This window comes from Mus musculus, chromosome 18 (genome assembly GCF_000001635.26).
Source record: "Mus musculus strain C57BL/6J chromosome 18, GRCm38.p6 C57BL/6J".
Taxonomy (NCBI): Eukaryota; Metazoa; Chordata; class Mammalia; order Rodentia; family Muridae; genus Mus; species Mus musculus.
Genome location: NC_000084.6, coordinates 76,197,557 through 76,341,735, shown reverse-complemented (window position 1 = coordinate 76,341,735; position 144,179 = coordinate 76,197,557). Strand labels below are relative to the sequence as shown.

Below are 144,179 nucleotides of genomic sequence, written 5' to 3'. Positions count from 1 at the left end.
ATGCAAGCCATACATCCATACACATAAAATAAAACTTTAAAAAAATCCAATCTATAATATATTGTTCTATCTATAAAAAATATATAGAGTATCCATACACCTTTTATATCCACCTTTCATTGCATGTTTAAAACTTGATAAAATGCCACCCAACTGGTAGTCCCTCTGCATCTTCTTTCCACTCAATAATCCACCTCTGAGGCATATTCACATTGGCATAAGTCTGCGGTCATTTTAGCTGCTGTGTGGACAGGCAGCTAAAGTGACATCAGGGGTTTGTTGTTGTTTTTATTGTTTGTTTGTTTCTTTCTTTTTTCTTGTATTTTGTTTTTGCAGCCAACCTCACGAGAAGATTCTTTTCCTGCCAGGTTTCTCATTCTCCTCTACAACATAGCCCCAGAGCGAGACGCCAGGAGTGAGAAGAACGTCCTCAAGTCTTCTGGCTGCCACTGAAGCGACTTCTGAGGCTTCCACTCCCACCTGTACACCTGTAAACCCACCTGTACACCTGTAAACCCCACCCCACCGGAGCTGCCTTTATCAGACTTTTTACAATGTTACCAAGCTCACGTGTATGAAATGATATGTTGATGAAATTTTCATTTTCATTTTTTTTTCTTTTCAGCGGGGATGTAGATCATTCTCTCATGCCTGTATTTAAACGGTCAAGTTCTTAGATATCTCCCCTGGTAAAGGCTGGATTCAAGGGAAGAGAAACTGAACTATGAATTGGGTCGTGGCTCTCAATAACTCCTATAACTCCTATCCTGATCCATGGGAAAGAACTCAGTTACCTGAACTATCTCTGCCAGTTGACCTTGTGGAGGTTGAAGGTTAAAAGGGAAGGGTCTAGTTCCACCCGACTCTACTTGGATGACTGGAGGCAGACAGTGCCCCTGATGGTAAACTCTGGCATGGCAAGCGCTATAAAGTTTAAGGGTCTGGAGAAATGAAATGGTTCTGTGGTTAAGAGCACTGACTGTTCTCACAGAGGACCTAGGTTCAATTCCCACCCACATGGTGGCTTAAAACAGTCTGTAACCCTAATAACAGGGGATTCAATGGCCCTTCTGGCCTCTGGGAGTACCAGGAATACATGTGCACAGACATATATGCAAACAAAACACCCATACATGTAAATAATAATCATAACCACCACTACCATCACATCATCACCATCATCATAATAAAGAAAATTCATTTTATCCAAGCTCAGTGACACACAGCTATAATCCCAGGAATTTGGGAGGCTGAGGCAGGACAATTACAAATTCAAAGCCAGTCAGCTCTACATTAAAAAAACTCTGAAAAGAGACAGAGGAGACAGAGGAAAGGATCAAGGGAGAGAGAGAATGAGAGGGACAGGGAGAAGAAAAGAGAAGGAAAGAATATCTTGGTTTCAATTTTTTTAAAAAATATATTTATTTTATGTATGTGAGTAGCCTGCCACTCTCTTCAGACACATCAGAAGAGGGCATCAGATCCCATTACAGACAGTTGTGAGCCACCATGTGGTTGCTAGAAACTGAACTCAGGACCTCTGGAAGAGCAGTCAGTGCTCTTAACTGCCTGGCCATCTCTCCAGCAAGGCCTTGAAACAGCAGGCTGCTCCCGAACCCACAGCTCGCCCCTCAGCCAACCTGAACTTCACACCAGGCTCCTGTCATTGAGGCTGACATACCAAGTGGCACTTAAATATATACATACATACATACGTGTGTGTGTGTGTGTGTGTGTGTGTGTGTGTGTATTTAAATCCTCATTTAATAGAAGCAGCAGCAGCCAGGGCAATGTGGTTAGCAGGGATCACCCAAGCCTGAGGAAGGCAATTGCATCCCCATGGCTCCCAGATCTGAGCTCTAGGAACCAGCTCTGGAGCCACAGGAGTGACCACTCACAGGAGTGTCCACTTGCCTGAGGGCTCACCGCACCTTCTTGTTGGTCCTCTCCACGCCTAGGGGATTGCTAGAGGACAGAATGGGGTCTCTTCTTCCTGCAGTCACACAGCACTCCCTCAGAGAGAAAAGTATGAAATGTGGGTGTTTGCCAGAGCACACTGGGGCTGCCACAGCTGCCCCTCATCAGCTGTGCTCAGGCCAGGACAGAATTTGGCTTTGATCAAGCCCTAAGCAGAAAGCCAAAGCAAACAACAGCCAGGACCCCCTGCCCCACCCAGGCCCTCACCTCAGTACCTGGTGACTCTGACCTCTTCCACTCCCTCCCCCCTTCCCCTCCCAGGGGAGCTGTTTGCAGGAAATGGCCTCAGAGCACAAAGGAAGAGCTGTGTGTGGATGAGTCTCAGGAAGGCCCCGGTCTCCAGGAAGGAAAAACAGAGATTGGATTTAAGTCACAACATTTGACAACAGAAGTCTCCATGGCACCAGGTACCTGGTGAGTGACATGCAGGAAGCATGCAGGGGAGGGGGACTGTGCTAGGCTGGATCCAATCCAAGGTTCCCTGGCCATGCTGGGACTCCCTCTCCACCCTGGTGGCAGGAACAAAGATGGAATTGGACCCAAGGGTCCTGTCTTCTTCTACAAAACAAGATCTTGTGACTGACACGCTCCACCCCAGGCTCAGGACAGGACTATTTCAATACCACTGCCCAAGGCTAGCTTCTGAAATCCTTTTTATATCTGTATGCCATATTTTCATTATCTACTCTCTCTCCCCCACCCCACCCCCGTTTCCCTCCAGCCCCTCCCATGTCCCCTCCTCTTCTCTTTTGTGGCCCCTTTCTCTTTAACTATCATTGCTACATATATAAACAAATATGTAAATGCAACCTGCTGAGTCCACTTAGCATTGCTTAAATGTGTATGGTTTTTAACTCTCATCACTTGGATAATGAGGATAATGAACTAGGGGCTCATCTCTGGAGACTACTGACTATCCCTTCCTCAGCAGTCATTAATTGGTTACTTCAATTAGGGGCGGGACCACAAGGCTAGCTTTTTTTTTTTTTTTTCTGGTTCTTTATGAATTTCACATCATCCACCCTGATCCCACTCATCTTCCCCTCCGCCCGTGCCCACCCTCCACTCTTGCAACCCCCCCCCTCCATAGGGGAAAAAAATCTCATTGTGGAAGCTGCAGTGTGTCACAGTGCGTCCCACAGTATACCCTTTTGTCCACACTTTCTGCTTGCAAATGTTCATTGCATTGAGTCGTTGGTAGGTTCGAAGCCTCTGGCTTCTGCTGCACTATCAATACTGGGTCCTCACTGGCACTCCTCTCAGATACCCTGTTGTTGCCCTGTGTCACGGAGAGCCAGCAGCCTTGGATCTGTAGGGCAGGCCCTTTCACATGCTCCAGTAGTTCATCAGTGATGTAGATGCTGGGGTGGGCCAACTCAAAGCCCTGGATCTGAGGTGGTCAGCCTGCTGGCTCGCCCGCACCCACACCACCAGGGTGAGCTCTGCAGCATTGCCCCGGCTAGCTCATCCAATGCCACCTCCTGGCAAGGGGCAGAGTCAGCTTTCCTGTTCTCTGGGCTGGCATACCCCTGGCCATCAGGGCCATCCCTACTGTGCTACTAAGGCAAGGGGCAGGGCCCACTCTCCCAAGTAAGGCTAGCATCTTTTAAAACTTCTATTTCAGATTTCTGACCATAAGAGTAGGGGCCATCTTTACAGGAAGCCATACAGTGAAAGCCTAATGAAACAATGTAGACTTCCAATTCCAAGTCCTGCACACCTGCCACCAGCTCTCAAAACTCTTAACTAAAAGCCACACAGCTCAGGCGATCTGGAGAGGACCCTAACATAAGGGTGTCAGGGTCCAGGGCTCCGAGGGGAGCTGCTCACAGCTGGAGAGGGGCGAGTCCAGGATGGGATGTCTGTCCTTCCTACATTGGTCCCGCAATCGGGGGGGGGGGGGGCTGAGAACTATCCCTGTCAAGCACTGTGCTGCAGGAACACTAAGTTACAGAGTAAAGTCTCTGTCCCCAAGGCCATGGTGACGGTGCTGTGTGAGGAAGCTTCTAGAGAGTGAGGGTGAGCAGAGGAGAGAGGTATAGAGAGAGCTCAGACCAAGTGTGCAGGTCTGATAGTTCTCCCGGGAGAGGGGAGACCAAAGACGGAAGAGGGTCTGAGGCTCAGGTGGGCCCTGGCGCCTCTTAGTCATCAGAGCAGGACAGACATGAGGAGCAAGCAAGGCTCCAAGAACCGGCCCCTCCCTCTACACCCTCTGCCCCACCCCACTGGGAAACGTGCTTAGCCGAGACCCCATCTCCCACCCATTTAGGACCCACCCTGCTCCCTTTCCCACCCCACCAAGACCAGCCTTGAGAGTTTTCTTCCTCCCCTCCCGCCTCAGCCATCTCAAGGTCTGAATGCACTTTAAACCCAACCCTGTGCAACCCCTTCTTAATCCTGCATCCCGGCCAGTCCCACTGCTGGAGGAAGGTATTGGCTTCACTCTGGTCCAGTGGGGCTCATGGAGGAGGAGGACACAGGGCTGGCCCTCTTATTTTTCCTACCACCTCCATCAGCTGTGTGGCCCTCTTCTTCCCTCCCACACAGAAGAGGAGGACCAGATTCACCCTAGCCCAGGACTTGCACTCAGGACCCACCAAGGAGCTAACAGCAGGCACCAGGGTGCAGAAGAGCACAAGAAGATCAAAAGCCAGGAGAGTCCACAGGAGCGCCTCAATCCTGTTTGGGGTTACCAGAGCTACTCTGCACACACCACCCAGAACAGTGCTCTTTATAGCTCCAAAGTTCTCTTTTGATAGAAAAATATAAAATGTCTGGGTATATGACACCGTGTCGTGTTGATATAAACTGTCTGGGAAGCCAGATCCCGTTTCTCCCCCCTCCCCCATTTTCACATACATTATCATCGGGGTCTTCAGAGAAAGAGAGAGGCTGGGATTGTCAGCCCCCTGCCTCAGGAGCTGACTGTGGGAGAGCTGAGAGGAGCTGGGGTGCACAGGCCTGCCCCCAACGTGCCATGTCAGATTGATTAACTTCATCATGGTCCTGCGCTCCCTAATGCTTTTTTTTTTCTCCGAAATGTCTCAGCTCTAAACGATCGTGACCCAAGGCAATTTACGGCTCCTTCCATTTTTTTTTTTAATGAAGTCTGATTTAATAGTCGGAATGGTTAATGGCCTCGTCTGTCACACATAATAAAACAGAGCCTAATTGTGTTTTAAAAAGGCCCTTTTGGTTTGAACAGAAGCAACTTGATTGAATTGTGAGAGGGCTTTGGCGTGCACTAAGATGGCTTCCCAAGGGTTCCAGGCGAGCTCTTGCTGAGCTGCCATTCCGTTCTCCCCTCGCCCGCCATCATCCCTTCTTCAACAGGAATTGCCAAACTCCCCAAACCAGTTCCATGCCACGCTGTCTGCTGGCTTCCTCGGGATGCCCCATCCCGGTGCTCACTGAGGTTGACACAGCCTCTTGTAATTATAGCCCTCCAGACCCTCCCCCAGCAGCAAATGGCCTTGTACCCATTTCATACCTGGGAAAAACAAGCCTGGCTTGTGACCAAGTCTCCAGGGTGGGGATGAGTCAGAGCCTCGGCAGCTGGCCTTCCTGCCCAGCCAGATCCTGAAAAGCCTTCTCCCCCTGTGGCTGGAGAAAGCTCACAACCAGACAAGTGCGGACATGTGTCCTGGCCTCTCAGAATCACTGGGGTGAGCCACGGACTCTAAAACCCATGGGGAGACTGGAGCAAAGAGAAGCCTCTCACTCAAGATCTCAGAGCTTGTTTAAAGGGGCCCGAGGTTTGTTTTGGGATCCTTGAACAAATTGGCCTCTATAAAATATACATGTTGCCTCTGATGGAGAGACTAGAGAGTCACGGAGGCAGGATATGGCTGTCTCTCGACCCTGGTACTACCCCTAAGGTCCAAGCACCTATTATGTGAGCCTAGCCAGGAATCTTGGCCAGGCACAGTGGTTTTGTAAAGGCCATGGTTCAAGAGAGGTCTTGCTAAGATGGCTTTCCCTGAGATAAGCGCCCCGTGCTCCCAGTGAAAAGCTCACAGGGCTCGGGATCCTAGGACAGGAATGGTCCATGGTTGTTCCTTTCACCAACCTGCCCTGTGTCCTCTGGTGAGTACCCTTCTCAGAGACCAGCCCTGTCTTTAAAACACCCTGGTCCCTTCTGCATCAGGGGACTTTACAAGGGTCACTTACATACACCCTAGAAGACCATGGGAATGTGAAATAGCATTTGTAAGTTAGGATAGCCCCTCCCCAGCCAATAGCTGTGGAGTTACCTCAGACATACCTCCAACTTCAGTGAAATCCTGACTTAGAGTGAACAAGGGGCTGGGCATTCACAGGCCCAGCCTGGGGCTCTATTCTACAATATCCGAAGGACAAAGGAACATGTAGGCCTTTTGCCAGAGGCACTGGTGACTGGGAGAGGCAACCAGGAATGACAGCAAGCTCCCTCTGCACCTGGCCAGGCCAGAGGCAGTCTACAGCTGGGCAAGGCTCCCTGGCTTCTCTAATGTGATGATAAGGGTTGGGCAGAAGGGAGCCTTGTGGTGCCAGGCAGCTACAAGATATAGATGCAGAGTAAGATTAGAGCTGCAATCATTCAGAGTGGGGCTGCAGTAAGTCATAATGGGGCTGTAGTCAGTCAGAGTGGGGCTATGATCAGTCAGAGTGGGGCTGCAGTCAGTCAGAGTGGGGCTGTGATCAGTAAGAGTGGGGCTGCAGTCAGTCAGAGTGGGACTACAGTCAGTCAGAGTGGGACTACAGTCAGTCAGAGTGGGGGCTGCAGTCAGTTGGAGTGGAGCTGTAGTCAGAGTGGGGCTGTAGTCAGAATAGAGCTGTAGTCAATCAGAACAGAGCTGTAGTCAGTCAGAATGGGGCTGTTGTCAGTCAGAATGGGACTGCAGTCAGTCAGTGTGGGGCTGTAGACAGAATGAGACTTCCACAATGTGACTTGATCCCTGTTTCTGTCTGGTTGGAAGGTGAACAACCCTATAGGACTATCTTCACCCAAAAATATGGGTGTTGCGTAAAATCCATCAACAGGCAGGTGATTATTTTCCCCTCTTCGTCTCCCTCTATCTCTGAGACACCTTGGATGGCTGGCACAAAGGCTATGCTGGAAGGATAACTAACTTGAGGCTTGGCAGGGTTCGGGCCATGGCTCAGTTAGGTAAGAATGTGAGGCCCTGAGTCTGAATCCCTCGCTGTAGAGGAGCCATCAGGGGAGTGAGTTCTTATCACCCCGGCACTTACGAGGCAGAGAATCATTGGTGCTTGCCGGTAACCAGCCTAGCCCTAGGTTCACTGAGAGACTCAGGAGGCCCTCAAAGAAATACAGTGGAGAAGGATAGATCAGGTCCTTCATCCAGTTTCTGCGCATGTGTGCCTGTGCAACATGAGACACACACGAATGCACACATACATGCACACACACACATGCACATACATACATGCACACATACATGTACACACACACACACATGCACATACATATATGTGCACACACACCAGACGGAGAGCTATGTCCTAGTGTGTATCTGTAGTCTCAGCTACTCAGGAAGTTGAGGCAGGAGGACTCTTTGAGTCTAGAAGTCCAGGATCAGCCAGAGACACCACTTCAAGGCTCCAACACAAAAATAAAACAAAAAAAATTTTTTTTTAAAGAAAGCCTGGAGCTTTGTCTTTTGATGCCAAGAGTTCTGACTGGACACAAGAACACGTTCTCCTTGGAGATCTGAGCAGGGAATGGTTTTGTGGTTTGGTTTCTGCTCCTCTCTGGCACTATCTTGTAAACATAAAGGAGTGTCTCTCATGGTGACCCTGTGAACCTGGCATTTCACCTACTCTCTGTGCCCTTGCTTAGCCTCTGGTAAACATGCCCTGATGTCAGTGGCCTGTTTCCCCTAAGCCCCAGAGCCCACCACTGCTGTTATTACAAAGAGCTCACCACCACCATACTGTATACAGACAGAGAAAGATGGCTGAAAGACTTCCAGCCAGGCAGTCAGGTGATCTTTGCCATCAGCATTGAGCCAAGGCCTTCAGAGCTCGGGGCTGTCCACCCCTGAGGATCGCTTGCCCCTCCCACCGTGCCCAGAGCACTGGGCTGAGGCTCACACCCCCATTGTCTTCACTCCAGCACCCAGGGTGATGGAGAGGGGACATGGATGTCTCCAGCAGAGGCTTCTCTGGGGAAGGGAACATGGCGATGCCATCGTCTCAGAAGCTCCTGCCTTGCATATTTTTGTGCAAGTTTAGCACTCAGAGTTGGTGTCATCAGACAGGTAACATTTTTCCAGAGAAGAATTGCAGAATATTTTCACCTGAGAGTTGGACTCTGGAGGGACCAGTGGCATTCTCCACTTGTCTAGTTCCCCTGCACTTCCATCGCTGTTCTCTCTCTCTCTCTCTCTCTCTCTCTCTCTCTCTCTCTCTCTCTCTCTCTCTCTCTCTCTCTCTCTCTCTCTCCAGCCAGTTAGTGAGTCTTTTTACCCATCCTCAAGAGAATGTTATTTACGATTTACTTACTATTGTCTGCCCTCAGCAGCGGTTCCCCAAGCAGGCATACACACCTGTTCTGCTCACACTGGGACTTTGTGCTCCGAGATTCTCCCCTTTCCTTCACTCCTCAGATCAGTCTCCTGTTACCTAGCACGGCATGCACACCACACTGCTTTCCATGGTCTGCTGAGCCCTCTGAGAACCAGATATGCTTCCTCAACGCCCATCTCCAGAAACTCTCCCCGGTCCAGCTCGTAACTCTGTACTTACTATGGGCAAAACTCCTTGGAAGCTGTTTGTACCTGTCTCAGTTAGGGGTTCTAGTGCTGTGATGAAACACCATGACCAAAGCAACTTGCAGGGTAAAGGGAGTCTTTAATCCACAGCACTGTTCATCACTGAAGGAAGTCGGGACAGGAACTCACACAGGGCAGGAACCTGGAGGCAGGAGCTGATGCAGAAGCCATGGAGGGATGTTACTTACTGGCTTACTCATCATGGCTTGCTCAGCCTGCTTTCTTATAGAACCCAGGACCACTAGCCCAAGGATGGCATCACCCACAATGGGCTGGGCTCTCCCCAACCAATCACTGATTAAGAAAATGCCCTACAGTCTTGCCTGTAGCCCAATCTTATGGAGACATGTTCTCAATTGAAGCTCCCTCCTCTCTGATGATTCTAGTTTGTGTAAAGTTGGCATAAAACTAGCCAGCATAATAAATATCTTTTACAAAGCTCCTTATTGGTTCTTTGCGAGGTTCACATCATCCAATCCCACTCATCCCCACGGACACCCTCTGCCCTTGCAATCTCCCCCTCAAACAAATCAAATCAAACAAGAACATCAAAATAATATTAAGATTTTTAAAAACTCAAAAGAAGCCATCTGGCCATGGAAGCTGCAGTGTGTCCGGGTGTGTCTGTCACACAGTGTCACCCCTTTGCCCAAACAGCTCTATTTGCAAATGCTCATTGCAATGAATCATTCGTCGGTTTCAAGGCCTCTGACTTCTGCTACACAGTCAACATTAAATCCTCACCGGGACTCTTCTTAGACATCCTGTTGTTGCACGGTGTCATGGGAATCCTGCAGCTTTGGTTCTGCAGGACCAGCCCCTTCACTAGCTCCAGTAGTTCATAGATGGGGTGGATGCTGGGCTGAGCCAACTCAAAGCCCTGGGTCTCAGCCTGGGTGGTAACTGAGTTGGTCAGCGCTCTCCCATCAAGTCGCCAGGGCGAGCTCTCCAGCACTGCCCAGGAAAAGCGCAGGGCTGTTCTCCCTATGCTGTAGCCAGCTAGGGGTAGGTCCAGCTCTCTACCTCTCCTGATCTCAGGGCCAGCTCTTCCAAGCTGCCCAGGCAAGGGGTGGGGTCAGATCTCCCTGCCTTCTAAAGGCTGTGAGGAGTGGGTGAGGAGGGGAGGGGTGGATCTGGGGTGGAGGAGTAATCTCTCCTCTGCCCATCCCCTTCACAGCAGATGAGAAGGGATATATTCATGACAGGCTCACTCCATACTCCTGCCACCAGCCAGGAGTATGTGCTGCCCTAGCTAGGTGTGGGCCCTGTGCTCCTAAGTGCTGCATCAATTGAGGGTCAGGACCAGCTCTGAACAGCCCTGGGACATAAACATGGTCCTAGGCAGCATCCCAAACCAGGGACATCCTCCAGTGATAACATGGGCTCAAGTTCCCGCTCCTGCAGGGCCGTGGACCCAGACATGGTCCTTGGCTCACAGAAGCATGGGCCGGGACCTCACCATGGCCTCAGCACAAGCTACTCCCATCAGCCTTTCCCTCACCACCTTCGTGTCTCCTCTCTTCATTGTGCACACACCTTTCCACTTCTCTTTCTCTCCCATCTCTCCAGGCTCTGATTTGCTTATTTCAGTGGGGCGTGGGGCTCTGGGTGTCCTCTGCGGCACCTACATCCCAGCACAATATCTTTGTTTGTTTGTTTTTGTTTTGGGTTTTGATCTTGGTTTTAGTTTTTTTGAAACAGCGTTTCTCCATGTAGCCTTAGCTGTCCTGGAACTCTCTCGGTAGACCAACCTGGCCTCAAATTCTCAGAGATCCACCTGCCTCTACCTCCCGAGCTCTGGGATTAAAGGTGTGTGCCATCACAGCGGCTGCTGCTGCTACCACCACCATAGCCACCGCCTCCACACCCAGGACAGTATCTTCTCTGTGGACATTTTATTGCATACCCTACATCTTCCAGTTCCAAGTTTTGACTGAGGTCTTATAGTCTCCATATATCTTCACTAATCCGTTATTCCTGTTGCCTCCTCAAAACAGCGATCAAGCTGGGCATGATGGTGTACACCTTTAATCCCAGTCCTCTGGAGTCAAAAGGAGGCAGATCTCTGTAAGTTTGAAGACAGTCTAGTCTATTTAGTGAGTTCCAGAACAGCTGGGGCTATGAGATTCTGTTTCAAAAATCAAGCAAACAAACAAAAAAACAGTGATCAAAATTGGCTGAATGTTCTTGTCTGTTAATTCTGCTATTTTAAGCTTTTTCTTGTCACCTTTTCCTTTCTCTTCACATTTCTTGTGACTTCAGGTTGGACACTATGGAGGACTTACAGCAGAGACTCTGGATTCTGTTGTCTTCTTCCAAGGAGGGTTGTTTTAGTAAAGCCATTAAACACCAGCAGGTCATGCTGGTCCTCTGATGGCTGGACTTTGTATTTTATGATAAGTCATTTTCAATTTGGTCTTAGCTCATGGACAGGGCATATCCTTTAGCTCTTCAGGCTTGGGCTTTCTGTCTTGTCAGTAGAGTCTGGGAGGCTTCCTGAGCTTAGTGGAAAGATGAAATCTTGCTCGCTTTCCTTCAGCCTTACAAGTGTCAATTTCCCCGGGGAAACCTTCGGGTTTTGAGTCCTCGGCTTCACATGTTAAGGAGCCGGATGAGGGTGTGGCGAGCGAGACTCATGCTCTGGAATCCTCCTTTCCTCATTGGCTGCCACCTTCTCTAGAAGCTTCTATACAAGACTGCGACTTTCTGCCCGAGTTTTATTCATCCACTGTGCACTACAAGGGCCAGAGCATTCTCTGGGTAGAGGAAGTTGAAGACTCGGTCTACAAGGTTCTACCTAGTGTGGTCCCTTTCTTTCAAGGGTTGATCTTCTTCAGCATATCTGCTGAAGGTCCCTCCGCCATGCCCCTGGAGTTCATATAGTCAGTATTAGCAGAAGGGTTAGTCTGCTGTGGGATGCTCTGTGATTACCAGAACATGGGGTTTAATCATCTGCTTTTAGATACTACTTATAATCTGACAAGTCCCCAATTTATGTGCACAGTCCCAGATTCCCCGATATACAGACTTGAATATCCAGCAGCTCCTGGAGTTTTTGGGTAAGCGTTACAAACTTGGGCACTGACAAATGTAACCTATTCTGTCATCAGATCTACAAAATTATTCTCCTTAAAATCTCCCCCAACTGAGAGATCCATATCTCCATCTTTCACATTAAACTTTAAGGACATCCTCCACCCCTCCCTTTGAGCCGACATCCAGCTCAACCAGCAAATTCTGAAAGCATCATTCAGAATGCAGAGGCACAACTGAGATCTGCATGAACATTAAATGGCAGGAAAAAATGGATAGGAATAGACACGAAATAGTATGTCTGGAGCTGGCCACCGGTACGGCCACACAGTGACTCCATGGCTGTGTTAGTCCATTTTACCCTTATTTTCTAAATAAATTATATGTATCCCCTATTTGTATGCTTTCGTATGTCATGTCTATCAGGTCATTTCTCTCCATGCTGTTCCAGCATCTTGCCTGAATCATTTCAGTAGTCTCCCAACAGGGCACACGGCTTCTTCATTGTCTTTCTTATATAGGTTATTCTCCAACCAGTCACCAGGTCTAAGTAATCATTTTAAAATGAAGTCATATTACGTCACTCTCAGCTATCAACCAACTGATGGCTTCCTAGTTTATTTTATAGTATTTTCAATTTATATAGGGGGAGCAGGAAGCTTGACATGGTGGCTATAAAACCCTCACCGTAGCTGCCTGGAAGCCAGTGTTCTCCTAGCAGCCTTCAGATGAAGATGTAGAACTCTCAGCTCCTCCTGCACTATGCCTGCTTGGATGCTGCCAGGGCCCTACCTTGATGATAATGGACTGAATCTCTGAACCTGTAAGCCAGCCCCAATTAAATGTTGTCCTTATAAGAGTTGCATTGGTCATGGTGTCTGTTCACATGCATGTTTCACAGCAGTAAAACCCTGACTAAGACAGGCCCAGCACACCGTGAGTGGTGCCATCCTGAGCAGGTGGTCCCTAGTTGTATAAGCAAGGAGGCTGAGTAGGTCATGAGGATCAGGTCATAAGCAGCATCCCTCCACAGCCTCTACACTTGTTCCTGCCTTCAGATTGCTGCCCTGCTTGAGTTCCTGCCTTGGCTCTCCTCAGTGATGAACTGTGATAGGGACATGTAAGCCAAAATAAACCCCTTTCTCCCCAAATCGCCTGTGGTCATGGTGTAGTATCACAGCAATAGAAACTTAACTAAGACACTGAGCACAGTGACATAAATATTTTTTAAAGCCAAAAAGGCAAATAACAACAAGATACTCACTGATTTTATAATAGTTTCTAAAGTTTATTGTTGCTGTTTTGCTTATACCTATTTCATAGTCTTCCAGAATTTAAGATTTGTTTTAATGTTCCACCATGATTATAATAGGGTTCTGTGTTTTGAAGCAGAGTCACTGAAGTGGTATCTCTTTCATGTTTCATAGCAGAAAGGTTATACTGGCTATTGAACATTGGATTGCCATATTCTTTTATGACAAGTCTATTTTCCTCCCTTTAATTCACAAATTATTCGTTCTGTTATCTAGATCCCTGAACCACGTCTTTCCCTACTGGTTTTGGTATTCACTGATGGTTCCAGCCTGAATCAGTTATCACAATGGCAGCTAAGTCATGATGACTCCCACACATTTATCGGCTTTGTGAGAACGTGCTCTCTCTTCTCCTGGTGGAGACACTCTAGGGTTTAACGTTAATGTCAACTTCTCTGCCATATGAAGTTACAGATTTTGGATAGAGATCAATACAATATGGGAGACACTAAGCTCAAACCTGATGATGGAGGACCCAGTAAATCCAAAACCTTGGAGATGGGACAGAGATGGTGGATTCAAGGGCAAACAAGAAAGTCAGGGAAGCTGGAGCACAGCAATGCATCCAAGGGGGACTGTGAGGGGTGAGGTCAGAAAAGCGGAGTGTCTAGATCATGGGGAGCTTGTGGGTCAGGTTAAGGCCATTGGCTTCATCCTTAGAGCACCAGAAAAAGAATGAAGGGAGTGAGATGATCTAATTTGCTTCTTTGAGAGATTCCACTTCTCTTCCTAGGAGGAGAAAACTTGGTTGAAGTAGTTTTCTAATGCCTTGGGTTAAAGAGGGCATGTACCCTTAATCAGAGCATACAATGGCATGGCTTTATGGAAGGCAATTCTGTAGTGACTCAAAATTGCAAACAATTTGGTCCAGCAATTCTACCAGGGAGAATTTCTTATTTGCATATGCAAAATGACACAAGTATAATGTTACTCAATGAAACATAATTTATAATAGTAAAATCCTGGCAACAATATGTGTTCGACAGCAGGGGACTAATTGAATATGTTATAATGCATCCATACAGTGGAGTATTATGCACTTGGCAAAAGAAATGAGTGCGTTCTTCACCCACTAACATGGAATCATTTCTGAGAAATAATAAATGGCAGAGATGACAGAATGACTGGAGCATCGAGGGAGGGGTGAATCATACAGCGGCTTCTTTGGTCATGAGCTCCATCTTGGGAGGAGATAATATAAACTGGTGATAGTGATTGTCTCTGAAGAGGGATAAGAAAGACTTTAATGGCTACTCTCTTACAGACTCTTCCCATTTTGTTTTCTGTATGTTTATTCCTCTTTAAAAAAGGAGAACGAAGATTAGAAGGTCTTCTGTCATACAGGTGGAAAGCAGTGAAAACTAGAGATCAAGGCCCATGTCACCCGGCACAGCTGATGGAGGCAGAGGGATAAGTGTCCTGTCCACACACACACACACACACACACACACACACACACACACACACACACACACACAGCTCAGTTACCTCAAGTAGTACCACTATAGTGTCTCTCTCATCCCAAATGACCTTCCAGGATGACCCTAGCACATCCCCATGAACCTGATCTCTCATTCGCCAGTCTCAAAGTGTATCTATTCCATTTCCTCAAGCCTAACCCATTTGGTAACCATCTTGATTAGTAAGAATAACTCTACTTCCCGTCTGTGGAAGAACATTCCTTTCATCTTTGCCCTGGGTAGGTGTGTAAAAGACCAGGCATCACAAGCCGCCTCCTTTCAATGTTGAGCACTAAGCATGGGTATTCACGGTCACACTCTACCACTGTCCCTCCAGATGCTCAGATTGGGGCTCATATCCTCCGCACCCCATGCTGGTCATGTTTCTTTCTTCTCACGCCGCCTCTCACACTCAAGTTAGAACCGCAGAGACTTTGGGAGGTGCCACTAAGGATGATCACTATGGGAACGGCTCTTTCCAAGCAGCCACACCGAGATGTTTCTGGGACAGCCTGTCACTTAGTTTCAGTTCTGGATTCAACATGTCTCCACACTTCCTGGATTTCTGCAGGCCTTTGGAGCTCAAATACAAGTTTACACTTTGGGGGACTTTCTGTGTAGAACTGGATGGCATGCTCCTTAGGAAACTGATGCCTTGACCCTGGTGCTATCCTCGCAGTTATGAAGTGAAACAGACTTGGACAGGCTCAGCGTGAGCAAGCTACAAACCACAGACCTCGAGGCGAAAGTTACTTCCCACATGCCCACAGAGGCATGGGTTCTCTCAGATGCTGTCCTCCCTTGTCTAGTATTCTACAGAAGGGCCCACAAAGTCACACATGGAGAACTTATAGTAGATGCCTTATTGATAACTGAATGCATATGTTCAGTGCCATTTTACAGTATGTTTACTGTGTTATTCTCCACCAAACTGCAGCTCACTACTCTGTGCAAAGCCGCATGCCACATATTACTCTAACACAGTATTTCTACCCGATCCTGTGTGATGCCTTGCCTCGGATAACATACATCTTTGATTTATACTAAATAAGCCTTCTCGACAGCAAATCCCAGAAGACTTACTCACAGGGCTCAGTCTGGGAAAAACAAACAAACAAACAAACAAACAAAAAACAAAAAACAAACAAACAAAAAACCCAACAGGATTATCCACACTTAATTTTTTTTTTCTGTTTTTAAAGACAGAATCTCTCTAAGTAGTTCTGGCTGAACTAGATCACGCTACGTAGACAATGCTGGCCTCGAAGTCCCATAGATCCTCTTACCTCTGCTCCTGTCCCCAAGAGCTGGGGTTAAAGGCGTTTGCCACCACACCCAGCTCATTATCCACAATTTAAAATTTTACTCCACTCACCAGCTTATGAAGCCCCTTGGAATAATTATGTATTGTTCCTGGTGCTTCTTTCTGACTGCCTAGAGCCCAGGAAGAAGCCAAAATGACGTCAGACAGTCTCCTGGAGACATTAAGCAATCTTAAAAGGATAGAAGTCCTACTGACGTTGCCTCTTGTTCCTGTGCACAGAATTATGGCCGGTCTCCACCATCTTCCACACGATTTCTTAGATCAGAGAAGCCGCCTAATTTATGAAGGCCACAGGAACTTGGCTTGAATGACTCGATGTTGATTTGGTTTAGTGAGGTCTGAGGTCCACTTCAGTGCAAAGCAGTGGCTTTTATCTGCCAGCTCCTAACATGGGATCCAGAACATGAGCGCTGCCCATATCCTGCCCAAACGTCTAGACTTCTCTGTACAAACTGATACGAGGGTTTACTGACGAGCCGCAAAAAAGATGCCGTCTCATTACTTTATTTCCACTTTTATTGCCAACACCAAATGACACCTTATATGGCCACCAACTGAGACTTTTGTGACTGTTGCAGCAGTCTGCCTGTTGGCCTGGTAAAGAACCCAAGTTGCTGGTGACCTCAACACTCAGCAACACCCTTACCTCCATGGAGCTGGACCAGCATGATGCCCTGCACCTGCACCTGCACCATCCTGGTGAGGATGCAGGTCTGCTGTGCTACCATGGAAACAGGCAGTCTCTGAACTTTCCATCAGGCATAGGGAAGTGGGAGTTGGTTGGCTTTCTCTATTCCTTCTGTGTAGAAGCTGAGCAAGGTGGAAGGGAGTTAATGAAACCTGCAGGAGGCTGCAGAGCTGCAGAGTGCTACAAGAACTCAGAAAGAGGGTCTCCCTGCCTGCGCCCCACCCTCTCCCAGTGCCCAAGGAGGACCCCAAACCAGAAAGACCATTAAGCACCCACCCCTCCTGTGCCAGGTCTCTCAGGTTCTTTCCCTCTAGATCAGAACCTGAGACGGGGCAGTGGCTCATCTTTTAAGAGCTTAATTGGTTGGGAGCCAACCTTCGCATGTGTGCAATCCTCTTTAGATCGCCCCGCTTTCTCCATTGCAGAGTGCTGCCCCCTCTCCTTGCCTGATGAATAAGTTTGTAGAGACTCACCATGATTTCCCATCATGTACCTGTCCCTAATGTGGACAGTTCCTTTATAATCCCCAAGCCAAAAGGAACAAGCTATCGATTCCTTTTGATTCATGGTCAGGCATACTTGGGTATGGAGTTGAGAGGGCTCGATGAGGAAGCCTCTCAGAGACACCCAGTTGATCCCAAAGATGATGTTCTCACAAAGGCTAGTGATTATACAATCAAAACACATTTCTTTGCAGACATGAAGTCAGAGGGCTGGCCGCACCATCTCAGCTGAGTACTGTCATGGAAAACCATAGCCCAGATAAATAGGCTTCGCTTTCTGGAAATTACCTTACTAGAAATGTCAGAAACAACAATAACAACAACAACAGAAACAAAACAAAACAGTGAGATTTCAAATTGTATGAACATGAGAATAAACTCCCCCAACCAAGCCATTTCCTTGTTCTGAGGTTTCCACTTGCTCTAACCATCACTTATTTATTTATTTATTTATTTATTTATTTATTTCCTTCCTTATTTACTTATTTATTTATTTTTGTATGAGTACACTGCAGCTGTCTTCAGACACACACCAGAAGAGGGCATCCAATCCCATTACAGATGGTTGTGAGCCACCATGTGGCTGCTGAGAATTGAACTCAGGACCTCTGGCAAAGCAGTCAGTGCTCGTAACCACTGAGCCATCTCTAGCCCCTAACCCTCACTTTTAAACCCCACTCTTTCTTTTTCTTTCTCTTTTTCTCTTTCTCTTTCTCTTTCTTTTTCTTTTTTGTGTTTCCAGACAGGGTTTCTCTGTAAAGCCCTGTCTGTCCTGGAACTCACTTTGTAGACCAGGCTGGCTTCAAACTCAGGAATCCGCCTGCCTCTGCCTCCCAAGTGCTGGGATTAAAGGTGTGCGCCACCACCGCCCGGCTAAACCCCATTCTTATTGTCCCAGCTCACCAGGCCCAGAGCCTGTGTTTCTGTGTAAGTGGGACTCTCAGTGAACCTCCCCACTATGGGAATTCTGACTGCTCTCCTGTGATCTCTCTGCTTGCAGGTTCCCCACTCTGTCTTATAATTTGCTCTGGTGGCAACTATGACAGCAACCAAGGTTCTCCCAATAGGGAGAGTATTTCTCCCACAGGGGTCCGAGACTAACCAACCCTGAAAATGGTTAGCTGATCAACTGATCAACTAAAACATTTGATTTAAACTGAAATTGAAATATACCCATGTGTCAGCAAAAGCCATGACATTACATTTGAAAATGTTTGTGTGCACATGAAGTATGGGGGTGGGGTACTGTGTGCCACGGTGCGTGGGGGTGGGGGGCAGAGGAAAACTTGCAGGAGCAGGTTCTCGTTCTGGAGATTGGACTCCAGGGTCAGGCTTCGGAAGCAGGTATCCTGCTTTACCCTCTGAGCCACCACACCAAACCCACTTGCCACCCTGACCCACAGATTCTTGCTCCGTTTTCTTTCTTTTTTAAAAAAATTTTTTACTAGATATTTTCTTCATTTACATTTCAAATGCTATCCCAAAAGTCCCCTATACCCTCCCCCCCCACCTTTCTCCCCTACCCACTCACTCCCACTTCTTGGCCCTGGTGTTCCCCTGTATTGGGGCATATAAAGTTTGCAAGACCAAGGGGCCTCTCTTCCCAGTGATGGCCGACTAGGCCATCTTCTGCTACAAATGCAGCTAGAGACATGAGCTCTGAGGGTACTGGTTAGTTCATATTGTTGTTCCACCTATAGGGTTGCAGACCCCTTCAGCTCCTTGGGTACTTTCTTTAGCTCCTTCATTAGAGGCCCTGTGTTCCATCTTATAGATGATTGTGAGCATCCACTTCTGTATTTGCCAGGCACTGGCATAGGCTCACAAGAGACAGCCAAATCAGGGTCCTTTCAGCAAAATCTTGCTGGCATATGCAATAGTGTCTGTGTTTAGTGGCTGATTATAGGATGGACCCCTGGGTGGGGCAGTCTCTGGATAGTCCATTCTTTTGTCTTAGCTCCAAACTTTGTCTCTGTAATTCATTCCATGGGTATTTTGTTCCCTATTCTAGGGAGGAATGAAGTATCCAAGTGTTGATCTTCCTTCTTCTTGATTTTCTTATGTTTTGCAAATTGTATGCAAAACATGGCTTTATGGCTTCTCATGCCAAACAAAGTCTACCCCAGGCCTGATTTTCTTTTTCCTCCTCTCTCTCTCTCTCTCTCTCTCTCTCTCTCTCTCTCCTCTCTCTCTCTCTCTCTCTCTCTCTCTCTCTCTCTCTCTCTCTCTCTCTCCCTCCCTCTCTCCCTCCTTCCCTCCCTCCCTCCCTCCCTCCCTTCCTTCCTTCCTCCCTTCCTTCCTTCTTTCCTTCTTTCCTTCTTTCTTGCTTTCAGGAAAACACTTTGCAGCCTGGGTCCTTTATTTCTCTTTTGTACATTAGTCCATGCATTCCTAAGCATTGGGCTCCAGCAGCTCCGGCTCTTTTCTGTTGGTCCTTACAAAGTGTGCTTCTCTGGGTGGCGCAGGCTGGAGCTTCAGCTGAGCCCAGGTGCCCTTCTCTTTGGCTTCCTTTCCTTCTGATCGTTCTCCTTCACCCGCTTCAGGAAGCTGTCTCTGCTCTGTGAGTGCTTGATGTGCTCAGTCCGCACATTGATCCTCTCAGTCAGATCTTGCCCTTAACTTGCTTGTTTACAGTGATGCCCACGGCGTGCTGGGTGACACTGTAGACTCTTCCAGGTTTGCCATGGTAGCACTTATGGGGCATTACTTTTTGAACAGTGCCCATTCCCTGATGTCTACAATATCACCCTTCTTGTAGATTCGCGTGTATGTGGCCATGTTTCCTAAAAGGCCTAGAGAACATATACCAGGTGCCTCCTCTTTCCCTTCCTGCATGTTATTTTGGCGAGTTACTGGAAGATGGCTGCCGTGTCAGAAAACCCAGTCTTGATTTTCTAAGGATGGTGATTACTAATTTTGTTTCTGTTGTAGTGCACACTTCCTTACCCCAAATTGTAGAGAAACATAAGGTGCCATTAGGACTACGGTACAGGTTGGGATGTGGCTCAGTGGGTGAGTGGTTGTTAGGATGCACAGGTCTTCATTTTGATCCCTAGCACTGGAAAAATAAATAAATAAAAAACAACCGAGCACACACACACACACACACACACACACACACACACACACACACACCTATAAAGAAAGAGGACCAAACTGTAGTAGCTGCAGTTTTAACTGAGACCCATGTGGCCTCTGCTGCCGCTTCCAGATGTGCACTAAAGAGAAGATGCTGTTCTTTGGCTTTCAGGTCAGGTTGAATGCCTCCACACTTACAGTCTTCCCACTCGAGGCTAATGCAGCGATGAAGTAAGTTACCCATGTCTCCCCACCCCACCTCTGCTCCACACACACAGGTATTTCCCAGCTCCGTAGGACCTGTAATCATAAGAGAAAAGGAGGGCCACTGATCAACACGGACCCTGTGGACGGAAATAAAGGGAGCGGGGGGGGGGGGGGGGGAGGGGACAGCCTAGCAAACTCTGTGAGGAAAACAAGGAGGACAAATGAGCTCTCTGGAGGAATGGCATCCTGAGATAACCCACCAGTCAGGTCTTCTGAGCACCCACCAGTCAACCTATGGCCCTTCCCCTGCTCTGTAAAAGATACACATGCGTTGGGGGCTAGTGAGATGGCTCAGCGGGTAAGAGCACCCGACTGCTCTTCCGAAGGTCCAGAGTTCAAATCCCAGCAACCACATGGTGGCTCACAACCATCTGTAACGAGATCTGACGCCCTCTTCTGGTGTGTCTGAAGACAGCTACAGTGTACTTACATGTAATAAATAAATCTTTAAAGAAAAAAAAAAGATACACATGAGTGGACGGGGTTACAATTTAATGGTAGAGTAAATGGCTCAATCTCTCTCTCTCCCCCTCTCCCTCTTCCTTTCCCCCTCACTCACATACAAATAAATTGGGAGGGAGAGGGGAAGTGGATCTAGTATCTAACCTCAAGGGGTTTAATGATTCAGGTATTGCTAATTAAAGCTCTTCCATACCCTAAGTTGTAGAGAAACATAAGGTGCCATTAGGACTATGGTACAGGTTGGGATGTAGCTCAGTGGGTGAGTGAGTGTTTAGCATGCACAGGTCTTCATTTTGATCCCTAGCACTGGGAAACAAACAAACAACAACAACCCCCCCCCCAAAAAAAAAAACAAAAAAAACAAAACAAAACAAAACAAAAACCGAGCACACACATAGGCAGAAAGAGGACCAAACCTCCCCCTGAACCTCCTCTCTTTAGGAACCTGCTTTGTAACACATGACAACATTCACTCTGCTGTTTCCTTTAATACATCCATCACTGCCCCTCCCCCAGGGCCCTCTTGGTACTTTTGTGTGTGCACGCATCCCGAGAACACCCAAATGCTATTGTCAGCTATTGCTATAGGAGGGGGCATCATTTTCAACAGAGGTGGTTATGGAAGACTTCACGTAGGAACTGAATTTAAATTGGGTCTTAAAGATGTGAGTGAATTTGAAATGCAAAGTAAGGGCCAGAAAGCTTCCCAAAGCAGAAAGCCACTTTCAAGTTAGCAAGGGGGAAAGAGGGGTGCAGTTATTGTCAGTGTGTGGTCACTGGCACGAACAAAAGGCCAAAGCAGGGCTGAGAAGGGGGTACAGGATCTGGGGATGCTAGGAAAGGTGCCAGTTTCTGCCTCTCAAGTGCTGGGATTAAAAGAGTATGCCACCACTGCCCAGCTCTCTGAACCATCTTTGAAGAGAACCGTGTCATCTTCGTGTATCAGGAAAAAGACATTCAAAGTCCTTAAGATCCAAAAAGAGCAAAACCACTAGAACCAGAAGCAAGCCTAGAACAGCGTCTGCTCGGCCAGCACTGACAACCTTTAGCATCTTCTTACCTTTATCTACTCCTCACCGCACTGTCAGTAAAGGTAAGCCACAAAGCTTAGACCAGGGAAGGAGATGGTGGACAGACACTGGAGTGCTTATCACACCACGACACAGCTGTGCCATTGCCAGAGCACTTGTCTTACTACTCTGTTCTCATGCCCACCATCTCTTGTATACAGTGCACTGCTCTCATGCCCACCCCCTCCTCTCCTTTCCCACTCAGGCAGCCCCTCCCCCTACCGTGTCCCATTTACACATATCTTCTTGCTTTTATTTATAACTCACTGATTTTAACCAGGACTCTCTGTAAACACAGCTTAGGAACTAGCCATTGGAATCTGGTAGGCTCACTGTTGACCGTACAATGGAACACAACAATAGACTCCTCTCTTTGGAGACAGCAGCCAATAGTTAGCAGGGAAGAATCCGTCCAAATGAACCCTGTTTCCAATCCATGACTAGCTGTTGACAGGCCCAGGCTGGTGGAGACCAGATGCTGGCACCACAGCTGGGGTAGAGTTTGCGTTGGCTGGGTCATACTTCAAGGATACCATTTTTCAGCTCTTCTTCCTCCCTTTCTTCCAGCTCTTACATTAGTGGCTCCCCTCTTCACCATGTTCCTGGAGTCATAGGGTGGTGTAAATGTCCTATTGAGGTCTAAGCATACAACTCTTCCAATCACCTTGGGCAGCAGTGAGTCCCTTCACTCAGTGTGTTTTGGTGCCTGCATCTACAGTGTTCAAAGGCAAGCTTTGTTAAGAAAGGGGAGTTCTAAACATTTAAGAATTGCATCCATATAGCAAGAACAACCTCGGTGGACTAAGCATGAGAAGGAATCTGTGTAAGGTATAAGGAGGCCTCTTGTTGGAGGAAATGAAATCACTCTCAGCTAGAAAGGCTCAGAAGGGGAAAGCAGGATTAAATAAGACCACCATGACTGTGTGTCCCTTCGCTCTCATGGCCAAGCACCCAAGGGTAACTGGAAAATGAAGAGGCTACAGCAGTCAGGATGGGTGTCTCAGAACATAGACACAATTGGCATGAACTGGGCTCCCCAGCCTTGGCTGTGAACGGCAGAGATGGAGCATAGCAAAGTTGCCTGAACTTTTCACATCTACAGTTACAGAGCCTACAAGAAACATAGGAAATGGAGATGGAGAACTGGAAAAGGCGAAATGACAGATGGAATCCTACAGAAACCGTGCCAGAGCCAAGGGCTCAGAGCAGATTTTAGCAAGCATGTGACTTGACCTGGGCCACTGAGCTACAGAGAGTGTCAGGGGCTTGAGGATGGGGTTTCAGTCCCAGTGGGGACAGCTGGAGTCACCTTTGGAACAGTGAGGGCACACCTCACCCATGATCTCATGGGCCTAGGTCTCAGTCAGTTTCTGCTGAGAATGTTAGCACCCACTGAGGAGACAGGAAGGACAGTGAAATGCTGAGATGGAAGGGACCTCAATACTTAATACTCTCAAGTTAGGAAATTTAACAAGGGTAATTAGCTTTTTTTTTTTTTAATTTTATGTGCCTGCATGAATATATTGTCTGTGCTTTGGTTACTGCTCTATTGGGGGCTTGCTTACAATTTTGGAGAGGTTAGTCTATGATCATCATGGTGGGAAGCACACAGGCACGGCAACAGAGCAGTAGCTGAGAGCTTTATATCCTGATCCTGAGGCAACAGCACAGAGAGACACTAGGACTAGCGTGGGCTTATGAAACCTCAAAGTTCAATCAACCCCAGTGAGACATCTCCTCCAAGGCCACGCCCCCTAATCCCTTGCAAACAGTTCCACTAAGGACCAAGCATTCAAACATATAAGCCTATGGAAGCCATTCTCATTCAAGCCACCAAAGTCTGTGTCATCACATGCATACAGAGCCTGTGCAGGTCAGAAAAAGGCATCAGGTGCCCTGGGACTGGAGTTACAGGAAGTTGTGAACTGCCATGTGTCTTTCATGCTGGGAATTGAACTCAGGGCCCCTGAAGATCAGCTGGTGCACTTAATCACTAAGCCATCCTTTCCGACCCTATTTGTGTATCTTTAGAAAACATCCATAAATGAATACCCTAAAAGTTCTTCGGGGGTAATACAACTGCAAACTTTAAAAAGCAACAGATTCTGACCCAGTATCTGAACTTATCAAAACCACAACTAGCAAGTACCCACAACCCTTCTCATGCTATATGAAATTAGTTGAACATTACGCATGTGCCTGATAGACTATGCTCAGTGGATCTGAATGCTGCTGCTAGCTGAGCGAATTCTACTTCACTGTACATTCTGGTTTGGACACCTGCAATGGACTAGTAGAACCGGCCTTGTTTAAAAAAAAAACATGCATGACATTTTAGTTCTCGTATTTATTAATTCCAAACACCAAATTTAAACAGGCCAACTATCTTTTGTAGTCCTTACTCCAAGCCAAAAACTTACATTTCTACATATCTACTATGGCTTGCTGTTTGGCTTCCTACATTTTCCCCCACTCCTCTTGTGACTGTCTGGTGATTTCTATGCCTAAAGGTCTGTGAGGGAAGTGTCCACCATTTCCTGTTGTGCACACACAAACCATTAAGGCCAAAGAAAAACACATACCAAACAATAGTGCTCTCTGGCTGTTGGACTTCAGGCGAATTTTGTTTGTAGTGGTACTTTCAAATTTTATAAAAATAAGAGAATACTTAAAAGTGTAGAATCAGAAGAGTTAAAAACAACAAAATATCTCAGCCACTAGATGCCAGTTAAAGACCACAAAATATTTTGTATTCACAGAAATGTGATTGCCAAAATAAGTTAAGGGGCTGGCAGGCAGAATGTGGGGCAGGGGAGCCCATTTAATCCCATACAAAGCAATGTCCTCGGTCCTCTGAAAGCCATAGTAGGCAGCGTTGGGCACAAGATGGGTGATCACCTTGGGAGCGTCTTTGGCCACAGAAGCTAGCAAGGGTCTGGCAACACAGAGCAGGATACAGGTAACTGGCCTTAAAAGAGGAGAAAGGGAAAGTTAAGGAAAAAAAAAAAAAGGAAAGGAAAGGAAATTCAGCACAGGGTCAAACCATGCCTTACGAGCTACACTATTGATAAGCCTTATCAACAGTCTCCTTAAACATTTGCAGCCTCTTCAATTGGGCAGCATCTTTGCGTGAGGGAAATCCCAAGCAGGCTCTGGAAGTGGCGGCAACAGTTGTACACTGCCCAGAAGCGGTTTCTCTCCATCAGTGATCCCTTCTGCCACGGGTGTGAGGTGAGCGTGCTTTCTTGTTCTGAAGAGACCAGCGTGTGAACTTTCAGTCACATGACAACAGCCAGGTACACCGGTAATTACTAAACTCTGTGACGAAAACCACATGGCTCTGGTTTTAACTCTTTTGTGTGGATTCTATGCTCTATGACGTCAAATACCTGGAAATAAATGAGCACCAAGACTCTGCTTGGCCTCTTCAGTCTCTCCATCTCCCATTGGCTTTATGTCCATCTCATAGTAACAAAGCAAGGGCCTGCCAGAGGGATTCCCAAGGCCCCCACTTCCCACATTCCTTGGGAGTGTCTCCATGCTTTCTTCAGCTCAGAAACGTAGCATTTCCCACCCTGGACCTGACCTCATGCTTACTTCTGGCAAGTACTAGTTAGCATGGGTCGTGCTGACTTGACAGACCGTGTGGCCTGCGCTTAGTCACTGTTGCTCAGCGATGTCCACAAACGCACTAGTGTGAAAGAGGATGAAGTTCACAAGGGAAAATGCCTTCCTGTTGAGGGCACAGAATGGCCAGGCAGGCAGGCTTGTTCTAGATGCCGAGGTGATCCCAGGCCTGGCCCAGAAGCAGGCTGCTGCTGCTGCTGCTGCACACTTGGCACTTCTTACAGAGCTTCCTGCAGTTGCCATGCAGTAACTAGTTCTGCAGCCATGGCTAACTGCTTCAGGAGAGCTTAACTCCCTCCCTCCAGGTTTGACAGTCATTTTATAGACAGTGCTGACCCAGGTCACCTCTGTGCTCTACGTTCACAGCTCAAATGCTCACTTTCCATCCCTTAACCATCCTCAAAAAATCAATACTCCACTATCGGGAAGTCCAGGAAACAGGGACAGTAAGACAGACTGATGAAATGATTTAATCACAGAAATAAGCACAATCGGATCTCTGATCCTAAGTCTAACTTATTTCCCGTTACTCGGAAAGTGGTAAGCAAGGCTTACAACTATCACAATATTCTAATTCTCGGCCAGCTGAAGCAGGCAGCTGAGGTTTGTCCCATAGATGAAGAGTGATCATTACAGCACAATGTTCAAGTTCTCCATCCTGTGCTCTTGGTTAAACTACCTTTTAGATGTGCTTCTTCTGTTGAGAAATACTCAGAGCACTTGCAAATTATACAGACCCTCCCACCAGGACTTGCATGTTAAAGGGCTTGCATGTTCAAAGCTTTCCAACTAGCTACTGATAGTGTTAAGCTATACATAAAGAACTGCTCTCCCCCGTGACCATGTTGGTTTGAGTAAAGGCACACAGACTGTTAGGAGTCAGACATAAACTGTAAAGCTGTGGACACAAAATACTTACTTTTAATGGTAACATCGCTCTCGACTCTGGGCATTGCTGTACTTAACAAATACTACAATTACATATTCTGGTAATGTTTTTTTCCTCAGGGTTTCTTTAATTACAGGGGATAAGGAACAGACTGTAAAAAAGTGGAAGCAGGGTAGAAAATGTTGACATTCTGGCAAATAAAATTGCGCCCTGTAAACTGTTAGCAATTCCAAGCACCAAAATTTAGTTCTCAGAAGTTCAACTTTATTCACCTATATTTGGTTTTATTTAAAAAGAGTAACAGGGTATGTCGTGTGTAGAATGCTTTACTTAAAAGTTAAAATCTAACACTTTTTTCAGTGATTTTCATTTTGAGAAAAGTATTTTTTTCTGTGCCTATTGCTTCCCTTACAATGGTAGCCTATGGTGGTGGTGGTGGTGGCACACCCCTTTAATCCCAGCACTTGGGGAGGCAGAAGCAGGCGGATCTCTGTAAATTCAAGGCAAGTTCTAGGACAGCCAAGGCTACACAGAAAAACCCTGACTCAAAAAACAACCAATCAACCAACCAACCAAATCAAACCCTCAGGTAGACTGTAATAAAAAAGATCCTCCTGTAACTACTACAGAGCATTTCGAGAAAGTAGTGCTCTGCAGGCCGCCGATTCTGTTGCACGTGAAAGCACGCACTCATATCTATAAAATTCAATTCCTGACAAAATGTGTTCATGGTTGACCAAGAGTGTTCTGAACTGCCACACACAAGAGCGTGGCTAAAAAGTGAGAATGAGGTCGGGCACGGCGACACTCGTCTTGGATCCCAGCACTCAGGAAAGAGAGGCAGACAGATCTCTAGTGAGCTCCATCTAAGCCAGCCTCATCTACAGAGTGAGCTCCTGGACAGCCAGAGCTGTTACACAGAGAAACCTTGTCTCGAAAAACAAAAACAAAAGATGGAATGAAGAAAGTTGGGTTCTTAGGCAAAACACTTTTTTTTTAACCCCTTTTAACAGAAAGGGGCAAGCTAGACATTCCTATTAAAATGCTTTATTCCAAGGGCAAAATGGGCTCTTCTCAGTCCTCACCTTCTCACTGTAGCCCAAACACTTTTATACAAATAACTACCTAAAAAGTGAGTCATGTGCATAAACATGGTATTTACATGATGCACTATGATTAAATGCTGCTAATGACAAGCCAACAGAGACAAGATCTCCCGTGGAAACATGCCATTTAACAGCAGAGGGCATAATCCTCCTGCCGCTGTTCAAGTGTGGCTTCATAGCAAACTGCTGTTAGGCAACTGGCTGAAAACTGTCCATCTGTTACCATCAAACACGTAGGCACCACTAGAGTCTCAGGGAGTTCTCTAGCAAACCAGCCATGTAAATGAACCAAAGCCAGCATCTTCACACGCAGAGGCTGCTGGTGCAAACGGAGCGTACCACACTGCCATGCGCCCCACCCTCGTGGGTACACTCCTGAACGCTCCTAGTACAGTCACCTGTGGCACTTGCCGCCAGCCACCCAGACTTTATGATAGCTCGTGGCTGTCAATCTTCTGCTCGGCACTGACGTGGCTGCTTAGTAAGTAATGTCTGGGTTTCTTCCTTGTTCACATGCACAAGGTGCACTCTAAGACCTCAAGATCACTCTAAATCACTCCCTAATGGAATGAATCCTTGAACAATGGCCTCGCAATGTCCTTCCTGGGTCAGGTGTTCAGAGCACCTGTGCTTTCCTCTGGATCACATTTTTTTTCCCAATTTTAGAACTTCTTGACGTAATTAACAGTATTATGAGGCAAAGAGGGACAAAATAACCTCAAATTCTATTCACATTGTTAATTGTTATGGTAACTTTCAACTCCCAAACTTCCTGGGGAAGCAAGCTTGATCTATTACTGATTTACCCCTGAGCATCTGTGTGAATTTGGACTCAATGATCTTGCCTTCTGTTAGTATGTTTAAGAATGCAAATCCTACCCCGGAGCTCTTGTCTCTAGCTGCATATGTATCAAAAGATGGCCTAGTCGGCCATCACTGGAAAGAGAGGCCCATTGGACACGCAAACTTTATATGCCCCAGTACAGGGGAACGCCAGGGCCAAAAAGGGGGAGTGGGCGGGTGGGAGGGTATAGAGGACTTTTGGGATAGCATTGGAAATGTAAATGAGGAAAATACCTAATAAAAAGTAAAAAAAGAATGCAAATCCTATAGTCCTAACATGTACAAAGTAGCATAAACCTTTTTGCTACTTTGCACCAAAACGATCAGTTAAAAGGATTTTTACAAATACTCACATGCCTATTCACTGAAGACTTTCAGACTCCTGTTGTGAACTTCTAAATTTCAGACTGTCTTGATTTTGATGGAAACAAAGTCTGTCTGAGATGAACGGATGGGAAGGAGGAAGAGACACAACTTCTTACTATTCTGTGTATGCTGTGTGAGTAGACAAATGTGGAGGTCAGAGGACACGTTTCTTCCTACCTTCATGTGGGTTTTGGGGATCAAGCTCAGGTATAGAAGTCTGCACAAGAAGGGTTTTTACCTACTGAACCCTCTTGCCCTACTCCCACAAATATTCACTAGCTAATGCAGTCCTCACCCTCTGTCTTGGACGTGTGTGCCACTAAAGAACGATACAGGGGATAACATCAGCCTGCCATCCACACTTCTGCCTCCTGTACTAAAGGAACGCAATTCAATTTGAGGAGGAAGAGTGATGTCCAAGTGTGAAGAGCTTAATGGTTCTGCCACTTCACACACACAGCAGCCACCGTCTCCACTGCAGAGAACCAGCACTACAGCAGGCTGGTCCACAGGCGTTCCTAAGGTTGGGAGACACTCCAGTCAAGTTACCTCAAGGGTTGTTGTAGCAACAAGGTTAACAAGTGTTTTGTAGACTGTTTTTATTATAGCTGGATGCTATGTCAGTTTTAATAGTAAACCTGCTTTACTAGTGATAAAAATGTTCAACTCATTAATGTTTGGGCTGTTCCAAGCCAAACAGGGCTGTGCACGTTCTTTTTCTCAGACAGGAAGTTATGGCTCAACCAGGAAGCTTCTCAATTACTTCATGTTCATCATGTAACTCTGAGATTAGGTCTCTAGTTCTTTTCAAGGCCTTAAAAAACAAAACAACAAACACAGTTATGTGGTGTTGTTAAGTATATTTACAGGATAAGCTTGAATTTCATTATGTTTGTTTAAAACATCAATGTTGCCTATTATCACTAATTGGCCATAGGCAAACTGGAATTAAAACACGTAACTAATACTGTGCAGTGCTTTTGGGTAAGGAGGGCCTATGCCTATGTCTGAGAAAGGCATAGGCAAAGTCCGTGTGTGCCACATCAAAAAAAAAAAAAAAAAAAAAAAGACTTAAGAATATACCTGCACATATACAAAATCCCTTTTTCTTTTTGCATTCACATAATTTAGACAGTAGATACCAAAATGTAATCATCTCAGAAAGACCACCTTATACCCAAATCAAAACAAACTGGATCCCATAATGACATGGTAAATAACTCAAATATTTCTTTTTAATGCTACGAATAGTGTCCACCTTCCGAGGGCAACAGGACAGTTAACACAGAGAGCAAAGGCAGAAAGTGAATGCACAGACACACACAGATCTGTATAAAAATGCACCAGAAATCACAGAACATTTAAGCAACATTTTCTTAAGCAGAACTATTTCTTTAATACATTAAATAGACTGAAATATTTGGTGTGGACAAGAAATACGTATTTCACAATTTTAACTGGAAATCAGCTATAATAAAGCCTCAGCTCACTGTTTCTCACACACACACACACACACACACACACACACACACACACACCACAGTTGTCTGACAATCACTGAGAGAAGACTTACAAATAACACACTTGTTTTAGTATCTCCATCACAGTGCACTGCATCAGCCACTGAGGACCACCAGAGAGCAGGAGCAGGGTTTCCCTTGGCTCCTGAGCTCAGCTTAGCTGGTAAGCACCGTGAGAGTAGGACAGAACTCCACAGGGATACTGACTCCTTTACCTGCTTCCGGATGACACATTTAGTAATTTTAAGACAGCATCCACCAAATAGAAACCACATTCTGGCTTCTTAAGCAGGACAGACTGGGAAATAGAGACCAAAGCATCAAACACCATGTTTTCCCTTATAGGAGAAGACATCTATAGTTTCACACGGTTTCTGTTACAAGAACTCCTAAGGACACAAAGTGTACTTACACCTACACAGATCATCCCTAGCTCGTTGCCTCTTTTCATTCCATACTCAACTCCATTGTTCTTTGTGTTATTTATTGTAAATCTTAGGTTGCATCCACAGTAATGAATACAGAATACAGGGGTTGAGTCCTAAAAATATTGACAGCCATGGCATAACCCAACACAGTTATCAGCTAGGATGACATCAGTATGAGAATAAGTCCTGAGGACACCTAAGGGGACAACTCCTCCCAGGACCCCTAGGACTCACTTTGGTTGGCACTTAGCATTGCATATCTGGGACCCTTGTCCCAGGCATGGCTGGGACTGGTCACCTTCCCTTGACACGTGCAGAGAAAAGAACGTCTGTGTACATAAGGCTCCTTAAGGACAATGCACTTGTAGCTCTCTTGCTAAAGGCTAACCAGCTGGAAGCTGGGAAATACCTTAAGGTTATTTAACTCAGACCAAGTACATTTAGTGGTAGTGTATCAGACTTCACTCTTGAAACCCACTTTCAGACAAGACGTCCCGAGTCTCCTGTTCCCGTAAGTTACATAGCATCTTACCTACCACGTGTTGAGATTTTCTGAGCTAAATGAATATTCTAGTTTCATGTATCGTTTTATATCCCTTTAAATGTGAAGACCTTCAACGCCAACTACTCCCACATTCTAATTTCGTGTATGAGGACAGCCAAGCTTGAAGGCCCTTGCAGAGGCCCAGAGCCACACTACTGTGTACTGAGCTCCCAGGAGGCCAGCCTTGAGGCAGGAGGCCTCTGATGCTTTTTCACTTGCCTTCCAATGAAGTTGCAGCCTTAGCCAGTCACTGTGGATTTTCTTGGTTTAGCTCACCTAGAAAGTGCTGAGTGTTACAGATCACTGCCACCAACAAAGAAAGTCAAATACTCACACCTTATGTCAGAGTCAATAAAAGCGTAAATGAAGTCGAAGGTAAAGCTGGTCTAATGTGTGCCCAATTTGAATTCTGCATTTTACCAAGAAATAGGCTGGATCGGTATATGTACATACATGGTTCAGAGGCCAGGGGTTGGTTAGTTATTCTCGTGATTTAAACCAGTCTCTGTAAACTACCTCTATAAGCCAATAATCCACCACCCTACAGAGGCAAGGACAAATGTGCAACCAGCTAGGCACTGGCCCTTCAAGGCAGGTTTCTTCTCAGCTCCCCAAAGCCAACCCCCTATGACACAACACTGTGAAGGGCACAATTTAATACAGCCTTAGAAACATAAAGTTACTTAGTGTTTACCACTGCAACCAGCCAGGAACCTTAAAGCCAGAGAGAGGAAGGGTAACAGCTGGTTTGGAAGTTGTACACTAATCAGAGCGTTTTCCAACACGCTAAAGCTTTGTATCTGTTCTTATGTTGCGTATTTGGTTGTTTAAAAATTACTTCAAGACAGAAAAAAGGTACAAATCCTTACCTTCCATCCCAAAATAGCAAACCAAAAAACACCCCTTTTCCCAAGGGATCCTACATCTCTAGCATTTGTGAAACCTGGGGTCCACTCTAAGACTCAGAAGCTAGCCAATGAACACATAGGTGGTTAGTATACAGAGGTTCTAAGAAGTCTTGGAAAATCATTTCTTGGTAGTTCACTGCCAAGACAGGCCTGAACTACCTTCCTTTAGAGTAGCATTAGGTGTGGGACTCTGACTTCATGGAGGTACTTCCCGGGTCTCTGGAATTTCATGGGGAGACCCAAATGAAGAAGAGACAGATTTTCAAGTTAACCCTCAGTGCTGGGTGTAGTTTAGGGATGAGGTATATGGAAAGCTTTATTGGCGGTAATTGATTTCTTATGATTTTCACCAGTGCCCGAACACCAGCATACCAGCTGCACTGTCAAATAAGGACTGGTAATTTCATTTTAAATACACTGATTGTGTCATGAGTCTACAAGCAAATGGGATCTCTTTACTGAGATCTGAGATTTAAACAATGTATCTTTCATCATTGTTAAGATAACCCCACCGTTTGTTTTCTGAGGGTACATGTGTGTACACTTGAACACACACACACATATACACTAAAACTAAAATGTTTGAGGCAACTCTCATGTATATAAGCTACCTATAATGGCCAAGGTAAAAGTCTCTATTCAAGATATAACACATGAGGCCAATTCTTATCGCAAAAGCACTCATGAGATTAACTCAGCATTTTCTGGCTCCAAGTATTTAAACACATAAACTATAATCCAAGAAATAACTTGTCCCTCAATCTCCCTGGACAAAAGGTAGTCTGAACAAGTAAAATAATCAAGCAAGCTGGAAAACAGAAGAGGAGCCAATGGCAGAGGTCTACCTCTGCAGACCACAGACCACCATCACTGGAATAAATCGGACACTTTACAACAGTGGTTTCTCAACCTGTGGGTTGCAACCCCTTGGGGGAGGGGTGGTCAAACAACCTTTTCACAGGGGTCACCTAAGACCATCAAAAATCAAAGATATTTACATTATGATTCATAACAGTAGCAAAATTACAGTAATGAAGTAGCAATAAAATAATTTTATGGCTGGGGGTCACCACAACATGAGGAACTGCACTAAAGGGTCACACCGCTGATCTAGACTGTCCCCAAACTGTGATGGAGATGCTGTTACCATCTAAACTATGATAAATAATGTTGAGTTTGCTACTTGTCAGTCACAGGGACATTTTAACTGGGCAAAAATTCCAGAGTCATTTGAAAGACTCCAACAACGGTCCAGGAATGAACAATACTAGCTTGCCTGCAGGGAAATGCATCGCACTAAGGGAAGAATACAGAATGCATTCAGAAAAAAAAATAGAGCTGATTGACTGGGGAGGGTAAGGTGCAAGGAAGCCTGGGTTTAGCAAAGTGCTCAGGCAAAAGCATGACAAGTAATAAGTCTGATCTATCAGGACACCAAAGCCTTAAGCCACAGTATGGGGAAAGGCCCTTGGCTGCCCTGTGAAGACATACCTGAGATAGTTGCACAGAGAGGTGCAACACACAGGCAAGCTGGAAGGGTCAACTTAGATTGTCTCCTTACTTTATACCTCACCACCAAATCAACTACTCTCCAGCAAAGAGGACACCTAAGAGAACAACTGTTCCAAGTAGTTAATCTTAAAAAAAGGGGGAGGGCTTAAAAACACATACGGGCAGCTCTTGGCAGAGGTAGGGAAGGCAACTGGGCATCTGCTTTCTTTGACTTCAACCAGCAAAAGCCTACTAACCTGACTGACTTGGACTCTTAGTCGGGATGAACTGACAACCAAGGCGTGATGAAGGTGAAATTAAAGAAACAAAGAAGGAACTCTGTACATATACATACATATATGTACACAATTAGAAGATTCAGCTCTCAAGAAAACATATGCAAATTCCTTCTGGCAAAGTCATAGGCCCTGAAAACAACAGGAACTCTCACAGGACTAAGCCCAACTCCAGAGCCAGGACATGGTCCCAGAATCACATTGGCTGGGTAAACAATAGGCAGGAACTATGCTGACTAAATGTATATAACGATGGATAGTAAGTCTAACTGGTGTGGCTCAGACCCTAGCAGGAAAGGGTCCTTAAGTCACAGCCCAGTTTAGTGGCATTCCAAAAGACTGGCCTAATACAACCAAATGTTTGAATCTGGTAGAAAGGCTTTCAAATTACTGCTGAGACATGATGCTAAATAATGTGGAGAAATTAAATCAATATAAATCAACCAAGAGAGGCCGTAGGAATCATCTGGAACAAAAATCAGTCTTGCAAAAGAGGTGAAATCAACAAAATCTAGGTGACAGTAGCGCATGCCCACAGCATTCCGGTGAAAAGCAAAGATAAGCACTGAATTCTTTTCACATGAGTTTACACGGTGACTTGTTCACGCTCGGTGGTATAGAAAACCTATTCCTGAACCCCAACCATGGAGCTGTGTCTCACTGTTGGCAACACTTTAACATGTCTGATAACCTCCTACCACTTTCAAAGCTGTCCTCTGCCCCAGAACTGTCCCAACAGCTCAAGTTTTCTAGTCTGTGGAAACTTCCAGAGAAGGGGCAGTTTATGTACAAGGATCTCCAGTAGGCTCAACAGCAATAATGCACAGGACAATTGCTCTATCACAAGATGGGCAGCGGAAGGGAAGCAGTGATAGCCGATATGCAGCAACACGTCCAGAAGCAAGCAGGGAGGCTCCAGACTGGTGAGCATTTACGTAACGGGAGTTGTTAAATTAAGTGGCACTGACCTGGTGTAAGAAAGCTGTACAAGGTCTGAGGAATAGATTACAGTGAGATGACAGAAGCAGCCTGTCACAAAGCAGTCCCACCTTCAACAAATTCTAAACTGAACAAGCATTTTCATCACCACGTGTGGGTGTGTGCAGGTGTGTGCACAATCATGATACCTGACAGTGAGTCTCTATGAGCCTGAGCCTTTGGATGCTGATAATGTTCCAGCAGTGTTAAATTGCCCTTGGCTCTTCACATGGCTTTCTCTTCCTAGGTCAGGGGTTAGCTTACACATCACTCTCCAGATGCCTTCCTAATATCCTACCAAAAGCATCGTCTCTGCCATTCTCAAAGTATACCCTGTTTACCTCCTATGCAGACACTTGAGTATGGGTTAAACCAACTGCTCTTAGCAAAGGCAGGAACTATAGCTATCTTGTTCACCTTCACCCAAAAGTTAAGGAAGTTCATGGCACATTAACAGGTGAACAATAAATATTTGAATAAAAATTACTATACCAAATTTACATGAACACATAACATACAAACACAAATATAGGAAAATGAGAAATATCAAATAGAAAACAACCAATGTTGAAAAGCATCAAAAATGATTACTGTACATACATGTGAGAATGGTCTCAAAGAGTAAGTACCAAAAGTATTTGTCTGCAAAAATATGAAAGTTTACAAAAAGGAGACCAGGCATTTGTACGGAGTTGCAAACGAGAAAGGAGTCAACACTGGACATGACTGTCGTGTGCTGCAGAAGGGAGGACCAAAGGACAGCTGGGATCTCCTTCCTGCAGAGCTGAAAGGTCAGCAAACCACACACCCAGGGTAAGTCAGGAAGAGCTAAGTCCACAGCTAACTGCGGGCTAGAAATCTTGCTAAATGGCTTAGCTCACAATATTTAAACCTTTGAAGCTAGGTAAAATAACATTCTACTTATAAATTACATACAATACACTTTAAAAACAGATGGCCCTATCTGCTGACAAGACCTCAGCGTCACTCTAACACATTTACAAAAGGTCTGTTCTGTAATACAACCTGGTAGTAAAAGTAAAATGAGGCAAAAGGTCGGCTGCCTTTACAGAAAGGTACTTTATTATTAGACTGGCTTTGGAAGAAGGAAACAGACTGAGATGATTCTAGAATAGCCCTGAAAATAATTATACTGCCACCTGTGCATGTTTGAGACAAAAGTTAATCAACAGAACAACTGGTTATACACATCAGTTATCATCTGCTGAAGTCTGGTTATTAGACAAAAGGACTTACTGCCCACACAAACCTTTCCTGGACTCAGAAACAACTAACCCAGAAGCCAGCAGTGCAACTGTTTAGCACGACGTCATTCTGCTGTACTGCTCTGAACCAGAACAGGAATGGGATGAGGAGCCTGGACGGTTCCAGTAAGGTTTCCTTCTAATGCAACTCAGGAGAAAAGGCTCACAAAAGAACGACTGCTAAGATCCACTGGACACATGAAGGTCAAGGACTTCCAAGTTAATCCACTTGTCTTCCCCCAAGAGTTTGTTTATTTTTGGTAAAAGGCAGAAAAATTAGTTTCTACAAGGAAAATCTGCTTCTAAATGATAATTTGAAAATCTTGATATATATATATTATATATTAAAAAAGACACAAAAATAACGGAGAAGTGGGAATAACAGATTAGATACTGTAATTTTATAAAGGCTTGCCTAGACCAAGAAGCAGCACACACACCTCATTTATGCAAACTAAGAATGTATACAAACAGCATAGTACTGCAATACTGGGTCTGGACACATTACCTGTACACAACTACTACTGTTATTAATAACCTTTGGGATACTGTCTTATGCCCAACAAGACATCATTAAGTCTTTAAGTCTTCTTTTTCCCCGCTGGGGAGGGCATTTCTAGACACTAATTTTCCCATCTAATATTCAAATATAGGAAACAGATTCCACAAGGTGCTTTAACTGATGAGACCTCAAGTGCTGTTTTTGCTCTGGAATTTTTGGATAGCAAACAGTCCACGGGATCATACATGAATACTACGACGGAGGAGCTGTTACAGCGAGTCTTTGATGGGTTTACGACATGCTTGAGCATCGCACTGAAGGGGATCCCATCTGAGTTAATACTTTGTCCAGCCACTGCAGAGGGCCATTCAGATGAAGTTCAATCCAGCAAGGAGTACTTGTTACTGTCTGCCTCCTGTTTGAAAGAACACAAAAACAATTAGGAAACTAGAAGGTTGTATAAAATAAAATCTATTTCTTTAGAATAATTATTAGTCTTGTGTATATATTTATAAATTTTAAAATGGTTGACATTTACTGCTAAAAATGAACTAGTGAGTTTGGTCCTTTTTCAAGAATTTTATTTATGTGTGGCACATATGTATGTTTCCAGGTGCATGCAGAAGCCAGAAGGGAGTTGGGTGTCTTCCTCAACTTAACCTCGTTTCCTTGCGTCGGGGTCACTCCCTGAACCTGAAGCTCCCTCGCTATTCTAGCTGGACTGACTGGCTGGCTGGCCAGCAAGCTCCTAGAATCCATCTGTCCCCGGGGCCTCGGTTCCTCAGTCCCAGCACCCCCATCTCCACCCACGATGGTGTTATACACACTCACAGCCATGGCTGGTTCTTTTGGGTGCTAGAGCTTCACACTCAAATCCTTGTACTTGCCAATTTTTGAGCTCTACCAACTGAGCCATCTCCCCAGAATTCCATCTTTTTGAAAGATTTACAAAAACATCCTTTTTTTCTGAAGTTAAATTAGTCTACTGATACTATTATTTAACTAACACCTCAAATGATACACCTATAGGAGAAAATTTAGGTACTACTTAGTAATGAGGCTGGGAGGAGAGACAAAAACCCGAAAAGATTGCCCCAAGTAAACTGACACATATGGAGCCCTACTTTTACACATATCCATGAAATCTAACTGGAACAAGGCTCAAATTTAAAGTCTGCTGACCCAAGCTAAATCCTTGCCATACAATGTTAAGACTTGAAGCTACAATTCTCTAAGACACACAATAAGCAACATCCTTGTCAGTAACATCCCTCAGGCTTCTAGTTTAAAAAGCAAAATTAAAACCTTCTAATGCTTTAACAAAGGGACCACTGCCTACTCCCTGGATCACAGAACATTGTTACCCTATTCTCCGACACTGGACTTAGCTCTATCTTATTTGTTACACAGAGTCAGTCAATACAATTACTTTTGCTTCTTCAACATGATATTCTTCAATCATGATAAAAGGCCATTATCAGCTCTCCATCTCTAAACAATTCATGCCCAATAGAATTTAGGACTAGATACCCAAGAGGCTGATGGCTCTGCAGGGAAGAATATGCCATGCTCTTTTAGAGGACCAAGTTTAGTTACCAGGACCCACATATGGCAACTCATAAACACCTGTAACTCCAGCTCTAGGGGATCTACAACCCTCCTCTGGATTTCACAGGCACTGTTATTCACACAAGCACAGACCCATATATACACATGATATACACATAATTAAAAGCACTGTAAGGGAAGCTCAGTGCCTAAGCATATATGCAGTACTCTTTATCACATGCTATCAACCCAGTAGAAGCCTGGGTTTTCAGTATGCTCTAGCCAACTTCCAAGTACAGGCGTCTGGTTTTCTACACACAAGAATTTCTGCCAGGCTTGCACGTGTAGCAGACTGGGAGATACAGTTCACTAACACCAGCAGACTGGAGAATGCAGAGTGAGACCACCGATGAGGGGGACTACACTCAGATGTTCTCAACGAAACTGTTCAATCTTACTTTTATCCTCCTTCTAATCAGAGGGCTGCTCTGCTGCCAGACTGACACTGCCTTTTCTATCTCCTGAAACTCTCCATGTATCCTCTAGAACCCAGGTCTCGTGCCATTCCAATCAGGAAACTTCCCTTGAGCACAAAGTAGACACCTCTGGTTTCATAAAGTGCCTGTTTAAATCCAATTTAGTCTCCTCTTCTATAATACAGTCATTTCAAGTTTCTTATCTACAGGCCTCATGCAATTCATGCATGGCCATGAACTCCCAGACACATCCCAACACCTCGATTATGTGTTTCCAAGGATTAAATCCAGCACTTCACACAGGACACACAAGCACTCCACTAACTGAGTTATATACTTAGCCCTCTTTCTTTTATTATTTTATATAAAGATCTGTTGAAAACAGACATACATGAACTACAGAAGATACAAAGAAGAGAATAAAAATAATCACAGTGGAGAAAGTCGAAACTTGAACGGGGGAGTCATACCGATATTCTGCTCCCCAGCCCTTCACAAAACTCATTCTTATGGTGCACATTCGGGTTAGCTGATAAACGGCTTCAAAACCCTGGTTGACAGACTGAGCCAGAAGAGCAGCAAATTCTTGGTTGTTGAAGATCTTCAGGTTACAGCCTAAAATTGAGAAACAGTAAAATATATTATGAAAAAATATTTTTAAAAGGATCCATGTTTTAGAATGAGCATGCAAATCAGCTCCTAATTCCTAAAGCCATGAGCAACTAGCGAAGTTAATGAAGCAAGTGAGATGAGAGGTTTATTTACAGGGTTGAATCCATACCTGGTGGGATCTTACACACTGTTGCAGGGTGCCAGCCGTATCTCTGGTTACAGTTGGGGCTCTGCACAAAGATTGCACTATCACTTAGGCACTCAGCAAACACTTCCCCACCTATGTAATACAAGCGCACTCCCCTTCCTAAAACAAAGCACAGGTGATTAGCTTCAGAAGGCTTGCTCTCTTCCGTGGGCCTGCACATCATGCAGAACCAGTTCTGAGGCATTTCCATGACTTTCGCTCAGTCATGCTTTCCTCAACTACAATTCCAAAATATACCACAGCATTGCATCTTTCTCTAGGATTTTTAACAATTTTGACTTTTCGAAGTAATGCTCATAAAAATATTTCAATGATATAGGAAAGTATATGGTAATGAGATGGTTTCATTCAAATTACCTGTTGTTTTAAAATTCACTTAAAAATTGAGTTAATTTTGAGTAAATTAACTAATGTCTGGGCAAATTTTCCACTAAGTTAAGAAAAGACTTAAAAAAAAATAAAAAAGATCATGTCTACCCTGTTACGTAACCGCCTACTTTGCAGTGCAAACACACACTAGGTTAACAGACTTTCCTAAGTAGCAGCAGCTGCTTTCGTTATGGGGCAGAGGGAATAACCAGTCAAACCAACAGCAAACCACAGGTAGAGGATAAACACAGATGCTGCCATTCTACTGTCTTAAGACTATGTGAGGGGCTGGAGAGATGGCTCAGTGGTTAAGAGCACTGACTGCTTCCAAAGGTCCCGAGTTCAAATCCCAGCAACCACATGATGGCTCACAACCACCCATAACGAGATCTGACGCCCTCTTCTGGAGTGTCTGAAGACAGCTATGGTGTCTTTAATAAATGACTAAATTAATAATTAATGAACAAATCTTTAAACCTCAATCTTGCATTGAGCTCTGAGTGAAGGATGAGGGTCAGGCCCGGAGGATACACTCAGAGGGCAGTGTGCCTGACAAACAGTCCTGGAAACCCTCACACACAGAGGTGCGTGGGAGGGGCGGGAGGGATCGCAGTTAAGTACAAAAGTCGACTTTTCAGATAATTCCCTGACCAAATCACATAAGAAGCTAGCAAAAGTTTTTTTAAAAATATAAAAGATAAAATTATAGTAAAGTAAAATTCAGTTGGGTGACATGAAAAAGGGCAGAGTAAACTAATATTCTTTAAAATAAAATGGTCTCATTAAAACACAAAAACACGGACAATAAAAACCTATGTGAGTCACTCAGGGAGGCTATCACAGCCTGTATCTGCAGCGCTGTCTGACCTGCTCAGCAAGATGGTCCAAAGTAACAAGGTCTGCGCAGCTCAGACAAAGCCACCCGTACATTTACTAGCTGCTACCATTTACAATGTCAGCATTAATTTCTGGTAATCAATGTCATTTCTCAGGTGAGGAAACGGTTGATCCCGACGAGGCAGAAGTAAGCTGAGGTTGGAGAAGGGATCAGTGATGCTCGCTATCTGTAGTTCTATACTCTTTGCCTTGTTGGTTAAAAAATACTAAGCTCCCCAGACAATTTATGTATATGCATACTATAATCATGGAAATTTACCACATTAGATGTGTAAACTGAGATAAAAACTTAAAACAACAAGTCTATTAATGCAAACAAGGTTTATAAAAAAAAATAACCATTTCAAACTTAAATGAGGACCAAGTGGGAGTGTTTCAGTTTGACAAGTTTCTTAATGTCTGGCACAATAGAAGACCTGGATTCCCACATCAGGTCTACATTCATCTCTTCTAAATCCTATGCATGATGCCTCTAGACTGCTCCACTTTTTGCTGTGACGAAGCAGCAGGCAGCACCTCAGTATTACTGGGAAGGAATGCCGACCTCACACAGTGCCAAGATGCACTGCAGGACTGTGAGAAATGCCTGCATTCTACATTGAAGCCTCGAGATTGCACTCTCAATCATATATAACATCACTGGGAGAAGCGGATGAATGAAGATGGATGACTGAACATGGACTTTTTGATTTTTGTGACTAATAGACTGAACAAGTAGGTCATTTTTACACATATTTACCAAAGAGTGCTCAATACAGATAAAGTTGAAGACAAAAGTTTGTAGTAATATACCAAAGGGTTTCATGGGTGGAGATGAAGCTGAGCTTTTCTACACAAGCTTTTGCTTGAATACTATATACTACTGTCTGTATTATGAGTAAATTGCACCTTTTCACACAGAGAAAATAAAACATACCTATATGTCTTCTTGTCATTTCTACAGTGGCATTTCGGTTAACGTTGGAGAGCAAGCCTAAGCAGAACCTCTCCGAGTTTGATGGGTCTGTGAAGCCGTCTACAGTGAGCGAGGGCTGTGACGCATGGAAGGTCTCTCCAACCCTCTGGTTTAGTTCATAGTATGCGATTGAACACCAGAATGCAGGTTCCGAGTAAGTAACTGGCTGCAAATCTGAAGTACAAGAAGAGATGCTGGTTGAACAACGCGAGATGCTGAGCACAAGGCACTGCAGACCGCAGACAGGCGAGGCTGAGGAAGTCACTGGGACATCTGTACTAGTCTCCATAGGACAGACCAGAGGGTCAGTGTTTTTCATATAAAACTTATTCCCATAGATCATAACAGATACAGTTTTTTTAAACTTCCCCATCAAATAAAGTTAATTTATGCTGGATTATTCATCCGTTTTAAATAATCACAACAGGGAAAATTGGTCACCCTACTATACTTGGGTGGGTGGGTATCTAAAATGCATTGTGAAGGTAATTTTGGACAGGACGAAATATAGAGTTGAATAAACAGCAAAGTCAAAAGCCCTAGAACGAAGAGATACTCCATTGGGAGAAGACTCAGCACACTTCCCTGCCCATCTGCATCCATGTAAGAAGCAGTGTGCACAAGCGAAAACTGATGACGTACTAACAGAAAACGAGGACTGTGACAGTTCATATTACATATGCGCTCGGCCCAGGGAGTGGCACTACTAGAGGGTGTGGTCCTGTTGGGGTGGGTGTGTCAACTGTGGGTACGGGCTTCAAAACCCTCATCCTAGCTGCCTGGAAGTCAGTATTCTGCTAGCAGCCTTCAGATGAAGATGTAGAACTCTCAGCTCCTCCTGCACCATGCCAGCCTGGATGCTGCCATGTTCCTGCCTTGATGGACTGAACCTCTAAATCTGTAAGCCAGCCTCAATTTAAAGTTGTCCTTTTAAGAGTAGCCTTGGTCATGGTGTCTGTTCACAGCAGTAAAACCCTAACTAAGACAAGGACCATGTGCAATTATCTTTGTCAATTTTTACCGAGATGTATCGAAAGGAAGATCACAAGAGAAAAAAATATGACAATTTTATAAAATAAATTTCAATATATAGAAGCTGAAGAATATGAAACAGCAGGGGAAATGTGGGCTCAAAACAAGCAACACAAATGTGTGTGCACGCATATGTGACTTGTGTATATATACATCTTTCCCACTGACTGCTACTGTAAAATACACCCTAGACACCCATAAGACCTTAAATTATACAACTTCATAAAGAACAGTTCTAGTGACTCAGACTGTTTCATAAACTCCTTACCACCAAGAAAAAGCCTTTAGGATCAACTATAATCCCAACTGTTCTTAAAGACACTAGTGTGCACCCTCTGAGTAGTCTTCCTCAGACAGACAAAAGCAATTTCCAGAGAGAACTTTCCTTCAGACAGTGAGAATGGAGGAGTCCCAGCTACTTACCCAAGCTGTGATTAACAGGAGAGAGAGTAGTAGGAGACAGTTCAGCCGGAGAGCCTGAAGTGGAGGAAGAAAGCGGACACTGATCAAGTAACAAGGAAACAGTGCTGACTGCTACAATAAACACAGACATTATTTTAGTGTAACTCAGGGAGCTGCACACATGAGGCACAAGGGTGCCTGAGGCACTGAGTAACTTGTTCCTCTCTCAGGACACAGACTGGCTTGTCTTCTTCACATCCAGGTCCCCACTCCGAGCTCACTACTGCCCTTTCCACGAGTATTCTATAAAGTACATCAGCCAATATATTTCTGTTTAGTGTCATCCCCTTCTCATGACCAACAGGAACACTTGTAAGCTCATCTGTATGAGGTATCTCATTAGACACCTTCTGTGCAGATGTTTCTCTTGCTCATCTACATACCTATGCCAACAGCAGCCTACTCATGGTCGCTAATAACGAGATTGTTGACTTTAAGAACCAAGCTGCGCCTGATCGGTGCCAGTTTTTACAAGGAAGTACCAGGTCTAGGGGTTGGTGCCTTCCCAGTTTTGATAGATACTGGCTAAGTTATCATCCAAAAGGCTGTACCGGTACACATTCCCATTTACACCATCAAGACGTTAACTTGGATGGCCAAGGTAGAACTGACCACAGATGCAAACATGGTCTGCACAAGCAGTTTCGAGCTGGGATGGTGGTATAGCTGTAAGCCCACATCCTAGGTGGCCGAAACACAAGATCAGGAGTTTACATCCAGCCTCAGCTACAGAGCAAGTTAGAGACCATTGTGAGTAGGCTTTTTTTGAGGCAGGGTCTCAATGTGTAGCTTTGGCTGTCCTATGAGTTACTATCTGGGTCAGGCTGGCCTTGCTATCAGAGATCCGCCTGCCCCTGTCTGCCGAGTGCTGACTAGGATTCAAGCTGTATACTACTACGGCAGGCTAAGAGGTCCTGTCTTAAATGGACATTTCCATTTCTCTTAGTTTATAATTATTTATGTTTTACTTCAGTTTTGTGACATCTGCTCTTCTGCTGACTCTCTTGTCCTGGTCATTTACCCATCTTTAGGTGGCTCAAGATATATTAAAAGTTAATCATGTCTCTTCATAGGCAGGGTTGCAGAGCATGTGGTTAAGTTGTTTGGTGACTCAGTTCTAATTCTGATAATGAAGCATTTTGGGGCTCGTGTCAGTTAAATAGAACAGCTTTGACAACAGATACACTTGTCTGTATTGTGCCTAGGGTTTTCCCACTAAGCGGGACACCTGGCTTTGAGCTGAGTCACATATTCAGAACTTCCCCAGCTATCTCAAGGAAGACTAATAAAGAATTAGTAAACACAGGAGACAGAGTTCCTTCCATCCATTAAGACAGGAAGTGCCTGTCTTCACCTAAAGCATCCAGAGAAATACTTTTGTGTATCTTTTGCTTACAAGTTCATGCATGTTTGTAGGGCGAAGGTCTCAGAAAGGGAGCTTTGTGTGTTTTTTACATATCAAAGTTCACTCCCAAAATGTTTAGTTCTACCAAGAACTGACAAGCTAATTTTTTTTTTTTTTTTTTTTTTTTGCAGTATCACTGTGTGGTGACATTTGCCAAATTAATAGCCTTAGAACAGCAACTCTTTTATAATTGCTTTTGTTTATAAGTAGTACATTTTTAAGATTTTTAAAGATTTATTTATTTTATATGTGAGTCCACACCAGAAGAAGGCATCAGATTCCATTAGAGATGGTTGTGAGCCACCATGTGGGTGCCGGGAATTGAACTCAGGACCTCTGAAAGAACAGTCAGTGCACTTAACTGCTGAGCCATCTCTCCAGTCCAATTTTTATCCACTTTTTAATATTAATTATTGTTTTTTCTCTCACTTTTGACTTACACATTTTAGAATCTAAACAAGTTTCTAGAAATCAAATGCAAACACTTTCCCCAATTTGGGATCTTCTTTAGTGAGTCTTAAAGACTCACTAAACTTAACTGCAAATAGAAAACACAAAGTTCTATTTCTTTTTCAGAATTTTTTAGGGGCACAGCATGATTATCGGGTACAGAGAAGTCTCATATCCCTGACTCTCCGTCCACGTTTCCCTGCCCCAAGGGTAGATACATTACATTTGCTAAACCTACCCTCACGTATTGTTATCAAGAGTCCAAAGTTTCCAAGAAGGCTTACTCTTGTGTTTATTTTCTGTAAGTTTTTTTGACAAACACATAATACATTTCCCCCATTTTTGCTCTCACACAGACCAGCCTCACTGCACTATCAATGTATGGGCTTTACCTACTCCAGGCTTCTTTCTCTATAACCCGACAAGTCTTTACTATCCTCAGAAGGTTTGCATTTTCACAGTGTGAGACCGCTGGGCTTGCGCAGCACACCCATGGCCTTTACAGATCACGGCTATTCATTTAGTTTATACCCAAAGTGCCACCACATCTTGTCATTTCTGACATTGTCTGGATGGACCGTGTTCAAATGTTTAAAATTATGAACCAAGCTGCTGTAGGCACCCAAGCTAACATTTTTGTGTGGAGGATGTAAGTTCACCTGAGTAAATACCAAGGAATCAGACTCTGTTTGCATGGTGAGTGTAGAGGTTGTACTATAGAGCCACAGTTATCAAACAGCAAAACAGACACACAAACTGAAAGCAGCAAATAGCAGACCCAGAACAAAACCTACCTAGCTGCAGCTAGCTACAGTGACCCACACAGGCCCTACACCCTTGTCCACACACTGTGCGCACACACACTTTCCCACACACACATGTAGTCACCTCACCCGCAAGCCTCACACTCACACACATTCTTCTCACAATTAATAATATCATCAGAACCTCACACAATACAGGAGTTGTGCTGAGGGTCCAGAAGAGTGGCAATGGCCTTGCCTAGCATGTATGAGACAGTGGAATTTTCTATCATCATAATTGCACAAGATATTCAGTTAACATTTTCCTTGATAGGGAATTATGCATGTATTTACTTTGTAGTTATAAACAAACAATTGTTATTTTACTAAAACACAAAACTCGTGTGCATGACACTTGTGTCCCAGTGCACACAGGGAGGTCAGAGGACAACTCTCAGTTGCTTATTTCCTGCCCCTTCATGTGGGCTCCAGGTACAGGAGTTATAGGTATTTTCTAGTTCTTTAATTTTATTCTTTGATCTCAGTTTTCTATGTATGCTTTAAAAGTACAGCATGGCCTGGATCACAGTGCATGCCTATAATCCAGCAACTTGGCAGGCTCATGCAGAAGGGTACCCATGAGTCTAGGACCAGTGTGCTGGGTTTCAGGCCACCCTGTGTGTGATGATGGCCCTTCGTGACTGTGGTCCAGTCTCAAAAAGTAGAATACATTAAGTACCTATATAATTCATACACTATGTTACCAATAAGGAAACACATTCTCAAAACCTTATTGATTTTTATACTAGTCAATGAATATTTATAACGACAGTAGCACAAGCTGAATGGCTTTAAACTATTTCCTTTCACAGCTGTCAGCAGGGCCATGTGTTCTCCCAGGTTTCAGGCCATACTTTAGGAACACACTGCATGTTGTTCAGCCATTCAAAATGTGGTAGACATCTGGGTTGTTTCCATTTGGAAATGATACATATAATATTTACAATTCAAACATTCTTGCACAAGTTTTACGTGGACCTGTTTAAATTCTCTGGGGTACAGATCTAGAAGTCAAACGATGGGACTATGCAGTAATCTTATACCTACTATCTGAACAACAAACTTACTTAAATGATTATAATTTACATTCTTATCAGCAATATATGAGGACTCCAGTTTTTCCACAATGTCACTGATAGTTGTTATAGTAATACTCCTAATACAGAAGTATGAGTAATATTTCACTTGTTATGCTCAACAACTTTATATGCTACCCACTTTCAAGACCGTTTTAATGGCTACGACAGTGCAAAACAAAAAAATAATGTTCATTAACAAATATTCAGTGTCAATGAGGCTTAACTGAAAAGCCAAGTACAATGTGTATTAACATGTATAACATGCTATTTCCAGTGATCATTAGATTATCATCTATCTATCTGTAACTCTTACAGCCAGACATAAATATTGGCTACAGCAAAGGCATCTTACCTGGACATCTAACATATGGAAGGAATCAAACAATGAAATTGATATAAAGCCCTCCCCTCTCCCTTCAATGCCAATCCATTTAACAATAACTTAGGCTAGAGGTGGTGGCTCATACTCATGGCAAGTGGATCTGAGTTAGAGGGCAGTCTGGGCCTCATACTGAGTTTCAGGCCAGTTTGGATTACTGTGGTGATCTGAATAAGATGGGTCCCCCCCAGGCTCAAATATTTGAATGCTTTGTCATGAGTGAGTGGCACTATTTAAAAGGATTAGAAGAACTGGTGGGTGTAGCCTTGTAGAAGGAAGTATGTCATCTTAGGTTTCTGCTCTTTCTGCCTAATGCAGGCTACTGCTGCAGCACCTGCCTGCACAGTGCCATACTCCCCACGGTAATGACAAAGACTAAACCTTGCTTACTACAAAGGCTGTAAGCAAGACCTCAACTTAAATGCTTTCTTGGTCATGATTTCTCTTCAGAGCAATAAAACTGTGACTAAAACACTAACTAATCCTTAAGGTTGGACAGGTTGAATAAATCACACTAGACAATGACATCAAAGCACTTACATGGGTACCCTACTTGGTTTCCTTGAGTTATAGAATTTATCACTTAACAAATAGCATAAAGCTCAGAGGCATATAATATTCATTATTATATGCTAAAACTTTCCCAACACTGGATATAATAGCTAACTATCAGAAATTAATCAAAATTAGACCAGGAAAGGAACAAAGTATTTTGTATAATTCAGACTTCACTATTAAGTTAAAGATACACAGAAATGCAGGTTCTCCTATTGTGTTCTCAAATCCTTCTTACAAACCTGCTACTAGGGTGACCATGGTCTTTTATGAAAGGTATTCTTCACTCATGGGGTGATTAAAACTTTAAACAGCAGCTCAGAATACTCAAAACAAAAAGGCATTGAGAACTTTCAGGTTTTCATTCAACTCTAGTAAGGGAAACATCTACCAACTGCACAAAGTAATACACATTCATTTTTATGACAACAGAGTCTCATTTGATAGTTCAGATACTGTCAAGGTGGGGGGTTTGCTTTTGGGGTACATTTCTCAACTTCTAAGTTTGGATACCAACAAACATCACTCTTGACACAATTGTGTTGTTTTTCTCACTGTGATGGGCAGCCGTTACATGAGCATGTGCCTTCCACAGTGTATGCGTGGTGGTCAAGAGATTCTCTCCTTCTGCTTTGTGGGATCTGAGGACCAAACTCAGGCTGTTATAGCCGAAAACATCTTTAGCCGCTGAGCCATCTTACTAAGCCCCACACTCAAGTTTTATCCTCACATATTCTTGATGTGTAATATGCTCTGAGATCACAGAAGGCTAAACCAATGGCTAATTACTGAGAAGTTAGTACTTACCTGTGTCCATACTTTGGTTCAACTGTTGGTCACTTGTTTCTCCATCTTCACTGATATATCCAGGTGGTGGTGTTTCTAGAAAAGTTTAGAACAAGTCAAGTATAGTTGATTTGAATACTGCTTTTTCTCTCAGCTACCAAATACAAGCAATTAATCACTTGGAAAACCAAGAAATTATGTATTATAATAAAAACCAAGATTGAGTTTGCAATTGAAGCTCTAATCCATCTCTTGTAGGTGAATCCATAACACCGCTAGTACCATAATCCAGCTTTCTTGGCATATTTTTTTAGATACTACTTATCACCTGGTTCATGAATATATATTTTGGGACAACAGCAAAAAAACCTAACTTTATAGATGCCTCTCATACGATTCAAAGACATTGGTATTCTCATTAAAAATAAAGCAACAAAACAAAAACACTAGTGGGCACCAGGCCTGGATGGACACACAGCTCTGATTTCAGACTACACCAATGTATCGAGAGAGAAAAAAGTAACATGACTCAATGATTCAGGACTGACCTAGCCTGGATTTTTTTTTTTTTTTTTAAATAATATAAGTACACTGTAGCTGTCTTCAGACACACCAGAAGAGGGCATCTGACCCCATTACAGATGTTTGTGAGCCACCATGTGGTTGCTGGGAATTCAACTCAGGACCTCTGTAAAAGCAGTCAGTGCTCTTAACGACTGAGCCATCTCTCCAGCCCCCTAACCTGGATTCTAACTGAAAAAGCTCCCACCTCTCTGCTCAGCTTCCTAACTGCTTAACAATTCTAAATGCTGAAGGCAGAAAACAGACATAAATTACTAGAAAATTAGGATTCTAACATCATTTCTAATACATTTTCTGAATAAAATATTTATATTCAAGATGCATCTGTATAGCTGAGTAAATTTCAAAGACAATAACAGCATGCATACAATTTCATCATTTGTGATTTTAAGGGGAAAAAAGTACAAAAGATTTTCAGCAGAGTACCATTTTCAATTCTTTTTTTTTTTTTTTAAGATTTATTTATTTATTCCATGTATAGGAATACACTGTAGCTGTCTTCAGACACACCAGAAGAGGGCATCAGATCTCATTGCAGATGGCTGTGAGCCACCATGTGGTTGCTGGGATTTGAACTCAGGACCTCTGGAAGAGCAGTCGGTGCTCTTAACCGCTGAGCCATCTCTCCAGCACCATCATTTTCAATTCTTAACAGTAACGCAAAATAATGCAAGCACATGACATAAAAAAGATTCTCATATCAGTCAATAGGGAGAAGGGTACCTTAAACCCTAGCTTTGGAAAGCAGAGGCAGGAAGGTCTCTGTAAGTGTGAGGCTAGCCTGATCTACATAGTCAGAACCTGTCTGAAAAACAAAAAACAAAAACACAACAATGAACAAGCAAAAGCAAGCAGACTGCCCCTAAATTCTCATTAGAAGTCAGTGTACCAAAATGGCTAACGTTAAAAATTTTCAAGTTATTTTAATATAATCAAACAATAAAAAATAACTGACATCATCATATACTATTTTAAAGATTAAAACTAAGAAAATTTAAAAAGCTGAGCTCTGCTAGTCTGAACATCAATGTTTCTAAGTTCTAAGAAGAAAGCTCAATTTTAAAACACTTTATCTCATTTTATTTCTTTACCATTCTCTATTATTATTTATCTATACATGGATAATAAAGCATTAGCACTTAAAAAACTGTCAACAGTTCTTTCAGGGGCTGGAGAGGTCAGAAGTTAAGAGCAGGATTATTCTTACAAAGATCCAGAATTCAGATCCCAGCACCCAAGTTAAGGGGCTCAGCTCCAGGGAAGCCACCGTCTTCTCCTGAACTCTGGGCACCTGCGCTCACATGCACGTGGGTATACAAAGATAGATATTTCAAATAATAACAATAAAAATTTTGAAGAAAATTATTTTGAAATGGACCAAAAGTAAGTTCTCTGGGTTTGCTGTCACTGGCAACTGACAGTGTCCAGGAAAGCAATTATTATATTTTATTTCCAATTTGCTACTTTATAAAACACTATTATCTAAATAAATAAAAGAATAAAGAAAAAACCCTAAGTCCAAACCTCTTAATATTTGAAGAGTAAGCATTTTGAATAATGCCACCGTAAGTTATTCTCTAGTGTGGATCTCAGTGTACTCACATTTTAATTTGTTAGCATTATGGAGTAACAGCAGCTGCCACATGAAAGACTTAAATCCTACTCCCCACACACACATTCATTCTCATTATCTCACTCTCATTCTCTCTCTCCACTCCTAGCCAGTTTATAAAAGACTCAATTCTCCCACAAAAGGCACTATTTCATTTTATGATTCTTCTCTTCCTTCATCTCACCTCACTGTACTCTTATCTACTGTGCTCATGTCTACTCTTCCTTGATAATGTCACAAGAATGTTCTATACACCATTACCTGGGGCCGGGGGGTGGTGGTGGTGGTGGTGGTGGTGGTGGCATAGGACAGGGAACAGAGCACACCTTTAATCCCAGGACTTGGGAGGTAGAGGCAGGTGAATCTTTGAGTTTGAGGCCAGCCTGGTCTATAGATATATAGATGGAGTTCCAGGACAGGTAGGTTTACACAGAGAAACCCTGTATCAAAACAAACAAAGCAAAATAACAAAACCCTACTTTTTAAAATAAAGGGAGAAGAGTCAGGCAGAGACTGAAAGACTAAAAATCCAGAATACGATTAATTCCTAACTAGTTTCCATCAGTGGAAACACACAGAAATGGTAGAAAAGCAACAGCACAGTAGTTGTTTCCCCTGGAAAGCAGTAAGAACTGCAGGGCTGGTACTGCACTGTGAACTCTCACGAGGCCAGAGAACTGGAGCAGAAGGAGAGCCGTGCGCTGGGTCCGTGGGCAGTGTCCCATACTGTGTGGCCACCTGAGCTGATCCCCTGTACTCATGAGGGGCTAACGGAATCCACAAAGCTCTCCGACTCCTTCCACGTGTGCACACATACCCCAAATAGACTGCAAACAAAATTTTTACAGCAGAATTTGAGAACTTAATGTAGTCGAGTTCAGTCATTTTTCAGTAGAAGACCCAGGAGAAACATAATTAAGCATCTTCTATTTTTTCAATGTGTTGTTTATCTATAAAACTAAAATGTGATATGTACTAAGTATTCATTTACCTTAAGCATTACCAAATGACCCATGAAAAAATGATTCTTAGATGTTTGTTTATGTTTGTTCTACAGATGTTTTTCCTTTTTCTTGTTCTTTTTTTCTCTTTTTGTTTTTTCAAGACAGAGTTTCTCTGTGGAGCCCTGGATGTCCTGGAACTTATTCTTTAGACTAGGCTGGCCTTGAACCCTGAGATCCACCTGCCTCTGCAACCTCCACCCCCAACACAGGATTAAAGGCTTGGTTGGCCTCCACTGCCTGGCCAGGGATGCTTTTCTTAGACCATACACTATGCCTACGCTCTGCAGCTGTCTCTACTTCAAGAGCTTTAACAACCTTACAAGGGCCTTTTTTCTACTTCTCATAGTATTTTGTTTAAAGCCACTGCAAAATAAAAGGTAAACCTTTATAATAAAAATATTATATAGTTTAATTTTATAATACATTTTAATTTAATATATTAAAAATATTTTTATGTAATTAAAAATAAAAACAAGCTATTTAATGTATTGAAAGCAAAATAACCACCCCACCAATCAGGCTTTTCCATCCAAAGTCAAGAGCACCTGAAATGAAACCACATTACTAACACCTGGGCATTTGTTACAAGATTGCTATTTACCTAAGTTTTAAGAGACTCTTAAGGCAAAAGTACCTGGGATGTAATTACTCTGTGGCTCAATTCCTGCTGGGAAATTTGTGTTTTCTGGAATGGAGTGGGTGTAGTCATCCAGGGGCGGCAGTTCTGTTAGAATCTCCGTGTGCCGAGGCACTAAGACTGGAGGCAAGACTGTAAGAGTTAAAGAGATCCAAGTTAGTGGCAGAAGGGGTTACGGAAAGGCCTTTACTCCACGCTCTCACAGGGAGAAGGCAGTAGCTCACCTTTCAGTCTGGCCACACCTATCTGCTATTATAACACTAAAGAACTGACAATTCTCATCTTGGAGTTGATTTACATAATTTATCATTTAAAGTCTCCAAATTAAGGTTTATTTATTTGGAGAACAATGTGACCCTGTCAAATACTATATTACCATGAGAATTTATAAAACCCCATTAGAAATGGGAAGGGAGCCCAAGCCTATGCCTTTAATCCCAGCACTGGGAAGGCAGACGAATCTCTGAGTTCAAGCCCAACTTGGTCTACAGAGAGCATTCCAGATAGCCAGAGCCACACAGGAGTCCTGTCTGAAAAAAACTCATGAGGGAGAATGGGAAGACGTCTTCACTAAAGTGGGAGTTAGTTATTTTTTTCTAATATGAATTTTTTTGTTTAAGGTTTTAAGCTAAATCATTAAACCAATAGTCCTACTACAAAGTTCACTAAATTACTGTATAAAAATGTTGTCATTCAAGTTCTTCTGAAAGCACTTAAAAGAATATACTGTTGGAAGCAAGTGGTGTTAGAGACACACAGCTAGCTCTCAGAACAGCAAATCTGAGGAACTGCCTAGATACATACTTTGCTGTCCAACTAAGTAAGCTCCCAGAAGTGGACGTGTCCCTTTTCTAAGATACTTTTTTCATGAAAGTTTAAAGAATAAGAAAACATTTAAAACTCCTACCAAATAACATGATCAATTTAACACAGTTTGTTAGAATTCTGTATTCAAGCTTCCCTGAGACACAGGAATACTAACCAGCCTTTAGTCGTCCTCTTAGGTTAAAACCAGGAAAACAGAGCCAGAACCATCTGCAGTTTCCTACCTGGGGTCTCAACTCTCTGGTAGTGGTACGGATTTACACACACTTCATCTTTTTTCAGATTAAAAGCATATTCGCAGTTTTCGATTGCCTTGAGCTCATGATGACTGTGAAGGTCCGGCCAGCGCCAGAGCCGGCAATATATAACATGTGGCAACCCTTTCCGGTGTGAAACCTGAAGACGGCCATCAAGAGACCTATTTGGAAGCAAGGGAAAAAAGGAGAGCACTTTTAAAAGGAGAGCCTAGGTGTCATCAACAGGGCTAAGTGAACACACTAAGAGGACATGAAGGAGAGCCCAGCCGTGGAGTCAGCTTTAGTGACACCCAGGAAGGACACAAGCTGGTTTGGATAGAGCAAGCAGTGGCCCTTGCGCCTGTCCTCTATCAGTGTGCATATAACAACTCACATGCCAATGCAAGGGTAGCCTTGTATGGCAAGTGGTCTACAAAGTGTTATGTGATTATACTTGAAAACTTCATCAAAATCCATTTTTAAAAAGCTAAACTCTTTCAAAGGCATTAATTCTGAAGGCAACTGGTTGTCAAAAAAAGGAAGTAGTATGAAAATGGCAAATATCAACAATGATGTGACAGTAACTTACTCAGACTACTGTAACTTGTTACTGAAGTGTGACTCTTGGTATCTGGGGCTTACTTATGAGGCTCACACAGAAATGCAGATGGTGATGAAATGGAATGGACAAATACCAATATGCTTAAGAGAGAATGAAGTGATTTTAAAAAAACATGACAGAAAAACAAGTTAGCCTACTGTTAACTGTGATGTAAGAGGTTCATCAAATACATGCTAGTGTAAAGATGAGCTTTAGATGGTAACAAGCAATTTAGAAAAAACTAGTTAAGTATCTACTTAAAAATTAGGCCAGTAACAAATTTATCTAATATTGGACTACAATAAGTATATAGTTATAAATAGGTCTTATTCTTATGGGACACAGTAATTTAATGATTCAAAACTAAAATTGCATTGACCAAAACATTAGCTGAAGCATTAATACATCTTTAATACTGGCACGCTGATACTTTACACGCCATGCCTTACTCACAGTACATTAACATCCTAGGCACAAGGTACACTAAACAACCCAGTTGAGCTCATCCACAGCACCCTCCCACGCGGTCTCTAGGGTCCCATGGAGGGCGGATATTCACCTGGTTTGTTCAGAGAAGCTGTAAAGGCCTGTTGTGTCCCACTGATCTACCGTATTTGCTGTACTCAGTCCCCAAATTTCAGAGCAAGTGCTGTGCATAAATTGAAAAACAAAAAGTTGATGTGAACATGGAAGCATGGTTATTCAAAATACCATGATGCAAAGCATGGAGAATGTACAGAACACTTCCTTCACCCAGAAAATATACACAGCCTCACCCAACGGGTCAGCACGAGCCACTATATTTTCTATATGAAGGAAGCCAGTAAATGGAACATGTGACTCCAGATAAGTCATGGTTATGTTTTATATGTGAACACCAATGCTTGCTCACCTAATGACATCATACCTACAACGTCCTGGACAATTTCTATTCAGAGTTCATCCTATGCCATCAAAGGGCCTTCACTTCATTATTTAGTTTAGAAAACAACAACAAAAGCCCACTTCAGTTAACAGCTGTCAACTGGTACCTTTAATCTAGAAAAGGTGCAGCTAAAACAACACATCATTTGGGTGTGGCGGCACACGCTTGTAATCCAGCACATGGAGGTGGAAACAGGAGGATCAGTTCATTGCTTGCCCAGGCTAACCCAGTAAATTTAAGGCCAGCCTGGTCTATGAGATCCTGTCTCAAAAAAAGTAATTAAACTAAACAGACACATCCACAGTTAATATTTCCGGGTTTTCTGTTTGTAATACTCAAAGAAATTCCATTTACTGAAAAGCTGTAACTGCTTTCGTGCTACTACTTATAAAGAGCAAAATAACATAAACTAAAGTTATTTTACTATAACGCATCTTAGTTAGTTTGTTTGTTTGTTTGTTTGTTTGTTTGTTTTTTCACATCTCTTACCAGAACCTAGGCTGGTCAAAGATAATTCACCCTAATTCCCCTGAACTACTACTTCATTTCAGAGTAACTACTGGCCCGGGGGTGAAGGAAGACTTTAAAAGGAGCCTTCAGAGTGGACCTTTTGATTGCCTTGTCTCTTGGTTATGAAGCTGTACTTTTTAAATCAGTCAAATATAATTTTTGAGACTCAATTTTACTTCTCACATATTACCAAAGTCAATAAAATTTGAGGAAAACCAGGAACATTTCTAATAACTTTTACAAATAAGCAACTGATAGGCAGGTGGGTCAATAAAGGGCTTCCCTGAAGTTTCAGATGATGCGTGCAGCAGCTCTCAGCCTTCCCAGGGCTGCAGCACTTTGATACAGTTCCTCCTCATGCTGCCTTGATCCCCAACTGCAACATTATCTTCATTACTACTTTATAACTGTAATGTTGCTACTGTTGAGAATCGTAACGTAAATATCAGTGTTTTCTGGTGGTCGTGGGTGACCCCTATGAAAGGGTAGTCTGAGGACCCACTTCTCAAAAGGGTTGTAACCCTAGACTGACCCAAGACCCTTAAAACAGCTAGCAGCCTTTTATAGTACACAGTAACTGGAACTGAGCAGTACCTGGGAAAGAAGAGCGGGGCAGAGGGAGAAGAAGGAAAGAGCACACTGGGACATGTTCCTAAGCTGCCCCAATGTGTTTAGACAGTCTCACTCTTTAATTGCACATCACCACAGTATGAAAAGCAGAAAACGCCAAGAAAAGCGGGTAATCTAGACCTTCCTCTTGTGACTCTGAACTGAATACTATAGAGCTGATTATTTATTTGAAATCAATATAAGGAAAATAACAACAGCATAACTGGAGGCTACTCTGTTATGGTATTAAGAAGAACATTTCACTTAGGCTCCTCTGAGAACATGAGAACCAGAATCTAGAGCACAAAGCATGGAAGTTATACTCTCCTGGACCTGAAATACACCCAGGAACAAAGGACAATGAGTGGGAAAGTGAATGGTCCAGACAAGATGATGCAGACTTCAGCTTGACCCAGACTGACGGCCATCACGCCACCATACAGCTCACAGCTTTCACTTGATATATTCCCTCAAACTGGAAAGACTGTTTAAAAATAGTAATTCTAGCTAGTAAAACATTTGCTTGTTTGTTTTATAGGTAGCTCACTCAGGCTTCCTTGAAACACAAAAATCTTGCTTCAGCCTCCCGAGTGCTGGATTATGGTTATTTGTCACCACACCCAGCCAGAACACTTCAAAAACAGAATCACTTTATAACAACATCTACAAAGCAACTAGTAAGTATGTGTAATTATTAAAGAAAACAATCTTAACAAAACTAAACACATAGCGCGTGAAGAGAAACATGCCTCTAATTCGTCGATTTTATGATCCAGACAAGATTCTCTAGTATATAAGAGCCACAAGAAGGCCCAGGAGAGACTGGTCCTACCAGTTGAGAATCACATCACAAATTCGCCTGAGTTCAAAAGCATGCAGACACAAGAACATACTAACTCAAAGCAAACTGCTTCCAATAAAGTCCAGGAGCTTCAATTAGGTCAGTTTTCCTTAAATCACAGCTCTGACCAACCAACCACCAAAGTATTTAAAGATAAATAGGAAGAAGTATACAAGGTGAAAGGTGTCGACTTGCAGATGAGTAATGCCACACTGGATGTGAGCTATATTCTAACAATTTTTACTTGCGAGCAATCCCCAGCCTCAGGGATTCAGGACAACTGGAACACATGCATAAAATTGTAGTTTAACTGTAAATAAAGGAGCCACAGGGGAGAAATCTTCAAACAACGATGACCTCTGCCCAAATCCGTGACTGGCACATGTGCATAGGCTGTGGGGGCTGACTGATGAAACCAGCACTGGAACAGCGCGAAGATCTGAGAATGCAGCCTCTGCCACAGCAGAAGCCAAGCCTAGGCTGGGAAGCTACTAGACACCTGCTGAAAAAAAAACTCACAGTCTTCAGAGGGTAGACAGCGGATCCGAGTTTCTACAACACTGTTTCACATAGCTAGTATACAACTAAAAGCCACACAATTAAAAAGTAACAGAAACAACTGGATGAGAGCTTTAAAGTGATTTTTATGAATATGTTTCTGAAATTAATGAACAGATCAGGAATCTCAACAAATGTAAACTACAGAAATACTAAAACTGGAAATTACAAACTCTGAAATAAAAAGCCCAATGGCCAAAGGTTGTATCAGTAAATTTATACATTAGCAGAAATGACCTAACCAAGAATAGTAAAAGACTCGCAAATAAAATGAAACAGGAGTTATGTGTGCAGTTGTATAATAAAGAGGAAAAAATAGAAAAACCTGAAATAAATTAATGGCTGGGGAAAATGGCCAGAACATTTTCAAGTCTTAAAACATTACAACTTAATAAAAAACTAAACTGAAACACCCAAGAGGCATGGTGAACACCAAAGAATTTAAACTACCTAACAAGTTATGACAGGCATTGTCTTCTCTTAGAATCTGGTACAAATCTTTCCCAACTCTCTTGAGCTCCTCTAATAAAGACCCTCTGGCAGACAATTCCTCTGAAGGCCCCACCCCTACTCCTGAAAAAGCCAGTCCCTACCCTGAGTAGGTACCAAGTCAGCACACGGAGGAACCTGCTTGTCCTGACACCAACGGCTCTTCTACTGCCCACCTGTCCCTGCCTGGCTTCCTACTGTTCTTCCTTTAATGCCCTGCCATCTCACAAACCTGAAACCACACCTTCCCTATGGATTCTTGCTGCCTTTACAATCCTGTCTGCTTTATTTTGGCAGCAGCCTAGGAAGAACAATCCATTACATAAAGACAGAAGCACAATATCTCCTAAGAAACAATGAAAGCTGGAAGACAATGGAACATCTTTATGCAAGGGAAAGAAAAGAACTTTTAACTCACAAGCCCATAAATAAGCAAAGTAGCCTTTGCAAAGTCAAGGCACAAATATGTTCTGAAGACAAAAAACTCAACCAACTTGTTTCTGGCAGACTTTTAAAGGAAAATAAATACTTCAGGATAAAGAAAATTTGTAATAGAAGAAAATCCAGTATCATGAAAAATTTAAAGCTTAAAAATGTTAATAGGTAAATATAAACAGTGGTATTATTTTCCTATAATTTCTAAGAAAGAGAGGGTGTAAAAAATTTGCAACCTAAAGAACACATGAATGTAAGTTTTAGACAACAGTAAACAGAAATGTAAAAGCAACTGCATGATTATAAAGCTAAGGATGCTATTATAATCCAAAGACTAGCCAGAATTAAGACAACACCAAAAGGAAAGCCAAAAATAAAATAAACCTCCAAAGAGACACGACACCAGAAACACAAGAAGCACATATAGACGATAAAACTCAACTGATACTTAAATCCAGTCACAGCAACAGTAATTAACAGCAATATACCACTTCCAAGTAAAGGTAGAGAGTAGCTATATGAAAACAAGAATCCATACAGAAATGATCTATTTTAAATACGGAACAGTTTTAGTGAACTGTGCCTGCACAGGCAGTGTTTAATAAAGGGAATGATAGAGCCCATCACAAACAATGGTTGGCAGGACACAGAAACGATGCAGGCACTGTACAACTGAGGACCAGACTCTCGCCCTTGGCCAGGAAGCTAGAAATAGCCTTGGTCTTGTCCTGGCTGGAAGCCAGAGCTGGTACAAGTATTTGGGGATTTATGCCAATCCCTGGACTGGTTTCTAAATAATTAGAGTTTCAATTCTTGAGGGGGGAACGTTACAAGGATTAACAGCTCTAGGAGACATTGAGGATGGGACATCCTTCCTCAACCTCCCATTTTCCTATGACACTACAAAAGCAGCGTCATAATTGCCTCTCCTTAATCCTCCCTTGCCGGGTCAAATGAATAGAATATATTTATCCCTGTATAATAACATGACATTCCAACCTACTTCAAAGATTAGATGAGCACACACTATTGTCTTTTCTCTTAAGAGGTAGTCCAGTTGGGTTTGTCAATAACCTGGCTGGAAGTCCACTTGAGAAAAGCTGATTTATCTGAGAACATGATGAAGCTGTGAGAAGGGCTGGAGAGATAGCTCAATGATTAGTACTTGTCGCTATTACAGAATGCTGTGGTTCAGCCTCTAGCACCCATACAATGGCTTACAATCACCTCTAACTCAAGCCCCAGGGGACCAGGCACCATATTTCAAACTCTGTGGGCACACACAAGGTACATACACATACATGCAAACAAAACACTCATATTCATACAGCACACATATACATAGAATACACAAATCTTTGGTGGTAGAATTAGTCCTTTAATGAGTGAGGTGCTTGTCATCCCAGGAGACCCTTCCTCCATGAAGCCACTTACAGTGCTTCCACCATGCAGTGCCCTGGGACTTTTCCTGTTACCCAGGTAAGTGCAACTTTTCCTTTTCCTTCTTTTCCATGTCCTTGTCCTTTCAGATACTGGACAAAGCCTAAGCACGCTTTCCTGAGATCCTTAGGACTTCTTCACTTTCTCTGAAGCCCTTCCCCTCTTCTGCCTCCATGTGGTCTGTCTCTGTCTCTGTCTTTCCCTCTCTTGTAATTACCAGGACAGTTTTGCTGTCCTGGTCGTCTCTGAACTCATAATAAAAGTGTCCTTCAGCTTTCTTCCAAGTATGTCTGTAAGTTCCTTACTGACAAGACTTAGAATTCAAAAGAGATATAATATTTAAGACTAAAGATAAAATATTTAAGACAAAAAAAGATAAAATATTTAAGACAAAGATAAAAAAGACATAAGACACTAACAGTCCTGAAAATATCTAAAGTCAGACCCAAGATGCATGTTGGCTGGGGATGTAGCAGGAGGCCACTGCTCTACTCCTACCAGGTTCCACAGGAAGAAACAAGGTAAGAAACCAGGAAGCAAATCTGACAGATCAGTGAGAAGTTAGTACAGGAACAATCTCAGTAATTAAACAGACACACGCCCTACTCACTGCAAGTCACACAAGACCTGCACAATGCTAACATTCAAATATGCACAAAGTATTGAAACACACAGACACACATAAACAAACACACACCCCACACACATGCTGGGGTCATAAAAGGTCGATGAACTTTAGAATAACCAAGTGAATCTTAAGTGAAAGAAGAAATCACAAAATACATTTTAAAATATTTTAAATGAGAATAATACCACAATATAAAAATGTTGGAGAGGTGGGTGAGCAGTCCAGCTTAGAACACTTTAAACCAAGCAATTTTGAACCAGGCTTTCTGGTGCAGACCTGTAATACCAGTTACTGAGGAGGCTGAGGCAGGAGGATTCCAAGTTGAATATCTACCATGGCAATGTTGTGAGAATTAAAATGAAGGTTGGGGCACAGCTTAGTGGTAGAGGGGAGGAAACTGGCCATGGGCTCAATCTCCAGTACTCAAAAGGAAGGCCCTGGGTTCAATTCTCATTTTTTTTAAATCAAATTGTTGTTTTAAAATTTTACAGAAAATGATATAAGACCAGCATTAAATGGCAGGTCCTACTTGGTACAACAAAGAAAGAAAAATTAAAAGCAAACCTGAAGAAAAGGAAGAAATATTAACTGCTTTCTTGGGACTAATAACTAAACTTTATACAGAAATCCTAGTGTATCTATGAAGAGCTTGTACAATGGACTGGTGAACTAAGCGATATACTAAGATATAAAAGCAAATGTAGAATCTACTGTATCCCCAGTACCTCAGTAATAAATTAAGTATAAAACAGTAAAACACTTAGAAAAAGATTCAACAAGACACATAAGACTTCTTTAGCAGCAGCCAAAAAGATAGAGACATTTTCAAAAGCTGTGACTATCCACTGTATCCACAGATAAAATGACTCCATATCATGATGCCTAGTTTTCTTTAACATGGTCCATGGCTTTCATGGCTTTCCAATTTATTACAGCCATTATCTTTGCAAAACATTTTTGTGACACTGCAGTTGATAAAACTAATTCAAAGTGTATGAGAGTGCAAAGAATTCAAATGTGAGGATTCGTGGTAAGACTGAACCCAGGGTTTCTGCACGCTGACCACACTGCACTAAGTGCACTAGTGAAGGACTCTGCCACTCAGCCACCCCACGCCCGCTCTCCAGGAATTCTGAATAGCAATAATAGTGATATACTGATGAATCTCAGCAGTAAATATTCCGTTGACCAAAAGAAGCTCAACAGTTAAGACTAGATATTGAACAGATTCATTTACATGAAATTCAACAAGGGACAACACACTGAAGTCAATTCAAACATTGCTTAGCAGCAGAACCACTCAGAAAGAACTGTCCAGGTAACTGACAGGTTCCTAGGGGAAAGGGGGGAAGGGCGGGAGGGGGGAAGGGGGGTAAAGGAGGAAAGGCAGAAGAGGGGAACGGGGGAGGGGGAAGGGAAGAAGGGGGTAAAGGGGAGGAAGGGGAAAGGAGAAAAAGGGGAAGGGGGAAAGTGGGGAAAAGGGAGGAAGGGGGAAGGGGAGAAGGGGAAGGGGAAGAGGAAAGGGAAGGGGAAAGGGAAGGGGAAGGGGAAAGGGGTCAGGCCAAGCCAGGCCAGGAGTGAAGCAGCCCTTCCTTTTATCCAGCACTCAGAAAGCAGATGCAGGTAGATCTGAGTTCAAAGTTGGGGAGAAGGAGTCGGGGACAGGGGGACAAAAAGAAAAGAAAAATGAGTACTAACTTTGGGCAAAAGAAGACACAATCCTCAGAACCTAATAATCTTTAAGCTACTTTTACTATTCATGTTATCTGCATGGTATACAACAGTAAACAACTGTTGTATGACTTGTTTATAACCTTTGCCAAAAGAGTTTTTCCTGCATATCCAAGTGGGTAAGAATATAGAGAACCCCATGGAAAAATTAAAGTAGGTTGAAAACTGAGCAAATTTGGGGGGGGGGGGGCTCAATCTTGTGGAAGCGGGCACATGGAGGCCAGAAGACAGCCTTGGGAGTTAGTCTCTGAGCTATGTTGTGACACCTGCTGGCACCAAAAGACAACCAGGCATTAGTCCTCTCCACTTTTTGTTTTTTGGTTTTGGTTTTTTTTTGCAACAAGACATCTCAGACACTAGCTCATCTAGCCACCATCGTCTCCCTCCACCTGCCAGTGAGGCTGTGCTGAGGCTGCTCCAGCCTTTGGCTTTTACATGGCTTCTAGGGATCTGAACTCAGGTCGCAGGCTTGAGCAGGCTGATCAAGTCCACCTCATGTTTATGACAGGGTCTCTCCCGGGCTTCAACTCACCTAGCTGTCTAGGCTGGCTGTTAGTTGAGTCCCAGGGTTTTATCATTCTCTGCCCCTTTCCCCCACCAAGTGCTGGGGTGGATCTCCAAGACCTCCTGCTTGCTTATGCCTTCTTTCTAGTCCCCTCCATAGACTCATGGTCCTTTTATGGCACCAAGAAAGGAGTTTTGAAATCCTTATCTTAACAAATTAGCAAAAGATAAAGGTAAACAATGAATAAAACACACTGACAAAAAGTACATCTATTGTATTAAAATGTTATTATATGCCCTTTTATAGCTGAAGAAGCTACAAGGCCGGACACAGCAGTGCATACCTTTAGTCCCAGCATGGGGAATCTTTCACTATGTGTTTGAGTCTTGAGAATTGAGCTCAGGTTATTGAACCTTAGGCCTGGTGGCAAGCACTTTTACCCACTAAACCACTTCCTCAGCCCTCAAACAGGTTTCGATCTATTTTATACCACTTATCTCTTTTTATGCCAATACCACACTGAAGTATTAAAGCCCATTAACTAATACAACTGAATGTTTCAACTAAGAAACATTGATTTATCTGTCAATTTATCATCTGGCAGTTTCAACATCTAAGGTATTGTCTTGGTGGGCCACTCTACAAGGAACAGAGACAAGTTTTCTTTCCCTGTAGTTCAGTAATTCAGGGTTGTGAGCTGGACCTGGTAGAGTCTGAATTGATTCTACGGTTAGTCACATTCTTCCACCATCAACCCCTGTTTTGGTTGGCTGGACTCAAATGGACAGAGATTCAGTGGGCTCTGCACTGGCGCTTTAGCGGTTCTGTGACTATTCACTGTCTTCTCCCACCAGGCTATCTAATGCTGTCTAATGCATCTGCTCCTGCCCCCGCCCCCCCCCCCCCCCCCCCGCTTCAGCTCCATGCAGCTCATTAAGAGTCACAGGATCAGTCTGTACCATGGCCATGCTACATGAGAACCAATTCTGCCTTGCATTTTCCTTTGATTTCTCTTAGCAAAGCCTTAGAATGTCCTATAGAGATCTTCTATCTTTTAAGAAAACTGTGTTGCTAGGTACTTTATTTTGCCTGAGCTGGTATTTATAAAACTATTACTGGCTTCAGACAGACAACGAGTCTGCAAGGGACAGCCTTGCTGAATTTACTCACTTGCTTTTTCCTTGTCAATCATGTCACGGAAAGAATAGTGATCCCCTCCATTTTTCTTTCCATTAACTCACTGAACTGACCAGTTCCTCCACAGAAATAATGAGCTGAGACACAAGAATAGATATTTTTGTCTAGTTACTGATCTTAGAGAAATTAAGGCCTTCTGTAATTAAATGTATGAATGCATCTCTTTTCTTCAATGTCCTTGATCTGACAGACTGTGAATTGTGTTAAGAAGCTTTTGACCATAACCTTCACGTTTCTCTGTTGCTAACCCAGCAAGCTGCAATGATTACATTCTGAAAGCTGCACACTAATTCTGCACTGTGAGCAGTGTACAGATTATACTCAAACACCTGTCCCCTTCTTTGGTTTGGCACAAACCTTCCTTGATGTTGAAAGACCCCAAAGGGCACCTGTCCCCAGTATTTTCCATGTCTAACTTAAGTGTTGTCACAATGCTATCTGAGATCCTCATGGATGTGCCCTGATTTGAAAACTAACAACAGGTCTCCTACAAACAAACAACATCCTTGGCCATGGAAATGATCTACTAGCAAGTCTAAAAATGGTTTGTGGGATTATTTCAAGCCTTTTGAAAATTAAGTACTTAAAAAAAACTACCTAATGTTGAAAAGAGTACAAAGACTTTAACTTTAATAATACAGCAAGTGGTTTTCTAATTTAATTTTCACATATAGTTTAAACAATTCAAAAAACAGTACCCCAAATTGAAAAAAAAATCCTAATAAAAATGCATCATTTAACTTTCAAATTAGATGCAGAAAAACCTGAAATAGACACTAGACATAAAATAGGGATCACAATTAAGAATGGACTCTTTTAAATGGACCCAGGAGCTGGCTCACTGGGGGAGCAGCATCAGGTCAAGCCAGATGACCTCATTTCCAATCCTGGGACCCACACAGCAGCTAGAGCGAACTTCTGTAAATTGTCCTCTGACTTCTTCTACATACCTACTCTCCTACAAATACATGTTTTATAATAAGCAGTGTTCTAAAATTAGCACACCACCAAATAGAAATAAGCTCTCATTTATATTGCAAGGGTTTTCACACAGAGATCAAAATATTTAGGTAGAGTACCTCTTATCTACACCTGTAAATACAAATGCCACAAACTACCATAAACAGACAATAAGGAAAAAGCTTTTTATTTATGTATTTGTTTGAGACAATGTCTCACTGCACAGCTCTGGCTGGCCTGTGTTCTCTATGACCACGTTGGTTTCCAACTCAGAGAGTCACCTGCCTTAGCCTCTGGAATGTCAGGACTAAGGACATGGACCCGCACGCCTGGCTTGGGAAAACTCTCTTATGTTACTTTCTCAATATATGATTAATATACTGAAAGATAGTTTTAAAAGAAAAAGGCCAAGATGAATGATTCAACCAGTGTCTCCTAACATGTTTCAAGTCTCATTTCAGGATTTATTGATCAATTTCTCAAAAGCATCAAAACACCACCTCCTCTAGTATGTCCTGCCCCAGCCCCAAAGCAGAGTTCTGAATAAAGATTATGCCAGGACTGAGAGGCCTCAGTTGGTGAAGTGCTTCTCAAACACGACAAACTTGTGTTTAGACCTCAGCACCCACACAAACAAGTCAGGCACAACAGCAGACAGACAGACAGACAGACAGACAGGTCATCCTGTGACTTACTGACTGGCCAAGTCTTGCTGAAATAATGAGCTCCAATTCAGTGAAATCTGTCTCAAAAATAAAGTAAACAGTGATTCAGGAAGACATCACTGTCCTCCTGTCTTCCCTATACCTGAAAACACAAGTGTTTACACACACATGCACACATAGTATGGCAGAATGATGGTAATAGAGGGAAATCCCAATTAAAGATGGTTTATGATAAAATCATCTCTGAGAATAAAGTATTATTGGATAACTTACCAGACTTCTATGGTCAAATAGTTTAAGTTGCTAAAATGACACAGTTGCCTACAAATGCTTGTGATGTCTCTCCAACCTGTATTTCCCTTTGTCCCCAGCTACCAACTTGGAACTCTCAGTTCCAAAGGAAGACAACACATAGAACAAGCTGGCCCTGGCTGAGAGCCCTTCTACTGCCCAGTACTATTCCCCGACGAGCTCTGGTCAGACTGTATTTCCTAAAGCTACCATGAGGTTTCTAGTCATGTCCAGACACTTATACGGGACAAGTACCTTTTGTTCCACATTTAACTGTACTCGGCCATCCTCAGGACAGTTCAGGTGTCACTTTTATGGCCTGCAAATTCAGGCCTAACAAACAGGAAGGGCTCTGATTGATAAGGTGAGGTGAGACCTTACAGAAGGCAAGCACCCTAATGCTGACCTGGTAGCTCAGGGACTAACCTCTCAGGCTGCTCTGCCTAGACTTTGCAGACCTGAAGTTGGGGTCCTTTTGATGTAACTGTCACTACCTTGCTACCTATCCAGTCCCTGGGATGACTCTTGCACCTTTGACCCATCATACCCAAAAAGGCAGGCCACTCTCATCATGACCTTTCTTTACTACAATTCTACAAAGGACAGTTCTGGCCAATCTCCTACTTTTTAGGCTTCTCCAAGAAGTCAGGTACTAGTTTACACATCTCTCAAACCTCAGCAGAGACACTCAACAAGTTGAGAAGCCACTCTGAAGACCTTCAATCTGAAGAGAACGAGACATTAAGATCACAGATCCTACTCTCTCCAAGCAAGTTCTAATGCTGGGATTCTTCTCCTGAAACCATTTCACACTGTCTACACGTGACCAATTAGTTTAAATAGAGTAATTATAGTAATCCTTAAGCCATCAAAATGACTCAGTGGGAAGGGTAAAAGGGGGCTTGCCATCAAGCCTGATGACCTAAGCTCAACACCTATGTCCTCTCATACTTAAAGGAAAAGACAAACTCCTTCAAGTTGTCCTGACAGTGGACACAGAAGCCTCTAAGCACTCTTCTATAGACAGGAAGCAGGAGAGTGAAGCACTACTCTCAGACCTTGAATGATAATGATCTTCCCAAAATGCAGTAGCCACACAGGAATGATGTGGGCAAACTGAAATGGCTTCCGTTAAAACTGGAAACAGATTAAGGATATTAAGAAAACTAAAGGGTTGTCACTACTACTTTAGCTAGAATGAGTTTATCACTGAAGCCAACACAGTAAGTTATGGCACAAGAAGAATCACTTGCCCCAGATGTTAAAAAGTACTATAGTTGCTATTTAATCTGGAAATAATTCACTAATTTTTATAAATGAACAAAGGTCCTAAAGGTGTGTTTTCTCTATTATAAAATAATGATTAAAAAAAAAGTCCTGGGTGGGCTGGGGCAATGGCTCAGTGGGCAATAGCACTTGTTTCAAAAAAAACCTGGGCAAAACCAGGAAAATCCTGAACACTGTGGGCCCAGCTAGCCTGGCATACACAATGGAAAACATACAAAGTCTTGTCTCACACACGGTGAAGGCAGGGTGTCACCTGAAGCTGGCTGTGGCATGTGGCTGGTGCACACATGCACGCACAGAGTTCTATGCCTGAATGTGGTGTATTTACAAAAGGACTTTGAATGTGTTATGACAAGAGATCCCCTTACAAAAACCCTAAAAACCATAAATGCAGGCATCTGCAAACCATCAAGAGTCTCAAATGTGTCCTTCAAAGTACTTTACAGGATCCTTAACCACAACCCATGCATTTTCACAATTTATAAACAGAACATATAAACACTGTAATTGCATGCTAAGGTTGATAAAAGGTATCATTACTTACAACCTCAAAGTTCTACTTTTGAATTTATAGTTTCATTGATCTCATTGATTTTACACAAAAACTACATGTTTGAATTAAGTTAAACTATAGGTACACAATGTTGCCTACCCAAACGATGGGTAATACAATTTAATAATATTCTCTTGAAAAACATAAAAGAAAACGTGAAGACATGGAATATGTGTGAATGTAACTCACAACTCTCACACTACCTCCAATGGGCCAGAGACTGGCCTGCCTAAGTACTCACACAGCAACACCATCTTTCCCAAGTAAGGAAGCAACAAAATAGCAGCCACACTCACTGCACTGGGATCCACTTTTCAGGACTGAGTAAGCTGATTAAGTGCCAGGCAATCTAAAGCAAACGCAGAACTCCCCAACCAATGTTTCACACAGAACCACACTTACCCAACACCATACAGAGAGAGGAATGTCTCTTCTGAAGTATTTGAGAAAAATAAAAGAATACCATAGTTTGTGTTCCAAATGACTTCTCTGTGACTATTCCAGTTTACAAATAGGAAGCCAGAAAAGAAAGTTGACAATCTAAACAAAGTTCTTTTGATTTTCTCTGAAGTTTAAAGTTTAAACGATGCAAAAATAAAACCAACCAACCAACCAACCAAAAACAAAACAAAACAAAACAAAACAAAAACCCACCAAGTATCAATCAAGGACCACACTAGAAAGTTACTATCATCTCCTAAAGAAATAGAAGCAGTCATTAATAATCTCCCAACGAAAAGAAGCCCAGAACCAGATAGGTTTAGTGCAGAGTTCTATCAGACCTTCAAAGAAGATCTAATCCCAGTTCTTCACAAACTATTCCACAAAATAGAAGCAGAAGGTACTCTACCCAACTCATTCTATGAAGCCACAATTACTCTGATACCTAAACCACAAAAAGACCCAACAAAGATAGAGAACTTCAGACCAATTTCCCTTATGAATATCGATGCTAAAATCCTCAATACTGTTCTTGCTAACCGAATCCAAGAACACATCAAAACAATCATCCATCCTGACCAAGTAGGTTTCATCCCAGGGATGCAGGGATGGTTCAATATACAGAAATCCATCAACATAATCCAGTATATAAACAAACTCAAAGACAAAAACCACATGATCATCTCGTTAGATGCGGAGAAAGCATTTGACAAAAATCCAACACCCATTCATGATAAAAGTCTTGGAAAGATCAGGAATTCAAGGCCCATACCTAAACATGATAAAAGCAATCTACAGCAAACCAGTAGCCAACATCAAAGTAAATGGAGAGAAGCTGGAAGCAATCCCACTAAAATCAGGGACTAGACAAGGCTGCCCACTTTCTTCCTACCTATTCAACATTGTACTTGAAGTCCTAGCCAGAGCAATTTGACAACAAAAGGAGATCAAGGGGATACAAATTGGAAAGGAAGAAGTCAAAATATCACTTTTTGCAGACGATATACTATATTTAAGTGACCCTAAAAATTCCACCAGAGAATTCCTTTTTTTTAAAATACCCTTTATGTATTCAATCCATGTAACATTTTGCATTGTTCATAAACCATGTTACATATTACGAATTATCTATAAAATACACCTAATTTTATCAGTGTTTAATAGACCATATTTTTGTTCAAGTTTTTTTAATTAATTTATTTTTTTTAATTAGGTATTTTCCTCGTTTATATTTCCAATGCTATCCCAAAAGTCCCCCATACCCACCCCCCCAATCCCCTACCCACCCACTCCCCCTTTTTGGCCCTGGCATTCCCCTGTACTGGGGCATATAAAGTTTTCAAGTCCAAAGGGCCTCTCTTTCCAGTGATGGCTGACTAGGCCATCTTTTGATACATATGCAGCTAGACACAAGAGCTCCGGGATACTGGTTAGTTCATATTGTTGTTCCACATATAGGGTTGCAGTTCCCTTTAGCTCCTTGGGTACTTTCTCTAGCTCCTCCATTTGGGGCCGTGTGACCCATCCAATAGCTGACTGTGAGCATCCACTTCTGTGTTTGCTAGGCCCCGGCATAGTCTCACAAGAGACAGCTATTTCTGGGTCCTTACATCAAAATCTTGCTAGTGTATGCAATGGTATCAGCGTTTGGAAGCTGATTATGGGATGGATCCCTGGATATGGCAATCACTAGCTGTTCCATCCTTTTGTCACAGCTCCAAATTTTGTCTCTGTAACTCCTTCCATGGGTGTTTTGTTCCCATTTCAAGGAAGGGGCCAGAGAACTCCTAAACCTGATAAACAGCTTCAATGAAGTAGCTGGATATAAAATTAACTCAAACAAGTCAATGGCCTTTCTGTACACAAAGGATAAACAGGCTGAGAAGGAAATTAGGGGAAACAACACCCTTCTCAATAGTCACAAATAATATAAAATATCTTGGCGTGACTCTAAGTATGGAAGTGAAAGATCTGTATGATAAGAACTTCAAGTCTCTGAAGAAAGAAATTAAAGAAGATCTCAGAAGATGGAAAGATTTCCCATGCTCATGGATTGGCAGGATCAATATAGTAAAAATGGCTATCTTGCCAAAAGCAATCTACAGATTCAATGCAATCCCCATCAAAATTCCAAATCAATTCTTCAACGAATTAGAAAGGGCAATCTGCAAATTCATCTGGAATAACAAAAAACCTAGGATAGCAAAAACTCTGCTCCAGGATAAAAAAAACCTCTGGTAGAATCACCATGCCTGACCTAAAGCTGTACTACAGAGCAATTGTGATAAAAACTGCATGGTACTGGCATAGGGACAGACAAGTAGACCAATGGAATAGAATTGAAGACCCAGATACCAACCCACACACCTATGGTCACTTGATCTTTGACAAGGGAGCTAAAACCATCCAGTGGAAAAAAGACAGCATTTTCAACAATTGGTGCTGGTACAACTGGCGGTTATCATGTAGAAGAATGCGAATTGATCCATTCCTGTCTCCTTGTACTAAGGTCAAATCTAAGTGGATTAAGGAACTCCAAATAAAGCCAGAGACACTGAAACTTATAGAGGAGAAAGTAGGAAAAAGCCTCGAAGATATGGGCACAGGGGAAAAATTCCTGAATAAAACAGCAATGGCTTGTGCTGTAAGATCAAGAATCGACAAATGGGACCTCATAAAATTGCAAAGCTTCTGCAAGGCAAAAGACACTGTCAATAAGACAAAAAGACCACCAACAGATTGGGAAAGGATCTTTACCTATCCTAAATCAGATAGGGGACTTATATCCAATATATATAAAGAACTCAAGAAGGGGGACTCCAGAAAATCAAATAACCCTATTAAAAAATGGGGCTCAGAGCTAAACAAAGAATTCTCACCTGAGGAATACCGAATGGCACAGAAGCACCTGAAAAAATGTTCAACATCCTTAATCATCAGGGAAATGCAAATCAAAACAACCCTGAGATTCTACCTCACACCAGTCAGAATGGCTAAGATAAAAAATTCAGGTGACAGCAGATGCTGGCGAGAATGTGGAGAAAGAGGAACACTCCTCCATTGTTGGTGGGATTGCAAGCTTGTACAACCACTCTGGAAATCAGTCTGGTGGTTCCTCAGAAAATTGGACATAGTACTACCAGAGGATCCCGCAATACCTCTCTGGGCATATATCCAGAAGATGTTCCAATCGGTAAGAAGGACACATACTCCACTATGTTCATAGCAGCCTTATTTATAATAGCCAGAAGCTGGAAAGAACCCAGATGCCCCTCAACAGAGGGATGGATACAGAAAATGTGGTACACTTACACAATGGAGTACTACTCAGCTATTAAAAAGAATGAATTTATGAAATTCCTAGGCAAATGGATGGACCTGGAGGGCATCATCCTGAGTGAGGTAACCCAATCACAAAAGAACTCACACAATATCTACTCACTGATAAGTGGATATTAGCCCAGAAACTTAGAATACCCAAGATATAAGATACAATTTGCTAAACACATGAAACTCAAGAAGAACAAAGACCAAAGTGTGGACACTTTGCCCCTTCTTAGAATTGGGAACAAAACACCCATGGAAGGAGTTACAGAGACAAAGTTTGGAGCTGAGATGAAAGGATGGACCATCTAGAGACTGCCATATCCAGGGATCCATCCCATAATCAGCTTCCAAACGCTGACACCATTGCATACACTAGCAAGATTTTGCTGAAAGGACTCAGATATAGCTGTCTCTTGTGAGACTATGCCAGGGCCTAACAAACACAGAAGTGGATGCTCATAGTCAGCTATTGGATGGATCACAGAGTCCCCAATGGAGGAGCTAGAGAAAGTACCCAATGAGCTCAAGGGATCTGCAACCCTATAGGTGGAACAACAATATGAACTAACCAGTACCCCAGAACTCGTGTCTCTAGCTGCATATGTATCAGAAGATGGCCTAGTTGGCCATCATTTGAAAGAGATGCCCATTGGTCGTGCAAACTTTATATGCCTCAGTATAGGGGAAAGCCAGGGCCAAGAAGTGGGAGGGGGGGGAAGTGGGGGGGGAGTGTGGGGGGGACTTTTGGGATAGCATTGGAAATGTAATGAAATAAATACCTAATAAAAAAATTTATAAAAAAAAAAAAAAAAAAGAAAGATACTATCCTCAAAGGACAGAAGCTTCACAAGCAATTAAGACTTCACTGGAGAGCAAAACTGGGTGACAGAGAAGAGGGTGTGAGGCTTTTTCCCAAAACAGTATATTCCAGGCTGACTTTCAACCATGTACACATAGTTTTCATGGGCCTAAGTAACACTCTCCTACATTCTTGTGGAGGCTCAACATTGTGTGCGTGTGCATGTATGTGTATGTGTGTGGAGGGTCGGGGGACATGTGTAAAAGAATCCTAAGAATGTGTGCGTGTGCATGTGTGTGTATTGTGTGGAGGGTCAGGGGACACGTGTAAAAGAATCCTAAGAATGTGTGCGTGTGCATGTATGTGTGCGTGTGCATGTGTGTGTGTGTGTGTGGAGGGTCAGGGGACATGTGTAAAAGAATCCTAAGAATGTGTGCGTGTGCATGTATGTGTGTGTGTGGAGGGTCAGGGGACATGTGTAAAAGAATCCTAAGAATGTGTGCGTGTGCATGTGTGTGTGTGTGGAGGGTCAGGGGACATGTGTAAAAGAATCCTAAGAATGTGTGCGTGTGCATGTGTGTGTGTGTGCATGTATGTGTGCGTGTGCATGTGTGTCTGTGTGGAGGGTCAGGGGACATGTGTAAAAGAATCCTAAGAATGTGTGCGTGTGCATGTGTGTGTGTGTGCATGTATGTGTGCGTGTGCATGTGTGTGTGTGTGCATGTATGTGTGCATGTATGTGTGTGTGTGGAGGATCAGGGGACATGTGTAAAAGAATCCTAAGAAAACAGACTTGTCTTTTCATTTTAATTAGATTTTGTTTTTCTTTGTCTTGCTGTGTATATAACCCAGATTTTTGTGGCATTATGAACCTCTAAGAACTGACAGAGACTACCAGGTCCAGTTCAAACTGCTCTTTAACAGAAAAACTGACTTCAAAGAACACCAAAAGCAGTGCTAACTTCAGCAGCACCTGAACTACAAACTGTGATGATACAGAGAAAAGTATAAAAAGTGAACAAGAGGTATACACACACACACACACACACACACACACACACACACACACGTATAGATTTATTTACTTTTATATGAGTACACTGCAGCCCTCTAAAGACACACCAGAAGAGGGCATGGGATCCTGTTACAGATGGTTGTGAGTCATCATGTGGTTGCTGGGAATTGAACTCAGGATCTCTGGAGGAGCAGTCAGTGCTCTTACCCACTGAGCCATCGCTCCAGCCCCAACAAGAGGTATTAGGAAGACAAGAATTAAATTGCCCTAAATCTTATTTAAACATTTAATTGTATTAACTCTAAGAGTAAAGCACAATTTTACATATGACATTAGGAAAAGATTGTAGAGCATTTTTTTTCTTTCTATCCATAAATAACCACCATTAAAAATTTGGTATGCCTCTCTTTTAAGTTTCATTATCATTTAAACCTAACATTTTAAATATACTATTCATCAAACTATGAGTATAGTTATTTTTAGTTTCCCCAGTATAAACAGTGAATCCAAAAGAAAGTTTTCTTGATTCATCAAGATGATGCCTAAGTAGAAGTGTTGGGTAAGGAGACTTACTGCCCTTTAGGGCACCCTTTAGTGTGTGATAAACTTCACCTTGTCCTGCAGTAACTATCTGGGGTTTGTTTGAATAAACCAACGAACTGTAGTTAGCATCTGTAACTCTGCATTGTATACAAGTAAAATCAGTAGAGCTGTCTGTTTTGCTATCCTTGTTCAACTATGGCATAAAACAAGTTGGGTAGTTTTCTTTATTATCAGAGTTCAAGAAACTGAGGATTTCAAACTTTCCTTGCCTATAGTAAAAAAAAAAAACATTGTAAGAACATGAAAAATCTTTCACTGTTCCCTTAGGATGAAAGACTAAGAAAACAATTACATGATCTCCAACTCGAGCTTGGAAAAGTGAATTCTGCGTTCCTACATACACATGGACAATGGCTATGGCCACTATGATACTGCACTGTTAGGTCTCACAGTAACTTGCTTTGAAATTATTTTATAGCTTCAGCCCCATCAGAGGGTTTAATTTTGCTTTACTTTATTGTAGCTAAAATATACTAAAAGGTTTTATACTTGTTTGTTTGTTCCTGAGTCAATTCCCATTCTGATTTTATGACATTTTCTCCCTTTCCCAGATCTTAAAAATACAGATACAAGTATTTCCTACAACTGTATTGTTTGGCCTAGGCTCGAGGTCCAGTTCTACATGAGTTGCTCTGAGCCATTTGTGCTACTGCCTACCGTGGTGCAGATAGGCAACCAGTGTTGTTAAGGGTCCAATTTCCACACCTCTGAGGCAGCTGGGGGTGGAGGAGCAGAAGGACAGAAAGCCAGGACTGTCCTGGGCAATTTTAATCCCATTCTAATATTAGTGGGGCAAAGGGCACAAAGGGCAAGTGCTTCAACAGAGTAGGCATTTCAGCTGTAAACACTGGCTGTATTGTAAGCCAGCTTTCCACCAACTGATCGTGTAGTGTTAGGCCTGTAAAGTGTTAAGGAATGGACTTTATTAATGCCTTACTTGCAATTTTAAGTGAATGTGGTTAAATACATTTTATATCACATTTTTAGATAACTGTTTAAATTGGGCTTAGATTACCTACAAAATTCTTTTTCAACTCTCACCTCTCATCTTCGTATTTACTCTTAATGAAGTGACTGAATTTCAATTTATTGTTTAAAAATATTTAATATATGGGCTGGAGAAATGGCTCAGCGGTTAAGAGCACTGACTGCTCTTCCAGAGGTCCTGAGTTCAATTCCCAGCAGCCATGTGGTGGCTCACAACCATCTGTAATGGGATCTGATGCACTTGTACAGTGTGTGTCTAAAGACAGCTACAGTGTACTCATATAAATAAAAAATAAATAAATCTTTAAAAATATTTGATAATTAAGAAATGACTAATAATTGACTTAATTTTTCTACTTCTACTGAAAAGTTTTAAAATATGCAACATCAAATTACAATGTAAGAAAAAACTATCCTCCCTTCCTTCCTTCCTGATCAACAACAATCCATACACACAAATCTACATTTCACACAGCACACTAGGTCACAGGCCTGGTGATTTAGGCTGGAATGACCAGGAGGCTTCTCTCCGGTTAGCTTTCATAGTACTAGAAGACATTTCTGTGGGTTGCTAGGGGAACCACAATAATGACAGACGGGGCAAGACATGCTCATGGGTGGGTGCAATAGTGGCATGAATGTGAGTAGACAACCAAGAGTTTCCTGGCCTGTTCCACAGAAGAAACACATACCTGCTGCTGTGACTCTCGCTGGGAAGCTCCTAGGCTATAGGGTGACCTCATTACTACTGTTATACTAAATGGACATAATACCAAACTGCCCTCTACATCTCTCTATCAACCCTCATCAGAGACTTTCTGTGTGCAGCTGACATTGGTTAACTTACAACTAACTGATCAATGTGTAAAGAATGAGTGTTCAGCCATGAAAGGAACATCAGTATCCCACGCACCCCAGAGCTCAGGGACTGCTGTGCAAGAGGGAGTGGAAATATTTTAAGAGCCAGGAATTGGGAAGGACTGAATTAAGTGTCTTCTAAGCATGACAGGACTACTACACTCATGAACTCACACAACTTAAATACCCACACAGGACTATACAAGATCAAGGCAACTAACAATCTAGCAGAGTGGGGAGGGACTTACAAGTCCCCACCCCTACTGAGCAGCTACTGACAGATAATGGCTCTGGAAGAGGCTGAGTCCCTTTTTTTAAGGTATGGTCCCTTTCGAGTCAAGTATGCTTAAGTGGATAGCCCACACCCATGCGTGTATCAACAGCACAAACTGGAATCAGTGGGTTCTTTTTACGAGCACAAAGTGGAAAGCCAGTGAGAAGGATGTGGGGTAGGTCTGGAAGGATCTGGGGAGAAATGCAAGGGGAAGCAATCCAAAAAAATTGCATAAAATTATCAAAAAAAAGTATATTTTTTAAAAAGCATGGTAAATCAAATAAGCTTTTAAGCTTCAAATAAATTTTAATAGTAAAACCAAGGTAATATTTAATAAGGTAAGGGTACATTTCAAGCAGAATACAAAAGAAAGGAAGCTATTACTATGGTGACCGCCCATATTACACACCACATGGATTACCTGTAACCAATAAGCACTGTTACCTGCTACCTCACCAGTCCCACTCTGGCCAACCTCACTTCAACAGCAGTGGAGACTTGGATCCTACTCTCATTCCAAACTACCTCATGACCCACCTCCTCATAGAAACAGCAAGTTTCAGGTACAGTAAGAGACTCTCAAAAACTACTACGGGAAAGTGATCAGAAGACATTTCAACATCAGCCTCAGGCCCCCATGTGTCCACATGGATAATAAGCTCACATGCAGCTTGAACTGCCAAGCTGAGTATGCAACATATCGTCTACAATCCTAACATCCCAGAGAGGCAGAAGCAGGAAGGTCTCAAGTTCAAGGCCACCCAGGGAGGGACAGAGAGAAAGAGCTAGGGTGGAATTCAGTGGTAGAATACTTGGCTAACATGTATAGGCCCTGTATTTGTTTAATCCCTAGCACCATAAAAACAAAAGCAAAAACAAAAACCTGTAGAGATAAAAAAATTAAGCTGCCTTCTGGGTCTTCATATTTTAAGACTTTTCAACAATCCCATCTTTCCAAGCCATGCTCAAGTACAGTCTCAAGTCTGCATAGCATGAGGTGTCCTTGCTACTTCAGAGTCACCCTCACCATCACTAGTCCCAGTTTATACCCAAGGGACATCTGCTTACAGAGAATGAACAATTCTTTACTATCCTCCCATTCCCAACTTCTACTATCTCCATCCCACAGTGATTGCTCCTGACTAATTTTTACTCTCCAAACTTCTAGTCTCTACTGATTTCTAGTTTTCACCAGAGACTCCCAAGAGGCTTCCCATGGCTTCCTCTGGATAGAGCCCCTGAGTTCTTTCCCAAAATACTATACCTGGAAAATTATTTAAGTCCCCCAGTCCTTAGTAGCAAGTAATTCCAGTGCTTATCAGCCAAGAAGTGGACATTTAAATATTTACTAACAAAACCACAACCAAACACACAATGTAAAACCAACAACTAAATCTTGGCTTAATATTAGCCAATGTGCCAGAGTCCTGTGATCTCCACTTCCAAACACGGGTCAAATTCAGTCACCCTGAGTACCAGTCCATCAGTCCGATCTTGCTGTCTTGCACTAGACTGTAACAACATTGCAACTGATTTCCACATTTCTATTCACCTAAATAACTCACTCACACGCACACAACAACACTTCTTCTTCCTGTTCAGCAACTGTCCATTGCCCAAGATATCTTGTTAAGATAATCTTTTTTAAAATGCAGTTTTTAAAAAAAAAAATCCTTATTTGATCCTTTGTTATTTAGTCAAACATTCAAACTTCTCCAGCTCCCTCAAATGCTAAGTGAACTCTCCCCTTCTTTATTCTCCCTCCATGAGTCCTTCAATGCAGGAAGGCACTCACTCGCTACCTTGGGATCTTGACGCTGGCCCTTTCCTCCAGCTCTGAGCCTCCCTCTCAGTGAGGTGCTGCTCCCTAGAGATCAGCTCAAACCTTACCAAGCCAAAGCAGCTTCTTTAACCTTTAATATCCCATTACCACACTGGTCTTCTTTTGAGTTCATTACTATTTCAAACTTCTTTAATGAGTAAATCTCCCTCAGGAACTTCCTATTTGTTCATCACCACAGTCCCATTCGTCTAGGAAACAATATGATGCACAAACCAAGCACTTCATCAGCATATGTAAAAACAAACTGAGACTTAAGATATGCATGAAACAAAGTAAAAGAAATGGATAATTGGTCTACCAAACAAGGCAGAAAACAAACTACTCTATCTGACAAGCAGAAAGTCCGGTGTTACTGGGACCCATTATCTACAGGCATCAGGTGTATACTTCTCAAAGCTCACTGGAAACAAGCAGAGCCAGCCCTCACCTAAGGCACTGCCATCACTCAGGAAGTTCTGTCTTCTGAGCAGACACATGCTATAATGTATAAAGAAAACACTGGAATATATTTTCAAAACAACCTGTCACAATCTCCTAACCGTTGTACTCACGTATAGAGTGATTACAATTATACTCAAACTTTCAACCTCTTAAGAACAGGTCCTTCCAGTGTAAGACGCCAGCCTCTGAGACAACTTCCAACTGCAATGCAAGTTGAGACTGCCTCACCTACTGTCCTTTCTTAAAAGTGTCTCAGCAGCCTTTCTATTTACTGATGGACCAAGGCGAAAGGAAACTACTAGCCAGCACTTGTCAGCTATTTGTTTAACTTCCATTCAATGAATATTTATTCAGTTTTCAGTCACAGAGATGAAAATAACATGTAACTTTAAGTAACGTAACAGAGATAAAACAATATATCTCAGTATTGCTTAAAAGTCACTACTCAAGAAAATAATCCCTAAAATATCAAGACTTGAGAACAAAATATTTTACTTTAATAACCACCCTACTCTGTGCAGATGAAGTGCTGCAGGCTCCCTCCCCCAGCACAGCGCCCGCCAACTTACCTTGGTATGGTGACACATTTAGTATTGCAATTCTGAGTGGTGATGGCTTTCTCAAGCTCATCTAACCGTCCTGTTTTCTTTAGCTTTTTCACCAGACTTTTCACTGCTTTTTCACACCACTTTTCTTCCTGTCCATTCTGCTCTCCACCACCTGCTCCTCCAGACCCACCGGCTGATTTTTTCCATCCCAGAAGTCTCTTCACCACTGGCGGAGTGAATGGCAAGATGGACGACATTTTCTTACCAAAGGTAACAATCCACACTCAGAAAAAGCCCGGTAAATCTACCCTAGAAAAGACATTGAAACATTAATTTTTAAAGCTAACTTAAAATAGGGATTTCAATATGCTACCAAATGCAAACCACAGCACACAACAGAAATTCAAACTCTTCACTTATTTGAAGTTTTTTCTATACTGATGACGATGCTGTCTTTACTACTTTAAATGAATTGTGGCAAAGAATTCTTCTGAAAATCAAGAAGACTCAAATCTTGGGCAAATATAGTTTTGAAAATAAAATCTTTGTCAACGCTCTGGGCAATTAACTTTTCTAAGGCCATCTCTCTTTATTAACCTCTTCAAATTAACACTTGATGAAGATTTTCACAAACACCAAGTTTTTCACATTTTTAGGACTTCAATCTATTCTCAAAAGATTTAGCAAAAATCTTTTGAGACTATATAGTTAAGTGGAAGTATGTTTGCCTAACATAAATAGACTCTGGGTTTAAACACCCCACCCCTCAACAGTAAGGAGTGGAGGACACTTACAAATAAAATATATACACACCCAATGTTCACAGAGTTTTACACTTTCATTAAGAATAAAGAAAGAAAAGTGATCAAACTTGTAGAAAAAAGCTTTACTCAACACCTCATCTGCTTGAAGAAATCCCTTTAATGCCATCTATCTTAATACCCTTTTCATCTTTATCTAATGATGCATACAGTAAAATTAAGCATATTTTTCTTCCTATATCAGTGTCAGTCTGTAATATCTTTTATTTTATGTACAGTAACAGGCTTGTAAGAGAACTCTTGCAAGCATCAACCTCAGGTGTCAGCTCTTATTCCCTGAGGAAATGATGGGCTGATTCCTCTACGGTGCCACTTACTTTCCTCACTATGAAAACCACCTGTAGTTTTAAGACTTGTGTGTATGGTATCTGATGAGGTCAGCAGTAAGTTACTATGTAAGCACATTTTTGTACTTACCAGAATTAATGTCTTTTCATTTGCTTATTTTTATGCACTTGGCACCAAATTTTCCTATTCTATGCCAGTCTTTCAGGTAAACAGTCAGCTGACTGTTGTTAACTCTGCATGCAGCCTCGCATCCTAGAGTGTAGTAGTATAGTAGTGTAGTAGTGCCCCCATTCCCGTCCCCATCATCCTGATCTACTGCATCTATTGTTTCATGGAGTGTTTCCAAGAAAGAGAGAAAGATGCCAGTAAGATTCGGTTGAAACACAATTTTATACACTATTATTTACTTTTATAAGTAGCAATACTGCCTCTTGTTGCAATGATTTAAGATATGGTACTACCTTAATTTTCCTTAAACAACAACAACAGCAAAACAAATCTCAGATAGTTATTTTAACCTTTTCCTTAGTAGCCATAAAGGAAGGATACCAGAGCCTAGAATCATCTATTACCCACCATTTGCCTGGATGGTTCAAAAGAAACCTTCATATTATGGTTGTTTTAAGTCCAGGTACAAAACAGACAATAGAACTGATCAGGACAGCTCGCCTTCTGAGTTGTTTTAAATCTAGAACAACTCTTACCCTCTGCTTTTCTTTTTCTTCATAAACGGATTCAGGAAGTAACATCTAGTCTCTATGTGAGTTCACGTTCTTTCAGTGTTTTCTTCCTGGTGTCACTACTCTTCTATTTGTACAACAGGAGGTCAGCTATACACACTTTAGATTTCAACCTACATCAAGACACTGTATGTTCTACCTGTTGTGACTGCTAGTGACAAACTATCAGTTTGTAGGCTAAGAACATCTTCCATCATCCTTCATGCAATATGATCTCCCTTTAACAACAGATCTATTTATTAGGATTGCTTTCCAACTCTAGTCCATCCATTATTAGATTTAATTCTTTAAAAGGAACTTTTCCTCATCAACTAGGGCTATGTGGTTATCCTAAAACACATTTACTTTATTTAAGCTAAGTCAGGTTCAATGCTTAAGTATTTAATTTTAATGTCCATTATGTCTAGTTTCCTGGGGCTGCTGTCATAAATCACCACAAACCCTTATAAGGGCATTTGCCACAAGGTTTGGGGCCCATCGAGAAAATTCAGAACAATCTCATTTCAAGATTCATAAGTGCATCTTTTAAAACCCTTTTATCCAAATAAATTCACATTCATAGGTGTGTGTTGGAAGGGGGTATGTGTCCATTAGTGAACTCTTAACTCTGGTTTACCCTTGTTTCCCTGTCTGTAATACTGAAAATCTTGGTTTGAATGAATACATAGTCACTTGTATCACCTTTATATTACCTTACTGTGTAAGGAAAAAAAATTAGAAATAATACCAATGTAAGCTCTAGAACTAGGATTACTAGGCAAAGTTTAAGATTTCTTTGCAGCTCTATCTACTGATGATAATAAAAGGCGTGCCTTGAAAGTCACCTAAAATAACTACTTTCTCCAGAGGTATTAGCAGCCTGGGAGAGCTAGGAGTCATTTCTGTTACTTGAATTTTACACTCACCACGTCCCTGTTTACACATAGCCAGTGTCTGCCCACCCTCCAAGCTTCTTCATCCACAGAGATCGTTCCTCTCGCTTTCTGCAGTCTGTGTTGTTGGCAGCAGACACCTGCCCCCACTCTCACACCACGCTTACATGACGCACAGCACTACTCTGTAACTAGGGATCTGCACCAACTTTACTTCCTGAAGTCATTCTATATCCGTTCATACAGTGAACTTGAAGACAGGCCAAATTAAAGTATCAAACTGAACCACAAAAGTGTGTGCAGGGTGGAGATCCCAGAACATCCAAGAAGAAATGTTAATTATGCTTATTTAATGTCTAGTCTCCCCAGTCTGCAATGTCTCAGCACGTGTGGCGCAGCCGAGTGCAGTTCAGTGGGAAGAGCCTGCAGAACATGAGTGAAGCTTGGGCTTCATCACCAGCAGTGCAAGAAGGGAAGCAAAGACTCACATGGAAACAAAGATGGAGAATGGTCAAACTGACTTTGAGGATAAAAAGGGAAACCAAATGACCTACATTGCCTTATTTCAAGACTTGAAAAAAAAAAAAAAAACTAAATAAAAAACCTGAAAAGCCTTAGTAATGATAGAGTAGGCACAAAGGGAAAGCTTACAATCTAGACATTAACAGTGAGTCCAGGAAGAGCCTACTGTTTCCAGCCTACTTCCCACTAAAGGTACCGGGTCACCTCCGCTTTAACCCCTCTTTAGTATGTAAATGATGAGCATCTATCACTTCCTCATATCATTCTCCAAGGCTAGGCAGAATCTTAAGCTCTAGGAGGACTGTATTTCCTAACTTAGAGCACCAACTATAAATTCCTATAAAGTAAACCATCAAAACTACATAAAACTCACATAAAAGTTACACTAAAAGGTAAGTAGATAAACCACAGACTGGGGGAAATTTTACAACACATATCTGACAAATGACTATAGTTTAGAATATATAAGACTGAAAAAAACTGAAAGAAATATAGTTTGCTAAATAAGAGAAAAAATTAAACACATTTAGTTAAAGAGAGTAATAGAACATACTAGGGGGTGTTAAGTACTACCAACTATCAGAAAAATGCAAATTAGAACCCAAATGAAAAACTGTTTCTCATCACTTAGGATGGTACTAAATGTTTCGGACAGCATCAAACGTTGGTAAGGACACAGGCTACCTTAGTAGCCTGCCACTGCTGTACCAAACCCCCACACTCATTGCCTCAAAAGGCACAAATGGACTAAATGTAGGTGTCAGTCAGGCTGGGCCCATCTGTGTGCCTTTCCTTTCTCACTTGAGAGGACAACCCTCTGAGCTCACACCTGCCACCTCCTTTTTGTCATTAAACCTCTCACTCACATCTAATAAGGACACAGTGACTACACTTAGGGTTTATCCAGATCATCCAAACTAATGACCTCACCTCAAGACTTTAACTTTTTTATATGTATAGAGTCCCTTTTGCCATTCACAGGTTCTGGTCACTGTAGCCTATACATCTGTGGGGAGCATTTGGCCTTCCCTGGAACAATGGCATACCCTACACTGTGAAATACTGCTGATACAAGCATAAAATGACACAATGCCTTCCTAAAGAGTCATGCATCTGCCCACAATACCATTATACTCCCAGAGACATAGTCAAGAAAAAGGAAAAAGGGGGAGGGGGGGCAAGGAGCTGACTTCCACCCCCAGCACCCACACGATGGAAGAGCCAGTCCTTCAAGTTGTCCTCCTATAAGCACTCCATTGCACCTGCTCCCTGCCCCCCCCCCAATAACAAAGGTAGAACACATTCTTCAAAGAAAAATAAAACCATGCCAAAAAAAAAAAAAAAGGACTTGTACAAACTAAGAATATAGTGATACAGGCCTGTAATCTCAGCCCTCAGTTAGCTGAGATTCAAGGCTAACTTCAGCAAAACTCACTGGTGGACAGGGACTAGAAGAATAATGGTATTGTGGGGAGCACTGACAGCTTTCACAATTTATAGACACCAAAAAAAAAAAAAAAAAAAAAAAGCAAATGTTGCAAATAAGATCCTGTACCTTTCCTTAGCAATTCAGTAGACCCAGTGGGCAGGTAGGTTTTGCTCAGCTGGGGAGTTGTAAGGCAATAAAGAAAACAGAACGCAACAGGAGCTGTTAAACTGTCAACAGGGGCTAATAAAACATAAGCACGTACCATAATGCATCAAGCTTCATTTGACAAAAAGGCAGACATATAAAACCCCATCAGACACATGATAACCTTCATACCTCTAGCAGGAAGCAAAGGGTACTTTTGGCACGGTTGTGGGTTGTGTTCCTACTGTCCCATAAAGTATGCTTGTGGGAAGCCAACTGTATAATGCCATGTGACACAGTCTCTTCCTAGCACAGAGAACATGATCAATTCAACCTTTGGAAGGGAGGGGTACCACAGAAGTGACACCAGAGCAGAAGTATCAAACAAACAGCCCACGGGCTAAGAGTCCATTATGTCTTCTTGGGTTCCCAGTTTTGGAGCTAATCACTAGTGTGGGTACTGGAAGCATGGTCAGAACATGGGAGCAGTTAAAGCCAGGTTGGCTTTGTGCTTATCAAAAAGACTGTTAAATTAGTAATTTCAGAAACAATTTACATGACCTAATAATTAATGTCCAACTGGATATAGGCATTTATGAGTCAAAGGCTTTGCTTCCTAGTCTGGCAGGCAGTATGCACAGGTATGTTCAAGACCATTGGGAACACCAGGGGGCAGCTTTCCAGAACCAGGCCCCAGGATCAGTTTATACATGCTATCAGACTAGATGTGCCAGTCACACAGCTAGGGCCACATAAAATACAGTAGAACCGGAGAGGCCAGAAAGGGCACACGGACAGGCAGACCAAGCTTAGCAGACAAAACTGCAGACAAGTCAAACCCAAGACTTGCCTCAAGGCCAGCCTGTTTGTTATGCTACTGAGAATTGAATCTTTCAGGATAAATCATCTTTCTGGGTTAGTGACTGATCTCTGTGCCTGTGAAAAACTGTTAGAAAAAGAAAAGTTCTAAGACTTTACCTTAAAAGTTTCTATACTTGTGAAGTGGAAACGTCTAGTTTCTTTGGAAAGTTATGTCAAATGATGTTTTGCTGGGGCACACAGGTGAAAGAATGTTTTGATATAAAAAACACATGAAAAGACCCAGGATGCAGGAGTATAGCTATGACCCCACAGACAGTGGGAGAAGAGCACTAAGCATTGGTTTGGTTTGCTCTGCCTTGCTATTCTTTGCTAACAACACACTTTTATGTATTGGTTCGCCTTAAATAGCACTTTTGAGCTCAACTTGTGATAACGCAGCCTAAGAACTGCTCACAAGGTTCCTGCAGCAGCTTGCTGTTTCTGCCACCTCTTCTCAGGCTGGTTGGTGAGCCTAGTGGCTGCCAGGACTGATACTGCTGCCAGTTCGTTCCCAGTGTCTGTCTGCCTGCCTAGAGGACTGGTCTGCAGCCGCTGAGTCGTATTTGGTGTTTGCTACAGGACTGAACTGCTGCCCAAGAAGACTGAGCTCGCCCCCAAGAACTAACCACTTCCCCACATCCCAGTAACAGTTCTCTTCCACTACCTCTGCTATCGTGGAATACAGGACAGGTTCACCCTTATTAAAAGTAGGTTGCAAAGAATCTGTGCCTATAACTTTGAATTCAAATATTGCAGTCACAAAAATTTAGCCAAAAAACAAATGAAAATTAAACTTCTTGACCATTAGCAAAAACTCAAGAGATTCTCCTTAATATCAGAAAAATCCCAGCAGATTCTTACTATTAGGAGTGAAGATATGAAATGAAGACAACTTAAATTTAAACCTGTTTTGGGTTATCTGAATCACATGACCTGTGTGGTCATGTATCAGTGTCCCTTATTTTACCAGATCAATTATGACAATCTGGAACTAAGAAAACAGTTACCAGCAGCAACTTTCCCTCACAGTAACCAGGCTGGCTGACCCTCTCTGGATGATTTTTACATTATATCCTAACATTTTCAGCAATACTAATTAAAATATTGGATGGTTATTTATTGTACTTTAAATAAAAGTATTTAGCCATTGCTTGAAATGCAAATGCATTGAAAATTAAATGAAAGACATGGCAATTTGTTCCAAGTTAAATACAAATGTAACAAAAATAAAATTCAACTTCTAATCATACTACAAAAATATGATGTGTCATTTACAGAACAGAAAGGTTTTCTTCAATAGTATGGCAGCAAGCGCACTGCTAGCTTCTGCAAGAACTAAGTTCAAATGCTACCTGTTTCTAATTCCTGCAATAAATGATACTTATATAATGCAAGTTTTTAAAGAACAGAAGGACAGCCTTGATGCCAAAGACAGTTTAAAAACTATCTTAGTAAAACTAAGAGTCCCAGATTACTCACTGGAAAGTTTCGATCAGGTAAGGTCTAACTATCCTGAGTTTCTAGCAGTCTTCTAATTATTAATTGTTCCCTCCTAACTCTAGCAAACAGCATTATCTACATACTTTATCGAACCATGATTCCTCTTTTATGCAGTATTCAACCGTTCTTTTTTTAAACCACTTTTGATGTAGATGATACCTGAGAATATGCATTCTTTAAAACAACAACAACAACAACAAAAACCTCCCCAAATGACTAGGGTGGTTTTTTTATGCTCTGATCTTATCTTCTGGGAAAGTTCCATATAAAAACCCTACAGAAGATCAATTAGAAGTGCAGTACCTTTGGGAAGCATGTGTATGAAAGTGTGGTGTTTACAGTTATTTTGGACTGGATATCCATCAACATGTCATTGATTTTTTTTTCCACAAAGGTCTCATACATTTTGCTAAATGTACTTATTCCTCCAAGCATCATTATTATTGAGATGGATGCTTTAAAAAAAAAAAACCAAAACAAAAACCAGTTAAGGTTCTGAGAATCTGTCACTGTAGGCAGAGCAGGTTTAGGACATGCAAGGAGAACTAAGTTCCATTCCCAGAACACACACTTTATATTAAATACTCTCCTTGACCCATTATGCAATGTTAGGATTGTGCAATAATCAAACACAAGGCAAGCCAAGTATAGTTAAGACGCTCTAATGTCTCTCTAATCCATTCCCTCCAGGGACTTCTCAGGAAGAGCTCTCCTGTCTGCTATGGGTTCTGTCACAACGTTTTGTTCACTTTATAAGCGTATGTTGATCCTCAAACTCTGGTCAACTGGCTTTCTTCACTCAATGATACAACTATCTGTGCTAGTCTATACATAAATAAGATCTCTATCCTTGCCTGCAGCTGCTTGAGTTCCCGTTTCCCACACTTAGGGAGTCCTACAGATAGTCTGGTACATATGATTTTCTACACTATGTGAACGCTGTCCTGCAGCAACCACTTTGAAACTTTAACTGAGAGTCCCATGGCAAACACACTTCACACTGCAACCAACCTAATGTGCATCCATGCCCACAACTCTTTAGAGACATTCCCTATATGCTGTACTCTCAAGAACCATGACTGCGTACAAGAAGCAAGGTAGCAGATCCTAAGACCTACCAATTCTAGAAAATCGAAAGGAAAAAGACAGGTAACACATTTTGATTCTATGTTTCTAATATTTTAAAAACATAATAAAGCCATTACCTTGAAATATACTATCTGCAAGGAGAGATGGTACAGAGAACACACATGTCCAATTTTACTAAGTTCTACCAAAGTACTTAACCAACTGCCAATCCTCCAGAAATCATGAGCCTTTTCAATTATTACTAATACATGACATACTGGACCTTCTAAATTTAGTTGTTGGAAAGGTTTCATATACAGGGGTCACATGTGATAAGGAGTTTGGGGACATCTGCCACTGCTGACTATCCAGGATTCTATTCTTAGCAACCCTTGGTTCATATTCACTATCTTTTGTCTTCTTAATTCATAACATCACATATATATTCAATTACATAAGCTTTATATGTCTCCAGTCAGCAAGTGATTTTTGAAGGTCTTTTGTATACTTTACTATTTCACACCAATGTGTTCAGATGTATCAGCCAGCTACTCTAAGGGTTGTTTAGTGGTATACATCACTTCTACCTTTAAGATCATCCCATGTGATTTGCCTTGTACTTGTCTAACACATTTAACATTTCACCTCTAGTAGCCAAATAGGAATGGATTTATACATAGTGTCCTCCTCAATACACTGTGTTTCTGGGCTCTTTGGTTTTCCTATGGTAGCATACACCTGAGGCAAATACCACTGTACCTTAACCACTAAAACTACATGCTACATCCAGGTATGTGCTTCCTTCTTGCCTCTCTAGATGCTCTCAGCTGCTGCTTCAGCCATCATATCTGCCTGTGGCTATAGACCCACACGATCCCATGATGGAGGCTGGCTTTTTCTGGATCCATAAACCATTCTGACTCATCAGAAGCCCTTCCTTCTGTAAGCTGCCTTTAGCACAGCAATAGAAAAGTAACTAATACAACACAAGCTTATAGATACATTTATTTCCAACATTTTATTTTATATTTTCTAATTTCTATATATGTATTCATGTTTTTCTCATCCTTCCCTACGAGCAATTTTTCTTCATTTCTATCTACTTACCCCAACTGACTTATCAAACTACACATTCTATTGTAATTCTTCAAAGGGTGACTCTTACATCTGTTTAATGGGAAACCCTGATCTCATCAGCGGATTACAGGTAAAGAGAACAGCCTACTAAAAGGCCTACTAAAAGTAACTTTGAGCCAGGTGTGGTGGTACACGCCTTAAATCCCAGCACTTGGGAGGCAGAGGCAGGCAGATTTCTGAGTTCGAGGCCAGCCTGGTCTACAAAGTGAGTTCCAGGACAGCCAGGACTATTCAGAGAAACCCTGTCTCAAAAAAACAAAAAAACAAAAAAAACAAAACAAAACAAAAAAAAAACCCAAAAAAGTAACTTTGAATTATAATAATAAAGGATCCAGATATACTGTCTTACATAGCAGATCTCAGCTACAAGGATGCTACAAAGGATGGTCTCTTAAGCCCACAGGTTCAAGATGAGCACAACCCCTACTTCCCTTTAAAAATACATGAATTAAAAAAAAATCTTGTAAGACTAGGTAAAGAAAATGCCATATAGTTAACAGGTAAGAAATAAATATAACTATAAATAACTTAGAAACTATTACCTTTAGGTTGGCTGTAGGGGAAGCTAACTCACAAGATTTTACTACAGCTGCAACCGGGGGTCAGGAGGGAGAAAGTAAAACTGAAGACGGTGAGAACTGATCCTTAGGGAGCTCTCTCTAGGTAACTAACTGCCTGTCTCACTGTTCTGTGGGTAAAACACAAGCCCAGGCCAGGGGCTGGCTGGGCACCACTGAGAACACAGTCAATGAGCACAAGTACACACTAAAGACGCTCCCAAGCCCTGTACCGTTGGCATCTGCCTCTCAAACATGAGTAGCCAGACTTCTACCTGGATGTCAGATTCTTAAGACTCTTCAAGAAAGTATCGACCAAACTCAGAGAAGACACACACATACTACTCCTGAGAGCAACAAACAGCCCAATCAGATGCCTCCTCCATAAAACTTCAAGGGACAAGCTTCCCCCACAGCTCCTGCTTCTGTCCAGCTTTCTGTCCCTTCTTAGTGAAGCAATCACAGACTAGCTAAAGAAAAGTGGCAAATGAAAACAGAAAAGGGGAGCCTCAAGAAAACTGAGACTGCAGAGAGGGAAGAGAAGTCAACCATCAAGACAGAGCAGTTAAGACAGCAACACAGAAGCAAGGGCAGCAGTGCTCAGAGGGTGAGGAGAGAAGAAATCCAAGTGTAAACTTGATTTCGGTACGAAGACAGAGAATGGGAAACAGAAAAATCTCACACACACAGAGCAATAGATTGAGAAGAAAAATATATGAAAACTCCCCAATCGTATGTATTAGCAGAAAGAGCAGAAAGGTGAGAAAAACAGGAGAGGGTGAGGCCCAAAGTCCAAATAGGAGTTCCAGAAAGACAACAGAGGTGACAGAGAGGAAGGGCCAAAGACGCCAAGGAAACTGCCTGAAACTACACAGGTGCTTCCACATAGAAGGCCCACCAAACCCTGGCCCCACAGCTGGTGACAACGAAAAGTTACAATGCCGAGGACAAAGTATGACCATTAAGAGGGTTAACTGAACAACTATTGCCAACCTGAGTTTCTCTTCTAGCAATCAACTGGCTTTCACTATGGTTTGCTTTAGTAGTGGTCAGTGCTGTTGAGTGTACTTTCAAACTCCTCTGCCCATTTGTAATCTTCAGAAGATTGTCCATTTGAGTCCTTTACCCATCTTTTAGGGGGTTTTGGTCTAAAATTCTTTAAATATGCTGAGTAGAAAACCTTTATAAGACATACTATTTCCAACTACAATCTCATTTTGAGAATTATCTTATACTTTCTTTTCTTTGATGCACAACCCTTTTAACTTTCCTAAAGTCCAGTTTACCTTTTCCACTGTGCACATGCCTATTGTGTCATTCTGAGCCACAGCCACACCTCCCATATGAAGTGGGCTCAGCTCTGCTTTGGCCACTCTTTCTCCTTCAGCCACTGTGCTTCTCTGGAAGTACTTCTTTGTAATTACTGCTCTGGTTTGGAGTATTAAAAATACTGAGATAGTCTACATCTGTGTTTTACACCTATGTCTTCAGAGTCCTTATAGTCCATTGAAATTTACACTGACCAGTTATTTTAAGAGCTGCCAAGCCTGTGTCGGCTAAAGACCATCATACCAGACTGCAGACCAACATATGGAAGGAACTAGTGATAAGACTGACATTTCTGCACAGTCAAACTGCAGGCAAGAGAGAAGAGGGAAATTACTTTATACTTCAATTCCCTATTTTGTACTATATACATAACTATTACCTATGCAAAAAGATAATTAAATTACCTTTCCTTAAGACAGATACTCCTGGCCTACTAAGAGATAAAGCTGTACAGGTACTCAGTGAGTACAAAGGACCATCCCCTGCAGTACTATTTCTAGTCTCCCAAGACTGAAAGTAACTTAAATGTCCGCCAACAAGAGTTCTGGTGAAACGGAAGAGTATCACACACTCTCAGGGTAAAGGCACTTGCCACTAAACCTGATGAGCTGAGTTACTCCCTAAATTTAACTCCTATGTAGACGGAGAACCAACTTCTCTAAGCTGTCCTGTGACATTCAGAAGTATGTAACATACATGTGCATGCACAAGTGTAAATATGAACACAACACACACACAATCCCAATGCCGACATCACCAAAACAAAAGGCATTCACTATGAACTGACATAAAGCAACCTACAAGATGAACTTCCAAGTACAATAGCTGGCCATATCCTCTAAAAGGTAGCACTTGACCAAGTGTGCTTAGAGGTGAACACAAGCTTGGTAGCACTGTTTGCCTCTGCAAAGGCAGATGAGTGACAAGGACTTATTATGAATCATCTAATTTTCAAAGTAGACCAACACACCTTCTTACATGTACATCATGCCACATTTAACTATGGTTGTACTTTCTTTTTACATTTGTTCTGCTTCACCTTCTAGTGATATGAAAATCCAGCTAAAAACTAGTGTTTCCTAGTCCTCTACAGGCGGGGTGTCTCCCAGAAGCAGGCTGTTTCAAACACTAGAAGAAGCTTTCATTTTGACCTACTTTTTCTACTATTTCTCAGCTAACAGGAGAAACTATGTAGTCTATTTTATCTGACATGTCTGTGTTTGCAGTGGGAGAAATGGGCCTAACCTGTGTCTGTTCTGGCAATTTATGTCACCACAAGAAATCAAGATTAGATATGACTACACATACCTCTAAGCACATACCACTGAGCACCAAAGGGCTGAGTCAGGAAGATCCCAAGTTCCTATCCTGGACTACACGGGGAGACTGTCTGGATAAAGTAAATAAGCAAACAACATTGGGATAAAGTGGCTCATTCAGGCCAACAGCCACTAAGACAGCACAGCCAGAGGAGAAAATACCTCGAAACTTGCCATTTCATCTTGGAGAAGAGGGAAAATCTGGCAAGAAAAATTCTTGGCAAAAGCTGAACTGGAGAAGAGAAGCAGGTGGTAAATACAGAAAGCAAGTGCAGGGCTGGAGAGATGTCTCTATGGTAGAGCACTTGTCTAGCATGTAAGAGCCTTTAGGTACAATCCCAGGTAGAGAGAGAGAGAGAGAGAGAGAGAGAGAGAGAGAGAGAGAGAGAGAAATCAAATATAAATTGTTCTTTTTAAAGCTATGAAAGGAAGAGAAATTTCAAATATCTTTAAATGGCAGAGGAATATGAAGTATTCCCTAACACATACATGAATTTTTACTTCAATAGACTCTGGAGCTAGGGAGATGGCTCGGTGGGTAAGAACACAAGCATGAGGGCCGGAGTCTGATTCCCAGCATCTATGGACAAAGGTCTGAACCAGCTGTGGAGGGGGATAAAACAGGGAGTTCCAGGTTCAACAGAGGAAATAAGGCAGAGATGGGTTGAGTTAGACACCTGATATCCTCAAGGCTCTGGCCTGTACATAGGTGCATGCACACACACACACACACACACACACACACACACAGAGAGAGGAAAAGAACCAATTCCAGAGCCAATCATGTGTTCTGATGGTCACATGAGCACCTTGCACTCACTCCCACACCATACACACAACAATAAATAAAATAACAATACTTAAAAAAAAAAGAGTTAATCCTGAAAAAAAAAAAACAATGCTTAAGAGAAACTCAAATATGTTAACCACAACAACAACAACAAAAAAGACAAGACAAGACAATGATGAATGCCTTTAGAATACTAAAAGCTGAAATGGAAATAACATAAAAATCCTTATTTTAGACTGTTGGTAATGTATGTTCAAACACAACCCACTAAGCAGAGAAAAACATCACCAATGATCTGAAATTTCCTGTGTTAGTCAAAGAAATCACTGGTAATGAAGGCAATAATAAGGATTTTAAAAATTAAAATGGAAAGCTCAATGGAAGTGCTTGCTTAGCAGATTCAATCACTACCACCAGCGGCCACCCCCCCCCATTAAAATATGCATTTTAAAAACTTGAGAACCAGATTTCTCAATTTTCTAAGTAATAAGGTTCTTTCCAAAGTTTTACATTAGTAAAGGACAACGCCAAATGGAAACCCAAGTCAGTCCCCCAGAGGACGGTGGTTCATACGCCTTCTAACCAAGCAGAAAACGTTCACAGGTGCACTGTCATGGACTGCTACAACTGAGTGTGGGTCTGGCCGTTAGTTCAGCGACTATCCACCTCACTTAAGGGTGAGCTCTGTGTAGACAAGTGTTCCATTTAATTCAGTGAACAGCCTCCTGACCTGGAGCACTGTGTAGACAACTTGTTCCATACTGGCCGAATTTACACCTTTAATAGGCTGCACAGAAGCTGCATCTCAGCTCGTAAGAACCTCCCCAGATCATAAATGTGCACCAACACAAGACTGCACAGGCCCAAGTGCAAGTCAGCAGAGTGCCATGCATCCTCAATGGCCTTCCCAGTTCCCAGGCTGGTTTTGTCTTACTCCTGAAGCATTACCTAGTACCACATCAGACATGTGGTACAAGCTTGTGGGCTACAAACTCACCTAAGCATATCTAAAGCAGTTGGTGCCACAGAACCTCCTACAATGGTGACAATGGTCTCTACTTGTGATGTCTTATACAGCAGCCAATACTTGTAATATTGCCAAGTAAAGTTAGATTAAAGCTAACTAAAATAATACAGAATTTAACTTCAGTTCCTCAGTCTCACCATCTGTATTTCAAGTGCTAAACAGGCACCATAGCTGGCTGCTACCTGACAGATACAGAAACATAAGCTTGATTTTGTTTGAATCTTTTCACAATCTATTCTTCCTTCCTGAGTACATTAAACCTACAACTACCCCACCCGAAAAAGGAAAAGAAGCTGGGCTTTGCAGTTAACTCAAAAGCAGACTGGCCTTCCTTCCTTCAGAGGCAGCGTCTCCTTACTATTGCTTTATAGACTCAGGCCAAGGAAATCCCAGAGTCTCAAAAAAAGTGTCAATCTAGAAAAATCATAACAGTTTCACATTAAGTTTCAAATTTTAACAACAAATTGAGAATTTGTTCAGGATATCGTCATGGGGTACATGTGGTACAAGCTTGTGGGCTACAAATTCACCTAAGCATATCTAAAGCAGTTGGTGAATCTAAACCATAAAGACAGAATGTCTGTAGAGGCCAGGAAGCCAGAAAGGAAATGCAGGGAATGAGGAGGTGGTGGAGAGGATTAACAGAACTAATGATGTATAAGCGAGTCATATGGAATCCTATTTTATAAGCCAATTTACCTTTCCATAAGTTGTTATCAGGGAGATTCCCAACCCTCTGCCAAACAACAAAACAAAATAAATAAAAAACAAGCTATTGCCATTTGTCTAAGTTGACCACCAGAATTAAGAATTAGATGATTATTGTCAGAGACATCACATAATTTATTTCAGCACATAAAGATATCAAGCTATAAACTGAACTAGAAGCTTCCCCCTGTCAGATAGTTTTTATAGTTCTGAAAGGCAGAGAAAAGTCACCCACTGTTTGACCCAGCTATAAGCCTTAAAACCTACCAACCTTCCAGGAAGATGTACCCACAGGTGCAACAGTGGCACGACCATTCCAGGGATAACCAACTGAGTCCTGGTGCTGTAAATCTCATCAAAAGCCATGACTAGAGAGGTCACAGACCATAAGGAAGAACCTACTACTTGTGCTTTGCTAAATGGGCAAGGTATCAAATTGTCTTCAAATTCTTACAACTAGCTTCTATAGTGAGTTGGGGTGATGGTTAATGCAGAGATCACAATCTGTCAACGTGCTCAGAACAAGAGATCTGCTGAGATCAGCCCTAAACAGGACATCTATTTCACCTTCCTCCAAGGCTCAGACATCACCAGTGGAAGAGGACAGGAAGGAGCACTGCAGAGGACAGATTTGCTGGGAGGGGAGGGGAGGAGTAAGGGATGACAACGAGGGGGTGTTTTCAAAGGACGCTACACTTGTATAAAGCTGTAAAATATTTTCTTAAAATAAATATGAAAACACACCAAACCACCAGGCAACTGTCCTAAGAGAAGATTCGGTTACAACTAAACAATACCAACTGAGCTACAGAAAGAGCCACTCACACTGCAGGACGTGAGGCAAGTATGTAGATCGCAGAACCACTTTAACATGGCTAGCTACCTGGGCAAACTTGAGGCAACGTCTAAATCCAAATGACTTAGTAAAATTATATATTTTATATCAAATTACTGAAGTGACTTAGAACCATGTTTAATGACATAAATCTAGAATCATAACTGAAGGCATCACCACAACATGTAGAGAAATAACCAAAATTGATCAGTGGCAGTAAGACTAGTTTCTTTAATACAGCTAAACCAGGCAAGGCTGGCTTCCTTACTAGAAGGTCACCAACAATGATCTGATAGAGAATTTGAAAATAACCCTGAAGTAGAAAGGAGGACCCAAATAAATAAAGTCATCAGACATAGTGGCTTAGACTTGCAACCTTAGCATTTGGTAGTCTGTATCACCGAGTTCAAGGCCATGCTGGTTTACATAGAAAGTTTGATCTACAGAGAGAGACCATGTCTCAGTAAGTAATTTTTTTTTCCAAAAATCAAAGCTAGTGATATGAAGAAACAAGAAACCCCTATCAGAGTTGGGTGAATTGTCACATTGCTCTATCCAGGAAATTTCTAGCATGCTGTCTCTTAAAGCCTGAGTGAAATTCTTTCACCTGATACCAGCAGGCTAACAAAACGGATGGCCTCCTGTCAAGTGTGATCCAGCACTGTATCTCTAAGGTCACCTTTCTTGAGTGCTGGCTAGCAGAAAGTCTTTTCAGTCTGAAATCAGAGCTCTCTCAGACAAGATACTGTGTGTCTTTCATGAAATCCTTAGCTACAGCACAATGCTCCATCACCCACTTGTTATCCATCCTGAATAATCATCTAGGTATATTAAGTAGATAATAAGGTCTTTAAAAGGTTTCCCAAACCAAATCTAAGCTAACTGATGCCCATTTACTGCTAGGCTTTCAGGTCTGGTCCTGCTCTGAATGGCCACAGGCGTGCTAGTCGAGCTATGGGTACTTGCTTTGTGTCTACAAGATTATCTCTATTATCCTCTCCAGGCTGTTATCTGCTTTCTCTTAACAAAGGACAGAGAGCTTAAAGTTCCCCCACTGTCCAGTCTACTCCTCACCACACCCTGTTAAGCCTCCCACACTACCATAATCTACTAGTTTCAATCTACTGTGGACTTAGATGCCAGATAACTCTGCTAAGAACATTTTAAATAAATACCATCAGGTTTTAACTAAAACTGAAAAGATTCCCCTATGCTTTAAGGTACAAACTTGGACAATTAGGCTCAAGGCCTGGTTGCCCAATTCCATTACACCATTTATAAGAGGTCAGGGACAATGGTGCTGGCAAACATCTGCATTAAGAGCCCAGAAAGCTAACCAAAGGGCAAGAACTTTAACTTGAGAATCTGTCTCAAAAAATGTTCTCAATCTTCTAACTTATCTTTTAACAACCTTAAGAGGTAAAAGTTAGTTTTCCCACTTTTAGTAAAAACAAAAACTAAGAGTTGGAAGTTTAATTCATCCAATACCATAACCAAGAAACCAAATATCAGCCTTGGGCTTTGATTCCAAACTCCATTATGTGACTTGCTGCCCAGTCTGTATTCTTGGCTTAACTATTTGCATACAATACTCCTTTCACTGGAACCCAAATGACTCAAGTTCCTTTTCTTTCCTAACCACTTTCTTTAACTACAGGGCAATGGTTAATCAGATTGAGACCAAATTAAGCTCGGCAACTGTACATCTGCTCCACAAGCATGCTTCTCAAAGATTAGCTGTATCTCCAGTTTGAATGAAAAGTGGCAGGCAGTGCCCCTACCCCAACAAAGAGCTCATTCTCAGTGACAGGAGCTAACGCAGCCCATCGCCCTAGTGCCACCCTCTACACTTGACAGAAAGCAAGCAAGTATACTGCAGGAAGGGGCTCTGGATGGATTTATTGAATGCTCAAGCTCAACTTAGGCTCTAACGTAATTAACTTTCTTACTTTGGGGCCTTGGCCACAAGACATGGAGCTCTCATTTCCCTAATTCCACTGAGGAGTAGTGGGGTGACTAGCCACAGAACGTTTGTTGTGTAAGTGTTACTTGTCCAATAAAGTAACTCTGAATTCTCTATAGTCAGTGTCTGATACACCTTTGCAATACTTAGTAGAAAACCTCTTTGCACTTACAGAAACCACGGGCCTAAAACTGTGTCTTCTGCTTTTACTCAGACAAAGCATCTAAAAAGATATGCCTCTCTCCACCCTCTAAAAAGGATTCTTGTCCCAAGAATATGAATAAACCTCCATCTGCCAGACTACACTATATACAGCTCCTGCATGCATCACAAAAGCACCTGTATAAAGAGGCTGCTGCAAACATGGGGTTCTGGGTCCAAACAATTAAACCAACGGCATCCAAACCAAGCATGAAGGGAACCGTTAGGCCCAAAAGTCAAATCTAAAAACTCAAAAGGTCCTCAACCACCAGTTCTGCAGCTAACCTAGTTAAATTTACTTGTGTGTTCACCCAGTTCTGCAGCTAACCTAGTTAAGTTTACTTGTCTGTTCACCCAGTTCTGCAGCTAACCTAGTTAAGTTTACTTGTGTGTTCACCCAGTTCTGCAGCTAACCTAGTTAAGTTTACTTGTCTGTTCACCCAGTTCTGCAGCTAACCTAGTTAAGTTTACTTGTCTGTTCACCCAGTTCTGCAGCTAACCTAGTTAAGTTTACTTGTGTGTTCACCCAGTTCTGCAGCTAACCTAGTTAAGTTTACTTGTCTGTTCACCCAGTTCTGCAGCTAACCTAGTTAAGTTTACTTGTGTGTTCACCCAGCCTCCCTCATGCAAAGTACTGACTACAGCAACATGTTCTATATGCATCAAAATGAGAGACCTCTTGTTCTACTGAATTAGTATTCTCTTTGTCCACATGAAGGAAAGGGCTATATAGAAAACCATCCCCAATATTCCTAATGAGAGTTAAATCACACAACCAAGCCTAAAAGGAAATTACTCTGCAGTTTCTCCCAACACTCACTTTACGAGCCATACAGATTGCATAGCTATTTAGTGACAAGTACTTCAGAACCCTAAAGACCAAACTTTGCTGAACACCTACAACACGAATCACTTTATGTGTAGCTATAAAACAGGAAACAACAGTATTTAAGAGTAGTGTCTTGCAAAGGAACACAAGAGATGTTTGTAATCCCAGTTCAGTCATTAAGCCTGGCCAGTGAGGACCCTTAAACTTAATTAAGTTAACTGGATTTTAACATTAAGCATGTACCTGGGCATTCAGCTTTTAAAAGTCCACAAATTTTCTCATCACCACAGGTAAGTTTATGCAAAAACAAAGAAATTTTAAAAGTAACATCAATGTTACTTTATGGATTAAACATAAACATTTGCCAAATGATCTAATGGGAGGGGGGAACCCCTCTTTATGGAGCTGTTTCATAGCTAAATGGGAGAGGGGGGAATAAAAAGAAAAAGAAAAAACTTAAAACTATAATACATTTGCTTCTCCCATGTCTGGATTCCATCTGCTTCACTAACTCATGGATTGAAACTATTCCAACTTCGTTTTAACTACTTAACACGCCTCTGCTAAGGGGAAAAATGCTTTTTACAGGAACCAAAGTAAACTAATAGGAAAGATATTTCCAGCACGGCAGCAAATGCATTCTAGTGTTAGGCTCAATAGAAAAATCCTTTTCATCAGTGTTATGGGGTTAAGTCAGGAAATCAGAAACAAGAAATTTTGTAAATTGACATACCAGGGTGCCATTTTTTGTAAAGATAATCTTCAGATAAATTTGCCTGATGGTTCATTTATTTACACGTCGTTTCATTAGTTACAAACATCGCCATTTAGAATGTCCTAACAAGGCATGACAATAAGGCGGGATGCTGCTGCGGAATTATTTTCACCTGGGCATTTTTTTTCTTTTTTATTGGCGTGACAACAAACAGGTAGTGTTTGCCTTTAAGTGTAAAAGGAATGAATAACAAAACCAACCTCGATTTTTGTTTTTCTTTTGTTTAGATTCACAAGGAAACCATAACACGCAAGGGTAAGAGGACAAAAGTACCTGGCCCAAGGACAGTATCCCTAGAAGAAAATAAATCCAAGCACCGATTGTGAAAACCAATCTGAAATAAGTGCACTCAATTAGCATGCTTCCTAAAGGCGTGTGATTAGAAACTAATAGGCTGTACCCACGGAGCAACTTTCCCAAGTGCGTGGAGGATGAGCCCGGGCAGCCTCAGCCACGAGCGTGTTTCTGAGTACACACAGTGATTCGGAACCCGCGACTGTTACGGTTAACAAAGGCCACAGGAAAGAAAAAAAAAAGAAAAAGAAAAAGGAAAAGTATAAGCAAAGTACCACACGCCCCTAACTCGACTCCGGGGCCATTCTGCAAGGCACAGAGCGAGAGCGGCCGCGCGCCGGGACAGAAGCGGGCCGCAGTCAGGCTGGGCGGGGCGGGGGCTCGCGGCCCTGCCCACGGCGCCGACCCTGGCCCGCGCGCCACGGCCCGCCGCCACACCCCACACGGGCGGCCACGTGACCCGGCCCGGCACACTCCTGCCCGGTTCCCCGGGCGCCCCGGCTTTACCTGCACCCAGCGCCTGGTCCCGGCCCGTCCGAGCCGGGCCCCGGACCTTTTGTTCCTTCCTCTTCCGACGGGCTCCGCGCTGCCGGAGGAGTGGGCGCGCGCAGGCGGAACTGCGCCGCGGGCCCCCGCCCCGCCCCCAGGCCCGCGCTCGCCGCGGCCGGCCGAGGAGGGCGCCGCCCGCTCCGCTCGCCGCGGCCCCGCGCCCCGGCACCGCCCGCACCCCGCGCCACCGCCCTGGCCGCCGCGCACCTACCTCCGGGAGGCTCGCTCGGCGCTCGCGAGCTGCAGGCTTGGCGAGCTGCTCCTCCACCGCCGCGCGCGGTAGCCCCGCCTCCCTCCCCGAGCCGCGGACCCCGCCGATTCGCCGGCGCAGCCCCGGGCTGGCACCCTGCCGCCCGCTGATTGGCGCCCGCGGCCGCCCGTTAGGCGTGAGGCACGCCGGCCGAGCGGGCGCGCACGGAAGACGGAGGGAGCACGGCAGGGACGGAAGGAGGCCGGGCGCCGCGGGCAGGGCCGGGGGCCGAGCGGGGCGCGGGCAGGCGCGGGGCGCCGACTCCCGCCTCCGGCCGGGACCGGCGGCGCGCGCAGCCAATCAGCGACCGGGGAGCCCGGGGTGTGAGCACCGCGTCGGGGGCCTGGAATCGGAAGGGAAACGTCGCTCGCTGATTGGTTCCGCCTTCCCCGTCGAGCGTGAGGCGAGGCGAGGCCGGGTGGGTTGGTACGCCCGCGGTTGCGCTTGAGTTCGTGTCCGGCGCGCTCCCACCGGGCTCGTGGAGGATCGCGGAAGGCCGCGCGGCGTGCCACGCCCGCAGACCCCCGCCCCGGCGCCTCTGGGTGGAGCGCCGCGGCTAAGCCCTCGCCCACCTCCGTCGTGAGGCCGGAATGGACACGTGCTCCGGCCCGGGCCCGCCCCCAGCCGGGTCTGAGCCGCTTGGGCTGGCAGAGCTCTGAAGCAGCCTGGGTCCTGGCCGCTGAGGGGCGCGCCCTATGCAAATGAGTGGGCGGGGCCTCGTGCTTGGAGGGGGGCGGGGGCGGGTGGCGAAAACCGCCGAGCTGTTCTTGTCCGTGCGGTTGGTATTAGGGCTGGGCAGCTCCTGGGTGTGTTTCTCCAGCCCGAGCCGTGGGTTCTTCTGAAGTAAAGTATTAGTGCTACACACTTCGAATGCTCATTGTGAAGTGTGAGCACCTATGCGTGTGCTCCTTGATTTGCTGGCTTCTCTCTACCACATTTTTCCTTCGCTGTGTCCCTGTTCCTAGACTTTTCTCACCAAGTTCCCAAATTTCAGACTACTCGCAGTGGTGTGACCAGGTTGATTTTGACTCAACCCCGGCAGATGAAAGACTGTGTTAGGATAATAAACCTAAATTTGCAATGCCTCTTTCAGGTTGCTAGTGGTAAAATAGTTTCGTTGGTCGTGCCCACCTATACGTTAATCCAGCAAGCCTCACTAGCACTACAGAGCAGTGCAGGAGAACCAACACAATAGTGCTTGAAGCACTTTAGAGTGGAGCATGCTCTCTCCTCAGATGTGAGGGCATCCCAGAGCAGGGGTCTGTATGTGGACCTTGAGTTATTTGCTCTTCCCTTCAGACATTCAGGGTTTTTAAAATAGGCTTTCAAAATCTTCACCACTATTCTTAGGGGAAAGATGTGGCTCACCCCAGATGTAAGCCAGTCATAGTTTTGAACGCAACTCTACTCCAAATCCAAGACCTTTGACAGAGTGGTACGAACTTATATGATCATGATACCAACTTACATATTATAAATGAAAAATGTTATAGACTTCCATAATTAAAAAGAAATCATGAATGTAAACATGAACAGGACTTTGAAATTAAAGGAAAGATAAAGATCATTAACTTCCCTTTGCTTATGGACAAATATTTATGCTAACAAGAACTTAGCAGAAAGTCACCTTCAGAGGGTGGTTTCTTCTGTTAGCAGTTTTGGAGGAAGTCCACATAATTCCCACGTTAATGGGCAGAGGATAGAGCTTCCCGGGCAGAGCACTTGTGTGGCCCATCCTAGGCCCTGATTTTAACCCCAGCACCACCAAAATAAAAGTGAAGTTTGAGGGGCATCAGTTAAGGAACTTTCTTGTTTCAGCCTTCCAGAGCCACCTGGGAATGTAGTTAAGACAAATGGTGCTCAGATTGGAAGGAGGAAAACTGGTTCTGACTTACAACCCTTCTTTATACTGATAGAAATCAACAGCTTTAATACAGAATGCCCTGTTAAAAGTGATCTTAAACATTTTTTAAAAAGCATTGTGTGGTTCATATGTGGATTTGGGTGTCCACACGAGGAGTTGGTGTGGGGAGGGGGAAGCAAGGCTGGGTAGATTCCAAATATATATATATATATGTGTGTGTGTGTGTGTGTGTGTGTGTGTGTGTGTGTGTGTGTGTTTCTTGAGTTAAACCATCTCTCCAAAGTGTCAGACTTTGAGCTCATAACTCCTCCGTTTACACAGCCCTCCAAGGCTTGGTTTCTAGAGCAATGGTTTCTCAACCTTCCTAATGCTGGGACCCTTTAACAGCTCCTCAAGTTGTGTTAACCCCCAGCCATAAAATTATTTGCATTGCTGCTTCATAACTATTTGCTACTGTTATGAATTGTAATTTGAATATATTTTTGGAGTTGGAGGATTGTTGAAGGGGTCACGACCCACAGGTTGAGAACCACTGTGCTATAGGTTCTAAAAGACTGAAAAAGGGAATAGGGGGCAACCTGGCTACTGATGCAGTCTCCAGGAACATTGAAATGGGAGCATGTCTGCTATCCCCTCGGTCACAGATGCATCTAAACCAAAGTGGGTCAAGACGAGCTGAAGGCACATGGAGCAAGGGTTGCCATGGCAACAATCGGCTTGGAAATCCACTAGGGTACCTGAAGATCTATAAGTAGGTCCCTATTGTATAAGTTATATTGAATGGGTCTGGTTTCTTTATATGAATGGACAGCAAGTTTAACCCTTCATTACCTATGCTACTCCAAAATCAATTAAACCTAAATCAACTCAGAGTGCATTTAAAAGACATTAAAAAAAAAAAATGACAGCTATTTCTGGAAAAAGCCTGAGAATCAATGAGTAAAAAACAAACAAACAAAAAAAAACTTTAATTTCATTTTCAATGTTTCTATAGTTTGTTTTTGGTTTTGTTTTTTTAAAAATATATGCTTTAGTTTTTCGGAAGACCCAACTCATGTTCATCTCCTGTCTGTCAATCAAATCTCTTCTGGTCTACTCAGACCAAAGTTACATTATGTACTTTCTTTGTTAAGGCTGATTGGCACACATACCATGATTTTACCCAGATTAGGGCTTTGACCAGTGGCTTCCTTGTACAGTAATGGGAGTTTCTTAACTTCTCATATGTGCTTTCTTTGTGTGCACATTCAGAATGTAAACTCCTGAATATCGAAACAGCTGCTTCCCAGTTTCCTCCTCGCACCCTTAACCAACAGGCTAATAAGTGATACAAGGTCAAACACAGTGTTTCTATAGCAGAAATGTGCCTGGGAGTCTCAGGACTGCATCCTGCTGTGGGCACATCACTCTTTGTGGTTCACTATGTAACTGTTGGGCTCCTCTCAAGACTTATGTTCACTTAGCCCTGTGAAACTAAGTAGCAGTGAACATTGTCATGTAAGAGAGGATCATATTTGAAATTGTAACAATATTGAGTGAGATAACCTGAGTAAAAGTTAGGAAGAACAATTGTATGTGGGTTGCTTTTATTAAAAAATATGAGGATATTTAACACCAACTAGATTTGTGTATCAATACAAGGAATCTTCATGCTTTAAATGAATTTGTATTGGTGTTTACACATATCTACACACACTAGAGAGAGGTTAAATTCATCCAACAGGTGTTCATCAGGCATTTGTTATGCACCTAGCATAAGAAGTATCAGTTGAATCTTCTTTTGACAAACTCCCTCTTTGAGGGTAGGGGGCAGGGGTAGAGTTTTTAAAAAGTAGAGGTTATAAGGCATATTGACTTTTGTTGAAATGAGAAAACTGGTGCCTACCTAGAGCCTTCACCTCTCCAGGCTAGTGTTCTTGATTCTGGAAGGTACTCTGCATGCTACCAAAGGAGAAATGTAGACACCAACCCAGCCACAAACCCTTTCATGGACAATACCTGCAAGGTATGCTGTGCAATGGTGGCCCAAAGCTTGTGGGACTGACCAACCAATGTCTGATTTACTTAAGACCCACTCCACAAGATGGAACCTATACCCAGTGATGACCCTGGGTGACCAAGACTCTGAGATTAGATAACCCAAAGACCCAAATACTACTTACTGTTCTGCTCTACTCAGATCAGTGCCTTGCTCAGCCATCATCAGAGAAGCTTCCTCAAAGATTCCTCCTGCAGCAGATGGGAACAAATAGAGAGCTGTAGCCAGGAAATATGCAGAGTGAAAGATCTTAGAACACTCGGCCCTAAATAAGATGTCCCCATCAAATCCCTCCCCTCGGGGCTCAACCCTGAGGAAGGGGAAGCTGAGAGTGTACGAGCCAGAGGAGACAGATGACACCAAAGAACCAAGAGCTTCTAAGTACAGCAGGAATGACATACAGGAGCTCACAGATGCTGAGGCAGCGTGCACAGGTCTGCACCAGATGTGCTCCTACAGCTGACACATGGGCTCACAGATGCCAAGGGAGCGCACACAGGCCCTACACAGGTCTGCACAGATACGGTCCTAGAGCTAAAAGGAGAAGTGGTCACGTGCCCCACTTACAAATGAAAATTTCATTTCCTCCAAGGGAGTCTTCCTGGGAAAACAAATGACTCGTAAGGGTAGGCCGTATAGCCAGCGTGGATGGCCCTCAGAAAGCAAACTCAATGGCGGCTTTGGAGGTCTCCTGGTCTCCTGTCATGTTGGGGGTAGGGTTGTTTTGTTTTGTTTATCTTTTTCTTTTGAAATTTTATCTCTCTTCCTCCCTCTCCCCCGTCTCTTTTTTCCTTCCCTACCACTCACCTTCCTCCCCACTCTCTTCCTACAGGTCCCTTGTGTACACACTGTGGCTTCTAGGTCTGTGGTTTTATGGGATTGCTAAGTGTGTGAACTCGTGTTTCACTTTGTATCTATTTACGCCTTTCCTTGGGTTCTTCTCCCTCTGTCCATTTGTTTTGTCCTATTCCAATTGGTTTGTGTTTGATCTGTTTTATTATTATTCCTTAGAAGCCTGTTTGCTTTCTTCTAATGAGAGACAGAAAAGGGGGTGGGTCCAGAAGGGAGGGGAGGGGAGGGGAGGGGAGGGGAGGGAGGGAGGGAGGGAGGGAGGAAGGAAGGAAGGAAGGAACTGGGAGGAGCAGAGTGAGGGGAGAGCATAATCTGGGTATATTTATGTTATAAGAAAAAATCTATTTTCAATAAAAGGAAAAAAATGAGATATAGAGGTGGGTTTTTTTGAGAATCCGAGATTATAAGACAAATGGACATTTCTTGAGAGAAAAATGGTATGAGAAAAGAAGCCGTATTTCTCTTTCTTATTCACATATTTAAATCCACAAATGATTACTAGATGACCTTGTCACTAGATAACTCATAAATGGTTGTTGAAACGTTACTTAGAAAGTGGCAGTAAAGTTTCAGTACATTAAACATTCCTGTCAAGGCATTTGACCATTATCAAAGCTCTACATGTTTGGAAAACGCTAAACAAAAGCCAGTCTCTAAATCCCGAGAGAACAATATACAAATTGTCTAAAGTTCTTTGTGAAGGAAAATAGTATGTTAGTCAGATGTCAACAATAGGGCCTTATGCCTCAGTTATAATAGTCTGTGTGACCATATTGGCTGAGCCAGGCTGCTCTTAGGCAGGATAAGTGTCTGAAGGTATAATACTCTCGGGGAGTCAGTCATCGTGGTCTAGTTGCTCTGATGAAGACAGTTGACTGTAGTTGACAATACGTAGTAATCACTGTCCTGATGACTGAATTAGTGAGCTTCAATTGCCCTTATAGTAAACAGTCCGTAGCTATGACAAAGACTCTGCCAGATGAAGGGCCAATCTGATTTTTTTTTAACCTTAACTACATGTATCTTAGGTCAGTTCCCTAGAAAACAGAACACGAGATAAGGCATAAGTCCTGGTGCTTTGTATGAGAAGGTACGAATCCAAGACATCAGTAGTGAGATGAGAAGCCAAGGAAGACTGAAGAACAGTGCATTGCGATACAGTTTTGTACTAACAAAGATCCAGCACCAGACTTGAAGAAAGTCCAGCCTTCCTCTCCAAAGGTGGGACATTCCATCCATGCAGGACGTCTCCACGCAATCAGGGTGGAGAGGTCAAGCTTTGGGACATCGAAGAGAGAAGGGACGTTATACCCAGTTGGCCAAAGTGGATCCCATAGTGAGTTAGCTTGCCCTTAGGTCGCAGCTGTGCTATCCAAGGTTTTCGAGAGCAGCTTAGAAGCCCAGGTCCCATGCCCTAGCATCTAGAAGTAGTAGAAGGAAACTAGGTGTATGAAGCTGGTTGGTCTCAGCAATTGAAGCCTAAAAAGACTTAACTAGGGCGTGTGTTGGCATATGAGATGGAGCAAAATACTAGGTCCTAAAAGATCTGAGAGTGTATCAAACTGATATTGACAGACAGTCATTGGTGCTGCAGCAAAGGCAGGTCAGCTTCGCTTTGTCTGGGGCATCATAGCCAGACCCTACCAGAACAAGCACTAACTAATTGTCAAGTAAGTCATGCATAGATAGTGTCACCACTCTCACTCACTGTACATAGAACGGAATCCTTAGATCATCTGTGAGCTGCCTCCTACATAGCACAATAAAAGCTCAACAACCGGAGTGTCTCTCAGGCCCAGCCCTCCTCTCGGAGCTCTCTGCTTTGGTTCCCACTGTCACCATGGAGTAGAAATACTGCCGTAGCTCCTTAACTGCCTGACACTAGTCTTACTCCCTGTCCAACGTCACTCCTGCTGCCAGGCTTTCTAAAAGAGTAGTGTGCTTTCTAAACATAAAGCTGATGTTAATAACTTACTTTTCAGGACAAAACTACAGCTCTTTATCATAACCCGGAAGATCTCTTAGAGTGTGTAAGCAGGCCCGTTAGACTGGCCCAACCATGGGCTGTACGAGGTACTCTGCTTCACAGGAAGGGTTGGGAAGGTAAGGAGCTGACATTTAGAGGCTTCTGTTTTGTAATTGGAATCGGCTTCTCTCTAGCATTTGTTTGTTTGTTTGTTTGTTTTAGGAACTCGGCAAAGAAATGAAATACAAGTACTAGGTAGCATGCAAGTGAGACATCCCACTATTTATGATCGCATCGGTTTATGAATCCACTGGAATAAGAGCTGCCATGACCCGTCTCTTCCCCCACAAAAGCCCCACCTCCAAATATGACTGCCGCTGTCCTGGGGACTGAGCCTTGCCACACATAAGCTTTGGGTGAGCATCGCAGACCCAGCGCATAGCATCCAGCTCATGGCATGCAGCTCATTCTCAAATGCACTCAGCAAGTAAGCTGGGCATCCTCTGGCGCCAGGGTGTCTTTGAGGCACAAAGGATACGACGAGAATATGTCATACTCACTGGCATGGCTGGGATCACAAAGACAGAAAATCACAAGTGTTATCAAGGTCGTGGAGAAATTGGAAGCCTCATATACTGCTGCTGGGAATGTGAAATAGTGCAGTCACCATTGAAAGAAATCTGGCAATTGCCTGATGGTTAGACAAAATTTATATGAAACCCAGAAGTTTTATTTCTAGACAGACACCCATCAAAAACAGCAATGTATGTTCACACAGAAATCTGTACAGTGTTTACAATGGCAATATTTTTTTTAGATTTATTTATTTATTTATTATGTATACAGTGTTATGCCTGCATGTATGCCTGCAGGCCAGAAGAGGGCACAAAATCTCATTATAGATGGTTGTGAGGTACCATGTGGATGCTGGGAATTGAACTCAGGACCTCTGGAAGAGCAGTCAGTGCTCTTAACCGCTGGGCCATCGCTCCAGCCCAGTGGCAACATTCTAAGAGTCAACAAACAAATGCATAAGCACAATTGGCTTATCCACTAAAAGGAATAAAGTGCTTGAGACATGTTATAATATGAATGGATCTTCATATCCATTGTGCAGGTTTGAATATGCTCAGTGCATGGGAGCTGACACGTTTAGGAGATGTGGCCTTGTTGGAGGAAGTGTGTCACTATGTAGGCAGGCTTTGAAATCTAGGTGCTCAAGCCCTGTTCAATGAGGACAAGACCCTCCTCCTGGCTGCCTTTGAATGAAGGTATAGAACTCTTGGCAACTCCAAGCACAGTGTCTGCCTGCACAGTGCCATGCTTCATGCCACGATGATAATGGACTGAACCTCTGAAACTATAAGCCAACCCCAATTCAATGTTTGCCTTTATAAGAGTTGCCTTGGCCATAGCGTCTCTTCATGAGAGTAAACCAGGGGACAAAGTCTGTGTTGGGCTTTTCTGAGACTTCCTTTGTCTGTCTGGTTTTGTTGTTGTTGTTGTTGTTGTTGTTGTTGTTGTTGTTGTTTTGGTTTGGTTTGGTTTGGTTTAGGTTCTTTTGGTTTTTTGAGACAAGGTTTCTCTGTATAGTCCTGGCTGTCCTGGAACTCACTCTGTAGACCAGGTTGGCCTCGAACTCAGAAATCCGCCTGCCTTTGCCTCCTGAATGCTGGGATTAAAGGTGTGCGCCACCACGCCCAGCTTTTTTGTTTGTTTTGTTTTGTTGTTGTTGTTGTTGTTGTTGTTTTGGGAGACTTCCTTGTCAATGCAATTAATCTAACTCTCTTCACCTTAGCCTCAAGCAGACTCTTCAGACAGCCACGTTCTTCCCCAAAACACCCTAAGAACGGTCTCTAGGCAACAGACTAAAATTCTTCTCCTCTGAAACCTCTTGAGCCAGGCTCTCAGAGTTCAAATCACCCTCAGCAAATCATTTCTGGCGTGTGCCAACAGTCCGCTGAGAATCCTACACCTCGATCCAAGGGCAGCCATGAAGAGACTGACTTCTCCAGGCACCTAGGAGAGGGTCTCTTCCACACTCAGTGGAGCTAGAGTAGTGAAATCTCAAAGCCTGCCTACACAATGACACACTTCCTCCAGCAAGGTCATACTTCCTAAAAGTGCCACTTCCCATGGGCCAAGCATATTCCAACCACCACAAAACCTGAAACCTTATTCTGAGAGAATAAGCAAGTCACAAAGACATCATACTGTCTGATTCTACTTACATTAGTCATTCAAATCATGTAAATCTACACACACCAGAGATTAACCACTGCAAGATCTGGAATGGGAGGAGCAGGAGCGACCTTGGCCATTCCTGGCTACCAGATTTCTTTGATGATGAAATTAATTAGATGGTGATTGTTATAGTTTGGACCTAAAATGTAGCCCACAGGCTCCTGTATTTCAGTATATTTCAGTACTTGGTCACCAGCACTGTTTAGAAGGCTGTAGAGCCTTTTGGACGTGGAGCCTAGCTCTTAGGACATAGGTAAGACCTAGAGATTCGTGGGCAAGCCTCCCTTATGACTTGGCTCTCTGTTTCCGGATCTGCTGAGATGTAACAAGCCACATCACAAACTCCCACCACTAAGTACACAACTGCAGCCATCATGTTCTCTGTGTACCTGTGTGTGGACTTTGTCTCCCAAACTGTGAGGCAAAACAAATCTCTCCTCCCTTAAATGTATTCTTTTGGGGGGATTGGGTCACTGAAGATTATTGCCACAGTTACAGGGGAAAAAATCACCACCCCTCCCCCCACCCCGGCAGCTGCTCTTTGTGGCTTCTTTTTCCCACCATTATCTCTACCCCATCCCCCCTACCCCCTCCCATTTCATCCCCTATCACTAGATAGTAGAGAGAGGAGAGAGGGGAGAGGAGAGGAGAAGAGAGGAGAGAGTAATCCAGTGGTTGTGACTGTGTTCTTGGTGAATGCATTATGGACTTGTACAGTGATGAAGTGAATGTGTGCAGACAGATAAATATTGACACGAAACCAACACAGTTCCAGGTTCCCCTCCCCCTCCTTTCCTGTTCCTCCAGATGACTGAGAAACCGTCCTCCCGCCATAGTCCTCTTTTCCTCCCTCCTTCATCTTTCCTTCAAGAGTGAGACCTTTTGAGATGGAGTGCTCTGTCTTTGAACTCTGCTCCACCAGGCTTAGGAGCAGAGCCTGGCACAGGCACACAGTAGGTAGAGAGTGGCTGGAATATGAACGGAAACAAGAACAGAATTGGAAACTCATCCCGAGCACCGACTCAAACTCTGCCCACCCCATGCAACTACTACAATGCTGGAGATGTAGGCTTCCTACTTGGGGCAGCTAGCAAAGAGAAGTGGTACCAAACACACGGTGTGCTCGCCTCACTTCCACGTTCTCTACTGAACTATTGCTGTCTTAATTGTGATGCACCCTTTGATCCCTCTTTCCACTTACCTCATTTGCAGCTTCCTCCCAAGTCCATCACACAGTATCACTTTTGCTGGCGTCTTCAGCATCCTTCAATACTGACATCTCGGCATTGCTTGTTGGCATTGACTGCGGCTTCCTATTCTGTTTATACAAGGTTTCCAAGACCCAGGCTTTAGAGACATAGTTTATCAATTACTAGTAAGCACAAACTAAAATCATCTAAAATATTTTTCACAGCATATTCAGATCTCTTGCAATGAATAATCTCTACTAGTTTTGCTTTGTATGGAGAACTGAAGAAGCCTTGAGTGAATGAAGGCCTGAATAGGTGAGTGTTATTGACATGGCACAACCATATCAAGGACTCTAAAACCTCTGACCCATGAGAAAATGGCAAAGCCCCCTACCCCCTGGGAAGGGTCAGAGGGATGGCAAAACCTTCTTCTGATCTGTGTGCAGTTTAAATATGTGTACACAGTGTCCACCATAGCTTTCTCCTGCCGGATGTTTGCAGCCTGGATACTGGTCCCCTACAGAGCCCACTCCTACTGAAATTAGCTAGACCTGCTTCTTGATCCAGCTCTGCACCATAAGCCCTGCCTCCTTGTTCTTTAGTACGTAAGAGCCTTGCCCTCTTGTTCAGCTGAGTGCAGTAATCCATCTTTCTGTTTAACTGAATATAGTAAACACCCTGAGCTTCCAGGGTGGGGGGGTTTCTCCATTAGAGAGCCAGCCCACCTGATCCCAGCTCCTCCGTTCATGTGTCTGTGTGTCTCTATGCCTGTGTGTCTGTCTCTCCTTCATTTCCTCACCACTCCCAGTCAGGGTAATCTCTGGAGCCAGGTCAAGGACACTTGGTTTGCTTTGCTTCAGATGAAACAGGGTCTTGCAGTGTAAGTCAGGCTTCCCTCCTGGAGGCACTGGCCTGCCATTTCCTGGGTTACAGATGTCTACCATATGCCTAACTTCTACAATGGGTTTTTTTGGGGGGGGAGGGGTGGTTGTTTGTTTGTTAAAACAGCTTTATTGATATCTATTTCACTTGCCATACAATTCAATCATTAAAAATGTCTAACTCTCTGGTTTCTAATGAATCACAGAACTAGCCCCCCACAATTTTATATTTTCATTAAACCCATACTGTGAACATTGAGTCCTCAACTTTGACCAACTATCTGCTTTTTACATTTTTACAAAATGATCTATTCCGATGAGTTATATACATGGCGTCATGGTGTGCGGGTAGATGGGTGTGTATGGCCTCTTTCGCTTGGTATAGTATCTTCAAGGTCCATCCTTCTTACAGGACATCTTTTCATAACCAAAGACACTGAATTTTACAGAACCATCATGACTTTCGGGGCTTTTCCACTTTTTGTTTCTTATGAAAAATGCTGCCGTGAGCATTCATGTATTCTCTCTATTGCTTTTTTTTTTTTTTTTCAGTACTAAAGGTCAAATTCCAGGCCCATGCTCGACAATCATTGTACTTCAGAGCTATGTTTCCAATCTTCTGTCTCTTTTGAAATAGTAATTTTGCTAGGAAATGCTCCTACTCTTCTGACTGTCTCTCAAGTATGATGCCCACAACCCCATATTATTATTGTTGTTGTTGTTGTTGTAATATACTAGGTATGGAGATCAGTAATTACATACACACAGTGGTTCACAAAGCTAATGTCTGGCTATCCTCACCAAACACTTGTCTGGTTAATGGCATCTCGATGACTTGGATTAAAAGATGACAAGGAGCCCTGCTGTCCTCCTGAGCTTACTTAGCCTGCTCTGTATCAGGCTGTGCACTCTATGGAGCAGTCAAAGAGCAAGACGTGGTCCCTGCCGCTCGACTGCTTGAAGAGACAGTTCACTTGGTCTTGGCGGCCAGAGCAGGAAACTGCAGCCCCAAAACATTAAAGTTAGCCAAGGAAAGAGCCCGATAAACACAAAACACAAAGGTCCAGATGTGATAGGAGGAGAGGGTATATCGAGGAAGCTGAACGGAAAAGGACCCCACTGTTAAAGGGTTGACTGCCCTTTGGGAAGCTCCCCGGCTCAATGCAGGATTAGACAGTCACTGAGTGCTTGGGCCTCCGAGGCAAACACAGAGAAAGGGATTTGTGGGCTCTTTACCTCAAAGTCTTCATTTCAGAATTGAGTGTGCTTGTCTCTTAATCACAGCTTTCATTTGGTCCCAACTTAACTTCATTTTTTGGTTTATTGAGACAGGGTTTCTCTGTGTAGCCCTGGCTGTCCTGGAACTCACTCTGTAGACCAGGCTGGGCTTGAATGCATGTATATCCACCTGCCTCTGCCTCCCCAGTGCTGGAACTAAAGGCATGTGCTACCACACTCAACAACTGACTATGTTTTCATTTGTTTTTAAAGATTTATTTATTTTTATTTTATATGCATTAGTGTTTTGCCTGCCTGAATGTCTGAATGAAAATGCCAGATCCCCTAGAACTGGAGTTAGACAGTCATGAGCTGCCATGTGGATGCTGGGAATCGAACCTGGGTCCTCTGGAAGAGCAACCAGTACTCTTAACCACTGAGCCATCTCTCCAGCCCCTTAATGATTTAATTTATTATTGAACAAATATATAAATAAAAGTCCTTTGATGTCTGAGGCCACAGAATGTTATTCATGCTTAGTTCTTCACTAGCAAGGATTAAATAGTAAAGTTGGTGAGATATGGACAAAGGAAAAAAATCAATATTTTATATATGACAGTTTTAATGAATTACTTCTTCCAAAGAACAGGTACCAAAAAATAACTTGAACTCCCAGCTGCTATCTGTCATCAGTATGCTACTCTATATATGATAAGTTATATACCATATGTTATGGATACTGTAGCACTATATAGTTTTAAAACAATGCTGCTTTTACCACATATATAATATGTATACTGTAGTACTATATAATATCTCTGTATTTTGTGTATTTTTACCATATATGGGGGGGGGTTGTGTTGCTAGGGATCAAGCCAAGGTCCTCTTGTACTCCACTTAAGCGCTCTGCCATTGAGCTAACCTCCAGCCCTTACCACTATACTGATTAAGAGTGCTAACCCAAGGACACGTCAACCAAGAAGGCCCTTAACTGCTTTTGCTTTGGAAATCTTTCTGTTTTCTCTTTGAGCTCAGGAAAGAACCATGGAAGTATGAAGAGTACGGTTCTGTGGGGCTGGGGAGAAGGCACAGTGGGTAAGAATGCTTGCTGTGGATGCATGGAGACCTGAGTTCAAATCCTAGCACCCACATATAAAGCTGGGTATGCCCACATGTGCCCGAAAACCCAACACTGGGAGGCTGAGACCAACGTCCCCGAAGCTTGCTGACCTGGTAGCCTAAACAAAGTGGCGAGTTTCAGGTTGGGTGAGAGATCCTGTTTCAAGGGAATAGGGGAGAAGGAGCAATGGAAAGAGATGAGAGTGGGGAGAGGGAGCAAGGGAAAGAGGGAGGAAGAGAGGGAGAGGGAAAGAAAGTAGAGATAGATACTGAGTGAGTGTGTATGGGTACATGCGCCCACATTTACAAAAGCGTTCCACATGATAAGCAATGTGAGTGCAATGAGTAATGACGAATACAAGGCAGAGTAAGGTACTGTGCCCTTGATGAACTTCCAGCTCAACTGGTAATATAGGAAGTGTCAGGGAGGAAGGCTGAAAGAGGAAGATATAGGAAGTGTCAGAGAGGAAGGCTGAAAGAGGAAGATGGTCACCCCGCCACCTGCTGTTAATGTTCAAGATTCATTCCTATATGAACTTGTGTTGGAGACTGGTTCTAATGTTTTGATTCAATCGGAGATCTGTGTGTCGAGACACTGAAGGTATTTGTTCCCAATTAGTTTTTGATTGATCAATAAAGATATCAATGGCCAATGGCTGAGCACTTAGAAGATGCAGAGGAACAAGACTTTCTCTGTGACTAGGGGAAGAAGGATGTGATGCAATAGAGGCAGGAGCAAAAGCCAACCAGACATGTGAGATTTCAGGTGAGTAGCCACTGGCCACTTCTTCGATTGGGCCTGGGGTAGTAGGGGAAGGCTTAGGAGTGTTCAGCCATTGAGGTAACCAAAGCATTTAAAAATAAACTAATGTGTGTGTCTTTCATCTAAAGATAGTTCCTGGGTGGATATGCTCATGGGATCCCCCTCTGCTGGGAGCCAAAGCGATGTAGCCAAAACTCTCACTGCTACACATTTGCCAGAAGTTCTTTTTTAAATTGCTACATATTATCATATTGTATGAACATGTTACAATTTGTTTATTTGTCCCCAGAGAGGGCAAGCAAGTGGGAGATGTTGCCTATTGGCCAGCACATCTGTCTCAGTCAGGGTTTCTATTCCTGCACAAAACATCATGACCAAGATGCAAGTTGGGGAGGGAAGGGTTTATTCAGATTACACTTCCACATTGGTGTTCATCACCAAAGGAAGTCAGGGCTGGAACTCAAGCAGGTCAGGAAGCAGGAGCTGATGCAGAGGCCATGGAGGGATGTTCTTTACTGGATTGCTTCCCCTGGCTTGCCCAGCTTGCTTTCTTATAGAACCCAAGACTATCAGCCCAGGGATGGCACCACCCACAAGGGGCCCTTTCCCCTTGATCACTAATTGAGAAAATGCCTTGCAGCTGGATTTCAAGGAGGCATTTCCTCAAGGGAGGCTCCTTTCTCTGTGATAACCCCAGCTTGTGTCAAGTTGACACATAAAACCAGCCAGTACAACATCTATACATAGTCTTCCAATGTTATTTTGTAGAAGAGATTGGAAATAGGAGAATGGGACAGTTCAGTGAAAGGAAACAATGCAATAAATAAGATTAGTTTGCTCGTCTTGTGTATGCTTGTGTGTGTGTAGTGTTTGTGTGTGTGTGTGTGTGTGTGTGTGTGTGTATAGTGTTTGTGTGTGTGTGTATTCATCCCTGAATGTGTGTGCCCACATGTGGGCCCGCACTGCAGGGTACAAGTAGAGTTTGGAGACAACAGTGTGGAGCTCACATCTTTATGTGCTTCCCAGGCAAATCCACCTCTCACCCTGTGGTTCCAGAAATCTAATACAAGGTTCAGATGCGAGGCTCTCTCAGATGCAAAAAAGAGAAGAAGAAGAAGAAGAAGAAGAAGAAGAAGAAGAAGAAGAAGAAGAAGAAGAAGAAGAAGAAGAAGAAGAAGAAGAAGAAGAAGAGGAAGAAGAAGAAGAAGAAGAAGAAGAGGAAGAAGAGGAGGAAGAGGAGGAAGAGGAGGAAGAGGAGGAAGAGGAGGAAGAGGAGGAAGAGGAGGAAGAGGAGGAAGAGGAGGAAGAGGAGGAAGAGGAGGAAGAGGAGGAAGAGGAGGAAGAGGAGGAAGAGGAGGAAGAGGAGGAAGAGGAGGAAGAGGAGAAAGAAAGAAAGAAAGAGAGAAAGGAAGAGAGAAAGGAAGAAAGAAAGAAAGAAAGAAAGAAAGAAAGAAAGAAAGAAAGGAAGGAAGGAAGGAAGGAAGGAAGGAAGGAAGAAAGAGAGGAGAGAAAGCAAGCAAGCAAGCAAGCAAACATGGGGTACTGAGAGAGTTATGGAACATCTCCTTAAGATGAATGAGTGAGTTTACTTGAACTCTGCCCTCTGTAGGCTGGTGGGCACTGTGTCTGAGGGCTTCCTCAGGAGGACCTCCATCTCTCGACTTGCTCACTGAGGTTGTAGCAAAGATGCTGAAGGCATCAGCCCTGAAAAGAACCTGATGTGCTGAGCTGTAAGGACTTGAGAAGACAGAGAGTGCCTGGGACGTTAGGTGTTCAGACACATTGCTGAGAAACGTGGACTCTCTCTTCTTGAAGCATTTATGGGCTTTTTGAAAGGAGCAAGAAGTATAAATATGAGGAGGTTTGCAAGTTTAACAAGAGATAAGGAAATACGATTTAACTAAAAAAAAAAAAACAAACTTAAGTAAGATTCAGTAGACAGTGGTGGACATTTTAATGTGAGAGTCACTCAGCCCAGGCAGAGATTATGCTCAATAGGACTCGGCTTTTACTAGGACAAAGATGCCACAGCAAAAGTGATCATATCAGCCACCCATAGTCCAGTTTGCCTTTTAGATTTCCAATACCAATACATGTTAGTTTCTTGTATCAGCCTGCAGTTTTCAAGCCAATCTGCATTCCATGCAGGCTGGAAGGACTGGGAGCCGAGCACCCAAGAGAGGGACCTTCAGCAATGACAGGTAGAGTGCTCTATGTGCATAGATCTTGGTGTTCCTTTCCTTCCCTGTCTGGATGCCTGTGCCTTCAGGGATCACACACACACACGCACACGTGCGCGCACACACACACACAGGAACGATTACACTCAAACCTTTGTCTCAAAGTCAACTGTGGGGCAGTCACACCAGGACAGTGATGGACGACAGCTTCTAACCTAGGCAGGGCGAGAATGAAGCTTATGATGAGCTCTTGAAAAGCAGCAGGATTTGTGGATGGGAGCATACAGAAAAACCCAAGAATGTGTCGTTAGGGTCCTGGGAATAGTGACTGGGACTCTACACACTGGGAATATGCTACTATTGTTGAAGTACTGTGGAGTGACCGTAGGGCTTAGTAACAAAGGGTAGGATCCATGCGGGTGAGGGCCAAGGAACAGAGAGCCAAGGCCTGGGACAAGCCTGCCATTAGAACGTTACAACCTGATCCACTGAAGTAGGCCTTTTTATTCTTCAGCCACCTGTGTTGCCCCACGGAGGGAAAGCAGGCACAGAACACAAAGTCAGAGGTAGGGATAAAAAAGGAAGAGAACCTCAGATGCGTTAGACTTCCTACAGTCAGGGGTCTCTACAGCCAGATTTCCTCTTTCTCCACAGCTCTTCAATTTGTTTTTTTGTTCTGTTCTTTTCTGGTTTGGTTTTTTTTAAGAGCAGGTAATTTGTTAACCCACAACCCCCACCCCACAACCCCCACCCCACAACCCCCCCCCCCACACACACACAGCTGGTTTGACTTGCATTTCCTGTTGTCTATAACAACAATAAAAATGACTAATAAGGAAATCCACCTCTCACCCTGTAGTCTCAGGAATCTAATACAAGGTTCAGACGGGAGTCTGTCTCCGATGCAAAGGAGGGTGGAGTTCTGAGAGTGAAGGAACATCTCCTTAAGAGGAATACCCGAGCTTACCTGAACTCTGTCTGCCCTTTGCCAGCTGGTGGGCACTGTGTCTGGGGATTTCCTCAGAAGGACCTCTGACTGGTGCCTTGCTCACTGAGGTTAAAGATGTTGAAGGCATCTTCTATCTCACCTCCCTTTGTTCCCTGCTGAGACACTGCGCTGGCTCAATGTACTGTAGGATGTGCTGCCCCCAAAGCTTACTTCTTAGCTTAGTGGCTAAGAGCATGTGCTGCTCTCACAGATCTGAGTTTGGTTCCCAACGCTCTCATTGGGCGACGCACCAACAGCCTGTAATTCTAGTTCCAGGGATCCAGCCCGTTATTTGGGTCTTCAGTGGCCCACATGGGTTCACACAATTAAAAATGAAATCTGAGGGAGGGAGGAGGGAAGGGTACGGTGGGGCGGATCGGGGAAGCAGGATCGCGGCTGGTTAACTCGGGATTGCCCCTGCAGGTGCAGACACCAGAGCCGAGCCTCCGTCGCCATGCCTCGGAAAATTGAGGAATTTAAGGACTTTCTGCTCACAGCCGGGAGGAAGGATGCCAAGTCTGTCAAGATCAAGAAGAATAAGGACAATGTGAAGTTCAAGGTTCGCTGCAGCAGGTACCTTTACACCCTGGTTATCACAGACAAGGAGAAGGCAGAGAAGCTGAAGCAGCCCCCTACCCCCGGGTTTGGCAGTGAAGGAGCTAAAATGAACCAGATCTCTGCATGTGACTATTAAAAACCCTGAAAAGTCAAATAAATAAATAAATAAATAAATAAATAAATAAATAAAAATGAAATCTTTTGGAGAAATAAAAAAAGGTTAACTTACCATAAAGAAGTGGGAAGGTTTTCTTTGAGAGAAGTAAGAACTAAGTAGCCAATCATTTATTCACTCTGGTTGCCTAGAAGCTCACAGGCAAACATAGAGACCATACCTTAGTTTGTTTTATCATCAACTTGACACAACTTAGCCCTTGAGAAGAGGAAACTTTAACTGAAGAATTGCCTCAATCAGATTGAGCAGTTCTCAACCTGTGAGTCACAACCCCCTCGGGGGCTGCCTATCAGATATGCTGCAAAGCAGCTATTTACAGTATGATTCATAACAGTAGCAAAACTGCATTTGTGAAGTAGCAACAAAATAATTTTATGGTGAGAGGTCACCCACATTAGGAAGGTTGGAGAAACCACTGAATGGGGCTTTGTGTTGGCTGATGATTAAGGCAGGAGGGTCTAGCCCACTTTGGGTGGCACCATCCCTACGGCAGATGGTTTGGGGCTGAATAAGAAAGCTAACTGAGCATAAGGGAGAAAGCAGGTGAATAAGGAGAGTTCCTCTGAAGGTTCTGCTTCAATTCCTGTCCCCAGGTCACCACTTGGAGTTCCTGTCCTGGATTTCTTTAATTATGGGGGATGACCTGAAAGTCAAAAGCTGAAATAGCTGTGTAAGAATTGGTCAGGGGTTGTTTGTTTGTTTGTTTGTTTGTTTTTGTTGTTGTTTTTTTATCACAGCAACAGAAAAGCAAAGGAGCACAGACCAACATATGGAACCTTGTACCTTGAATCTATTTTTTAGAATCTAATATTTATATTTTACCATTTAAAACATTACTTATATTTTACTGTTTTATATTTCTCTGGAACATCGCCCTCCATTGTAAAAAATATGGAATTAAAAATTTTGCTCCGTCTGAGGCTTGATGAGATAGAGGGTAAGGTCAGTCGAGGTGAGGGGTCAAGGGCCTGAGACGCCAAGGTAAACCAAGCACGGGAAGAGGGATCAGTATTTCCCAAGGGTTAGCCAAAGAGAAAGGCCCTTCCTTCTTCATCCTTTGATCAATAGATGCAGAGCGAAATGATCCGGTGACCAGTGGATCAATGGATGAAGAAAGGTCTTTTCTCTTTGGCTGCAGCTTGCCCGTCTGTGTTGTCCCACAGAGAGAACCCAGTTAGGGAACAGAGTTGGAGGTGGAGCTGAGAAGGGACAAGAGGCTTCCTCCAGGGGAGATAGTAAATCCTGAAGCACTGCCTTTATCTTAAAGCACGCCTGTAGTGGACGATGACAAAATGAAACTAACCCGGCTTCAAGAGCAAAATCAAAAGCTCCCTGACCCAGAAACAGAACACAAAGCTCAAGTAGTAAATAGGGCAATAGCTGCTGCTGCCTGGGTTCCTGGATTCCAGGCAGCATCCTTAGTGATTTCAACGTCAGCAGGGTATGGGGGCGGGGCGGGGCGGGGCGGGGCGGGGCGGGGCAAATGGCCCCACGTTGGTTGATGGGTTAAGGTAAGAATACTTTACCTGAGTGTGAAAGGATGCTTAAGGAGAAATTGTGGTTGGATTAGGTTAAGATTGCTGATTTGATAAAAGCAGGAGGGAAACTGAGGAAGATAAGGCCGGGAACACAGCCAATAAAGCAAGAGCTACAGGGCCCCATTGGCCCGCCTCCTCCATTTGAAGCACCAGCAGCATGCTTAGACCCCAGCAGGAGCGCTGATTCCATAGGAGCTGCTGGGTACAGGTGGAGAGAAATTCACAAACCCGCTGAGCTGTAAATAGAGATGAACCAAACGCTAAATGAACAAAAAACATCCCTCAAAATGAGTTTATGAACTGAAATAACCATAAGACATTGGAAGAAAGCAACGCTAACCCAAAGATGGGGCACCGTCAAGATCAGCAACTGAAATATAAAGTTGCTTCCTTAGGAAGGCTCTGCAGAACCAGGCTGGGAAAGACAGAAGAAAGCATGTCAGAGCAGGAAGTTCCTTTCCGCGGTGAGTGATGGGCCCTCCTCTCCGCATCTATAAGAGCACTCTACCCCCCAGGTCTTCCTTTTACTTTGTGTTTTGGAGCATGGTCCAAGTTCACCTTGAAGTTATGAGCTTCCTGCTTCAGCCCTCCCAAGTAAGGCCTAAGGCTACAGGGTCCAGCTTAAAATCTATTTTAAAAGACAAATTTCAAATCAAATTCTGTATAGTCAGAAATGAGAACGATATGCATGACAAACATTTATTTAAAATATGGCTATGAAAATGTAAAAGTTGGTAATAAATATTTTGTAGGCCACAAGCAGACACTGTTGAGTGAGCTGGGTCATACCATCACTGGCTTTCAGAATACAGTGCGAAATGTATTTAAATATTTAAATAATGAAGGAAGGTGAAAATCATGAATATGTGAGAGTAAGCGAGACCACGTATCTCATAAAAGTTCCAGAAGAAAATATCAAATAAATAATGGTAATGAATTGAAATAGTAACTGAAGCCAGGCAGTGGTGGCCCATGCCTTTAATCCCAGCACTCAGGAGGCAGAGGCAGGCGGATTTCTGAGTTCGAGGCCAGCCTGGTCTACAAAGTGAGTTCCAGGACAGCCAGGGCTATACAGAGAAACCCTGTCTCGAAAAAAACAAAAACAAACAAACAAACAAAAAGAAATAGTAACTGAAAGTTTCCACAACTAAACACAATTACAAGATTACAAGACCGTGATTTGAGGGGCATTGCAAGGGTTAAGCAGGGCTGGAGAGATGGCTCAGCGGTTAAGAGCACTGATTGCTCTTCCAGAGGCCCTGAGTTCAATTCCCAGCAACCACATCACATGGTGGCTCACGACCATTTGTAATGGGATCTGATGCCCTCTTCTGGTCTGTCTGAAGTCAGCTACAGGATAGATAGATAGATAGATAGATAGATAGATAGATAGATAGATAGATAGATAGATAGATAGATAGATGTGCGCATGTGTGCGCATAATATGTGTACGTATAATAAACAAACAAATCTTTAAAAAAACCCAAAAACTTGAGTTGTTACTCTGTCAGAGTTTCAGTTTACCAAGAAGAGGATCAAAAGCACGAAATTCTTCTGAAGTAAAAAGAAATCGAACATCTGATCCCTAAGCAGGGAGTGAAATGTTCAGGCAGCAATTTGCTTGCTCAGCATGTTCACTTTCTGGTCCCAACTCCTTTCCAAAATATTCTAAAGAGATGCTAATATTCTTAAATAACCTGCACTTATAGGTGTTTCATCTAGGGATGGAATTCTTACCTAACCTGTACAAGTCTAAATATCCCAGCCCACCCAATGATACTTCTGTTAACTTAGAAAATGGGCCCTTCCTCGTGATGCCAATCCGTGTGGCGATCGTTGACTATTTCGTTTGCAGTACCAGTGGTGTCCTGCAGTTTGAGCAGTCCGTGTAATAGCAGGGCTTTTAAAGTGTAGATTAGAACCAATGCAGCAAGTAGTGACGCTAGACTTGAGTACAGTTCACTTTAGGATAGACACCCACTCTGACACGTGAAAGGGCAGGTCCGCATCGAGACAGATGTAAGACAGCGTGGAAGAAGCAAAAATGAGCAAGAGAGAATGATACTGTCACATTTGGAGCCAAAGCTCTGATCATCAGGGAGAGCCAACAGTGTCTCTGACTCTCCCACCATGGGGATGTTCAAATTCGTTTTTGCCCACAAGCTGAAATATCCCTGGTTTTTGTTTATGCAAAATCACATAGCATTTTTTTTTTTGGTGGTGTTGTTATTCGCAGCTAATGCAGCTGTGGATTTAATTTCTCTAATTTCCGCATCCCCCAATTTTACAAGCAAACAGGGGAAGGCACATTAACTTTAATCTCAACTTGATCAAGTGTGGTTTTTACACAGAGGGAAACAGTTCCCTTCCTCTCTGTTCCAACGCAGTAAGTCACTTCTTATTCTCTGTCCGTGCCTAAAACGAAAATTACACGTTGGCTGCCCACTTTAATTGTTTGTAATCACTGAGATTTGCAGTCCCGTCCTGTGGTGTGTTCTGAGACCTCTTCCTATGGGGCACCATTGAGACTGTATTGTTGGCAATAGCTGTGGCAATTGGGAAATTGGAGGATGTATAAAATCCAGAGGGATATCCATTTTGGTATTTCTTTCCTTTAGTTGGTGTTGTTAGAAGTGTGTGGGGCTTAAGAAAAAAAAAAATCAACACAGCCATGGGCTTTGCTCCTGACGTTCGGAGTCCAGTCTGTTCCAAGTACCATTCGCTCTCCCCGCTGACGACTACACCTCTCTGAGCATCAGGATCCGATGCTCATCTTCCTGGAGGCAGCAAGGAAGAGTCCATCTTGTCTATGCTCAGAGGTCAGTGTCTTTCCAAAGTTATCTTCTCCCCAAGCACTCAAGGCTTTTTCTTACCCTTCTCTTCACGGTTCTAGTCATGAACGCAGAGCAGAAACGCGGAACCTCCTTTGTGTGTGTGCACACACATGCACCCTGTCCTTGCTGTTAAACGTAACTGTGAGAAACTAACTTCAGTGAACAACTAGAACAGAGACCGGCTTATCCCCCATCTTCAGCGTGCTTCCAAGTGTATTTCCGCTCTGGAAGCAGGAAGCAGCCATTTGAATCACATTACCTGGAAAAAGGGGTCTAGTCAAGCTGCAGCATGTAATTTGGGGTCCAAGAGAGCACTATTAACTTGTAAGACTGGTTTCCTATGTGGCCCAAAAACAGTCTCCAAAGAAACTTAGCAAAGAACTTTCCAGCAATGGGAGCATCCTTGGGCTCACTGCCAGTCTTCCAAAACCATTGCTCAGAAGGGAAACCACTTTTCTTTTTAATTAGATATTTACTTTATTTACATTTCAATGTTGTCCCCTTTCCTGGTTTCCCCTCCAAAAAAACCCCTCCCTTCTTTGCCCTCCCCCTGCTCACCAACCCACCTACTCCTACTTCCTGGCCCTGGCATTCCCCTATACTAGGGCATAGAGCCTTCACAGGACCAAGGTCCTCTCCTCCCATTGATGACCAACAAGGCCATCCTCTGCTACATATGCAGCTGGAGCCATGAGTCCCACCATGTGTACTCTTTGGTTGGTGGTTTAGTCCCTGGGAGCTCTGGGGGTACTGGTTAGTTCATATTGTTCTTCCTCTTATGGGGCTGCAAACCCCTTCAGCTCCTTGGGTCCTTTCTCTAGCTCCTTCATTGGGGACCCTGTACTCAGTCCAGTGGTAGGCTGCAAGGATCCACCTCTGTATTTGTCAGGCACTGGTGGAGCCTCTCTGGAGACAGCTATAACAGGCTCCTGTCAGTAAGTACTTGTTGGCATCCACAATAGTGTCTGGGTTTGGTGATTGTATATGAGATGGATCTCCAGATGGGGCAGTCTCTGGATGGTCATTCCTTCAGTCTCAGGAAACCTCTCTTTAGACTCTTTGAGAGGTTAGTGTTCTTCTAGGCAGGAAAAGTGCAAAGCTACCCAGTCGAGGAGTCATATGTGGTGATGGACTCTTTCCTCCACAGTCATCAAGGATTCTGGGAAAGCAGCGCTCCAGAACTAACCAAGCTTGACTTTCTCCATCCTTCACATTCAAAGATAAACCCCCAGTCTATGAAAGGGGAAAAATAAACCCCAAAGCTGTGGTGGTATCAAAATGTGATAGAAAAGATGACAAACATACGTGAAGTAGCCTTGGAGTTTATCTTCCAAGTATGAAAGAAACAAGATTGTAAGAACGGGCTGTCTACATAAAACAGCCTAAGAATGAAAACATTTACAGAAGAAAGGTGTGTTGAGTCTGGGTGTGGCAGTACATGCCATTAGTCCCAGCACTTGGGAGGCAGAAGCAGGAGGATCTCTGTGTGTTTGAGGCCAGCTTGGTTTACAGACTAAGTTCCGGGACAGCCAGGGCTTTTGTACAGAGAAAAACCTGTCTTGAAAAAAAAAAATCTATCAAGAAACACACAAACAAACAGAAAAGTCCCGTGCAAAGAGTAGATAGTCTCCCTACATCCAGCGCAACTACAAATCAACAAGAAAAGGTGATGTACAAGCATGAGGTATGGCTTAGACCTGTTAGTTCTTACTAATCGCTCCCCTGGACATATGCAGAATAGGTACTAGAACTAGGCTAATACTGAGTTTTTGTTCTGTGTGTCGGCTTTACCTTTACCGGACTATGAAATTAGAGAGGAGTTGATGATATAGGGGGAGATGACAGACACGACAGATAAGACATCTTACTGTAACCAAAAGAAAGAGCCCATCATTTGCTTTTGATATCCACAATAGGGTTTTATAGCATGGGAAAAGACTGGAGAGGCAGATTTAATCAGGAGATGGAAGACAGCTCAGTTCCCCCGAAGCCCTGTGTTAGGGCCTGGTCCATGATGACTCAGAGCCTGAGGTCCCTCGCTCTGTGGAAGTACCTCTGCCTATGATAGTGAGAACTGTGAGGACCACCAAACCTAGAGGGAGACGTTGCAGCAGTAGTGGAGAACCCAGAGTAGAACTACTGTGTTCCCATGGGAAACAATTGAGAAGGGCAAGAAAATGAGGTGCCAGGACTCCTACTTTTCTCCCATCATATGCCAGGAAAGACTTTCAGCATTCAGAGAAGTTTGGGAGGAAGCCCAGTGGGACCAGAGATCACTTTCCAGGATATGCAGTAGGAGAAACCCTACTTTGGGGGGTACTTTGAGCCCAGAGGAGGCTGAGGCAGGTTTGGCAGGAGCTGGAGAGTTGCATAGGTCACGTGCTTCTGGTTCTCGGTGGCCTCCCTGTACCTGGCAAAAACTCCACTTAAGCTAAGAGTCCAGTAAGAAATACAGTGTGCAGAGGTCAGGAGCCCAGCACTAGCAAGCGGGGTTAACCTGGCAGAAAACTCAGCCATGATCACCAACCCACTCAGTCCAAAAAGGTTAGGTGCCCTCCAAATGTCCCAGGTTTAGATTGGGTTCCTATGGAGCCAACAGTGTGTGTATGTGCACGCATGCTTGCTGCTGAGCCAGTAATTAGCATTTATAGGGAAGGAGAGAGGGGTACTGTCTACAGGGAAGTACCAAGGCTCTCCCCTGTCCAGCCTGAATGGGCTCCTGAGGGTATGTTGATGGAATATCCATATTTAATCAGCTCAATACTAAGCCTCCATGATACCTCATCTTCTTAATATAGCAAAGTGCAGCTTGAATAGTTTGAAACCTTACTGACAGCCTCCCCTCTGCCTCCCTTCTTCCCCCCAACCCCCAACCACCACCACTTGCCAATCCCCTGCCTCAGGGTCCCAGTGCTCAGATTAACCTGCTCTTTTTTCCTTTTCTCTTTTGTATTTTATTTTTTTCTTTTTTTTTTGAGACAGGGTCACGTTCACAGCTTACCTTCAAACTTGTGATCCCCCTGTCTCAGTTTTCAAAGTGCTGGTATTACTACTGTATACCACCACACCTGGCATCTCATAGATCCTTCTTTTGCTATTATGCTGTCTTGTGTTTTCCATAAAAAAGTATATAAAATTACCTGTGTATAAAAGCATGCATTGTCTTTGCAGTAAAAGACTCAATAAATAGTTTTATTAGACAAGATCAGAAGGATTAGCATCGTGGTTAAACTTATTTTCTGTAAAATGAAGTGTACCATAAAAATTCCAGACATGTATATTTCATCATTTTAGAACACAAAAACCAGTCATCTCCTGCATGGATTTCAATTATCTGTGCGTGGAAGTCCAACACACCTTGCCTAATTAAGCATATGCTGGCTGGGATTAGCGCCTCGGAGATTTACGGCCCTGCGTGGCTCTCCCCTGTCCCCGGCGCCATCTGTGCATGTGTGGTGAGTGGATCCTGTGAGTCACTGGAACCCAGTGAAGATGCTGGCGAGGCTCCCGCAACAAACAGGATATGGTGATTCCTGTGAGGCTTCGCCCACCTCTGCTCTGAGTTCCTTGACACACTCTCTGGTTCCTCTGCCAGTCTTCAGTGGGTTGTGGTTGTGGTGGTTGGTGCATGCACGAACACCCTGGTCAGGCAGAAAGAAACAGTGAATGTGTGAGCAAGTTACTTCTCTGTGAGGCTCGGCGAGGGGAGAAACGCGGGTTCTGACCTAAGGTTGTGCTAGCTGGTAGCACAACGAGGACGGAAACCCCAGCATCAGAACTGCTCACCCGCAGTTCTAGAACATTCGAGGAAAACACAACCCTACATAATAGAACAGCACTCCTTACCCACCAACAGTTATTATGACCCCACTTTCATCTTTATAATCCACCTGCTAATCTAATCTCCCTTGGGATTCACCGCAAACATTTCTAAACTGGAGCAGGGTAGAGTTATGCTTAAATGCAAGCTTTCTTCTCCAGGAGACTCCCAGAGGCTTTTTAGGGTCCCCATGCACCTTCCCTTAACTGGGGTTTTTCAATAAGGTAGGTAGGCTTATCATTATCACCACCACCGCCATCACCATCATCACGATCATCATCTTGCTAGGTAATGCAAACACATTATGTGAAAGTTATGCGCGTGCGCGCACAGTGGCAATTAAAGAAAAAGAGGCCATGAATTTGAAAGAGAAGAAGGCAAGGGGACTCCCTACAAAACAACTAATTCTCACACACTCCATTTCTCAGTTACCATTCCCAGACAAAGGTCATTTGTTTGTTTGTTTGTTTGTTTGTTTTTCGAGTCAGGGTTTCTTTGTGTAGCTCTGGCTGTCCTGGAACTCACTCTGTAGACTAGGCTGACCTCGAACTCAGAAATCCTCCTGCCTCTGCCTCCCAAGTGCTGGGATTAAAGGCGTGTGCCACCACTGCCCGGCAAAGGTAATTTTTTTGATAACCTTAGGGTTATTTCATGAATATACAAATACATATAATTATATATGTGTGTGTAATACATGTCATGCTTACACTGTTGCCCCGGGCTTTAAATGCCTTCTTGACATCCATTTGTATGTCGTGGGGATACAAAGTGTCTATTCCGTGCGGCTGTCAGGACATGGCCGATGGAGTAATTGATAAGCGATAGAGACTTGGTTCCTGATTCTGGGAAGTCCAAGAGCATGGTACCAGCATCCATTTGTCTTCTGGGAAGGGTCTTCTGGCTGCAACATGCCATGGCCAGGGTTTCCCATGGCTGAAAGAGACTGAAAGGCCTCAAGTCCTGTAATAATGGCGCTAACCCTTCCGTGAAGGCTCCACCCTCATGACCTAAACCCCTCCCATTAAGCCCCACCTCCCAGCACAGTTGCATTGTGGATGTTTTGTAGCATTTGCTTTAGGTCGGGAGGAGACATGTTCAAACCACAGCAGTAATATTCCGTAATATTCCGATAATAAAGCAGAATTCTGTCACCCTCCAAGGCATGCTCCCTTCCTTTGCCACATCCTAGTCTTTTCCAGAACAGCCAACGGTTCCGTTCATACTGTAAAGCAAAGATCTATGCGTGAAACTCCAGAAGACCGAGGAGCAGTTGCAGATTTGCAACTCAAAAGTAACAAAAATAAATAACACAGAGGCTTGGATGTCACCCTGAAGTGAGACGTGACTGAAGCTGGGGAATCCTGCAGTTCTGTGGCTTAACCAACAGCATTGTGCCAGTGCTAACTGTCTGGGTTGAATCATGTACTGTGATTATGCAGAGTGTTAGGGTAAGGCTGACGGATGACAGGCCAAGCCGTCTTTGTCCCTCACGCATCTACATGCTGCTGCTGCTGCTGTTGCTGCTGCTGCTTCTGCTTCTTCTCCCTCTTCTCTCTCCCTCTCCCTCTTCCCTGCCCCTCCCCTCCCCCTTCCCTTCCCTCTTCTCCCTCCCCTTCCCTTCCCCTCTTCTTCTTCTTTTTGTTTTTCTTGTTCTTCTCCTCCTTCTCCCTCTCCCTCCCCTCCCCCTCTTCTTGTTCTTGTTTTTCTTGTTCTTGTTCTTCTTGTTGTTCTTCCTCTTCTTCCTCTCCTCCTTCTCCTTCTCCCCCTCCGTCATCTTCATCTTCTTCATCTTTCAGCAGAGTTGGACTCTCATACAGGAGCCAGCACACCCTTTGCAGCATGTACCAGTACCTCCCCTGCTTCACAGTTCAGAGCCTTTCCCTACTGGGCTTCAGATTCAACCTGAAGCCCTGTTTGAGCTCCCGGGTTGAATCTCCCCCACTTTCAGTTTTGTGACCCCTCATCGTCTCACTAGGATGGGCGGCTGTGGCCACACTTGGCCTTGTTTCTCAAACATGACAAGCCTTTCTGCTTTAGGATTTTGGCTTTTGTTGTCTCCTTTAAATGGAACACCATCTCCTGACTCTTCTCATCTTTGAAGGCTTAAGTACTGCATCCTTAGGGGACCCTCTCCTGAAATTACTTGAGATGATCTTCAACCCCACCCATCACCTCCAGTCTTTCCTAGAAACTGTGATGTCATCCACTACCATACAATCACCAATCAGCAATGTGTGAGATCAGTGGCGGTCGGGGTACCCACAGAGTGCTAAGGAGTCACCATGATCAATGTTAGAAATGTTCATCCTCTCCATTAGCAGTCAATCCCCTGCCTCTGTCAGCCCTTGGACCTAGATAACCAATCGCCAATCAACATCCTATCTCTATATATTTGACTGTTCTACTTTATATAAATCGAATCACACAATGGAGAATCATTGCAGGCAAGCTTCCTTCACTTAGTGGGCCTTCAAGGTGTGTCCACGTTGTAGCTTGCAGGACTACTTCATTCCTTTTAATAGGTAAGTAATATTCCATCGTTTGGGTATACTATAGTTAATATATCTACTCATCGGGCAATGGGAATTAAGCTTTTGAACATAGAGCTTGTTATGAAAAAGTAGTAAACTCAGTGCTCCAAGGTATGCTAATCATAAAACAGATAGTGACATTCCTCCACCCACCCACTTCCTGGGTTCAAGGAGTATTCATTCAAAGAAAGTCACCCTGACCATTACCGGAACCTGCAATGCAAATGTGCTATTGTCAGGGGCTCTTAAAAACTGTCTTGAGAGTTAACAATTACCAGGTATTCCTTGTGACACTTGTGACTTTGCACTTCCTTGTGATTCTTAACTGGTATTTTTGGTATTTTCCAACAACGCCCTTCCCACCTCCTTGAGTTGTGGTTTCTTCCTTTAAATATCCCCTTATCCAGCTACTCGGGTGCCAAGGTCCTCTACCCCTGCGTGGTGTATGACCGTGGGCCCGAGAGCGCTCTTGAATAAAAATCCTCTTGCAGTTTGCAGCAAGACCATTTCTCGTTGATGATTTTGGGGTGTCGCCTCTCCTCAGTCAGAACGTGGGGGAGTCCTCACGTTGTGGGTCTTTCAGTTATATATAGTGTGTGTACATATACTTTTTGTCTAGATACAACATTTCATTTCTTTTGTGCCCTCTATCATTATTAATTCCTCTGAAACAAGGAATAACTAACTTTTACAGCACAGGGCAAGGTGGCAAACATTCTCGGGCTGTTTGGAACAGATAATCTCCGTAGAAATGACCAAACTTTGCTACTGCAGTGCAAAGCAACCAGACAAGCCACAGACAGACAGCCCTAGCTGCGTGCCAATAAGACTTGATGTTTGACACTGGGGTTTGAAATTCCACCTGGTTTGCACAGGCTGTGAAACAATATTCACCTTCTTCCTCTGATAATGTAAAAACTACAAAAAACACTGTTAGCTTCCAAGCCAATCCAAAAAAAAAGGTAAGCCAGACTCAGCCCCGGTCTACATACATGTCACCAACCCTGGCTCTGAAAGCACCACGCTCATTCCAGTCAGGGTCCTTGTGTGGGTTCCTGGAGTTCCTGGCTCTTCAGTCCCCTCCTCACAGGAGAGCTCATGCTACATCAGATGACAGGCCATCCATATTTGGTTGGGTTACTAACTATACTCGAATTTGTCTCAGTGATGCTAACCAGCATTTGCTTTAGTTGGGTTCAGTTTTGTGAAACTCCAGAAATGCAGTTTAATGGCTCTGACAAGCCTTCTTCCTAAAGCACTAGGCTAACAGCAGACTTGATATGCCCACTTCCCATGCCCAGGGGGACGCTGGCTATTGTCTAGTACACAAAGGAACAGATAAGAATGAGGGTTCTATATGTGACATCTTGGGGCCTTTAAAAAAAAAACTTGATTGAGTTTTTAGTTTATACAGAATTGGGAATTAATGTCTTAAGTTTTGAGTGTGTTGCAAGAAAGATTACTTGGTAAATTAAACTTTTTTTTAAAAGTTATCTTACAAAATACAAGTTTTCCTCGTGGCATTTTTGGATGTACTTTGCTTCTGGTTGGCCCTCCTCCCCACCCTCGGCTGGACCCTTTCAGCTCCTGTGCATCTCTTACCTCTTTCCTATCACACGGGCTCTATACCTTCCTGAGTCTTTCCCTCAAGGACTCCCTTTTCTCCTCTCATGGGTCCATTTCTAGTTTCCTGGCCTCTATACACACACACTTGCTGCCACATAAATACAAATGTATGAAAATGTGAGACTAAAATCCAGATATGAGAGAGATGCACAGCGTTTGTGTTTCTGAGCCAGCATTGCCCTGTTCTGTCAATTTTCCTACAGAGTCCATTTTTCTTTTTTCTTTTTTCTTTTCTTGTAAAGATTTATTTAATGTATATGAGTACGATTATAGCTGTCTTTGGAGAAACCAGAAGAGAGCATTAGATCCCATTACAGATGGTTGTAAGCCACCACGTGGTTGCTGGGATTTGAACTCAGGACCTCTAGAAGAGCAGTCAGTGCTCTTAACCACTGGGCTACCTTGCCAGCCCCCATTTTTCTTTACGGATGAATCAAGTTCCATTGTGCACCGTATTTCCATTTTCAGTTGATTGACATCTAGGCTGTTCCGTTGCCTTGCTGTTACAGAAGCAGCAGTGAGCAGGGATGAGCAGGAGTCTCTAGAGTAGGGGGTAGGGCTCTTTGGGTGTCTGCCCAGGTAGTATATCTGGATCATATCTGGTTGTAGCTTTTTAAGAAACTTCCACATTGATTTCCATAGTGGTTGCACCAGTTTATTCTCCCACATCCAGTCAGGGCTCCTCCTTCCCGCACCCTTGCCAACATTTGTTGTCTTTCACTTTCTTGATAATAGGCATCCTGGCAGAGGTGAGGTGGGCTCTCAGTGCAGCTTTGATTGGCATTTCCCTGATACCCAATAAACGGCTATTTACTGCTCATGTGTAGTCCTTCTTTGGAGAACTCCCTATTTCATTCCTTAACCCATTTGTTTTTTAATTAGATTGTTTACTTTCTCTTTACTCTGTGAATTCTCTGTATTTGGCATTAGTCACCAGTGAGGGATGCGGTTAGTTTGAGTTTGTTGTGTATGTGGTGTTGGCCACCAGTGAGGGACACAGTTAGCCAAGTGTTCCTGCCACTCCCTAGACTGCCTTTCACTCGGCCAAGACTGTCCTTTGCTCTGCAGAGTCCGTTTACTTCTGTTTGTTACTGGTTGGTGTTATTTCCTGACTATCAGCAATCTTATCAGAAAGTTCTTACCTGTTCCCAAATCTTGAAGCATTTCCCCTGTTTTTTCCTCTAGGAGTTTGAGTTTGGGGCTTTATGTCACCTATATTGGAAGTTGATTTTTTTTTTAATGCACAGCGAGAAAGAAATATTCAATTTTATTCTTCTAACATACAAATGTCGATTTTCCCCAGCACCGTTTGTTAAAGAAGCTGTCTTTTCTCCAGTGAGATTTTTTGTTGTTGTTGTTTTGGGGTTTTTTTGTTTTGTTTTGGTTTGGTTTTGGTTTTGGTTTTTCGAGACAGGGTTTCTCTGTGTAGCCCTGGCTGTCCTGGAACTCACTCGGTAGACCGGGCTGGCCTCGAACTCAGAAATCTGCCTGCCTCTGCCTCCCAAGTGCTAGGATTAAAGGCGTGTGCCACCACGTCCGGCTTTTTTTTTTTTTTTTCCATCTGTATTGCTTAGTTTTCTATTGCTGTGATAAAATGCCATACCCCAAAGTAACATGGGAAAGAAAGAATTTTAGTTTGCAGTTCCAGAGAGAACTGCATAGTGTTGGTAACAGTAGCGAAGGCGTGGCAACAAACAGTGGGGGGACGTGGGGGGAGGGGGGAGGAAGCACAGGAAGAGGAGACAGAAGCTGACCTGTTCACATTTCATTTGCATACCGGAAGCAAGAGAGAGAACAGGAGTGGGGTCCTGCTGTAAAGCCAACTCCCAAGTGACTCCAGCATGGTGCCACCTTCCCAAACACTGCCACCGGCTGCAGATCAGGCATCCAAACACAGAGCCTACGGGAGGCATTTCTCATTCGTTTAAGAAGGAAGTGGTTATAGCTGCGCGAGGTCATGTCTGAATCTTCTACTCTGCTATATCAATCTACCTGTCTGCTTTGTGTCAGTGCCTGCTATGTTTATTACTGTGACTCTGTAGTAAAACTTAAAATCGTTGTGCAGAAGAGATGGATAGGTATTTATTGCTCTCACCTAGGACCTGAGTTCTGTTCCCGTGTCCACATCACGTGGCTCACAATTGTGTGGTTCCGGGGGCTACGACGCCCACTTCTGGCCTCTATGGGAACCGCATGTCCATAAACTCGCACGGAAACACACATATACATAAATAGAAACAAGCAAACAATACATGTATTTAACTTGAAACCAGGTAAGAGACACAGGTCCAGCTTTCGTCTTTTTGGTAAAGATTACCTTGGCTATCTGAGGCCTTTGTGATTCTGAATAAAATTTAAGACGCCCCCCGTTTCTGTGGAGCATATCATTGGTATATTAATGGAGATGCACTGAATTAATGGGGATTGCTTTTTGTGGGCTTTTCATTTCCTTCGTATTGATTCTTCCAACCCACCAGCCTGGGAAGGTCTTTCCATTTTCTATTGTCACCTTTGACTCTTCCTTGGAGTGTTTTCAAGACTTTTATTTCCTTGGCTTCTGTTATTCCAAGTTTTGGGGGCAGAGGGGGGTGGAGGTGAAGTGGACAGCTGTGAATGAGATTGTCTCCTTGATTTCTTCCTCAGGACGCTTGTTAATGGCATTTTTGTGTTACTTTTGTGTCCTGCTACTTTGCAGGAAGGGTTTGTAAGTTCTAGGAGTTTTCTGGCGGAGACTTCAGGGTCTCTTATATAGAGAATTATGTCACCTGCACGGAAGGGTTCTTTGGCATCTTCCTTTCCTGTCTGTATCCTTTTGGCTTTCTTGTTACCCTTCTAAGACTTCCCAGCTCTGCAGTGAATGAGAGTGGAGACAGCAGACACCTTCGTCTTCTTCCTGATTTCAAGGTAAATGCTGGGAGTTTTAGTGTAATCTTAGCTGTCTGTTTGTTGTATGTAGCCTTTATTCTGCTCAGATGTGATACTCAGCTTCTTAGGACTTTTATCACGGAGGAATCTGGACCTCATCAAAAGTCTCTTTTGCATCTATTAAAATGATCATGAGCTTGAGAGTGTTCTGGACTAGATGGGGAAATTCTTGTCTTAAAAAAAAAAAAAAACAGAACAGGAGGTTGGGAGCATGACTTCATGGATAAGAGAGCTTGCAATGCAAGTTTGAGGACCCAAGTTCAAGTCCCTAGCACTCACATAAAAAACCTGACTGGTGTGGCTGGAGAGATGGCTCAGAAGTCAAAAGCACAAACAGTCCTTTTTCTACTATCTACATGGAAGGTCAAAACCATCTGTAACTCCACTCAACACCCTCTTCTGGCCTCCACAGATACATATCTAGGGCACAAATAAACATGCAAGCAACACCAATAGGCATAAAATGAAACAAAGCAAACTCCCTTGATGTTGCGGATGGAGGCAGGTGGAAAGTGAGCCGGAGGTGGGGGGCTTGGGGGAATGGGGAGAGCTTCAGGTTCAGTGAGAGTAAGGGAGTAAGACAGAAAGTACCCCGATGTGCCCCCATGAACAAGCACACTGACACACACGTGCACACACACCAATATACAACTCATGAAACCATGATGCACACCAGAACAGGGCATCGGATCTCATTATAGACAGTTGCAAATGGTCATGTGTGTGTGCTGGGACTTGAATTCAGGACCTCTGGAAAAACAGCTGGTGCTCTTAACTGCTGAGTCATTTCTCCAGCCCAAGAAAATGAATGTTGTTTTTTTTTAAAGATGAAATTACTCACTAACATACTTCAAAGACAAATATGCACCCATTCAACAAAAGTTGAACAAAAAGAGAGTTTCCTTTTTAAAAGTCTATTTTGTCAAACGTCTCCTTTAAAAAAATTAAAATTTTTTTTAAAAATTCAAAAGTATTTCTTTTTTTTTTAAAGATTTATTATTATGTCTAAGTACACTGTAGCTGTCTTCAGATGCACCAGAAGAGGGCGTCAGATCTCATCATGGATGGTTGTGAGCCACCATGTGGTTGCTGGGATTTGAACTCAGGACCTTCGGAAGAGCAGTCAGTGCTCTTAACCACTGAGTCATCTCTCCAGCCCTCAAAAGTATTTCTAAAGCAAATAAAAACACAAGCCTTTGGCCAGGGAACAGGCAGATTAGAACACAGTAGGCCGTCAGGTAGCATGGGCCAGGAGTTCATTTTTGAGCTTGGTTCTGGCTCTTGGTTCTATCTACTGCTATGTTCTCACTGCTGGTAAGAATGAGCCCAGGGACTGTGGTCCCTGCGGCCTTTACCATATACCTGACTTAACAGCAACATATCCGGGGTTGGCAAGATTGCTCAGTGGGTAAAAGCACTGACTGTTCCTCCAAAGGTCCTAAGTTCAAATCCCAGCAACCACATGGTGGCTCACAACCGCCCATAATGATATCTGACGCCCCCTTCTGGTGCACCTGAAGACAGCTACAGTGTACTTTTTTATAATAATAAGTAAATCTTTGGGCCGGACCAGAGTGAGTAGGGCTGACTAGAGCGAGCAGAGGTCCCAACAACCACTGAAGGTTCACAGCCATCCAAACAGCTACAGTGTACTCACATACATAAAACAAATACACATTTTGAGTTTTTTTTTAAAAAAGTGACATATCCACCATAGACTTCCGATAGCTTTGGCAAGAAACGGAGTGACATATAAACCATTTTTATTTGACCCCAGCTCAAAGTGTCCCTGGACTGCGTGTGCACAGAGGCACACATGTGTCTGTCTGCTCCACTCAGCCACGTTTAGTATCACTCACTCCTGTACTGACTGTGTGGGCAAAGGGAAACCAAAAAGTGTTCCTTACTTTGTGATGCCCTGGAACATTTGAGAGCACCACAATGTGTCTTTTCCTAGAACAAAGTCACCCACAGAACTCTCTAGACGTGGAGCTTTGACAATTTTCTCATTCCATTTATTATGTTGCTTTTATTCTTTCGGTGGCTAATTTGAATTTGTTTTCCTTTAAAAAAACATAATTCTGAATAATTTGTGGTTTCTTAGAAAACCAGCTTCTGATATTGCTTCTCAAACTGCCTGGTTTTAGTTAGAAGCCATAGTCAGTTCAGTTACTTCTTGTTCTTGCTTGAAATGGGGGTTTCGGGGCTGGTGAGATGGCTCAGTGGGTAAGAGCACCCGACTGCTCTTCCAAAGGTCCAGAGTTCAAATCCCAGCAACCACATGGTGGCTCACAACCATCCGTAACGAGATCTGACGCCCTCTTCTGGTGTGTCTGAAAACAGCTACAGTGTACTTACATATAATAAATAAATAAAATCTTAAATAAAAAAAAAAAAAAAAAGAAAGAAATGGGGGTTTCATGTCGACCAGGCTGGCCTGATGTCTCCGTGGAGCTGAGGATGCTCTAGAATTTCTGATCCTCCTGCCTCAACCTCCCAAGTGCTAGGATTGCAGGTGCATACTGCCCCTCTCTGCTACTCTTGCTGGAACTTAAGTGGGTTTTCAGGATGATCAGTTTGGTAAGGGTTTTCCAAGAGTTTCAGGCAAGATATCGAGGAATTAAGATGCCATGAAGATAGGGTTGAAGTTCAGGGTTACTACTAACTGGTGAACTTGAGAGAAATCACTTGATGCCACTGTAAATCACATGGAAATGATATTGCTAGTGTCAAGGGGCTGCCATATACAAAACACTAAAGTGTGTCTGGTCCATGGTGGATATTCAGTAGATTCAATTTTTATTATTATCATCCTATGCTGTTATTTCTTTTTGAGCATGTCTTATAAATGTGTATGTGTTCAACTTTACAGAATTTTATCCAAATACACCTCGCGTTTCTGAAGCTAACTCTCTTGCGGATCGCTTTTCCTGACACACAGCCCTCCAGTCCTGTTTTCTATTACAGCTTATTTGCTGTTCATGGGTCATCCTGAACTGCTCCCTCTCCCTCCCCCTCCCCCTCTTCTTCTTCCTCTCCCTGCCCCCTTCTCTCCCTCAGCTGTTTAAAACGTGCTTTGAGCTCAAAGGTGAGTTACTAACATAGTAGCATGAGCCTGGAGGGGCCATGGGCAGGGTCAGCCCTGGGAAGCAGCAGGAACATCTATCTGTCCATAGCCTCTTCCTGCGCTGCCTCTCATCCTATGCAGGAGGAGTTCTCTTGGCTTGGTGGTCCCCCACCTTGAGAGCACCAGGGCATCCTCAGAAACCAGAGTGAAATAGAAAGAAGACACCAGGGAGCCCTCCTCCAAGTCATTCTTTGCCATGAAAATAGGGCCCCAGATGAAGCCCCATATGATGGAGCCCCAGGCCCAGCTGCCTTTGCCTTCAATGTTCTGCTCATAGTCTTTTCCTCCATATGGAAAGAGTCCCCATAACACGTGAAAGGAATGATCCACCATACCACACTACAGTCAAAGGTTTGAGTGTTCCTAAGACAACCCTTAAGGAGAATAGTTCACCTGGTTACACCTGCAGTTATGAGTTATTAGGTAGAGAGAACACGGGTTAAAGTCAACCAAGGGCTGCACCTGAGGCCCTGGGCAGGAAGCTCCCAGCACAGGGCTCTGCTTGTGTTGGGGGTTGGGGACAGTGCTGTTTTCCTAGCAGCCAAGCACACAGGTTCTGGACAGCCAGCGAAGCTTGCCCCAGGCTCGGTATACACCCTTTATTAGAGCCCTGTCGCTGAATAGGCATGGCTGATATCATGGCTGGCCCCAGTTTCCAGTCCTTCTGGATATGGAGCTGATACCACATGACCCAAATCCTTAGCTCCCACTATCTGAAGTGGCCCAGGGCTCCCAGACAAACAAAAACATTCCTATCAGACCTGGCATTCCAAGGGCTTTAGAGCTTCCCTCCCACTAGTAGACTGAAACCAGCCCTTTCTTAGGCAGGGTTAAATTCTTCACTACAGAGCCCCTATGAACAGTAAGTCACATTTTTGACCTTCCTATCAACTAGAGGAAATGATATTAGACCTTGGTACTCCTCTTCTTTTGGACTCGGTTTTCTTTCTAGCTGACAATCAGAACTTCTGGGATTTAGAATAGTGCTAGCTTCTACCAGGCACCCAGCATGTTTGTCGGGTGATGTCTGCACACGTGTATAAAAGGATGAATGAATGAGGTGTTGTTGTTGTCTTACGATATGGTGTAAGACAATGGTCACATCCTGTGATGTTGTAGTTGACAATTTACTTTGTCCTAATGAGTTTCAGAGAATAGAGATGGCATTTTTTGGGGGGGGGGGGGAGACAGCCTTCTTGGCTTACAGACAAAGGAGGAAGTTCAAGAAGACCGAGCCACCTGTCCACCAGGGATGGGCAGACAGAAATATGCTCAGAACATAGGCTTCCCAACTTCTGAAACTTCTTTCAGCCACATGTCTTGGTTCTTCTCTCCTTGCAAAATCGACAAGCAAATGACACTTATACTTGTACTAAACAGTGAGTGGCCTTTATCGGGGACAGTACCGCAGCCTGCCTGTGGTAACATGGTAAGACAGAAATCCATCAGCTTCAAAGATGGAATAGAATGGAGGATCCGCTGAGATAGGTATCCCTGAATGCCCCCACCCCATGGACACCACTCCTCTCTGACAGGAGAGACTTCTCAGTGCATGTATTGCCTTGGCACACAGACTGTCCAGGTGTTATTCCCTGGGTGTTCTGAACACTACAGCTTCAAAGGAAAGTTTCCATCAGGGCACATAGAAGTTAATTACTCAAACAGTACTTTTTAACAGTTGGTGTACGCTATAATCTTGGTGCTCTAAAGGCTGAGGCAGGAGGGTTTGTGGTTAAAGGCCAGGCTGGGCTACATAGGAAGGCTCTGTCTAAAAATCAATACTCAGTATAAGTGTCTAGTGACTCAGTAACTATGATAAAGAGACAAAACCAGCTTGTGCAGGGGTCCAGAAGGGACGGTGTAACACAGCATATAATACATGGGTTGCTCGCCCAAAACCTCTGATGTATGAGGCTCCCACGACATTTGCAACCCAAGAATGACCTTGAGATTAACACTCAGTTTAGCACTTGCTATGCACTGGACCATTTTTTAGGTGTGTGGCAGGCAACAAAGTATTTATTTTCCACTCTGCCTCAGACAGACTGTGGTTAGCATCCCTTATGGGTAAGCTGACACACGAGAGGGGAGAGGTTACGTGACTTATCCATGTTCACTTGGGTAGTTAACTAACCCTGTGATTCAAACAACAGCAGTTGAGTCTGAGTCCAATAGATATATTGACTTCCGCACTACGCCCAGTTGTGACTCAAAAACTTAAATCAAAAAAACGATCTTTGAAGAGGAGTCATTGTAACTCTTTGTTTCTTTCTTTTTGTGTGTGTGTGGGAAAGGTATGGTGGTTCAGGAGCTCATTCTGTAGCCCAGGCTGTCCTGGAATTTACTGTGGAGCTCAGGCTATCCCCAAACTCTCAGTAGTTCTCTTGCTTCAGTATCCCAAGTCCTGAGATTATAGATCTACAGTGCCATATCAGCTTTTCCCTTCCTTCTTTTCCTTCCTGTTGGGTGAAAGATTTTCTTGAGTGGACACGACACACATGTTCAAATTACCCCAGATAGGTAGCCCATCACAGAGCAAGGTATGGATAACACTGAAGTCTGACTTGGTGAACCATTGTTATTGAGATTAGTTACAGGAATATAGGTGAAGGGTTACTTACAGGAGCAGAAATGACTCAAAGACAGCTGTATCACCAAAGCCGACTCAGCATGGGTGACAGTTCACAGAGCTGAAATCCTGGAACTTACTGCACAGCTCAGCAGCTTGGTGAGTGTCCTTCCCAGATGATCTAATCTCTTCCAGACAGCGTTACTAAGTTTTGTTTTCTCCTAGATAGTTTTGCTGGTCTTTTCTGCTGCCCGGCTGCTTGGCTGGTCTCAGAGTCTTCTTGGTAGCTTGGCTTGCTTGAGCATGAGGCTGCGCAGTCTTAACTGTGTTATCTTGGGGAGGGAGGGGCTGGTGAAACTACTCAGTTTCAGGGACTTCCTGGAGCTACTTTGAATTTGTTTAGCTCCTGTCTTAAGGAGTTCTCCTTACTGAGTTTCATCTTCCCCTCAGACCACCCTGTCTTATCAGCTTCCTGAAAAATACTGTTTTAAGAAGTGTCCCTCCAACAACAATATGAACTAACCAGTAACCCCAGAGCTCCCTGGGACTAAACCACCAAAGAAAACACATGGTGGAACTCATGCCTCTAGCTGCATATGTAGCAGAGGATGGCCTAGTCAGTCATCAATGGGAGGAGAGGCCCTTGGTCCTGTGAAGGTTCTATGCCCCAATATAGGGGAATGCTTGGTCCAGGAAGCAGGAGTGGGTAGGTTGGTGAGCAGGGGAAGGGGGTGAAGAGGATAGGGGATTTTTGGAGGGGAAACTAGGAAAGGGGATAACATTTGAAATGTAAATAAAGAAAATATCTAATTAAACAAACAAAAGAAGTGTCCTTCCAAAATGGAAGATTTTAAACTGTGTGTATGTGTGTGTGTGTATGTGTGTGTGTGTGTGTGTGTGTGTGGGGGGGGTGATGACTGAGATAACAACTCTTCCTTCCTCCCTCCCTCCTGCCCTTCTTTCCTTCCTTCCTTCCTTTCTTTCCTCCTTCCTTCTTTCTTTTCTTCCTTCCTTCTTTTCTCTCTACTCCCCTCTCTCCTTTTTCTGTGGGACAGAAAGATGAGAATGTAGGGGCAAAATCCAAGTGTTTGTGTATACTGAACGCTATATTTCTTTTTTTCTTTGACAACAAACTGGCACAATGCAGTCTCTGGATTGTCTTTGTACCCACGAACCAATTGTGGGTGGGAGGGTTGTCTGTACCAGATGTCAGTAGACTCACCCTATCATGTAGAGGGCTAGCTCTGACCCTCTCCTCCAGGTATCACCAGCTAGAGACCAATAAGCTGGCCCCAGTTTCCATGTCACCCCCAAGCTTAGCCCTGGCTATTGGACGAATTCACTGTTTTGTGGTTGTAGATCTGAGAGCCTAGAAGTCCCAAGGGCTGCCTGCCCACTGTCCTCTGCCCTGTGGCCTTATTATGGCAGCAGCTTTCCCAGGGCCAGAAGTGAATGATCCCGCTAAAAGATCTTCCAATGAAGGTAGGTCTGTCCCAGAGTCTCCTGATGTCAAGCTTACATATGCAAAACCTTTTCATCTCTGCCTTGCATCCAAGCCACACACACACAGGGCAGAGACCTGGCTAGGATCTTCAGGGTCATCCTTGGGTAACACTGCCTTGGAAAATGTCTCTAAAGGGTTAGAATGGGGGTGAGAGGGTTCCACTCTCTTTCTTATGCAGGCAGAAGCTGCATCTCCCCATCCTACCACCTCACTATGGCCATCAAGAGCCGCCCAGGCATGTCTTATTTTAGAAACCCTTCACATCCTCGCAGCCCCCATCCCAGACCCTCAGGCTCTGACCCACGGTGACTACATCTCAAGTTCTATGTCCTTTTTAGTCACTTAGGGATGGTGTCGGGGAAGTAAGGGTGTCACTGAGACCTTTCTAAGGGCTGTGAGTGAAGGGATTGGTTAGTGGCCATGTCAGGAGGAAGTAATCTTGTTTGTGTCACCTCTGTCCTCTCTGGCATTCTGTGTGGTTCCTAGGGGCTCTAGCCCCTCAGCGTGACATTCCCCACGCTCAGATCCAAACAAAGCCTCTGGGTTTTGCGTTGAAGTGCGGCTCTCACGCTTTCCGGTGACCACTGACCCACTTCCGGCACATCACTGAGCTAACCACACATCATCATTGTGAGCCTGGCGCCAAGTGAAAGTGGGCTGTGGCGGTGGCAGGAATGCTTGTGTTAGGGAATGAAGTCACGGGCCAGTTCTTTCTGGGGGCAGGGCGAGGGCTGTGTGTGTTTGCTCACGAGATAAGGGTCCCTTGTGTTGTTTGATAAGACTGATCCTAAGGAGAGAGGCAGGGAGCCACATCATCCCGGCAATCACAAGGGATGGAAAATTCCCCCACAGTGAAGCAGTATGAGTGGAGGCGTGGTAGGGTCGGCCAGTGGTTAGGGTGAGGCACGCATCCCTGACCTTTAAAGGCCCTCACACTGCAACCTTCCAGCAGCCAGCCCCGTGCCTCTGGGTTCCCGGCACACAACTTCTCTCGCGCTCAGCCACACAGAGAGCGGTGGAGGGAGCTTTTGAATCCTTCTCAGTTCTTCACCCTTTCATCCTTATAACTAATATTCATTTAAACCTGTAAAAAAAAAAAGGATTGTTTCTGTCTTGGGAACACTGACAATATCTAAAGTATTCCTCGTGTAGTATGGTGGGTAAGAAAGAAAGCAAACGAACGACAAACGATGGTATAATGCAGGGTAGTAAAACGGGCTAGGAAGCAGGGGGGAGGAGGGAGTTAGTTCACTCTCGCCTTTCATTCATTTCTGGAAGGCTTGTACTCCCTGAATCCCACCCTGCAACTGCTCTCTACAGCCAGACCTGGTAGGGCTTGTATGAGGTGGAAGAGCTCGTATCTCTAAGCCTTGGCAAATCTGCTGCAAAGGGAGCGAAGCCTTACTACCCTCACTGTGAGAAGGGATGCATTTTATTCTGTTTTGTTTTTGTTTTGCTTTGCTTTGTTTTGTTTTTTCACATTAAAGGTAAAAATTCAGGGATTGCACATGGAGGCTGATTCTTTAGCCACTGAGATACAAGGATCTTACTTTATAATCCACGTCATAACAGGGAAAAAAAGAGGGCTGGAGAGATGGCTCAGCGGTTAAGAGCACTGACTACTCTTCCGAAGGTCCTGAGTTCAAATCCCAGCACTCACATGGTGGCTCACAACCATCTGTAATGATATCTGATGCCCTTTTCTGGTGTGTCCGAAGAAAGCTACAGTGTACTTACATATAACAATACATAAAGCTTTGGGCTGGAGCAAGCAGAAGCCCTAAATTCAATTCCCAGCAGCCACATGATAGCTCACAACCACCTGTACAGCTACAATGTACTCATATACATAAAATAAGTAAATAAATCTTTAAAAGAAAAAAAGAGAAAAGAACATACAAGTGGTGATTTATAGAAGGTCTGTAAAGAAAGACCTGTGGCCATAGGCCTGTACTAAAAGGTCATTCAATCTGTGGAGTGCAGGGCCAGTGTGTCACCGTGGCCACCATATCTGCACAGGACTCTTTAAGTCAAAAGTTAAATCTCACATCTCCCTGGAAATTCAGAAATAGTTTTTAAGTGGGGTCTAGCCCTGAAGGAAGAAACCCTGTTTTTAGTGTCATCTCCAAAGCCAGGACTTTGTTCATCCAGGCCTGTCCAGAGACTCAGGCCAAGTTACCATTCAGTGTGCTGCTCGAATTCACATCCTACAACACAGCCTCCCTGGACATTCCCACCCCTTTCCAGGCAAGCGTCCTGACCCTGCACAACACCACAGCTCATCTCCCTCCCCTTGACTGAAGGCCATGCTTGCTGAGGCTCAGCTGAGTTTGTCTGTCCTCTGCTTTCTGTCCTTACTACGGGGATTTCTAGATAGAAGAATAAATAGGTGGGGAAAGGAGGGGAGAAGCTGAGCAGCAGGGAGATTTGTGTAAAGATGAAAACATTCGATTCCATTCCTTCCTGAAATCCCATTAGCGAGCCAGTAAAGGGATTTTTTAAAAGGCCCAAGCCCACATCAGTAGGGAAAATTGGAGAGGAGAGAACGGCAGTAAAACTGGAAACCCGCGATGCAACCAGATAAGGGGTAATTTACTACACAGACCCAGAAAATGGATAGAAAATTGGATCCTCGGCCAATCGTACAGAATGTGGGAAACCAGCTCAATTTGTAAGCCAGGATCCCCAGAAGGCTCGAGAGTTGGCAGCTCCAATCCCTTCTAGATGTGGAGGTGAGCGTAGGAGATAGAATCAGAAGGGCTGGTTGGAGGTTTGTGCAAAGCAGTCTTTCTTCATATTCCTCCTCTGTGTCTGTAACAGGACGGTGATCTGTACGGGCTTGAGAGAGGGCAGCACCAAAGGTCCGGGAACCTGAGAGAGGCAGGGACGGCAGAAGACAGGGGATGCTGAGGCTCCCAGACTCCATTTCGCTCATCCTCCAGTATCTGTTAGTCAGACTGCTACTCGCTAGGTAAGAACTTGGTATAGTTCCCTCTAGTAATATGGTGGCTCCAAAGGACAGCCTTAAAGACACTTTTCCACCAGGAAAAGGGCCAGACTCACCGAAGTGGAAAAAGCCCCACAGCCCTGAGCTTGCTGTGAGTTTCTTTGTCTCCTGTACTTAAATAACATGTGTATGATTGACAGCCTCTCAGGGTGTGTGACAACATTGTTGCTGCATAGCATTAGTATAGGATTTTTTTTTTAAATCACACTTGTAAAGTGAAAACCACCACAAGCCCTGGGTACACCTTAGGATGGGATGGGTTTTGCTGTTGGTAGATAAACAGGGTTGGTGAGGTAGTTAAGTCAGTAAAATAACTTTGTTGTAAGTGTGAGGACCTTAGTTCAATCCTCAGTACCCATATACAAATATGCTGGGGAGGCTGAGGCAGGGGGATACCTGGGGACTACTGGCTAGACAGTTTAGCCTTATTGGTGAGAGAGACTCTGTCTCAAAGGAAGTAGATCACATTCACAAGGATGACATCAGAAGTCCTCTCAATCCCACACGCGCACACACATGAGCGCATGCAATCTCGTCATGGACAAAAAAAATGCACGTGCGCGCACACACATACACATATAAAAATTTCAAAGATAAATAGACAAGATTTATCAGACGTCTAAGAAAACCTCCTAACATGAACTATAATAGCTAGAGACATGGAAATATGTAGTATCGAGTTAAAGATGTGTTTTATGTGTACAAACATACCTGCATAAAGAATTCTTGGCATTTAAAATGGAGAGAGTGGATACTGTGGGCCCTGAAGACCCTCACCTGTCGAGTGCAGCATAAAGAAGCAAGTAGGTGGTGGAGAGACGGAAATGAAGCCCAGTTGTTTGTACACCATGAAGAGGCAGAATGGAG

The 144,179-nt window shown here is 43.4% G+C and overlaps 1 protein-coding gene, 2 long non-coding RNA genes and 1 pseudogene across 8 annotated transcripts; 2 read left to right on the top strand and 2 right to left on the bottom strand.

Moving 5' to 3' along the window:
- Positions 1-29,987: 29,987 nt before the first annotated feature.
- Positions 29,988-100,646, bottom strand: Smad2 (SMAD family member 2). 6 transcript variants are annotated; one of them, XM_006525699.3, is made up of 11 exons: positions 99,504-99,610; positions 79,009-79,296; positions 54,787-54,876; positions 53,615-53,808; positions 52,563-52,697; positions 48,752-48,826; positions 43,235-43,288; positions 41,741-41,953; positions 39,520-39,657; positions 39,209-39,353; positions 29,988-37,129 (listed from the first exon to the last, which is right to left on the bottom strand). In XM_006525699.3, exons 2-11 carry the CDS (start codon positions 79,242-79,244, stop codon positions 37,006-37,008), a joined length of 1,404 nt encoding a protein of 467 aa, XP_006525762.1. In that variant the 5' UTR covers positions 79,245-79,296; positions 99,504-99,610; the 3' UTR covers positions 29,988-37,005. The 6 variants fall into 6 exon arrangements, with proteins under 6 accessions (XP_006525762.1, XP_017173331.1, XP_030106211.1 ...); NM_010754.5 differs by lacking the exon at positions 99,504-99,610 and adding an exon at positions 99,757-100,035 and having other exon boundaries at positions 29,989-37,129; NM_001252481.1 differs by lacking the exon at positions 99,504-99,610 and adding an exon at positions 80,226-80,615 and having other exon boundaries at positions 29,989-37,129.
- Positions 100,647-104,822: 4,176 nt separating this feature from the next.
- Positions 104,823-107,395, top strand: Gm41778. The gene is made up of 3 exons (XR_877565.2): positions 104,823-105,770; positions 106,532-106,652; positions 106,738-107,395. It is a non-coding gene; the product is annotated as a predicted gene, 41778 (long non-coding RNA).
- A 1,983-nt stretch (positions 107,396-109,378) lies between these two features.
- On the bottom strand, positions 109,379-117,968 carry Gm52360. Its single transcript, XR_003952667.1, has 3 exons — positions 117,886-117,968; positions 117,078-117,616; positions 109,379-110,077 (listed from the first exon to the last, which is right to left on the bottom strand). It is a non-coding gene; the product is annotated as a predicted gene, 52360 (long non-coding RNA).
- On the top strand, positions 115,391-117,962 carry Gm9028 (annotated as a pseudogene).
- Positions 117,969-144,179: the final 26,211 nt, after the last annotated feature.

What these genes read in the sequence shown, in the direction of transcription:
- Smad2 (NM_010754.5), bottom strand. Translation starts at nt 79,244, where the DNA reads ATGTCGTCCATCTTGCCATTCACTCCGCCAGTGGTGAAGAGACTTCTG. An exon ending in TCCTGTTAATCACAGCTTGG is followed by an intron (nt 41,954 to 43,234) that starts GTAAGTAGCTGG and finishes CTTGTACTTCAG; the next exon opens with ATTTGCAGCCAGTTACTTAC. An exon ending in AATGACAAGAAGACATATAG is followed by an intron (nt 39,658 to 41,740) that starts GTATGTTTTATT and finishes GCTTTGTTTTAG; the next exon opens with GAAGGGGAGTGCGCTTGTAT.